At 39.2% G+C, this 111,075-nt stretch overlaps 1 long non-coding RNA gene across 2 annotated transcripts; it reads left to right on the top strand.

Annotated features, from left to right (window-relative positions):
- Positions 1–48,101: 48,101 nt before the first annotated feature.
- On the top strand, positions 48,102–103,248 carry LOC125696786 (uncharacterized). Of its 2 annotated transcripts, XR_007378532.1 has the most exons (4): positions 48,102–48,156; positions 48,766–48,849; positions 80,803–80,877; positions 100,898–103,248. It is a non-coding gene; the product is annotated as an uncharacterized LOC125696786 (long non-coding RNA). The 2 variants fall into 2 exon arrangements; XR_007378531.1 differs by lacking the exon at positions 80,803–80,877.
- The last annotated feature ends 7,827 nt before the right edge of the window (positions 103,249–111,075 follow it).

Genomic DNA, 111,075 nt, shown 5'->3' with positions numbered 1-111,075 from the left:
TTGACAGAAGTAGATCATTTAGTGGAATGAATCCTCCTATGAAGGTGGTTTCAAGAAAGCTGTTCAGTTTACAAGCAGGAAAAGCGGAAGCAGACAAGGAAAAGCGAAGAGAGATGATATGGAAGTTGCTTCAGCTTAGAGGCTGGTTTAGATATTATCAAAACCAATTCATTAGGAGGGCATATGCTTGCCTTGAAGTCAACATCAAGAAGGTTGTACTGCTTATGGTGCTGGAGCAAATCTGACTTAAAGAACAGAACCATGAGGTGACACCAGTTGATGCAGGATGGAAGAGAGGAGTGTTTTTTGTCTGACTGGACAAGACCTTGAGACAGAAGAAAAGACCTTGAGAACACTTTTTTTTTTTTTTTTTCAGGAATGGTATTGGAGCACTGCGTGACAATATATCCCAGATTAATATCTTACATTAGAAACGTTTTGTCTCTGCAATTAACAAAAAAATTGTATCAGATAAACTTGCTTGTTTTAGAATTAATCCTGAAACTACTGGGTGATGTTAACTTGGTATAGTAAGACTTTTAGCTGCTATTAGCTGCTACTAGAGGCAAACATTATGAAGTTGCTGCTTTCGTCTTTATTTAAACAGAAACATAGAAATTTTTTTTTTAAATCCTGAATCTAACAGCAATTACTTCTAACAAATTATTAATCTTCAGAAGGCTGGGGAAAAAGTGCTTCTTCCTCATGTGTTTTGGCCTTGTCTTAGCAATATTCACACTGATGAGTTTGTGGGGATGGGTGAATAGGATAGATGAAGCTACTCATTATTTAATAGTTAAAATCTCAAATGTCTTAATCTTCATAAAGTCTTTAGTACAACGGTACTGGAAGATTAAAAATACAAATAAAATACAAAAGCACCTTGTACACAAGGTTACTCTGGAGCGAGACTTTGTTAGATCTTCCACAATGAGGAGGACAGACTGTAAGTGTATGGCCTTTCTGTGGAGATTTCACTGGAAAAATACACAACTATGAATACATGATTTGCCAAAAAGTTCCTAAATGTTATTTGACCAATACATTGAATGTTCTCAAGCAAAATCTAGGTTCTCACTTCCTTCTATGTCTTGCTGATTTTTTTTTTGTGTGTGTAGTACCTTTCAGACATTCTTTACCTTTCAGTTACATGGCTGAAAATTAGCACCTCAGCACTTCATTACTTTCTGAAATTAGGTGTAATATGTGTTTATAGAGTACACATTATTTAAAGGACAAAGAGAACCCTACAAATATAACATAAAACATATAACATAACTAGGAGCGCAGTGAGTTCAGTAACCTCAGACTGAAGGTTTGAAGGTTCCAAACAATTTGGACAAAGTTTTGCAGTGGTTAAATGTTACAAGTGGGGATTGAGAAGTCGAGATTATTCATTGGTCAGTATCTCAAGTGTCTCTCCTCTTGTCTTTTTGCTTAAGAATATGTTAGATGATGGGACCTGCGTGATAATTCATAGAAGATTTTTTTGTCTGGAAATTTCAAGACGATGAAAATGTTTGTGTTAATTACCAATCTGTGGCAATGGTCTCATTTTGCAGTTTGTGGTCTTTGGGTGGAGTTGGCAATTTTCAGTTTGTGGAAGGTGATGAAGGTGAGGAATTACAACCAACTCTTCCCATAATTGTCCCTATTGGGCTGATTGGCACAGGACTTTGCCTTCCAGGTCTTGTTGTGTAAAAACGCACCACAACAGTTGTGAACTTCCATCAGAAATGTTCCATGCTTTATACTGTCTGCCAGGCCAACTGTTTAGAGCTCTGATGTCTGACTTTTCAGGGGAAAAAGATGAAGTTCCAAGTGGACTGGAATGGTTTGACATGTAAAGGCCAGATTGGATGGGACCCTGGGCAGCCTGGTCTGGTATTAAATGGGGAGGTTGGTGGCCCTGCATGTGGCAGGAGGGTTTGGATATTCATGGTCTTTGAGTTCCTTTCCAACCCTGGCCATTCTGTGATTCTGTGACTGGCAATTTGTTTATGCAACACGAAGAGTAAGTTGTAATAGCTTTTAACGATGGTAATTGCTGCCCTCTTGCTTTTAAAAATAAATACATTGAGTTGTCCTTTAAGATCACAAGTCTCAAGGAATTTGACTTCTCTCCCCCACTGCTTTTGATTTGTGAACCTCTCTAGGGTCCTGTCAGGTCACATTCAATCTTTCCTCTGCAAGAATAAGACCCACAGAGGTGTATGATGGGCAGGATAGAGAGATGGGTTTTAAAATGAAACATATTGATTATGTAATAATTTGCTCCCAAACCATGGGGTTTTGAGATTAAAGCAAACACTTTTAAGAATCTTGATAGATTATCTAACCTGGCAACGGTGCAAAATCCAAAGCACTGAATCATAATATAGCCTTTTCAAGGTTGCATAAAATCAATTTGATCACGACTTAATTTTTACGTGGTGGGAAGGGTCCTGACCAATTCTTGTAATACTGGTTATTTCTTTCCATACTCACCGTGGGAACAAACATGTTTCTGGGCAGGCCTAGCACTGTGCTGTAAGTGTTCTGTGTACAGTTACTGATATTTTTCCAAGAGGGTTTTGTAAGCCTTTTCCACTGTGAAATTATGTTCTCCTGCTGTTATGTGAGAAGAATTATATGCAAAAGCAAGATTGCAACTGCCAGAGAGAAATACGTGCAGCAAAAATTCTGAAATAATCGGATATGGGAGAAAACAGAGGGTGCAAATACTGGAGGTCTGGCAATTTAGATTATTCAATTTGTGAACTCCCATTCAACTCTAGATTTGTAACTTATATTGAAATAATAATTCTTTCTCTTGCTTTCTCTATTTTATTGCCTAAATGAAAATAGAGATGCTGCATCTGTTGAATTCTCAAGCAACAAAGACCTTCCAGCTATCCTAAAGTGGTCTGGTCTTTAATTCCTTGCTTTGCTCCAAGGAGTTCTGCTTAGTTGAAGAAGCTTAATTTTTGAATTGCTCCTGCACTCAACGTTTTACAAAAACAACAAGAAAATGAGTTTTAAGAGAACTGTTTTACACAATATTTTAGAGGAAATGTGAAAGTTAGCATTTCTTAGGGTAATTGCACTCATCCTATAGATTTTGAAATCAGACTTTGTTTAAACAGGAGAACCTGTCTATTTGTGGTTTTTCTTTCATTGTAATGTCCTTGTTATTGCACAGGTTTTGTGTGCCTGTGTAGTTTACAGTGTAACTAGTATCTTTATTCAGGAATATTCTGAGAAAAGGATGTAGGAGAATCCTAGCAGTGGTCTTGATGAACGGTTGCATCACCTGCAGTTGAACCTCCATTAAAACCAATGGCGAAGTGAGTTCTTAGGGTCTGATAAGCTTAATGCAGTGTTGCCTGTTGGACAGCATGTATTGCTCTTAGCTTTTCTGCTTGTGAGAAGATGCTTAAACTTTTGCCTTCTCTTTTGAAATCTGATATTTTCCCAGTTAGACAAATTCTTAGAAATATAGAATTATGGTGATCGCTCCGAAAGTAATGCCTCTATTTATTTCCATGAAAACTATAACAGATACGAAGAGCATAATAACACTATTTGTTAAAGCCAACAGTGACCTACAAAATGCTATGTATTTTCACCAGAGATGTACAAGAGCCTGCATGCTGCACTTGTAAAAATGCACCAGTGGAGGTGACCCACTGTTGCCGCTGCTGGAACACCACTCAGTGCCTTGGTGTGCTCACATTCACTGGTTGGTCTCCATCAACATTCCACAAACATGGATGAATGACAATGGGTGCAAATTTTTCTGCGTGGAGGAATTCAATTCCACACCTCCACATGCACTCCATGTCAGAGGACATGTTTTCAGACTGGCCATTCTGCAGCCATCGGTCACAGGGCAATGAAAAGGAATGGAATATGATTTGGAAGGTTCAACCTCTACTGCTATACCGTCAACATCCACCTCTGCTGTTGTGGGCCAATGCAATAGTGACCAGTACTTTTGGAGCAGCCCTTGTGTGTAGATAGCTGATGAAAGTTATATTGACTTTGCTGTTTATGTAGTTTCTTGAGGGATTAAAAAAAAAAACATAAAACAAAAAAAACAAAACAAAACAAAAAAAAACCAAAAAAAACCCACAACATAATTCTATAAACCTACTTGATGTTCACCTGATTCAGTTTATGGTGGTGGCTGGAGCCAGGGGCGGGTTGCTCTGCAAAGGAATGACGGATGCTTTGAAGCCAATGATAGTTTTTAGTGGTTCATTCTATGCTGGCTGTATTGAATCAACTGAATTTGTTGTGTGTTTTTTTTTGTTTTTTTTTTTTATATAAGGCCCTTGTATGTTACCAAAAAAAACAATGATAGTGTCACTGCAACCTCACAGCTGGAGGGACATAGGTAGAAAGGTTGTTCAGGGTTAAGCTGTGATGAGACCTGTTTATCTATCTGTGCTGCCAACAGTTGTGAGAGTTCCTGTCTGATGGCATCCAGAGCCAGCTACCCTCAGAGGATGGGCTGTCGTGCTGCTGCAGGGTGCTGCATGTGCCGTGAAGGAGAGGCACTGATAACCTGCTTTGACTCAGTGTAAAAAATTGTGTGGCAACTTCAGGAAGGGACTGTGGAGTTGTGAAGATGCTGACTTTTGCCCATGCTTCCAAAGACACGTTTCGGGGTGGACAGTGCTTGTTTTATTGTATCTAAATGGTGATTTATGTCCTTATTCTTGCATTATTGTCCACAAGGTACTGCCCTGTGTCACAGAGCTGTATTACCTAATTTTTTCAGACTGTTTCATTTTCATTAGTACGTCTGCTTTAGCTTGTGATCAGTGTACTGCCCCTCATTGATAATCCGAGGGAGTGTTAGCTGCACAGAACTGACACCTAACCCTGTCAGTCTGCCTGATTGACCCCTCAGCTTCCGAAACATGGGTTCATTTTTTTTTAAAAAAAAAACCCGAGTTCGCCCTACATCCATTTTCACACACATTCTGGGCAGTTTAAAGGTTGGTCAGAATCGAATATTGCTCTTTCAAATTTGATAATGTATGAGTACAGAACTGTGACCTTTGATACATAGTAATACATCAACATGACATGAGCAGTAAGTGCAGCAATTACCTTTACTACACTTGAGATTGTGCTTTAGTTCTCATCTTGTAAGCAATTATTTCAGAAAAAAAGGGATGCTTCTAAGTTAAATATATTTTGCAAATAGGGTAAATGTGGAAATTAATCGTTGGATGTGTTTTGACTTGCAGGTGGATGTTTTCAAATGAATCTTGGCTTCTAAATTAACACTGGTTCAGTGGATGTTTCATGGTACTTCTTCCTGAGAGAGTGCCTTTAACCCTTTTTGTTGTGCTCCAGTGTGATCTGTTTCATGTTCTGATTTATGGCCTAAGAGCCCGATCATGTAAGCATTTAGCCTGCTGTGTTCCCATTGCACGCAATATATTCATAAAAGTTACATGCATGATGATAATGCAAGTCTACATGCTTTGTAAGTCTCTTCCACTCACTTTGTGTTGAGGACTAAGTTAGCTTCTCCATCAATGCTTCATCTGTTTCCTGAGCGTAAACAAGTTTTCTTTCTCACTTGTTATTATAAATTATTTGCATGATGGCAGTGCCAACCTGGCAGACACTGTGAAAACTTGTATCAGTACTTCTCCACAATGACCAGAAGCCCCCCCCACAACAGCCAAAAGGGAAATCTGAGAAGGGAAATCTGAGGAAGGGAGAGATGATAGCAGTTGTGGTTTCTGCTCCGCAGGCTAAAAATCAGAATTAAATTACTGTGTTATTCTGAGCAAGCAGCTGAATAGCCATTGTGTGGTGACTTTGCATCAGCACTGTCTGTCATGGGCAAAACTCAAAGGAATAACTGCAAGCAGAACTCCTTGTTCTGTAAGATCTGTTTCCTCAGCAGTGGGGTGCTGAGCTTTGTTGCCTTGCTGGAGTTGTGTGCTGAACCTTGTCCTCTGTGAATATTGTAATATGTAATTCAGGAGTTGGAAAGGGTTCTGCTCTATACTGAGGTTGCTAGAAAGTTTTTCTGGAGGAGGAGCAGTCATTCTGACAGCAGTTAGAAAACTTGACTCTGTAGGGTTGTTCCTCCCCAAGAACAGCAAAGCACGTGCATTAGATTTTTAAGTAAATTGGCCCTAATCAAGCTCTTGATTGTGCAACTGTTCTGCAAAGCCCCCTTTTTTGGTTGGGTTTGCTTCCACAGAGAGTTCCCCCAGCCATGGCACAGGCGAGTGGCTGTCTGCAAGCAACTGTGCCAACCCCTGTATGTTGCTGCACATTGTGATCTGTTGAGTCTTGTTTGCTCACATTGAATTTATTACTTCTAGTAACAGCTTAGGCATCTCTTATTCTTCTCTGTAAACAATATTGTATAATAGTAATCCTTTTTTAATTGTTCCTATTTTTTAAAGAACTGACAGCACTGGTATTCCCCTACCGTGGAGTCCCATTCAGAATCTGGAAAATATTCCCTTTCATATTTTAGAGAAGGGAGTGGATATGATTTATTTTTTTCATTGTTCTTACTCTAACAATGAGTGCAAGTATTCTGTTTATTTTATTTTTAAATCTAGGGTTTTTGTTTCTATCAGCTATTCGGTTTTCTGTTGCGGTGTCCTTTTAAAAGCAGGGAATGACAGCAGAATTGTGGAATATATTTTCTTCAAGGTTTATCTTTAGACTTATGTCATAGGTTTGCAGTGGTGAAAACTTCCAGGAAGGAGCCTGTTAGATTGCTGACCAAATAGCAAGCAGCTGAAATGTAGGGATACTTGATGGAAACTACTCAGCTATGTGCAACTTACTGAGAATACTCCTGGTACTCTATAATAAGGCATTATGCTCATCTAGTCATGGAAGCCTGATCTATTTGGTTTCAAAACCTCAGATGCTTTAAGAACTTTCAGAAGATGCATTAGGAGTAAGCACAGTGGTTCTGGAGGATGGAATATTGTTAGCCATTGTGAGCGGTAGCGAAGGAGCCTCAGGATGTATAATGTGATAGATGCAATTTTGTTGGATTTTTTTTTTCCAAGGCCAATTTAATTTTGATTTATTTGCCTCATTAACCCAAGGATTCAGAAAATTGAATGCCACCTGAGTGAGGTATTATTAACGCTAGTGAAATATCTTCAAAATTGCTCCATGCTTATAAATTGGTCTTTTGAAAGCATTTTAAAGGCATAATGATACTGTTGTGAAAGTGTACAGCATCATTTAAAAATTGCAAAACGCTTATTTGATTCTAGAAATCAGACTTGGTCACCTGATTTAAATGTATACTGATCTATTATTTATGCTTTAAAAATAGAGCTGATAAAAAACATAAGTGTTCTTGATATTATATTTTGTCATATCTAGCTAGAAAGATTGAAACCCAGAGAAACAATTTTCTGAAGAAATGAAATAGTATGCCCTCCTGAACCCCTGGGGAAAATAGCCTTTCTGTTTGCTCAGACTATGAAGCAGTAAAATCATATAAGTAAAACAGACAGCCCATGTCACATTCCTATTTGTGCGGTTTGGAATGATGCTTTAAAAACATTTTCTAGTTATTTTTGATAAATAAATGGTGCAAATAACATCTGCAAGCCAACCCTGCTGATGTAAGATTTTTCAAATCAGGTTTGTTTGTCAGTGTAAGTCAGAAAATTGCCTTGCAAAAGTAAAGTTGTATAACTCCCCAAAAATATGCATAACAAATGTACACGAACGCCTTGCTCTCCTTTTACCTTCCCTCAAAGACGGTAACAGTGATTCTCTATCATCTTTGCATTTGGTCTTGGAAGGTAGCTTGGTAAAGCAGCAAAAAGCTCAGTTGCTAACCACAGATGTGTGTGTATATGTTAAATATTTGAATGCTCTAATTTGTGCCGAGATGTCCAGCAGTCCTTTTGGAATGGTGTGTGCTGGGTCAAGCCTTGAGATTTTCTCTTGAGCCAATAGTGCTCTGGAGGAAATTGTGTGTAGGGGTGGTCAGAGCCTTCCGCAGGTGATGGGCTGGGAGGACCCAAGGGAACAATGAGTGTGTATTGTTTCCTGGCTGTTGCTCTCTGAAGATTGTGCCAAAAGCTGTTGTACTGAGGGAGAATGGGAAGTATTCAAAGCCTGGTGGCTTCTGCAAGCACACTCATCAGTGAGTGAACTTTGGCTCCATTTTGATTTCTTTCACAGAAGTAAAAGCTGAGATGGGAAAAAATTCCCTGGCAGCAAGATGAAAATCTGACATCCCAACTCTACAGATGCCCTACTGCCCAGGACTGTCTGACTAAGTGTGTGTCCAGACATCACCCAAAATGTGGCTCATTCGAGGGAGGGGGCTTTCAGATGCCTTCAAGGGATCTGTGTCATCAAGGCAAAATGTATTTGGACAGATTTTATTTCCTGCCTTATGCTTGAGACTTCTGCTGCCCCACGGATTTGCTTAAAAATATAACTTCACTAATTTTTTTGGTAAGGATTCTCAGTCAAAGGACCGTTGAATTCTAATATACCTGCAGAGTGCAAGAGGCGTGTGTTTAATAGAGACCAAAAAAGAAGTTTTTGGTAAACCTTCACAGACACAATAGTTTAATAAACTCTACTAGTTGAGCTTATACAAAATTGGAATATTTTATTTCGAATCTGAACAAAACCCAAACCCTTAAGGGGCTGATTTAGTCTAACTGCATTTTATTGGGTGAATCTCTCTTCATTCAATGAGAAAGGTCCCAGGCAGGTCAGGGGTTGAATTCTAGGAAAGTTATTTTTGTGTTATGATTATATATGTTCACTGCTGTATATAACAGCAGTGTTGATAACAGAGAATGTGACACTTCAAATCTGCAGATATTTCTGTACAGCAAATACTCAACATACTTTTACCCATAATTTTTTATTTCTTAATGACAAGGACATTATATATAACCATGAAAGGATATCACCATGATTTTATTGAACCTCTTCTTATTGCACCATTTATTTCCTTGGAAATCTTGTTTTTAATGTGTTTCTCCAAATAATTATGAATTCAATTATTCATTTGTACTTTTTGATAAGACCCTGATGGTTTTTACAGTGCTTTGTTCATAAGCCCTTGTTGGCAGGCAGGTCATTTCACTGCTGGCCATGAGAACTCTTGCACAGGGCAGGGCAAGGACTTGTCTGCACTGCTTACCCTTGCTTCTTCCTCTTAGGATATTATTTAACAGAGTTGCATCTTCCGTCCGTCCAGAAGATCTTGGAGGGAAAAGGCAGTTTTCATCTGTTTCATTATGTTCTGAAGCATGCTAGGACTGTAGGTAAGTTTTCTTTAAAAACATTGCTATTATCCACTGGGCTGCCAAGAAGTCTCTTTAGAAGACTGAACTGAATGAACGTTTTCGTTGAATAAAAGAACATTGAGAGTAGGAAGTAGAAGAACAGGAAGAAGTAACAGGCCCCAGAACAAAAAAAGAAAACCCAAACAAGCAGTCTTTGTCCCAGGTAATGGGAACCAGGCAAATGAGGAGGTATGAGATGTTTCTTCAGGAAGCAGTTCATTCTGTGCAGCTGGACTTACAGATCCTTGCAGAACTCGTCAGCCTTCTGCCAACAGACGTTACCTTGGCCATACACAGTATTCAGGCTATAATTATCACAGCTCAATCATTAATGACTAAACAAAAGTTAAAAAAAAAACAAACAAAAAACAATGTATGTTAGCAGTGTGGCGTTCACTCTCAGAAGCAATTGAAGTATTAATTCTAAATGTAGCAAAAAACCCAAACCAAACCAAAAACAACAAAATGCACTACTGTCTAAAACGGATTAATTTATTAAAATGTCTTTCAACAATCTTTATATCCCAGATCTCTTGGGTGATTGGAGTAACGTGCAGTGAAACTACCAATAGTTAAAGCTCTGAGTGGCAGTAGAGAACCTGAAAATCTTTTTGGTGGGTCCCATTTGCTAACAATCTGTGAAAAATAATTAAATCTTCCAGAAGATTTTTTCTTGCCTACTCTTATTCTACTTGCTGGGGAAGCACAGTGGGGAGTGAAAAGAAAGCCTTGAGGCTGTGTTAACACTGCTCAGCAACAGCCAAACATTGCTGTTATCAGTGCTATTTTAGCCACAAATCCAAACCAGGGCAGCATATGGGCTGCTACGAAGGAGGTTAACTCTATCCCTGCCAGACCCTGTTTGGGTATTTCTGAATGTACTTGGTACTCTCAGAAAGTTGAACACGCAGACTAGGGAAGGCTGGCTGTCAATTGGCAAGCTTCTACTGGGAGAAAAAAATTACAATCTGTAAAAGTTGCTGCAGAGGGAATCTTAGCCAAGGCATTGCAGGAAGCTCTGGGAAATGCAGTTATTACTGGGGGAAGTTCTCATCTGTCAACAATTACATGGTACGTGGGGTGGTTGCTGCAAAATGAGAAAGTGTTTGCACTGGACAGAGATAAGATTCTGGCTTATCTTGCAGTGGGAAAATGCAGGGCTTAGCTCTTGTTTTGGCTATGCAGGCTGGCAGCTGCTGCATGGGACAGAATAAAACCCCGGGGTGTGCTAGTGCTGGCTTCAGGCACTTGACTGGTGCTGAGTTTCGGACTACCAGGCCCTTGCTATGGACAGTGTACACTGCCGGGGGTGCCCCTCACTGACTACAACGCAGGGCATTTATAAATAGTGCCTTGAAATGGCATGAGCTGTCTTTGGCTGTCAAGAACAGACAGCTGGGAGCTGGAAGGGATGCAGGCTGCCCGAGTGGCAGGAGGGCTGTCTGCCCCATGCCATCTGCCCCATGCACTGTGCTGTGTGTGTCCTTTTGCTAGCTCCAAGGGCTTGCTCCCTTGATTTACCTTGATCTGGGCTTCAGCGATGAGTACATCCAAACAAATTAATGTGTTCCTCCCACCCTGACCTAAAGTAGCTAACATGCTGTAAGGAGAATCAAACTCACAGCCAATCTGAGACTGGAGCAATAAAGTGTGTGTATACAGACACGAATTCCAACAGCAAGAAAGAAATAGATAATGTACAAAATGTGTATCTGCGATCAGCCACAATCATTACATTGAAGCAGCTTCATGCCCATCCTTTCTATTGTGCTAATCAAGCTATTTCACCTTTTATTTTAATTCCTACTGCGATTCCTCTTTATTAGAGCGTGGGCTGGACTCAGGAAGAAGGCTCTGAGGAGGAGTTTTTGAGAATCTCTAACTTAGTCTTCAGCAAGATTTTCTCACAGAGTATTTTATAAATGCTATTCCTGGTCCAACATTAAATTCTTTTCATAGTTGCTACTTTTTCCATTTCCTTGAAGCACCAGACCTTCAGCTAATGTGTCTCACGGTCCTTCATGTTCAATCTGGATGCTCATCAGGCTCTGGTGTTCCTGCTCTACACGACTGTAGCTGCCCACACCATTTATTCTCCAATTTTGTAGACATAAATAACTTCAACTTAAGTTCTGCAGTATGAGTTCCAGGTTTACACAGACAAAAAGCCATGGAGGCGCTTGGTGTTCTGTTGAAGCCCCATCAGTGACGTTGCTCCTGCAAATAGCTGTGGCCAAAAATATCTCATTCTCAGCCTCCTCCTGCCATGGAATGCAGATTTCATTTCCCTTGTTTGTTCATTCTTTTTTTTTTTCCTTTCTTTTTTGCCTTTTTAGTATCTGTTTTGGCATAGCAGATTAAAAGAAGATAATAATAATTTAGTGGTATTTTAAGACCAGCCATGCTACCGAATCCTCCATTATCTCTTCCTTCAGGGGATGAAGACAGCTGATGTCTCCTTTTAGCCCGTGTGTGCCCGCCAGTAACGTGATCGCAGTAATGAGAAACCTTTTAAAGCAAATAATCCATGTGGTTTTGATAAGTAAACAACAAATAAGCCAGCGAGAGGCTCCTTTGACTTTCAGGAAAGGTGAGATGTTATAGGTTCATTAATATGTAAACGGTAGTATGTAGATCTCAATGAAAGTGACAAACAAGTGCCACAGTGGGTATTGCTGAACACAGGAAATGGTTGGTTTGAGCTAATATATACTTTTGGCACTACTTCATCTTAAAATCATACATAGCATCTAGCACCAGCAGGTTGGTTTTATAGCTTCATCTATTACTTTACTGTCACTGTTAATTGTCTTCTTTTACCTCTGCAGTATTCTACAAATTGGGCCTATCCAAAGTGACAGGAGGAAGAACATTAAGCATCTGACAAGATGATATCTAAGTTCAATTTCCTACTCTTTACCTGATTTATACCTGCAGAAGATAATTTTCCTTTCTGTCATAAACAGCCCTATAAATCAGCAGTGCTTATGGAACAACTGCATAGAGAGCCCCCAGCTTTGTATCCTCTGTGTTTCCTATTAGGAAGCCATTACTGCAGAATTTTCCTCCTTCAAACAAAAATGATGAAATTTAATACCACTGAGATTACAAAGATTAAGAGCTGAAGTACTGCTGGGGCTTTTCAATTGAAGCAGCTATCTGAGCAATCTTTGCAAAACTCAATAAAAACAGGGTTTCTGCCTTTGACATCATTATCCATCTGTTTGGATGAAATTGCTGTATCATGGTATAAATCTGTGATACAAGTGACATAACCTCTGAAATAAAAGGGAACATTAACTGCTCTATCTTCTAGAGGCCCTGGGACAGGCTGGCTATAAGCTCACTCAAGTGTGATGGCAGTTATTCTGTGTTTTACTAGACTGCAGACAATTATCCTTTGCTCTCCTCCCCTCTTATGACAAACTGCCAGAGCTTCTGCTGAAATGATCTCAAATAGATTTTCTAAAATGCTTAGTACTAGATTGCCTCCATACATTATTTCTTTTCAATGGGCTGAAAATAAAAACCTAATCCACAAATCAATTGCTGCATCTATCAGATGCACATTGGTGCACATTTTATTTTGTTCTATCAAGGTTTTATACAGCTTATATCCTCTCTACAGCATCTTACATAGATGTACATGGTGCAGAGAGGATATTTATACTGGGGGTTCAATGGGAGTCAAGAGACATTTAGCCTTATAAAAGGGAAATGTTTTGGCTGGGCTTTAGAATGATGATAATGTGAAACATGACTACTACTTCATGCTTACATGTTGGTTTTTTTCCTTTTTTATCTTCTTTTTTTTTTTCTTTCCCTCTTGCTAGTATATTTCCTGCGTCCCTCTTGGACCCATGTGTTGCCCCCTATGATCTGTGTGGAGTTACAGGGAGGCCACCACTCCCAGCCATCTGAAGAGTTGAGCATGGGTCTGGCTCCATGGGCTGCTGGCAATAAATGGCTTACCAGGTATGTTTATATGAGGATAATGTGATTAATCCCCAACTGATGCATATGTTGGAGGACTGTGCTTCTTCATGCAGCCATGAAGCTTGTGTTGAAGCTGTGGGAGGAGATGACAGTGCTGATGCCCAGGCATGAGTTGTGTCTTTCTCTCTGCTAGAGCACAGCATGGTGGTGCAGGGACCCTTATTACTGGCTCTGTGGGGACACAGCACACTCAGCACATATCTATCAGGGAAGGTGAATCTGAACAGCTGTGCCAGCCAGTGAACACACCACTGTGCTGCCCAATGCATTTTTCTGGAAGAGCATCCTCTCATTCCTTGCTGAAATGTTTCACAATAGCATTTCTCATTTCATTGACGTTTTCTGACAGGGAAAGGTTGGGATGCGCTCGTTGGGTAGCGCTGAAATATGTAATCTGGGATGGTATAGACACATAATGTTCTAATTGAGAAGGATTGAAATAAAACACTTATTAAAACAAGAGGTTGCAGCACTGTCAGGATGAAATATGGCAGTTCCAAATCAATATACTCTCATTTTTTTCCACAGGAAATATCAAATTTTTTGTTGTGCCAGAAGAGTGCTTTTTTAAATGCCAGAATTTTGCATGTAACAGTAATCCTCCTTCTTCGCTCTGCCCTTTCTGTGGTGCTTTGTGCCATTAGTTACAACAAAGGGCAGTAATTAACCCTCTTCGCTTGAGTTTTGGGAACAAAGGAATGCCCCAAATGTGGATCCAGCCCCGACCAAATGAACTCTTTCATCCCATCTAGGGCTATGCACTGTGAGTACTACCCTGACCATGCCAGGTGATGCTCGCGGATGGGATGGCACCATCGAGCCACGTGCAACTGGTCACTTCTCAGCTAAAGACTGATGAAAACCTCATCCAAGCCACCTCTGAGCTGTGCAGGTAATGCTGCAATCTGGGCGTCCCAGAGCCATAGGTAACGGTAGCAAAGATCTCAGTGCCAGTGCTGCTGGGTGCACAGAGTCAGCTGTGTGGCAGCACATGTGCCTGCCTATTCAATCAGGAGAAGGTCATAGTGGTGTGCTTACTACACTTAGAGTATTTAAGTTAGTGTATGCACATACATAGCATTATAGAAAGGCAGTGATTTCACAAAGACACAGTTTATGAATGAACTAACTCTTCAACTCATGATGTGCTTGTATGTTGGAAAATTCACAATATGGATATGGTTATAATAGCACCTTGAGTATATGCACTAGAATAACACCTCACTTACCTGTCTTATTGCATAATACTATCTGTCCACAATGTGGTATAAAGAAATAAACAGATTTACAAGTCAATTTGAGGCTTTTTTTTTTTTTTAATATATATATGGCCATAATTTGGACATAATATTTTCAAATTATGCACTTCCTATTAATAAAGGCCAAGTTCTCTTGTGTTTCATGTGCAGAGCTGATTGCCAGGTCCAGGTCTCAAAAGCTCTTTGGATATTCAATAACATTTTCAATAGCATTGTAGCAGAACCTGCTAACAACGTAGAAAATCTGTCCCAAGTCTGGGAAGTGAGGAACTTAGAAAATGGCATTCTTAGGGCATGTGTGCCCTTGGCTGTGTTTGAGTATGGAATTTTGGACAGTGAGGTGTGGTTTCTTCCAGAGACCCATGCTCATAACTCAGAGGGACTGGTGGCTAACACAAGCTTTGCAACAGGATGAAGGTTGGGGTCATGCAGCAGCTGGTGGGAACAGGAGAGAGAACTCTTATCTATGAAAACTAATTTCACAGAAAGTAATGCTTCAGTGCAAGAGCTTTGAAGAATACCTGAGACTTTAGGAAGGAGTGCAGAGTCTTTTTTCTGGCATTAGATTGAGATCTTGCTGAGAATATTTGCTAATGTGCCACTGCGGAGAGCTGTAGCCTTTATTGATAGGCATATTTCAGCTTCTGAAAACCAAAATATCATGGCAGTAACTCATCTTTTCTTACCCAATGGAAGTTATGGAAATTGATAGCACCACCTATTGATGCGACTACAAAACTACAGCTCGTCATGCTGGCGTGCACAAATTTAAAATCCAAGGCAAAGAAGTACAAACGCGTGATCTTCACTATTTCAATTTAGAAGCAGATGTTTTTACAACTGATCAGTTCGGTTACTCAAATGAGGAGTGAATATTATTTAGAAATGTTATCCAATAAATTTCAAATAATAATTCTGGCAGGCTTGTATAGAGAGAGGAGCATGCCACATGGCTTGTGCCAGAGCTGCTCACTGCATGGTGCATAGAGAGGCAGCCCAGTGGAAATGGTACTGGTGAGGCAGTGGCATTGCACTTAGAAAATCTAAGAAATCCAGGTGGCTCACAGGAATTTGGAAATAAGTGCCCAGCCTTGCACAGCATGTGCTGAAGTTGGTCCAAGCAATGCTGCTTTCCCTTGGCAGCAGTGCAAGGCTGTGGAGCTGCACACTGGGTGCCTTGGAGCTGAAATCAGGGGGTGTCTGTTGGTAAGATCGAATTGCAAGACCAAGGAATGGTATGCCAGATTTATAGATCTATTACTTCCAACCTCATTTTTGTATCCTTTCTTTGCTAGCCTGTAGCACAACTATTTTAGATGTTTCACAAACACCCTTTTCTTGCACAGTAGGAGAAGAATAAGCTCTTAGCACAATTTTCAGCCTTAATCTCCCTTAACACATATAACTTTAACTCTTTGCTGCCTGCAGTTGAACTGGAGGTGCCCCAGACGAAATCTGTGAATGGAGAGCAAGAAGAGCAGGGGCTAGTATGTCACCCAGTGTATTCCCAGAGCCCTGCCAGCAGCCAGCATACCTTAGGGAAGAATGAGGCCATGACCAGAATAGGTTTCTTGAGGTCAAATCTGGATGTAATTTGGCTGTTTGCTTTCTCATGAGATTTGCCCTTTCCCCTGCTTCCCACAGACAGTGAAGGTGGCACAAGGCACGCGAGATGGGGTAAGACCCACCTTGTGTCCAATACCCAGTGGAAATCTTTGCCTGCTCTGCCCTAACCATCCTAACCATGTCCTCATTCTGTGCATGTGGGTTAAGATCTGATTCAGTGCTCTGTATCTGCTGTTTTAACCTTTAAGAGTTGCTTTGCTTTTAGGTAGTTTTCTGTGGAGTATCTGTCAAGCAGCTGTTTGTGTGTGCTTGTGGGAATGCAGCATTCGTTTCCCAGAACACTGATCTGCACCAGGTCATACCTCAAGCTAATAAAAACTTAGTGAGAGAACCTTGCTTGTAACCAAGACTAATGATGTGTTTTGCTTGGCAGTATCTGTGTCATCTGGCAGGCTTTTAAATATTCTGTTTGTCGTTCGGTCAGGATTTTCGTTAGTGCTAAGCTCAAAATCCAGCTAGGATTACTATGGGTTAATGTTCTAATTGCTCTCCTGACTCATTCTATTATGTAAAGTCATAAAGTATTTGAATTAAGAGATGCTGCTTTTCTTCAGTGCAGTGTGAGTAGTGTAGTTCCCGAAAGCTTCTGTGCACAGTATGTGGTGGAAGATCATCAGCTTAAAAGAAGTTAGAAAACAGTGCACAAATTAATTTCAGGGATTGAGACACCACCAAGTGACCATGATGATACTATTCTGTTTCAGAAGATTTTTCATCATGAAAAAATAAGAGTATATAAAGAGTAAAGCCAAGTGAAAACACCAGAGCAAGTCCATTCAAAAAACGAAGTCCCTAATCTGAGAAAGGAGAATAAAAATATTCTCTTTCTGGTCTTTTCATACTTCCCTTTTCACAAGTCTGGCCTCATACAAGATGAATTTCAAACGGATGTTATAATATGAACTCTGCAGCTCATCTGGGTTTTCCAAACAGGAAAAGTGGTAGGATGCCCATGCCCTCTTCCCTGTGTTTCTTTCATTGTTATTATTATATGTTGTGCAAGTTTGCCGTGTGAAAGGCAACCTGCCACCCACTGTCCAAAACTCACTCAAATTCCTCAAGAAAAATTAAGATTTTATCTTCCCATCTAGTTCTGGAAATGTTCATGAATACAAATAACAAATGCAAATGGCACAGGGACAGTGGTATTTGGAATTGAAATGCCCACTGTGTATTCTGTACAAATGGATTCATTATGCTAGAAATTCATGATGACTGAGAGACAGTCCCCGTTGGTCAGTAGTGGCTAGAGTTGATGGATACAAATGATTAAATTTTATTTTAATAAAGGTAGTGACAAAGAGGCTCAGAGCCAAAGAATATGTACTGACATCTGCTACATAAATACATGCGAATCTATTTTTATGCCAGTCAATAGAACACTATTACTTCTTTTACGTTCCAAAATGGAATTGATATGAATCTACACTCTCCTAAAAGGATATGAAGTTAGGACAAGGGACCACTTGTTTGGTGGGTAGCTCAAAATGGTTTTTCTCCTAAACTCAAGAAGGCCAGTGCATGGTTTCTGAGAAAAGCAACTTTGCTGGATGCAAGTGATAACAGTTTGCAGATGTTGCACCAAAGGATAATTCACTAAGTGGCAAAGCAGTTCTGGTGGCACCAAATCCCACCACAACAGGATGCTCCTGTGGTCACAAGTTCTATGACAGGCATACAGCTGAGGCAGCCTGATTTGTATGGCCCAGAGCAGAGAAGGTAGAAGGAAGGTCCCATAGTGGCCACATGAAGGAGAAGAGAAGCAGCACTGTTATCTGTTCTCTGGTAATGGTGACAAGAATAGAATGCAGCTGTGTCAGAGAAGGGTCAGATGGTGTTAAAAAAAATACTTTTTCACCAAAGGTGGTGTGTGGAACAGGAAGTATCTTCCTGCAGCTCCTGATGCCCTCTCTCCCCTGGCAGAGTGCTGCTCCCTCTGGGCACATCTCCCTCAGCAGTGCCATTGGGCATGACCAGGGTGTTAGGGATTGCTGCTGGATGTGGGCTGGGAGCTCTGTCAGGGCACTGGGGAGAGTGGGAGGGGTAACAGGAATCCCAGTGGAGACTAATGTACCAAAACCAGAAAGGCACTTTACTGATTTTGCTATTTTTATTGTTGTGATTTTGTATTGTCCTTCTAAGGTGGTTTATTGTCCAATCATACAAGAAAGTTCCGAAGGAGCGACTGGAATGAGCCTTCATGCTGACTGTCAGGTCTTCTTCCCATGCAAGCCATGGTCCTCTGATTCACCAAAGGAACAGCTGCATCTGGAGCTTCTCTGATTTCACCTGGAGGGCTGCAGGATGCCTGGGGCCATTGGTGTTCTGTTGATGGGTCCCTGCACTTATGGCGGTCGTCAGGGAGGTGGCTGGTGGTGGCATCAGAAAGCCATTCTCAGGTGTGACCCTCAGGATGTCCCAGGATGTCTGCCACAACATGGCTGTGTTGAACAAGGGCAGGCTGTGGCCTGAGAGCTGCCCTCGTTGCCACTGGTGGGATTTCTCAGGGCCCCGTGTTTGAACCAGATCTCTTTAATGTTTTTGTTGATGACTCCAGTAAAGATCTTGAAGTTATGAGGTGAATTTGTGGGTGATGACACCCAGGGCAGTGAGCACAGCCCTGACCTACTGACGCCCAAGAAACATTTAATTTTGGTGATACTGTGTGTGGCCTGGACTTCTTTGTGTATCCTTTCTAAACATTGGTGTTTCTATGGTTCTAAGACCTGTGACTTACTGTAGGCAGTGAAATCCAAAGCATAGCACTTACCAAGGGAATGAGTCCCCAGTGACATGCTATGGGCCAACCCAACCTTGGAACAGCTGAGAAGCTTTCTGCAGCCTGAAAACTTGCAGAGTAGGAGAGGTGAGGATCTGCAGTGTAGTGAGATGCCATGCTGATTGTCTGTCAATAAACAGTCCACAGTTTCCACTTTCCCATTCCTCTGACCTTGGTCCCATGGTGCTCATTATGAGCAGAGCCCAAGCTCTTGGTTTGAAGAACTGACTCCGGATCAGTCTCTTAGCTCTTGCAAACTCCCACTGCCTTCAGGACAAGTTTGATTTAATATAAGGACTCAAATCCTCTGGGCTTGTCTTTGGGAGAGCAGTAAATATAATCAGCTGCTTCAGTCTGACAGAATGAATAAACAGACTTTTGGGGCACCCATGGCAGCAGGGCTGGCAGAGATTATGAGGGAAGATCTGGATCACATCACTGGCTCCAAATTCACCCTAACTGCTTGTGATGGACTCTGGGCATCACCCTGGACAGCCCAGCAAGGGGCTCCCCTCAGTGCCTTGCAGTGGTTAAAAAGAAAATGAAAGGTTTCCATTGGGAGAATGAAATGGCAGTGAGAATATTAGAACAGCGTTATTATAAAGGACTTTCTTTGCATTCAGTTCTCATTACTTAAACTCACAAAGGAAATAGCAGAAATAAAGGGCCTTGTTCCAGGATGATGGAAATCTGGAGAGATGTGAAAAGACTTCTGAATGAGGAGAGAGTGGAAGAATTGGCACTATTTAATTTAGAATGAACATAAACAAGAAGAGACATGACAAGGATGTATGGGGTTGCAGATATTTTTCAGAAGGCAAATCCAGACCCAGTGTCTGCCTCTTCTATGGCACCTGGATAAAGGGAAAGCCAATGAAAAGGATTAAATGCACGTTTCAAACTAAAGGAGGTGGTATTTCAATTATTTTTATGAAGTTTATTTCCATGAGGTGTAGCCCAGAGCAAATAGAAAGATAATCTTGAAAAAGAGCTAGATGTTTGTATGTACTTTTCCAAGTTATTACAGAGAAAATGCACATGGCATCAGAAGCAACATTATTCCCTTTTAATTCTCTTTATTCTCTTCCCTAGCACCTTACAGGAGAATATCTACTCTCTGATATCCTTGGCCTTGGGACTTGCATGAACGCATGTTATGGGTAGGCTGGAGGCAGAGACACTTGCTGAGTTGTTCTTGGTTTTCATTCCTTTTATATTCCTCAGGATTTAATGTGCCTTGGACACAAGGAGTTCCTTGTGTGAACTGAAATGAATGTTTCAAGCTTACGTACTCAGTTCTGTAATCACTGTAGGTTAAAAGCAGGTAGAAGTACTGCTGCTCAGCTAATGAGCAGTAACTAGTTTAGGCACAGAATTCACTCACTGTCTCTATATACCTGCACTCTGTCTGACTAGGACTTTAAATATGGGTAAGCTTCAAACAAAATAAATTAAGTAAAGGTGTGAAAGGAAATTTTTCTTCATAACATTTTCCACTAAGCTGGTACTAATATGCACCATCTCTTCTTTCAGTTACAATGAGGTAAGGTAAGTCTACAGACTTTTTGATCACTATTCATCACTGAATTAAGTAGCAAATGCATCTGGAGAGATTTTAGCTATGATGACCAGGGATAAGTCTCAGAAAAAATAAATAAAATATGAGGAAACAAATGATTAAAGATAGCTCTGACAGCTGCATGAAGGAACCCTGTCTGGATGCTCAGATGATGCTTTTCCTTTTGCAGGGAGGAGTCAGAGTTACCCACTAACACATTTCAGATGTACCCTATCAGTTCTGAGTAGGTAGAACATTTTTTTTCTCCTCCTCTCCTTCTTCCCCTCCATCTGAGAAACTGTGGAATGTAGACTCCCTCCGTGAAGTTGCTGTTATTCACATGAATGCCTAGTGAGAAGTCCTTTAGCACTTTCCTGCCCAAGTGTGGTAAACACTGAAGTTTGTCTTTTCACTTCTCTGTAGCTGAACTATTTGAGCAACACTCCGCAGGAGGCATGCTGTGTATTATGTGGTTACATGGCAAACAGTATTTCTTCCTTTGTATTAGCACCAGTACACCCAGGTCTCTGTTCTGTGTGCCATGACTGAAGTACCTCGGGGACTGCTTGCAGCTATCTGGTCAGATTTAGTTGAAGTGAAGCTCCAGAGAGCTTTCCAAAGGAGCTCAAAGCCATTCATTTACCTTACTTAAATATTTGTTAATTGCTTTTGGCATCATGCTCTTATTGAGCTTGCAGACAAGGACCAGAGGCTTTTTTTCACAAAGCTGGTCTCACAGTCAAAGCAGGAACCTCTTGCAAAACAAACTCTATGACTCAGAGTATTTACTGTTAGTGCTATGCATCTTTGATGAATTGGGAATGCAAGGGCAGAAACATATGCAATCAATGCAATTTGGACTTTAGTTTCTAAAGATATTACAGTAGAATGACAATAGCTTTGATATGTGTCAATCTGAGGCCATACCTGCAATACTGCATGAAATCTTGGAACAAATATTGTTACAAAAATATTGACAAACTGTTGAGAAGGTGAGAGGAGCAACAAAGCAATTGGGAAGAAGGGATCAAATGATGAAGAAAGACTTGGAAAAAAAACCAAACTAACTGCCATATCTGTGACTATGCTAGAAGATGATTGATGGGAAACACAGCTAAGTTTGAAGGGAGCCTGAACTTCAAAAAGAGATCGAGTGAGGATAGTTAAGATGGTACAGGAAGGTATAACTAAGAGTGATGGGGTGAAATTAAGCAAGAGAAAATTTAAGCTGAATCTTAGGAAAAAATCATTACTGAAACATATTAGGCTGCTGAGTGATTGCCCATGGGGAAGAGTGCAAACTGCAGCCTATAGATTGTTTGGCCTGGGAAAAAGACTTCCAAGGCATGCAGTTCCAGGAGAGTGAAGTACATACATTTCTTCAGTGTCTTACTGCTTAATGTGTATCATTTGCAGGCATGATTTGCTTAAACCTAGAGCTTCAAAGAGGCTTTGTTCACTCAGCTCTGTTAAAATTTGTTGGAGTTGAAAAATGGATATTGCTAAGTTTTGGAGATCACTGGTATCTCAGTGAGCAGTTGAGTACTTCTCAGTAACTTTAGGACAACCAAGTCTCAGAATCTGCATGGCCAGAAGTCCTACAGGTGAAAAAAATGTTTCCTTGTCATATGGGGCTTCTGCAATTCTCCCCTTGTATTTGCAAGTGGGACAAATAGAAAATTAGCCTCATAGGAAAGAAGCCTAACTGTTTATGCCACTTTTCTCCATTAGCAATTTTGTTAAATAATGTTTTTTGCTGTGTTTAGAGTTCTGGTTCTGCTTTTGTAACTCTTTGAAATAGTTTTGAGGGTTTTGTTTTCTTCTACTGCTCTCCTCTGCCTTTTATTCTGTATATTCACTGCTCCCAATCTAAAAGAATTCTGCCTAAATTCCTTGAGGGGCTGACCCTTCCCTTAGCTTTAGTTTATGCTCCTTTGTTCTTGTGTTTGACATTAGCTCAAACAGCCTTGTAAAATCTCATTTCTGTTCCCTTCAGGACTGTGTATTCCTCCATGAAATATTTCCCCCACTCTCTTCTAGTCTGCTTCTGCCTAGACAAGTCTTTTAGTTCTGCTATTGCACAGGTAATAGTTGGCGTTCTCAGTTGTTTCTTTGCTTTCTCCGTTACTGTCCTTGTTTTGTGCTATTGTTCTACACTACGTTTTAATTAAAAAAATAATTTTACTCATTTTTTTGGGTACTTGATACTCTGTCTTAATTTCCTTACATTCCCCTATTTTTTCTCTCTGGCCATTCAGCACACAGTTTAATAAACTGTAGGATGTTTGCATTACATTCTGACCTCAGAAACAAATATTCTGGTCTAGATTTGATACTGTTCATGATGGAAGATGAAGTCTCTCTTCACTCAATGCTTTGTTCTGTGCTTAATTAACTGAAATAATCCTATGCAAAATTTGGAGTTACAAATTCCAGAAGTGGAAATGGGAAATCAATTTTTGTGGAGTCTGTTAGACTTTGTTCCTTTGGTAATAATTAAATTTTTGAGCTTGTACATTAGACTAGTTCTGCAAATTGCCCTGCTATCCACAGTATACTATGAATTATATTTAAACCAGAACTTTATCATAAGCAGTGCTAAGTAGACACTGCTGAATTCGAAGAAGTGTATTGCTGCAGATAGTGTGAAATGAAGAGGAATTTGGCAAGATGAAAGTTGATTGAAGAGGAGAGCAAGTTTGCAACAAAAAGTGTTTGCTAGTCATGCAGGAGAGCTGAAGGTTTCTGCATCTCTCAAACAGCTCAGGCTGCTTTTTAGAACAAAATTTTCTAACGTCTTTTCCCTGGAGTGTGCCATTAGCTCCAATCTTCCAGTGAGTTCCTTGGTAACTTCTTGAAGGAACTCTCCGGAGAGACTCTCATCTCTGGAGGACCAAATACCAGCTTGATGAAATTGAACAAATGAGTGATCTTACTGGTAGGCTACTTTGCTGTTTGTCTTTTTTATTTTGACTGCAATCAGGGAATAGAAAATCTGCAATTTTTATAGTTTATGAAATATGGAACAGGCATTAATCTAAACAGCTCGTGATTAGTTTACATGCTATACTGGCCAGGAAGGAAAAAGAGGAAAATAAAAGCTTTAGCGTTTAAAGAAGTTATTTGTGAAATGAGTTTTCACAGTTCTGACTGTGAGCTTTACGTGATTCCTGTTGCTTGAATTGTCCACAAAAGTTTCTCAAAATAAAATGTAAAATTAAACGCAGTTCTTCTGTGCAAAGGCAGACATTTCTAGGATTGAACTTCACAGATAATTTATCTGATATCTTCTTTCTCCCCTTTATCCAAAGGAAGTGCAGCTGGAGATGAAAAAAAAAATTCCATCTATTCAAACAGTATTATCCTAGATGATTGTACAATGTTTTCTAGCAAATGTTTTTGACTCAGATTCTTAAAATATTAAGTAATGAGTTAAAAAAAACATTCTTACCAGCTAAAATACACCAGTTTTTTTTGTGCCTTGAACAAGCTTATGGGTTCCAGGGTTCCTGCTGGCACTGCTCAAACATAGTTTTCTGAGGAGATAATGATGCTTTAGAGTGGTTTGGCTTCAGGACAGCCTTGCTTGAACAATGCTGTGGCAGTTCCCTTGGTGTATTTCAGGGTTCTGTCCTAGCAAACACACGTGCTATCTTCTAGGGCGAAAGAGTGCATATCTGCTGTTTGTGATTGTTGGTGTGGGTGAAGTGGTGGCAATCCTCGTGCTTTGTCAAGCTGGTATCTCCACAGAACTCTGCCAAAATGCAGCTCTGGAGGTGTCTGAGGCCAAGCTGGATCAAACCCTAGGCAACATGATCTAGTGGATGGCAGCTATGATCACAGTTAGAGTGTTGGAGCTTGTGGACTTTAAGATCCCTTCCAATCCAACCCATTCTAAGACTCTTTGAAAAATCCATGCTGCAAGGGAAGATATATCTTGCATCCAAATCCCATCCCATCTTTCTGGGAGCTGCACAGGAGTTCCTGAGTAGCCTTGTTAGGTGTACCAGGCAATGGCGACAACTTATGTGGCCAGGAAATGTCCCGGCAACAGCCCCAGGTTTGGGCCGGATCCCCAGAGATCAGAGCCAAGGCCCCTTCCTCCCTACGTTAAAACAAACGAAGCCAGATGGCCAAACATTGTTAAAGCTGTTTTGCTTCCAGACTTCTGCTTTTATGGTATGCTCTCATGATGTGAGGTTATGTCAGGGTACCAGGCAGTAAAGAGCCTGCCAAAAAGCAGTGCAGGGCTTTCTGGTTAGAGAGAACAAAATCTGGAGCAGGTTGTATTTGGACCCTCTGCCAGTGATATTGGCTTTTTTTTTTTTTTTTTCAACTTGCATTGTTTTATATTGGAGTGCAAAATGAATGTACGATTGAGCATTTCCTTTAGCTGAGCCTTTCCAAATCACTAATAGCCGACCAGCTGAATTGAGAGTGGCTGTAGTCTGTGGGCAAAGCTTGCCCTGGTCCTACAACACGGGGCAAACCACAAAACTCCAGGTAAGAAAAAGAAAAAAATACAAGCAGGCCACAGCTAGTAGGACCAAAGAAAAACGACTGTGCTTATGGTTAGTCATAACATGCTCTATTTCACATGAAGGCAATTATCATGATCAAGAAAACTTTTCTTTGTATTTTCTCTCTTTCATTTTTTTTAACAGATTTTTAGCCAAAGGATTTTTTTTGACTTCTACAGCTAGCCAGTACAGAGACAAAAAGTAGCTTGACAGTCAGTACAAACCATTGGGTCTAGAAAGAGAGGTAAAGAAGTCTCCTGTTTCCAAATAAAATTGTCTGTGTAAGCCATCCACAAAAGACAAGGAGATTTCTCTATGCAGAGAGTGGGGAGATCACTGTTGTCAGGGTGTAATTTTTCAACAAACAGCATATTTATTCTTTTTCACTTCACATGCACTGATCAGAAATACGTTATCTCAGCTTAAACTGTAGAAAGTTTCCTGTAAAAATGGTTGCAGTGATGAATGAGACAGAATTTGTGGACTTTTGTTTTGCTATTTGACAGTTATCCAGTAGATTTAGATTTCCAGTAAAGTTGAATTCCTTCTTATTTTGCACATACATTACCAGTTTCATGCTGGGTAGCTGCAGCAAGTATCCTTTTTTTGATGGGATGACAGCCATCTTCTTGCTCTACAGCATGAAAACTGTTGGTGTTTTTTTTTTTTTTTTTTTTTTTTTTTTTTTGTTTTGTTTTGTTTGCTTTTAGTTTGATGAAGGCAAAATTGAGCCTTGAAGAAAGGAGTTACAATGACAACAGGGACTGGCCACCATTGTGCTATCTAAGTGGTGCAGAAAAGACCAACTTTGTACGTTTCCAACATCCTCTAGCTTATTTTAGCACTAAATAAAACAGATGCAAATATGATGGCTTGTACACAGTTCCATGCTTTTGTATTGCAGCTACAATCAGTGTTTTTATAAACACTGTTGATACTGTGTTGGAATCTCATCCCCATGAAGACCTCTGTGCTTCACACGAAAAATTTTGGTCTTTATCACTGTGCAGCTATTGCACAGTCCATGAGCTTAGCTGAGCTCTTGTGATAGCTTAACTTTTTTTATTGACAATCAGAAAACAAATCTTAGTATTGTGGCAGCAGCTGATCTTAATCTTGCAGTTTGCTGGGTAGTATTCAGTTTCTTTGTACAGCTCCACACATATTCTGGAGGCTTTACAGACATATAAACCCAGTCTCTGCCCCAAGGAATTTGCACTCAAAATTCAAGGTGACACAGAGCTGGAAAGAGAAAACCAAGAAGGGCTGGAGAGAAGGGTTAAGAGAAAAACTTCAAGTTGTAGAGCAATATTAACATCATTGTTGTGAATCCCCGATGTCACAAAAAAGCTGCTGTTTTGTCCTTTCACTCTTACACTGATGCTAAACAGTAACTGCTAGGAGATGTTCAGGCAGCAGTTGCTGGAGGCCTGAGGCCACGTGCCAATGCACTCATTGCAGTGCTCCCACCTAGCCAAGCAGCCACGGGGTACAAAGCACAAATCAGCGTGTTAGCGTGACCATGCTGCTGCTGCTGCATTGCTTCCAGGCAGGGACATTCATTTTGCCAAATCTCTCCAACACCACAATATATGAAAGTGTTTTCCCTTTGTCACTGAATGGTTCTAAGCATATGGCCCAGAGCAGTAGGGCTGTAGTCTTGTTTAATCTTCTCAGAAACTACACAGCTCTCTTAAAGCCTCAGAGATCATCATCCCTTGCTGTTGTAGCAGGTATGCACTCAGTAATCTCTCTGTGCTAATTGTTAAGAAAATGTGCTTGGTAGTCCTTCACCAGCAGAATCCCAATTGCCAAGGTAATTAATAGTATTACAGACTTCAAGGCCATAATGCTCATCAGTTATTAATTAGCAATTCATTTTGCTGAATAAATAATACTTATGATCGATGATGGAACTTGTAATTGGGCACTAGTAGTGTTTCTCAAGGGAACAGCTTTTCCACAAGTATTAACTTGACAGTAACAGCTAAGGAAACCGGGGTCACTTAAGAAAATCTACTGTGATGCAGCTAGGGCTTTTGCAAGCAACGTTGGAGAAGTATGTCTTAAAGATCAGATCTTGTCTGTGGTAAACAAATGCTGTGATTGGAGTCTATTTTTCTTTTTCCTTTAAGTGTTACCTCCTTTTAAGGAAATGTCTCCTAACAGTGTATTGCACCCATTATTTTGTTTTCTGGATCTTTCATATGCTTTCATCACAAATTCAGAAATAGTATAGTAAAAGAAATACTTTACCAAGCACAGTAACCAGTTTCCAAGGAATTTACTCAGATTGGATCTATTTGAGATTAATAGATTGTGGAAAATCAGTGTTATTTTGTATGGGTTGACACAGCATTTTGGCATAAATAAAGTTGAGCTTAGCCCTCCGCCCCTTGAATGGAAGGAGAAGCTGGCAGAGAAAGCAAATAAGCTGTTAGTTTTAACTGGGTAGCCAACAAAGACGACAAGTAGAGGAGGTCAGCTGCTGACCAGATGCTGCCTTCAATTAATATGCCAACCCTAAAAGACATTTATCGTTCGGTTTAGAAGGCAGAGCAGCTGAGTCATAAAAGCAGCCTACAAAAGATATTTAAAAGCATTTATAATGGCTAAATTGCTTGAAATAAATTGGCCCTGAAAATAAACATATTTTGTGCAGTCTATGTAAACCCAATTTCTTCTCTCTGTAAATTGCGTGGGTTAAGTGGGAGTCTGTGTTTGACAAGAGTATACATTTGCTTCATTACTCCACGTGGATGATTTTTTGCTGTGAAAAGGGTTAACGAACTATCAGATATCATTGCCAACTAAGTGAGCCCCGCATCCTTTTAAGAGGGGAAGATGCTGCAGAAGAACAAGTTAAAAAGAAAGGCAGAGAATGTGTTGTAATGCTAACAGGCAATTAACAAACTCATGGGTGTTAATTATCTTCATACTGTATCATGTTCAATTAGCTCAGCCCCTACAACAAAGGCAACCATGAGCAATTGCTTTGATAGGCGTACAGTACTTCATTTGTAGTTAATCGGTTTAAGCCCTGCAGTTGCTAGGCTACACCGGTCTCCAGAGGTAAAAAGCTGCACAGATGCACTATGTTTAAATGACTACAGAGAACTGTTTAAACTCAAACCATGTATAACTCTTTATTGATTTTTCACAGAAGATCTCAGCTCTGATGATAAGGTTTTGATATATTTTCCTGCTACCGCCAGTTCCTTGGAGTATTGCAGAAAAAAATCTGTCAATATGCTTCTATTATGATCTCTTGATCTGTGGCTATAAAAACCTTTAGCTGCAGCCCTTATTATAAAATAATGGAAGAAGCAATATTTGATTTCCCCCCCACACTCTGCAATACATAGAGATTTTTTTTTCCCTGCTGCTTCTGGAACTAAATTACAGTGTGTTCCTTCTGTATTTCTGTGTTAGAATAATATAGAAGAATTTCTAGCACTAATTAATTTGATTGACTCTCAGCAGGAGAGGATCAGCTGTAGCATCATGAACTTTAACAATAACTACCGACTGATGGGCAGTTCACATCAATAAGACCATCACTAGCCTCCCTCACCTGTCACCAGGCAGGGAATGAGCAATAACCACCCCCTGCAGATGCACTGCTTAGCACTTTCTGCCCGATTAGCAATTTATAATGGTGATCAAGAAACAGTCAGCGGCAAATCAAGACAACTGTCTGGCTGCCTGTTTAATTGGCCTTGTTTGCTTTTTGATAAATGGCTCATGACTGCTATAGGCCCCTCTATTTTGACTTTTAATAGGCCACTGTGATTAGACTACCAACAGATACTAGGTCAAAACCGAGGGAAGGTGCAAAAAATGTTAATTAATATCAATAATAGGCAATTATTAGTTAGACAGAAGGACCTACTAGCGGCGTGCACTAATGACTCAGAGCTAACTTGAAGGGAAACAGTGCCAAATTAGCATAACTGTGTATGCAGGCTGCATGGTAGATCCTAGCAAACATCTGTTATGTGAACAGTTTAAATAGCATTTTTGCTTTTTGCATGATACCCACAAAACCATCAATTCTTTTTGGTCATTTCAAGACACTAATTATACTCTTATGGCTCGTGATCTTGCAGTTGGACTTAGTCAGTCCTTCCCTTCAAAAGATGATTTGAGTGCTGTTTCTGAGATATTCAGTTTAGTAACTTTCTGTAGAAAGGTTCCTAATGCTGTACTTTGAGGAGCACATACTGAGTGCCTACATTTTCCCAAGTGTTACTCATACTGCAAATAATTTCTTTCCTCTATCACTTGTAGGGAAAAGAGAATAACAACATTAAAAACAGACTGAACAACCAACCTCACAAGCAAATGGTGACAGGCAGTGAAATGTTTGCCTACTGTTGCTGATCATTTGGGTGTATAGTGTGATATGAGGATCAGAACTGTTACATATGGAGGTCATGGCATCATAGAATGGCTTCGGTTGGAACTAACCTTAAGGATCGTTTAGTTCCATTCCCCCTGCCATGGGCAGGGCTGCCACCCACCAGATCAGACTGCTCAGGGCCCCATGCAACCTGGCCTTGAATGCTTACAAATGAGCACCCACAGCTTCTCTGGGCAACTTGTTCCTGTGCCAGATGAGGTGCTAAAGCCTCACTACATGCTTGTCTACCTGTATTTTTCAGGATGCTGGGAATGTGCTTGTGATTTGATAATGAGTTAGAGCCAGTATCTGGCATTGCTCTATGGTGGGTATTTCTGAGACAGCTCAAGTCCCCCCAGCGTGACACCAATGTTTCATCATGATAAAGACTTACTGATGCAAACAGAGTGGAGACCTCTTGTAAAGTTCAACAAATGTCTGTGACTGATGCTGCTAGTTCCTGTGAAGGAGTGGTCATGATGGAGATGGGAAAACCTCCCCTCTTAATGGATATGTCTTTTTTTTAAACATACATGCAACATATGCAGCACGGAGATCAGATTGACGGTTAGTCTAATTTGAAATGGAATTGACTTTTGTAGCATGCAACACCCAATTGCTGATGGTATGATCTGATATATAACTGTCTGGATCAGGAAATGTTTGTGCAGATCTTTCTTCCGGTATTTCAGAATTATTATATGAACTATATTCTGAAGTTAAAGGAAGACACAGTCTTGGACACACAGAAGTCTCGCTTCTGGTGACAGGATGAGAGGTATGTTTTTTCAGATGTCTTAAAAACAGTGTTTGGGAAAGAGAACATGCTCCTGGCAGATCCTCTTTCGTAGGACTCAGATGTCTGGCTGCTGAGAACCCATGGTGCTGACTGACAGAGAAGGGAAAATTCTACTTAACAACACTTCACATGTCAAAGGAAACTTTGCTGGAATCCAAACACCTCCATTCAAAAGAGGAAAATATGGGAGTCTGAAGGATGTAGGAAGAAGACATAAGGTTGCTTGTAGGATTGGACCAATAGCTCTGTGCTTACCCCTGTGTGGGATGTGCACTTAAGGAAACACTCTGGGCTTCTAACAGATACAGCTGGCAGGAAGTGTAAATGTTCATTTCTCTCATTTTTCTTTTCTGTTTGACCTCTGTTTTTTAGCGGCTTCCTTTGTAGGTTATGCGGACCTTCCTGGTTTTGCAGTTTAGGGGATAGTGCTGTGTGAACATGATGACTTAACTTCTCAGCAGCTGCAATTCTGCTTAAAAGGCAACTGCAGTAGGTGCAGGCACAAATACCTCCACCTGTTATGACTGCTTTTTCAATGTTGCGTTGTTTATTTGCAATAGAACAATACTCAGGGGCCCCAGAGGAGATTATTTTGTATTACAGTGGTAAAAATACCTGTCCCAGAGAATTTAAGAGCTAAATAAACAAGATGGGGAGAAATGTCATTTCCATTTCCTTGCCGGAAGCATGAGAGAGGAGAGGCAGTGACCAAGGCAAGGCAGGCTTTACCTTGCCGCCTTCTGAGCTCCAGGCCCAAGTATTATCTGCGGAACTACCGTCCTAGATACTCCAAAAATTTCCTATTGGGCTTTTAAAAAATATTTCTATATTATGTTTGATGGGCGCACACATCACCTACAATCATACAGTATTTTTCTGCTATAACATACATGCACTTTTCTTTTAGATTATATTTATTGCAAAATGAGAACAAAAATTGTGACTTTGAAATATTATCTTGCCACTCTAAATTGAGGAGCAGGACCAATATGAACTATCAGCAAAAAAACCCAAACCAAAACAGCTGTGTTCCAGGCAGTCATGGCCACTTTATCTCAGAGGAAAGATATTGTAATGTTCATCGCTCATGCAACAAAAGAAGTAGTTTATACTTCTGGCTTCTGCAGACAAAATACACCGCAAGATGCATGTCAGCTTAAAGAGTTGTACATGGTGGTACTACCTGCATTTTGAAATATCAAATGGAACCATCGTGGATTTACCATGGGGAAAAAAATCACAGGCAACTCCAGGCTTTAAACGCAGGTTTTTTTTTCCCCAGAGATTTTCTTGTTTGCTATATTAATAACTGTTAAAGGTAAAGAGAAGGTGCCAACTACAGAGCATTTATATGTTTCATATCTTTTGTTATTACTTTCAGCAATAACTGTCAGATTGTTTCAGATACTGCTGTTTGAACAAAACAGCGTGTGCAAGGCTTTGATTGGTTTGGTATGAGTTCCCTTGTTTTGGTCATAATTTACTGATATTCCTTTAAAATGAAAAATCCTCCATTATCTACTGCTGAATTTTCTTATATTTTTTCTTTATACGAAATATCTGAAAATGTGACAGGTAGTAAAATTTTCTTGGCTTGAAACTTTCAGGCAGAATTTGTCTTGAAAGTAATTTGTTTAAAATGCAGGAGTTCTGAAATCTTAGGGGCATCTGACTCCAGCTCAATTGTTGTTTGTTATCTATCTCTCTTAAGCATTCTTGATAGCTAGAGACTTAACCAGTCATCTGGAGGAAATAAAAGCAAAACCAAACCCCCTTCTGTAGTTGAGGTACCCTGATTAACCTTTCTCTTTTCTCATTTATTTTACATAAATTATTTTACTAACCTCATTGGGGAAGGAGTTGTGGAAATCTAAGCTTTATACAGCATGATAACATTGCACAGAAACTCGTGCATGGTACAACATGTTTTAGTACATAAGGGCCATCATCTGAAAGAGCTCCAGGAGGTTTTCATTTCAGTAGGAGAGAAAAAACTTGCCCCAGCTGTTAAGTGGTTTTGTTTTGTTTTGTTTTTCCTGTTCCTTTGAATTATTCAGGTGCTCAGAGAATTGTTTTCTCCAACAGAAGTGAGTAACATCAGTACAGAGAAGTTGCTTTTGGTCTTCAGCTCTGCCGAAAGCCCAAGCAGAAAAGCCTGTTGCTGGAGGATCACACTTCTGCCCTGATCTCTCATAATTTTTCTTCCACATCAATTCTGACTCAATCTGTTCTGAGGTATTCTGAATGGAGATGCTCTCTTCATCACACATGCTCCCAAGAACTTGCTTATGGGAAGTGAGTGGCATGGAATGTGTAGTTTCTCTCTCTATTTCTCTCTATCTTTCTTCCAAAGATTTTTGCTTCACACTGAAGCTTTTTACTGAGTTCAAGAGGGGATTTTTTTTCTATTACAGTATGAACTTAGCAGAAGTCAGGAGGAATTAGTACGCAGCTGGGAAAACCACAATATGCTGTGGTTTTACATCACGGAGCACAAAGGACTGAGCATCTCCTCCAACCTCAGAATAAGTGTAGAAGCTTCTTGTGACATTGGAATTGATGACTATTTATACTGCAGGACTTCTCCATACTAAAAGTTAGGTTGAAACATCTTTGCTTTTGTTTTTATAGAACCGTCATCTCGTAATGAAACTCAGCCCTGATTTATTATAATTTTATTTTAAAGACGTAAGAAGCACCTGAAATCCAAAAGACTTTATTTAAAAATCTTGTACTCCAATTCTGCTTCATGATTAGCTTTCAGACATGAAAATCTCTTCTGTAAAGCTGTAAACCCCAGGATGTAGCCTGCATGAATTATAAACTTGAGGTTTATAAGGACAAAATCTTTACATATCTGTGTAAAATCCGAAAAATGCTAGAAGCTCAAAGTAGTTTTATCTGTTTTAATTCTATTTTTGGTGAGTAATACCATAAAATCCCCTTATCTTTCCCAAGTAATTTCCCCTCTATTTACCGTAGTTTCTTGAGTGATAGTATTACTATTACATATATATAAAGTGAGAAATTACATTGCTACATGTGTACATATAAAACTGTTACTAAAATACACAGGGAATTAGCTATGAATAGATTTTATTTTTACTGGCATATGACTTTATAAGATTTCAATTTTATTAGCCTTTTATTTTAAATCAATAGGAATCAAATCAAAGTGAGTTCAGACTTTGGCAAAAGATATCTCAACCTCCCCTGCTTTGCATAGCATGTACACTGCCTGCCTGTTGCCAGCCTTCCTGATAAGGTAACGATATGAGTCTTGGTGATGATTTCTTTTTCACACAGATTGTTTTTGGCAAGGGAATCAACTGAAAAATACCAAAGATGCATAGCAGTATCTTTTGTATCCAAAAATATCCAACCAGATTTAATTTTCTTACTGTTACTGTTCTGATCAGAAGTATTAGAAATTTACAAATAATCACAGCACTAGGTGGATATGAACTTTGCTGGTAGGACTATGATATGGAGATTAAAACCTGAATCATTTACAGTGCCAGAACGTAAGTTTAGGGCATAGTCCTTAGTATGGATGGGTTGAACCTAAGCTTCCAAAATTCAGAGTAAGTAAAGGTGGATCTCTTCCAGTCTCAAATTTATCCTGTTGAAGATATCTGGAGATTTAATCTTAAAATTCATGTCAACTATTTCTTAAGGCATGATTTTTTTTTGAAAAAATGTTCTTAATTTGAAATGGTGTTGGGAAAACCCCCTCAAATTTAGGATAGACTTATCTTGGGACATGCGGATGATACAGAACAGTCTGAAGTACACTGCTCTTTTTCATTCATTTAGGTAATCTGTGCAATTTATTACAGATAAAACTTCCAAATAAAAAAGTAGTGCAAGGAGAATAATCTCTACTTCTAAGGATGGTCTCAGAATTTCATTCTGGAACTTATAGGTGATGCTGTCAAAAGAGCACAGACATTTACATTGCTAACATCAAAATGAAACAAAAACCAGCTCCGTAAAGATAAATAAATGAACCAGGTAGAAAGAAGAAAATGAATGATGTAGGAAATACTTGGAGCCATGTATCCTACCATAGTATTTTCCCCTCAAAACATATCACCTCTGTGTAATGTCATCTTTCTGTTGTTAACATTATTAGAAGAACAGCAACAGGAGCAACACTGATATTGCTGATGTCTGAGGAGCTGTTTTTGTCTAGATTAACATAGGAATGATAGCAATGAAGAAGAGAATGACAGATTTGGTGGCACAGTCACAATCAGACTGTATCAGTGCCACGGCAAGTAAAGGCAAGTAAAAATTCTGTTCTCATCTGAGCTCAAATCTTGAAAGACTCATTTAAAGCCAAATCCTTTGAGTGTATCCATTTAATCTGTGAGACCCAATAGAAGACTAATTTGAATGTACTGCTAATCTAGAGATCTCTAAGCATAGGAGATCCCCACAGGGGTTTTCTGAGATCCTGCCTGACATGGTGGTGCTCACGCAGCTTGCTGTCTGAGGGGCTGTGCTCCACATTCCCACCTTCCACAGAGGCGCAAAACTGCTTTGGGTTTAATTTGGAGTCAGACTGTACAGCATGAGAGCCTGGGCATAATTTTGGTTTTTATCTTTAGAGCAGACAGAGAAGGAGAGCCATCCCAGTGCCTTGGATTAACTTCTCTCTTAAGTAGAAATCAAACTCATCACTGTCAGAAGGAAAATTTGTTATTCAGCTTTCTGAGAACTTCAACCCTTTCAACCAAAACTTCCAGCTTCCTTGAGTCGGTTGCTAGTGAGGAAGTAGGACTTTGAGGGAAGCAGAACAGCCTCTCTGAATGTGCAGTTTGATGTGATCAGACTAAGGAGAATAGTATTGTTATTATCCAAGAGCTGAACGTTTGAATTGCCTGGCACCACTTATATTCACATGGAAAACACAGACCTCTAAGGCAGTGAAAAGACTCTGATTTTCTGAAAGAAAAATGCCAGCCCCAAGCATGTTTCTTCCCTGATCATTTCTGTAATTTGTGTTTTTATATACTTGTGGAATATTAAAATTCAGCTACTTAAAACAAAATGCTCACTCAGGGTTTTTTTAATGATGCTTTTTCAGGATGAATCTCAGATTGAAAATGAAAGCAAATACAGCATCTTTACCAATTCCACTACCTTAGTAAACAAAAGAGAATGACAATTTGCTTTAGTCTTATTCTTAAATGTTTTTCTTGTAAATATGCTCAGTGTAAACCAAATCATTTATGCCATAGAAAACAGCAAAATGAAAGACAATTCTTTCACTTCATTCAACATTTTTATGGTATTTAAATATGACAATCCTGATGCAACTCAGACATAATTGACTTTGCTTACAGACAAGTCAGCTTTTGAGATTGTCTGGAGTGAAAGGCTTGTCACTAAGGACAAGTGCCTCTCCAGCATTAAACAGATGCAATGATTGCCCAGCAGGGTCTCACAGGTATATCAGGAGCCACATAGTAGTGGGGTCACTGCTGAGATCTGAACTGACTGGTATCATTCCTCCCTTACCCATATGCCTTCTGTTCCCAGTTTCAGGCAGATCCTTGGCACATTTTAACATTACAGTTGTCCAGCAGTGAGAACAAAATAAGGTGTTTTTTTCTTCTTTAACTCCTCTTGCTTTCATTTCCATGGAAGATGACATACTTCTCTTCCTGTCCTGGCTTGAGCAAGGCCAGCAGCCAGCAAAGCAGGGTAATATGAATCTGGTCCTGCAGAGTCTGAACATGCAAATAAATGCTGTTCTTTGATCTGTGCTCAAAATGCAGGAAGAAAACAGATATATTGTATGTTATGGTCAGCACTAAATAAGCCAATTTTTTTCTTTTTTTGGGGTTGGGAGGGGTGTTGGACCTTTTTGGTGTAAGTAAAACTAAATTTTTTTTTTTTACTTGTTAGCACGGATACTTAAGAACTAACTTACCTTCCAAACTTTAGCAGAGGTGGTAAAAAACTTTGTATAACTTCACTATTGAGCATCAGTGCTCACTGAGTATTCTTTCTCCTGCATTTGGTTGGGCATCCTCAGCCTCCCACAATTCCAGGTTGGAGTGAGACACTTGCTCAGGGTTTGCTTTCTTCTTCCTTTGCACCTTGCTACTACTCTGTCTTTGTAAGTCATCTCTGTGCTAAATAACAACAAGGATAAACTGTATGTTAAGTTTATCATGAAACCTGCTGGTACAACCATAATTTGTGCATCCAGCCATAGACTGCATTCTAAATAATTGTCCTTTACTTGACTCTGTTTTCACCAGTCAGCCTGCAGCTATGTATTTCCTCAGGAATTGTTCACATTAAAAATTACCACACGGTTAACTAATGTTCTGCTTAGCATTTTTGCAAAGAATAATTGACATAGATGCACAATCAATGTTGTCTATACCAACTTAAATTTAGCTGCTTCAGCTCTCATTAATGCAAGAAGTTGCATAAAATGCTATATTCTGATGGTAAAAACTTTAATAAATGAAGCACAATTCTGCTCTTCTTCTATTTTATGCAAAATAAATGAGGACTTGTTCTGTGGGGGGGAGGAAGGATATATTTTTTTTTCAGAAGGGGGAGGAGATATAAAGGAAAGCTTTGGAAGAGCCACATTCACGACCAAATTTTCAATGAACCTCTTTTTATTTGCTACTTCTTTGCCATGAAATTTGAATTCTATTCCTTACTTTTTAATGGTTAATCTATTTTAAAACTATATAAGCTTAATTGTGACATATGAAAGTTCTTATTTAGGGTAGATTTTTAATTTGATTGCTGTCTTCCCTGCTGTGTAAATAGTCTCTTGAGAGCAGATTTTTAAGAGTGTGTGTTCTCCTTTACATTTCACTGTGTAACAATTCCTCTTTACCCATCCTCTCCATCCTCTGAGCAAGCCAAAAGCAGACAATAGATACATACTAATGGAGCTGTGTACTTGCCATCTGTAAGAGCAGCTGCTCTCCTGCATCTGTACAATATGTTGGAACTGAGAGCTTCACTAATCTGCATAATAAGGAGAAGGCTTATCCCACTCTAGCTAATAATCGCAAGCAATCGATGCACTTCATTCCCTCACTGTAGAGCACAACAAAGTTTCAATATGTTTATATATTCTCCAGATAAACAGAGGTCAAGCAAAAGAATGGACTGCTTATTCTGCCTCGAGCGAACAAAAAAAGGAAAAGTTAAAAAAAAATCCTATTTGCTGTCATTTTTGAAACTGTTATCAACAAAACTAAGTATAGTATTTTTATTTTTGCAATTCAAATGGAAAATTAAGTTTCTTAAGAACCAAATTAAAATATCAGTGCATTCAGTCAAGCATAGATTTTAAGTTGTCTGTAGTATTGAGCATTTTGGTTTTGTACTGTGACCCTTTTCCCTAACTCTGACTCCTATGAAAACACTAAATGAGCCATCCTGTGATTTCCTCACCCTACGTAGCACTGAATATAATCCAACCAGAGAAGTGCTGGCAATTAATTGCTCTTGGTACTAACTCATTACAAAAGAGACCTCATGGCTGATTGTACACACATCCTTCTCATAGCTATTGTGCACGTACAGAATTTGATATTCACAGCCATTGTAGAATGGGAATTCTGCTGTGACTCCCATATTGGCAGAAATAGCTGCAGTGCTGTATTACACTGAGGAGGAACAGAGAGCAGGAAGGTATGCTGGGAGTAAGTGATAAGCAATATTTATTTTCATTTTATTTACAACACTAGGATGAGCTGTGCATCTCATCTCTACCTGCATCCTTTAGGCAGCAATATTGAGAGTAGAACAATGAGAGTGATTCCATGAAGGAAAAAGAAACATGAAATGTGAAGGTAGGAGAGCATCTGCATTCATTTTATAAACACATCGAAATAAAAGAGATTCTTAGATTTCTTAGAAGATGGTTGCGGTTGTATGCTTTGTAGTATTGACAACTTACTCGAGATGAAAGAAAGGGGATGATTCTGAAATAGAATGGAAGGAGGCAGTGCTCACAGTGCCAGGTCAGCATACAGTTGTTCCACGCTCCGCCCATTTTAATGGTGGGCAGCCAGTTTCCTTTCCTCCTGCAGGAACATCCTGGTGATGCTCATGGGGCTGCCTGGAAAATTCCCTGTTCTACCATGCTGCACATGATAAAAACTGGTGCAAGAGAAATAATCTGCTGGCAAGCTTGCAGGTAACAAAGTAATTCTGAAAGCCTTTTTGTATAGTACTGTAGAGCTAGAAGAAGGACAAACAAAACTTGAATGACATGTTTTGGTACAGTTATGTTGGGCAAACCACTCAGCTAGCTGTCTGGAGAGACCACAAGCAACATGCACTACAATGGATACTTAGTGCAGTGTTGCTGAAGATACATTTTAAGGCAAAGTACAATAAGCACACCTTGTTATTTCTTAACAAATGAAATACAGAAATAAAAAGATGTGATGGTTCATTCATCCTCTGAGTTGGCTGTGGTCAGTGTTTTAAATCACGCTTGCTCTCCACTGCCTGATTCTACTTATTTTTTCAGTTAGTACTTGGAAAACTGCATGGCGAGTAGCATGATAAAGAAATGTCCTTTTCATATGTATCTTGTGAGCTATGAATGGTAGGAAACAAAACATTTTAAAATACTTAATCACAAAATCTCTAAGCAAGGTTCCATCTGGAAAACCATGGGGAAAATGTGTAAAACTTGTGTGCATGTGTGCTATATGCAACCATTTATACCCAAGTAACATTTCAGCTTCAACAGAGTTGAATTTTTATGATTGGGCTGGAATCAGTTATGTCCCTCTGAATTTCGGTTGTCAGACTAAGTCATTTCTCTTTTGGAGCAAATATATACTTCTAATTTGGCTAGAATCTCACGTCCAAGTCAATACATCATTGTCTTTTACTCACCCCAAAAGTCAGAATCAGCCCACGAGTACTTGGTAATATGGTGTTGGTGATTCTGGAGTAATCATACTTGTGAGAACTCTTGTATTTGCCAGTGTGCAGTCAGTGGGTACTGATTAAATGACAAAGAGAATTTTCTGAAGAATTGAATGTACACCCACTCCACGTACAATAACTGTTTAATCAGAATTTAGTGGAGGAAGTTAAATCACATCATTTTTCCCCAAATCTGGGATTCTGTGGCACCGAATACTTTATTTGTAGTATTACAACTTAATGTATTGCCTGTAATCCCATAGCCATTCATATCACGAAGTAGCATTAGGCTGACCATTTTTACATTTTGCACCGTCTTCATGCTCTGAGCTCTACAAAGTGAAAAGAAGCTTTGAGAAAAGTCAGACCCTGAGGATTTGGAGGTAACATCAGATCCATCCACCTTCCCCCTCACTGTGGTCAGCCAGGCTCTTTGCTCACATCACACTGAAAAAGGAAACAGTGGCACTAATGGGGGAAAATCAACACAAGCCAATGACATCCCCAGATGTCCAGCCTCCATTCGGTGGCTGACAAATGTGCAGCAGATGGTACGAGTGCTCCCGGATGTATTTACGGATCAATGTGAGAGTACGTAAATAAATAACCAACAACAAATGCAAGCCACCTACCTTACTGTCGGTGCCTTGGTGACACTAATGAGGCTGACCTGGCTGGACACATGGAGGAAAAATAAAAGTGCTATTTTAAAATTTACCTGTGTCGGCGTGCAGAAGGGAAATGCCAAATTCCCTGTTGAGCTGCCTGTATCCTAGGACAAGCCCCTTTCACTCTTAAGGAGAAATTCAGAGGAGTACATGCATTAATCAGATTATGGTCACCTTCTCTGTATGTGCAGAGATGCCACCCTGGTTCAGGGAGGATCTAACCTCTTCCATCCTCCATACATACAGGAGTGCTGAGAGCCTTGCCACATCCTGTGGGGTGACTTGTGGCCATTACTTGCTGGTTGTTTTCCCTCTGCAGCAAGTTCTTTCTTATTCAAAAGACTCAAGACGAAGAGCAAAGTATGTCTGGCTTTTCATTTCCCTGTACAACATGAACGGTGGTCTTACTGAAGTATTAGTGGGAATCAAACCGTATTTCCTTGTGAAGGAGGTGAGGGGGCAGCTGGGGCTGTGGGATATCCCCAGGGCAGCCAGCAGGCTAAGCCCTCAAACTGCTGTTCCCTTGTCCCACCTGGCTGTGGTGCTGGGTGCTAGAGCAGAGGGAGAACTGATTTGTCAAAGCAAAGGGTTTTGCGGGATTCAAGGCTTACAGAAGTTTTGTTCAACCCAAAGGCTAATCCAAAAGGGTGAAAAAGATCAGCAGAATGTTTTCCAGCGATATTATTCTAACAGCCATCATTATGATGTGCTCTATAAACAAAAGTGGGCACCACATATCTGTCCCTGAAAGACCTCATAGTCTAAATCGAAGTCTTGAGGCTTCCAGGCATGTGGAAGTAGTGCAGATATTCCCTCACTGCCCTTAGAAGCAAACCAGCCAGCCTCAGCTGCTACTCTATTCTCTGCTAGGTTTTGGTGCTGAAGTTAAATGTATCTCTTCTAAATCACTGGCATGCACTGGTAGGGTCAGTGCTATGCCTGTTACATGTGAGATGTATCACATCTGTGAAGCACTTTATTAAAGGCTGTTAGAAACATTATTCTCTGGAAAACTTGGGTTGAAGGTCTTGCCCAGTGAAGAAGGTGACAACAAGCTCCTCAGACAAACGAAGTATGGTTGAATGAGAGAATGTTTTGCAGTTGCATAGCTACCAGCTAACTACCAGAAGCCTGTTAGAAATAGTCTTTGCCAGCAGCCGGGTGTTCAGCAGAGGTATAGCCACAGGCGTTGTGGTGGTCCTGGGCAGCCACATTTGGTGCTCTGTTTCTACTTCTCCATTTGCCAAGTGTGAGATAGATGTTTTGTTATAGGGGCAGTGTGGAGTTTGGGGCTGAACTGGTACTGTGCTCTGGATTTATGAAGTGCTGGACCATACCAAATTTTGTTGTTGAGTGAAGTTTGCATTTGCAAAAAATTAAATTTGTACAAAGATTAATTAAATTTGCTGTAGTGCATACATTGTGTATAAAGCTGCAGAAGGACTGCAGTGGATATATAGGTACTGTTAGCTCCTCTGCTGGTTCAATGAGGGTTATTTTCAAAAAATGAAATGGATATGAACTGAGATGAATGCATCATCCAGTGCTGATCCTGTGCTAAAAAGTTGACTCCAGGTGCACTTCACTGACATCTCTCATACTAAAGTCTACTTACTGGTACCCTGTGTAAGAAAATAGCAGTTAGTGTTCAATGTTGTTGAAGAAAACAAACAAATGCAATCACATCGCAATAAGTCTGACATTGCCAAAATTAAATGCCTACAGAATAGAAAGTATTTTTTCAGTTCTACAATAAGCAGTGTGTGCTTACAGTAACAGACACTGGCAAGTCTTTAAATTGGTGTTGGAGGTTTGCACTCAACAGATGACTGAAAATTCTCGGTTTAATAAATGTTGTTACTGCCACCAATAACAAAAATCAGACCTTCTTGCTTTTGACTTGGAGTAAGAAAAAAATACAGAAGGTAAGAAAGACTTAAAGACGTTAAATAATTGGTGAAGTCAAATTAGATTTTAAAATACGGTGGGTTTCCTGCCTATAAATGCAATGGACCATTTTTTTCCTCCTTTACATCATTACCATGCCAGCTGAAATAAATGATGTTACTCCTTTTAGTCTATGATACTGCAGCGATGCCATTTCACACATCTGAGTGAGAGCAGATTTTGCTTGAATAAGCCTGTTAAAAAAATTCCTTGTTTTTGTTGTATCGATGTACTCTGCGTGTGACAGCACAGCAGGTGGCTGTATCGAGGTGAACTCTAATTAATTCAAATCAAAAAGCGAGACCCAGCTAACAAGCTCTACAATTAGCGAATTACATCAAGTGTATGCAAGCATCTATCAGCAAGTGGCTGACTGGCCACCGGTGTCCTCATGGTAGACCCAGCCAATGTGTTATTCATGACTGCACTGAGTGCTGATCCTCTCAAACCAATGGGAACTTTGTGGGGTAACTTCCAAGCACTGCCACCAGCACATGGCCAGAATCCCATCCCATAGGGGCAAAGCACCCGTGGCAGCCAGGAGCATGGGATGTAGACTGGGACGCTTCGAGCAGCATTTCGTCCTGTTGCTGCCACCAGCACTCTGCTATGAAACAAAATTACCCATGAGAATATGAGATAAAATGGGTGGTCTTGCTTTGTTACTGTGAGGGAGTCTGGAGCCGTATGGCGTATTTATGAACAGTGCAGCCTTACGCCTACTTTAAAAGCCATGCTGCAAGTATTTCACTGTGCTTTTCAAAGTAGCTATAAAACATAGGAAAGGCTTAGGGGAAAAAGATTCTGCTCCCACAGTAAATCAAAAGTGAGCAGACAAAGGTCAAAATACCAAAAGCCACAAGAACATTAACACTTAGGATATAAAGATTTCCTAAGAAACTAATGCTTGCTCTTTCCCCAGATAACACAGACACCTTATCTTTGGGAGTTTACAAAATGGAGCCAAGCTATACAAGTAACCACTTAACTGAACCGAGGCCTGGATCTTTTAGCAGTCTGCAGTCATTAAAGCTCTCAGAAAGTCTCCCAGGAGCCAATGTGCTTGCTTAAGTATATGCTGTAAAAGGTCCCTGAGATTTACAAGGAACCGCTCCATGCTAAGCTAGGCACCATCTGATAAACAAGCAATTTTAGCTCCAGGCTAAATGATGCTCTTTGAGGCTTTGATTTACAAGGCTGCCGATGATATATTTGTAGTTCTAGGGTAGGTTCTGCTGTGGACCTGCTGTGATTACTCATCCATGAACCAAGTTAGGGCTCAGATCTTCAACCAAGAGGTCAGAAAATTGTCAGCGGAGTAAGAAATGTTTGATAAGGTTTATTTAGATGCTAACAGCATTAAAAAAATAAATTAGGCAAACAGTGGTGAACAATTCTTAAGCTTTCTAGGGACCAATTTTTTTTCCCCCTTTTTTCTTTTTCTTTTTTTTTTTTAATATTAATTTAAAATGTATTTTGAGTCAAAAAGATATGAGAGTAAGTCCAGAATTGACTTTCTTGACTGATTTTACTTTCATTAGGTGATCTTTTGGAAAGAAGAGTACACTTAGTTTAACACCTTGAAATAGAAAGTATTAACTTGGAGTCTATGAAATTTCTCAGTCCTGTTATACTTATCCAAGCATCTAAAAAAACAGCCTGGAAACAAACAACATGAGATAATTCATGTAAACGTAAGAAATTTAGATTAAAAACAGGCTCATAGGAAGGAGAGCAGAACCCAGCATTTCAGGAATGTCTTGCTTTCATCGTTCTTCACCGCTCCAAGACCTGAGGGCCCAAACCTGCGTGCTGCTGAGCACCTCCTGAGAAGTGGTGAGTAGTAGCTTCAGCTGCTGCTAAAAGCGGGGATTTCTTAGAAGCTCCTCTAATTTTGCTCTCAGAAGTACACAATTCATAGAACTGAAAAAAATAAATGGAAAATGTGATTTTAGCCTTGCTGCTACGACAAGACCAAGCCTTGTTAAAGGCAGTATAAACACAAAAGCTTTAGTTAGGGACAAATGCAGCATCAATTTATTGCTTTTAAACATAACTCGTGTTTTCTGGAGTTTAGAAATGTTCTGTGGCACTAACAGTTGAGCTTGTTTAATTAATGTCACTGGAAAATGCGGGAAAATGTTTTTTGTTATCTCAAAACCTCTAGACAATTTACAGATGCGTATTTAAAATTCTGCTATATTTTTCTAGATGGTTTTCAAATTTAAAATATTTCTGTAACTTTTGTTCTAATTATTTCCAAAAGTGCCTTGCTTTTAAAGTGAACTCCACAAATAACCTTATGAATACCTAGTTTTGTTTTACGTCTATACCTACCTAGCTTTGCCTCCTTTAAACACTTTGTCCATTAAGCTCTTCACTTTGCAACTGTCTCATGACATGCAACCCACCACCCTGCCTTCTTACAAAGTTCAGCTGAGGTTTATGATTTCATAACGCAGAGGAGGCCTTTATCAAATGGTTAAATGACTGTAAGAAAACAGCACACTGCTCATGGAGGAGCCTGGGACGCAGCGGAAGGGGCTCCTGTCAGATGTACTGTGCTCCTTTTTTGGGGGCACACATAACAAGATGTTTGCATTTTTTAGCAGACACTGTGCAAATTGTGCACGCTCTGGGCAGCACTGTGTGGCCCTTCCTAGTGGCAGCACTCCACCTGCCCTGCTTCGTACCAGCATTAATGTTTTGTCTCATCTGCAGATAGTGTGTGTGATGCACACCGTGTCAATAGCCTGATAACGCAGATGTCCCGTGGGAGATTTCCACTTCACAAAGCTTCCTATTGAAGTTCTAACAGCGTCAGGAAAATGGCTTTTAATTGAGGCAGCCTTGATGCTGTGCACTGGCTGCCTTCCAGTGAGTGCTTGTGTTAGTCCTGGGACACAAATGGGATTTACAGATCTGCAATGAATGGTGCATACGTGGAATCATAGAATGGTTTGGGTTGGAAGGGACCACTAAGATCATCTAGTTCCAACTCCCCTGTTATAGGCAGGGATACCTCCCTGTCCATGTTTGTTACATGTGTAATGGATGTGGAAAATGGTACCAAGGTTCAAGTAACAATGTAGGAGATCACTTAAAGGGAGTTTGAATTTTGAAGCAGTTCATAAGAACACTATTGGTTAATTTAATAAGAACAAAATTGGTTAATAGGTTTCAAGCCTATATGTAAATCTAAATATTTCTTTAGTAAGATAAATGTTACTAGAAAAATAAATGGTTTCTAAAACACAGCTTTTACTGTCATCATTTTTTATCTGTCTTTTTATAGAAAGGATCTTTGTGGGATCAGGTTCTCTAAACTGGAAATAAATGCCTGAAGTCAGAAGTGGAACCTATGAGAGAGCCAGTACCAGGAGCAACTCCGTGTAAGAGATCAGAGATGGTTGTCTGTGGCATTTCTGGCAATGACCACTAACGTTTGGGCTGCTCCTTGACATGGCCTGTTCCACTGATGACCACCCAAGCCATATTGGTTTGTGTATTGAGTATTGGTTTCCCTATCCAGTCTCAGGGTGTCAGACAGACAAATAAAAAGCAGATTGTTTCCACCCTACTCTGCTGCTGGGGCTTTTCTCACCCCTGGAGGTGGTCTTTGAGATCCTCTGGCTTTGTCCTGGTTGCCAAGGTCAGATGAATGTGGAATCCGAATCCTCATGAATATCATTATGCCCCAGAATTTTCCCAAATTCCAAATGCCGGGACCTTTTCCAGTCCTTTGCAAGGCTACTCATCTTGAAAAATAAAATAAATTGGCAAATCTCCATTCCAATTCCAGAAGATAGAATCCAGGCAGCTCACAAAAATGTGAAAATATGCAAAGTAAACAGACTGTTTCTGACAGTAACAACCCTGCAATTGCATAAAGCATCATCAAATTGCAACATGCACATATTAAGCTTTGAGAACAACTGAATTCGCAGTGACACATTCTCTGCTCTTGAATTCATTATCACACATGCTCAGCTTGGAGATTTGCAGTATTGCACATTGTTCTCAAAGGCGGTCTCCAAAGGAACTCTCTATTATCAAGGTAATCTCATTTAGGTACAATTTTCTCAAGTTCTTGGTGAGCTGTAGGGAGAATTGTAGCAAGGGTGGGGCAAAAGGGTACCAAATAGAGGTAAGAGCACTCAAGCCCTTCTTTTGGTGCTGCTGCCTGGAAGATACACAGAGCAAATCTGTGAGAGGTATACTGGAAGGAGCTGGTGAAGGGCTAAAAGGATGTGTACTGCAGTGTCCTGACACCCTGCTATGATCAACTGGGCTGATCCACATGCACTATTCCCTTTATGATGGATACTTTATTAAGTAGAAATTCTTAGGGAAAACAAAACGAAACAAAAACAAACAAAATCATCTCATTCACTGCACAAATGGTAACAGTAAAAAGAGAGAGATAAATACTTACAGACATTAAAGCTGGGCTGTCATCCCCCCTAATAAACATCCTAATAAATTTTCAGTCAAGTACAAAGAAGTACATACACTATGACAACGATACAGTTTGACTCTGGCCATTCTGCTGGGGATTCCTTAAATCAACATGCTAATGGACACTCTTATGGGCATTTTTAATAGTCTAATATATTATCAGGATGTAGAATTTTCAAGTATTTTTAATTGATGTGGCTTCTGTTAGTTCTACTGGACAGTCTGTTAAAGTATTTTTCCACTTATTCTAAGGAAATATATACATGCAGATGTGCATTTTTTGCTGGTCAGTAGACACAATTAATGCATATATAAATAATTTTTTATGGTTGTCTTTTCCAGAAGTAGTTATTTTTGTTATGTTTAGAATCCAAGAGCTCTCTTGTAATAATATTTATTTAAGGTCAGAATAAAGGTTATGCTATGGTAGAATACATTCTCTATAAAACACACATGCTGAAGCAGCACACAGTTTATTATCTACTTACATTTGTTTCCTTGATCTTATAGAATTGATATTTGAAGATGCGAAAGTTGATGCTCTATTTATTAAAAATAATTTGAGCTGTTAAAGGGTTTTCATTTTTGTTTGGCTTCACTCTAATGTGCTTATTTACAGAACTCATTTCTTCAGTTCTCATGGATGCATTAAATTTCATCTTCCAACAAGAACATTACTTCCTTTCCAGATAGGCACCATGCTGTCATAGCAGGGGCTGCAGCACAGCCACAGCCAATAACAGTTGCAGACTGATGGATCTCCATGTGGTAGGTCTCCCCAGGTCCTGCAGAAGGCGCTCGGCAGAGGGCAGTCACCTGAGCACTGCTCTGAGGGGACATCGGGGCAGTGAGGGAAGCAGAGCTGCCAGTGGGACCAGCAGCACTGCCTGCCAGCATGTGCCCTGCCACATCTTCTCTGCACAGTCAGATATATATATACCTATATGCACACACAAAAATATATATACACATATCCAGCCGCTGCCTACCTACACCTCAGTGCCACAGAGTGATGCTGAGCACCTCTTCTATGCATCAGCAATGGGCAGTCAAAGAGACCCAGGTATGTTTTGATAAGGACTAAGGAATATAATCAGTGTCTTTTCCTTTGCCCCAAACTGTACATTATAAATCACCAGGGCTGACTGTCAAGAAAAGTGTTTTGCTGCATCTATGCTTGATGCTTATGTACTGAGATACCATTTCCAGATGACTGTCTGAGAGGACAGCTCAGATACCCACCGACAAATGAGACTTGCATTTGTTGTAGTATTCTAGCTCCTATTAGCATTCAAGAGGCTTTTTGGCAGTGTACTCGGTGTACTCACTGGGTCTGCAGTGAACTGTTCTAGTCCATGATTCAAATGATTATCAGCAATAATAGCATTTCTGAAGCAATAACACTTCAGTAGAAAGACAAAGACCTATTCAAAGAGCATGCTGCACAGTACGGGCTATATTTTGTAACTATTCCTTCTCACATAAATGCTTCTTTAATCTTTGGGCCAGCTGTGCTCTCGTGTTAGCACAGATCTTCCATAGTGTGATAGAACAAGTATTTAGCTCCATCCATCAATACTTTAGAAGCATACTTGCACCCATGCACCCTCATGCAAGCTTTCTTACAGTGGATGACTTGCTCCTTGGTCAGCAAGTGCCAGCATGTGCAGACCTGTCAGAACTGGGCACTGCATGAGCCTGGTGCTTAGCAGAGCCCAGCTGCAGAGAGGAACCTGCTGTCCAGGAACCAGGAGAGCAGCTGTGCTGATGGCAGGGTAGTGGGAGCAGGTGGGGTGGATTACCCAGATCAGGAGCTACATAATGGCTAGTGGCCAGGTTGGCTCAGGGGTGGTTTTGCTCTGTATGTGAGGGACTCTGTGCTGTTTTGCTAGTTCTCAGGTAGTCACTTCTTTTATGAGGTTTCCATTTTTATCTTTTGTTTGTAGTTTTGCTCTGGTGCTGATAATAAGGGGTGCTTTAGTATGGGCCTAGGGTAAGGGCTCTTGTCCTGTGGGAACTGAAGGGCTGTATCTCTTATGGGGTTTCTGGAAGAAGAGTGAGAACCTATGCTTTTTCCCTTGGCAGATGTCTCATTTTGCTTTCTAGCACTAACTGGTTGACTGACAGTGTTTCTGGTTTGCTATTTGTGAGGTGCTCAGTACTCTCTTTTCTTGTATGCTAAAGAAGGTAGGGTGAGACTTGATTGACTAGCTCAGTAAAGTAAAGCTCAAGAAAGAGACCTGTGAAGTGTACACTAGGGCTGTCTCTGCGTCAGCCAGCACAGCTGACTGAAGTGGAAGCTGTCATGAGAGAAACACACCTTGACTGTTAGTTATTACAATCTATGGGAGATCCCTGAGTAGGTGAGGGCTAAGCCTTGAGACTGAGTAATACGATAGTGTTCCTCAAATGGAAAGAGTGAAAGCACTGTGTTGTCTTTCTTTCCACAGCTGTCATATACTGCTGTTACTTTGAAAACTTAGTTATTTTTTAATTTTTTAATCTTAGGAGGTAGTTATGAAGAAGGCGAATGAGAAAGTGCTCCTGCTGGGGGACATAAAGCTGATATTTTGTTGCCAGGAGAAATGTGTGGTGAGTAACAGGATCTGAGTTCTTCTACTTTGTATTTACTTTCATTTTCTGTAGTAAAGTATGCATAAGTAAGTCAAATGTATCTACTGTTCCTGAAGGCATAATTAAAAACAGTGGGTCTCACAGAAGCTCTTTTCATTACTATTCAGTGGTAATAGATGTTTATTGACATCAAAACCAGAAACTACACCTGAAGTAAAGTTACAACTGCAGAAAAGGCGTTCAAATGCATCAGTTAAAAAAAAAAAAAAACCTCTAAAAAAAAAAAAATTATTTCAAACAGGAGAAAAAATGAATAAAATGGGGAAGTCAGCAGATGGAAAAATGTGCAGGAATTTAAGAGCTGCATAGAAAAAATAAAAATGTACTGAATAAGAAAGGGAAAAGAAACATAAAAACTGAATGGCAGTAAGATAAAAAAAAAAGGGCCAAATTGTCCACTGTTATAAATGAGCACAGAATTATAATTTGTTTGCAAAGGTCTGGACTTTTTCTACAGCAAACTCAGATCATGGGAAGATGTAGCCTAGATCTGTTCTTTTTTAAGTGGACTGAAGTTAGGGTTTGGGTAAGTTTTCCAACCCTTTTCTGTGCTGCCTTACTAGTGGGTATGTGTTTGAGGCCTCGGTGCTTTTAACTGAAGATGAAAAGAGTTATCCAATGAATATCTTGGACAAAAGTTTTCTTGGTATTCATTGAGAACTTTTAGGGTGGAAATGGGGAAACAATGAAGTGATATCCACAGAACACCTGGAGAAACCAGGTGAGTATTTGACCAGAAATACTGCATGCCGCAAATCTGCACACTCTTCTGTGATGCCAGTGATTAGTGATAGAACTTGGGAGGTCTGATTGATGGTTGGACTTGATGGTATTGAAGATCTTTTTCCAACATAAATGATTTTATGATTCTGTATTATGGCATTTGTCCTCATGTTATGACTTTGCTGTCTTTATTTATGAGGAATGCAAAATTAACTGGTTATTGAAAACCAAGTATAAGCTGAAATAAGAATGCCTAATACTGTTTTGGAATACTTTGAGAGGTGAGGGGGGGAAATTCATTGTAGGTCTTAAAACATATTTTGCTAGATCTCTTAAAGGTTTGGCAATCCTGGCAGTAATTAGTTTGTGTAGTAGTAGGAAGGCAGATTCTATCCATTAGGAAAAAAGACAAGTGTATGCTTTCCATGGTATTTATGAATAATTAATCATAGAATTACTTGGGATGGAAGGGACAGCTAACATGACCCAGTTCCAACTTCATGACATGGGCAGGGCTGCCACCCGCCAGATCAGGATGCCCAGGGCCCCATCCTACCTGGCCTTGAATGCCTCCAGGTGTGGGGCACCCACAGCCTCTCTGGGCAGCCTGTGCCAGTGCCTCACTGTCTTCTGAGTAAAGAGTTCTTTCCTAACATCTGGTGAATTGTTGACCCAGTTTACACCAGTGGAGGATGTGATACTATTTTAATGTTATCTCTGACAGGATTGCTGTTTGCTGAAATTAATACTCTCAGGAGATACTTAAACTCAATTCCATTTCTTAACGTTATTTACAACTCTGAGCTTGAAGAGGGGGATGAGAAGAAACCAGATGAAGTCCTCTATTAATCTGCAGGTGTGACGAATGTCTTTTGATCATGAGAGACCCTTGTTGCCAGCTTTGTTTTTGTTAAAAACACTCAGTGGGAAGAGATACTTCAGACGCTTTGTTCTGTTCATGTTAACTGTACCCTTGGTGAAGTCAGTGTAAGTTGCATAATCAGTACCAAAACTTTGATTAGAACCTGTGAGCAGTCATCTCCATTTTCTGATGTATTTAGGAAAATTGCCTGATGCTCTTTAAATGTGCATAAAAAGAAATTCCCAACACAAAGAATTTGTGTTCTTAATGACCAAAGCAGAAACTAAAAAAGGAATGCAGGGAATAGGTTGTCTTTTTTTAGGGCAGAACCTGATTTAGAGGGAGATGCAGCAGTGTGGATGAAGCCCTGAAACTAAGCGGCTGGAAAACCTCTCTTCCTTGAGTCTCACAGCTGATTGCTGAGTCATACAGCCAGGACATAACAGCTCTGTCCTCAGAGCGGGTCCTCCATAAATTGAAATTCAGTCTGATGGTTGCTATCCATTTGATTGATGTTAGTGACAATAACTGGTAGCACTGAGCTGAGGTTTCTTCTCCAAAATATTCCTAGTTTCAAGCATCTGGGACAGCAAGTACACTGTTTTGGATATATAATAAGGAAAGGGGAATAATGTTCAGTATCAGGTGGGAAACTATATTTACTCATTGAAAGAATACTTCAGTTTAAAGAATATAGGGCTTTAGGTGCTGAAGGCATTAAAGACATTCATTTCTACCTTGAGCACCCAGTGAAATACAGAGAATAAGTAGCAGAAGTTGGTGTGTTTAGCTTTGAGGTGATGGTGGGTACTTTTTTGTCATAGAGTGGAAGCACCTTGGCGATTAAGAATTTTTGATTTAGATAAAGAATTAATTGCGCAATTTTCTTTGTGGTGTTATGTGCAGAAATATTTTAGATGTGTTTCAAGCCACTGCAGGCCAGTAGTGGTTGTGATTGAACAAGTTTTTTGAGTTGCAATGTAGTATATAATAGTCATATCTCAGACTGATGAATTGGTTAGGATAAGGAATGTGTATGCATCGTACTTCAAACAATTTAAAAATAGTATTGTGTGGTAATGAACCAAGTTAGTCTCTTCTATTACCTGCCTTATTAGAGTAATAATGTGCAGATCTTGTTTCACAATACTGCTATAACATTTTTTTGACATGTAAATTCACTGAAGTTCTTCAAGTTTGTATTGATTTTTATAAAAAAGAATTGGTTTATTTGACCTACCTTACTTCGATTTTATTTTTTTCCCCTCCAGGAAAATCAATATAATAAAATAATTCTTTCCTGCTGCACTCTTCTTCACTAAGCTCTGTTGAGAACAGTCAGAAAATCTTTCCTTCAATTATTTCAGACTTGTTTGTATTAAATCCTTTCAAAGGGACCCATGTAAATGTGCTACTCTAATAAGGACATCTCCCTATGATAGAAGCTAAATAAAATTTTACATTTAAGGTGAGTAAGAACCAGTTATGGAGAAAATTGTTCAATATATGTTCCACCCTAATTTCTTTTTCCATGCAAAACCTGCTGCAGCTGTAAAGTAGGAGAGGAGTTTAACAATACAGTATGCATAATTCATGCTTTTGGCCTTCTGTCTGCCTTTTTCTGGAATCCTACATATTTAGATTAAGTAAAATTATTCTTGCCTACTATCAATACAGTTTGTTTTCAAGGAATATAATGCAACATATAACAGACACTACTTGGAACAAAATACCATTTTCAGTTCTGCATGACAGATCCTGGCTTAACATTCTTGGAGTTCTGTATCATAGAATAACGGGGCTTTGAAAAGAGTTTTTCTCTATATTGTAGTGATTCGCTTAATATTCAGTAGAGTTTTAGATGACTTTTCACATAGTTATTTTCAAAGTTTTGCCAACTGTTAGTTTTGATTAAAGTTCAATTTTACTGCTGCTCATTATTGATTTTAAAAACAATCTATTACTTCAATGCTTTAGATGTTATTTCCATGACCAAAAGCCATTTTCTGGATGGGAGCCTTGCCTTCCCAGCAAAAGAAATGTGGTTTTTGAGATTTCACCACCAAGTATTTTAAATCTCATAGCTTTTCAAGTCAATAATTCAAATCAACGTGCCTTGAAAAGATCAAGGTAAATTATGGACTCTTGGCTTTTGGATTGAAAGTGCTGGACCTCCTTTTTAGATTGAATTGGTTCTAATGTTATTCAATTTTTTTTTTTTTGCCTACCCATCTTTTGCTGGAAATAGCTTTGTAAAAACCCAAAATGAAACCAACTACAGCTTTGAAACATTAGAACTAAAAAAAAATGTCCATATAATATTGCCAGTTTGTAATTAAACAATATAAATATATATTATACAAAATGAAGTTATACTCTCTAGTTGAAATGTGAATGTTTATCACTTTCCTTATGCTGGTGTTCTGAGTCTTTGTGGTGCTTTTTGAGACTTTTCAGCCTTCAGCTGAGTTCTAAACTTTTATTTAGAATATTATTTATTTATTATAGTATTTATTATATTCCATTCAACAAGGCTGAATTTCTCATTAAGTTTTCCATAGTGAAGCTTTAGGAATAACACTGGCTTACTCATTGCAACTGAATATTTGAATTACTGAGTTAAAGAATAATTCAGATTCTCCCAGTTGCTTATACTGGGGAGCAGAGTGTGTCAGTTTGAGTGTCGCAGCTGGAACTGAGTCTGTCTACAGATGCACCTGCAGAGGTGTTCTTCCCAATACTTTCCAGATGTTTCAGTGCTCCCCTCCTGCTTCGGTTCATGCTTATGGAAAGAAAATGGAAACATAAATATTCCTGCACTTGTAAAATAAAGCAGAAATTCTCCATCCTTGGAGTACCGTAGCTGTTAGTGTTTCAGGCGTTGTAAGCTAGGGCTGGAAGATGGCTGGGAGGAGACTCTCCACTCTTAAAAATGTGAAATTTGCCTTTATCTCTCTGAAAATACTTAACAAAAGACAGGAATTGGTCCCTGATGGTTAATTCACTGTCACAGACAATACCAGCACATCCTTCCTGAACTGTTTTTATTTACCCATACTATTACTTGAAAAGAATAATACTGCGAGTGCAACTTCCCTAGTGGTCTCCTATTTCGATATAGATCTAAAGTCTGAGTTTGAATCAAAAATCCCAATGTGCAAGTTCTCTTGGGTTTGTCTGCAGTTATTTATATGTCCTAGCAAATGAAATCCAGCGCTGTATCATTTGTTTTATGCATTGCAATAGTGTATTTTGGTTGCAACATCCAAATTTCTAGGAAGACTGTCTATGAAGCAACCATTCTCTACTGGGGTCAGGATTGTTTTTGTAGGAACTCATTTATTGGTTTGCATAGGCTAAGGCTTCATAGCAGACTCTGTGCCATACAGCATCTCCTTGACAGTCATAAGTGCTCAGCTCTGTGCATGAAGCTCAGATGTACTGCTGCTTCAAGGAGCGCTTTTGCGGCTGTCAGGTTCCCCCAGTTTGTGCTCTGAACTCCTGAGCTGGGCAGCAGCTCTCCTACCCATGTTCTCTTGAGCATTCTTCCTTCTCTGATAAAGATTTTTTTTTTTGCTTTCAAGGTAGATATCTGTTAGCTGTGAAGAAACTTAAGTATCTGAAAGGTACAGTTCATACTGCTCTTCTTGAAGGTATTGCCTATTGATATAGACTTCTGCTGTAAATATAGAGTAGCACTGAAAAGGGCAAAATATGAAATAGAATTAAATTTATAGTGACTGCAAACAGCGAAGCTTCTTATCAGTGTAATTCCTGATTGCCATCATAATGCAAGTGGTAAAACCTTAGTGTTTCCTATTAATTTGTATGTTTGAGCATATCTCCATTTTAGTTTTTCACTGTCAGCCCTGCACAGTGTTATTCCTTTGATTGCATCAGATGAGCTTTAAGAAAAGGGTTTAGTGAGAACTGTTGGTGATAGGTGGATGGCTGGATTGGATGATCCTGTGGGTTTTTTCCAACCTTGGTGTTTCTGTGATTCAGTAACTCTATGGAAAGAAATGACTGGTTTTGATTGGGAGCAATTACAGACTGTAAATGGAGTCATCTGTTGGACCAAGATGAGTTCTTGGGAGAAAGATTTGTTCTTTGCAGCCTTAAGGGTGGAATTGGGGCAGTGCATATGGGCCCAGCAGCAGAGGTTGGTGTTTGCATCTATAGCTGTGAACATCTTGGAAGGCTTTTGCCTAACAGTCCCAAACTGCTCATTTGAATGTCAGAATTGCAGAAAGAAAACAAGAACAATATTATAACCAAAACAAATACATGTTTACTTAGCATGTAAAAACATTAGAAGGGTCAATTCCTTGCACTGGAACATCTTGAGTAGTTCTTTGTATAACTTAACAGTGACATTGGGATTTGCCATTAGTGACTGATAATGATCTTATGCAGCCTAACACATCTCATGTTAAGGGGTGACTTGCTCATCAGAGAGGAGTATTCCAGGTCATAGCTAAAGATTTTTGTATTGAGTCCTCCACAGTATCACTGTGATGTGGGACTTAGGGCAGTGTCCAATTCTGGGGCAGAAGGAGCACTGTGTCTGGAGCTACTGCAGATGGAGTCAGGAAGGATAAGGTCATTTCTGGAGTTAGTCTGAATCTTGGTCTTGGAGGTGTTTTAGCTCTACTGCCTCTGGTGTACACTTGTTAAGATTTCTTTTTCTCTTATTTTTATTCTGCACTTCTGGAGTTCAGTGGTCTATATTTACATGGAAATCACTGTCATAATTTATGCCACGTGCTTGCTGGATTTAGTACTTTGTGAAGGCAATAATCCTAAGTATGAATAAAAATTCAACACTCTAGGCAGTAGTAGCAGCAATTCTTATATTCCTAATATACTGTAGCATTTTTAAAGGTTTAAAAAAATTGTTTTCAGTTTGCCTTTAAATCGTTTCTGAATGATGGTCTTCTTCAGCTGATTGCTTCCTTGACATCCAAATGACATCCTGTGTTGCACATTCATAATTTAGGGTATGAAATGTGTTGCAAAGGGAAGAATGGAAATTGAGTTTGAAGTTAAATATATTGCTCTTAGGGTAAATTAGCAAGAAATAATGCATACAATCCTAGTCTTTATGTTTACTTAGCACATACACAGGGTAGGAATGAATATATTATATCATGATGTGCATGTTCTTATACATAAAATGGAAACTGTAAATATTTGCTGCTTCGTGTGTGGAACACCTACTCTAAATAGGAATGCTGTATTTAAATATTCAATTTAACTTCCAAGACCAAACCCATCTTGTGTTTTTTACTGGAGGAGTGAGGCTGGCTGCTGATGAATTTGAAGTTCTTCAGAGTTAAGCCTATAATCTGTACTTATATAAAACTCCATTTGCAAAGTTTCCCCTTGGCTTAGCCCTGTTGATGATTGGTATATTTAAAATGCAGCTTATTTATGCTACAACTCCTGTTGGCATGGATGGAATCAAAGCAGGGCATATGTTGTTTTATAATTTTTGCTTTGCAGAATTTTCTTCTACAAACTATTCTGGGGTGTGTGGGGGAACAAGCACTGTGGAACAATATAAACTTTTGCAAAAACTGGTGGAAGTTTGTAAATACGCTGTATTACTCCTCATTGTACCATCTAGATGTCAGCTGGGCTTCTGAAATCAATGTCATCTAGTGAAGCTTATTGGATTGTGAATGCCTAGGAGCAGCTCAGTTTGTGTAAACCAGTGGGTGGTGGCTTTGGTGATTTCAGGAGACAAAACATGTCACTGCCTTGCTGTTGCTGTGAAGGGGGGTGGTATGCAATCCTATTCCCTTACCTTTCATAACCTCATGCTGATACAGGCATTGCTAGCCTGGCAGTAGCTCCAGCAACAGTGAGCCATCTCCTGTGAAGCTGCCAAGGTAGTGGAAGGTTGAAGGGGAGTCACAGGAGCTGAGGAAGGAGTGGGAGTGAGGGAGAAGAAGGGAAGAGACTGGCCCCTCCCTGCCTGTTGTGGCTAGGAGCTCTTGGGTCTGCTCACCAGTTTTGGGTACTGCACTGCGTGGGACATCCGATGGCATCTGAAGGACCAGTTAAAATGCCTGCTTCTTTAATTCACCTTCTGCTCCCTATTGCCATCAGTTGTGAGATGTAGTACTCAGATTTGCAGACTTTTGTGAAGTTGTAAGAGTTTGTGCGTTTTAATGCTTCTGTATGAAAAATGATTGGAGTTCCTTTCTGTATCCATTATTACCTATGTAGTACTGCTACTTTTAGTCCTTGTCTGTTTAGCTGTTTCCTCTTCCTGCATACAAAGGCTTGAAAATGACTGTTTTAACAGGATCATACTTCCTCTGTCTTTGCATTCAGTAGTTCAGACACAGATTCTGTTTGTGATTTGCAAACTCCAGGAGTAGTAAAGAGTGAAAATCTTTTCTTGGATGTTTGCTTTTATCAAGATTTAACTTGTCTTTTTGCCTATGGTCTTTTGTCTGTAGTTATTAATTATAGTCAGAGAAACATTTTCAATGATTAATTGACTACTGCTTAAAACAATAAGGCTGCTTAATAAGCAAAACAGTGCAATCTTCTGCATTGTCTATTTTTGTGGGATCTTCAGTAACAAAGCTCTTATGCACACTAGCAATTTTTGCACTATAAAATGAGGGGAAAAGTTTCCTGTAGCTGTAAGTTCTTTGGACCTCTCAGATGTTGAAAAATATTTTTGAGATACTGTCAGAGTTCTCAAGGATTAAGTTGAATGGCCTGCAGGTAGTGCTGGCTTAAGCTGAAGCCTGATGAGATAGATGGCATCTCCACGCCACAGACTCCTCCCCTAACACTTCCTTTCTATCCGTGTGCTTTCTCCACAGCATGGACTAGCAGAATAAATATTTTGGCTAGCTGAGAGGAGGCATGAGGTTGAGGGATTATGATCTCCCACGTTCTAAGATTGCATACCTTAAATAGCTGTACCTATATATTTTACTTTTCATTTAAGTATTTAGTCCTTTATTTTTGATGGTTTTATTTTCTTCCTTTTCTATGTTCATCCCTAACAATTTATCTCGCTATCTTCCTGCTATTTCCCAACCATCTCTCTTAACTGGGGTGCTAATGTATTAAATATGATATTGCAATGCTATTTGAAATCAGGCAAATTGATTCCGTCCTCTCAAACTCAAACAGTTCAACTCCTAGTGATGATGTGCTCATTTCTCTGTCATTTTGACCCATCTTATTTTGGAACAGCACAAGATGGAGGTGTTTGTAGCCAGTGAGAAGGATGAGATTTTTGTACTGACAGAGACATTTGTGTCTAACACAGTTAATGGCAGCCATGGTGACACCTGTTCTAATATTTGTTTGCAAGCTTGTATGTCATTTTTAATAGTGTTCTCCATAATATGGAAGATGAAGGCACTAATCTCTCCCAGGAAGGTGACAGGGATGCTATTCATTTTCTTGAGTACTTTTCTCTTGCTGCTTTGCAATCACAAAACGAGCCTGATTACATGGTTTAGAAGCATATTTAGAGACTAAAAGAATCAAAGTTCATCTGCTTTCATGGCCTCTAGTAAAGGAGAGATTCCCTTGGAAGCCCTATGAGTAAAATTATCACCATAATAAGCCCAGAGTTTTGTCACTGACTTGACAGGAACGATGGCATCTTCAGGTCCCTAACCATAACCCAGAGAATGCATGTTAAATATATCAAGGAAGAAAACTCCAAATGTACTGTTTTAAGAATATTATATCCATTTAGTTTGATTATCTGCAAGAAGAAAACTGTGGTCAATTGAGTGTAGCAATCCTTTACTGGGCCAGCATATTTCTACAAGTTTACTGTGAAACTCTGTGAGTACAATAACCAACATTTAAATTCTCCTTCGCCTTGAAGAAGAAAACTTCATCTAATTAAAATAAATGACAAATTGTATCACTTAGTGGTAACTTTTTCATGCTGGGATTGTCCTTGGCATCCTTCGTCTGGTTCCTGAAAGTAATTGTGATGTAGGGAACAACAAAATTATCTTTACAGCTGTGCTTTTAGGTCTCTCTGTAAACTTTCAGATAATCCCTAATAGGCTGCAGATGCTGCTGCTTATCAATAAGATTGACTTAAACATCTTAAATCAAACCCTCAATTAGACTAAAATTGGCATTGCTAATATATGGTAGTAATAGGGTGGAAACCTCATTTTGTGAAACAATGATTTGTACTAGTTTGCAAATTAAAGTTTTAGCGTTATAATTGGCCTACTAATGTACTGTTGTTAATGCCTGAAGCAAGTTAAGTTGATCTATTGATAGGCAATAAAACTCACAGAAATAAATTGTGAAAATAAATAAGTTCTGTTAAGTGTGGGTTTTTTTTTTTTTGTTTTTAAGCTAAAGCCAAATAACTGGTTGTTAGAAATGGCCTAAGAGTATATTACTTGCAATGCTTTGTAGCTGTGATGTGGAGGATGGTGGTGTTAAGACTTGTGCTGAGTGTAGCCAAAAAATGATCCATCCAGGATTTTCCTTAAAGCTCTGTGCATTGAGGGTAAGCGCAAACATTTTAATATGAACATCTAAGTATGGTGGATGCCACCAGTATTTTTAGGAAGAGGACTAAATGTATAAATGACGATGTGTTTAAATTTAAGAAGTTCACATGGAGGCCCCTTCAGTCAGGTGTCTGGCAAAAAATTGTCCCTATTCTTGGCATTCAGTGTTGTTGCATTCCAAAGTACACATCAGATATCAGGGAGGACTTAAATCCACAAAGTGATTGTTAATGTGCAAGCCATGATGAGGTTTCCTCAGGCTCAAAAAAGAAAATTGTTTTGATCCTGCAAGGCAGTAGCCCTTATAGGAAGCTAAGAGCTCCTCACTGGGCTGCATAGACAGATCCAGTGAGAGAGAAGCTGTTGGTAGTCCAACAAAATCTGCAATCATCTTTATGTTACCATTTCCCTATAATACAGATCCATAATATAATAAACATCCATTATACCAATGCTGTGAACACTATAGATGTATTAAAGAACATTTTTTGATTAAGAATGTTTGAAATGAGTGCAAGTGACAATATTTCGATATCAGTGCATGGAAGTTGTCGTACTTAAAGTAGTACTCGGAAGAATGAGAAATCCTGATGAATTGCTTTCAGTTTTAAATTTGTATAGTCTTAAAATAGGAATTATTTATTGAAAATGTAATTCGTGTAGTTCAGTGTATTAGTTGTCAATGCCATGTTTAGCATTAAATTAAAAATACTAATCTTTCTGTTGACTTAACATTGTCACTTAATTGGAAGAAACTTCCATTGCAAATCCCTAACATAATGAATTTTGTTGATTATTTTATTTTGCCACAGTTCCTTACCTCAAATATAATAACTTCTATGCTCTAGGTACTTGTACCTTACAATGAAATGTGTTTAAAACAAACAAACAAAACCCACAAAACTGTGGTGCATTAATGCCAGTTGTTTGGATTTCTGCATGCTGTCATAGTTAGCCAGGTGAATATGTGTGGGTAGGGAAGCACCTTTGGGAGATGAGTTATGATTTCATTGAAAAAATGTATTTCCTTTTACAACGTAAGCTGTCCCTCAATGCTGGCAAAGATCTTTCAAATCTTTTTCCTAACTCTGAAGGCAAAATTACTATGGAAGTAAAAAAAAAAAAATTTAAGAAATACGTTTCATTCCCAATAAATAAGTTAAAACATGCAACAGACCTAGCAGAACAGGTGGTTAGGAAATGGGAAAGCTCATACAGAGAGTGTGAAACACACGCTGGTAGACAGAATAGTGAAATAGAGGAGGATACTAAGATTATCTGGAGCACATACTGAAGTCCTTTAGTGCATGCAGGTAAAGAGAAAAAAGAAGGTGGCAAGTATCCTCAAAGGCACTTTCAGGATTTGTTTGTGGTCCGAGTACGGACTTCCAATTACAGAGAATACTGTGAAAAAACACAATTTCTGTTCTGTGCTGGCAACTTGCTCTGTTTCTCATCTGACTCTTTTACAGACAACAGGTTCCTGACTGATCACCTAGAATTTCTGGTCACAGTGCTGATTTCAGACAATTGCACTGAGGTGAAAAAAAAAGTCATAAACCTTCCATCAGTACAAGAATGTGTGAACAGTCCTTGCGGACCTGATCAATGATTCATTACAACCACTTATCTGTCTCTAACAATAGTCTTTGCTACAGTTACAAAGTTACTAAATAAACCTGGAGCAACAAATCCTGAGCAGAAACTGGTGGAAGACCCCTTGTCATTAAACCTATAAATTATTTTGTTTTTTCTCAAATTATTTTGTAAATTTTGCTAAAGTACTGTTAATGTATGTTCAAATAAGGGGGAAACAGAACAAAACCCAACATCCGTTCTGACTTGATTGGAGCCATGTCTCTCCTGGTGGTAGTGATTTCATTCCAGTAGTATTTTGGTTTTGGAGTAAAATTTTCCTTCATCCAGAGAATATCAGTTCTTTACGTTTCTTGAATGTATGGCCTTGTAGGGTTCCATTTCCTACTGTGCAGTCTTTGTAGTCTGTGATGTTATTGGAGTGGCATAATTCTGCTTCAAGGGGCAGGCAGAAACAACAAACAGCCAAGATGCTGGCTGTGACAATTACAGCTGGAAAAAACCAACTCCAATGAAGATAAATCAGGCGGGAATAAATTTCTCATGAGTCCCTTAGAAACTTGCAAAGAGTTTTACTGGCACGCTTCTGCAAGTTAAAATGCTAACATAGTGTTTTTCTTTATCAGCTTTGAGGCAGGTAAATAATGGTGAAGAAGTGATATAAATGTTTGGAGTGGGATCTGGTGTGTGCTAATTTTCTCTCTTTTTATTTGCCCCAGAATTCTCTTATTCAAATCCTATGGGACTAAAGCATAAGGGAAGATTTGCACATTTAAAAGTAGAGCTTATTCTATAAATGTACTGGCATTTCAAACAAGCATGTTGGAGAAAGGAGGTGGGACTAGAGGGAAGGGAGGAGAGAGCAACAGGTTGCAGATATTTGAAATGGTAGCTCAGAGGATTTCCAAATGCAAATGCTGTGACTGTTGCGCGACTCACACAAAACAGTAATAGAAGTGGAGGTGATGAGAGAATGGCTAAAATTAATGGATTGTTAAAGTGCATTTTGGAAATGGGGAAGAGCCATGAAAAAATAAATCGGGGTAAACAAGAGAGCTAAGAGATGCGTGTGTCCCAAGCAGCTCAGTGTGTGCTAAACGTGTGTTCTGGAGATGGGGGGGGTCACCAGTGTTAAATGGTGAAAGGCATTAGCCAAAATGGGGTATGACAGAGGTGCTTAGATGAGGAAAAGTAGGACACAGTGTTTGAAGTAATGAGGAAGAAATGTTAAACATGGTCATTTTTAGATCTGCTAGGCTAACGAGTTCAGCCTGGAAGCTGTCCTTCAGAGCTGCTGTTCTCCAATCTGATGATTAAAATTTTCCAAGAATGTACAAACCTTGTCAATGTCCTAAGCTCATCATGAGCAGGGAACTAATAAAAACCAAGTGATTTCTATTTAGTAATTAAGTGAAGTGAATAGAAAGATGTTAGGTTTGAGATGGCAAACTGAAATGGCTATGTTAGTGTGGCTGTCCCTCAAATGCTAGGAATGTCACTGTTGTCTCATGTGTACCATGTGAGATGAAATCAGACGGGGGGGGAGAACTGTATTAAACACTAGCAAGACCTGTGTTCTGAGATGGAGAAATTACTATTTCGTAAGGAAGAAATACAACCAGAAGGGTTTGTTAAATAGAGTGCTAGAGAAGTGTGGATTTCTTATTCTTCTGTTTTAGACCTGGTTTTTACAAGAATATCTTTTTCTCAATCTGAGTGAAAATATAAAAGAAATAAAAAATAAGGAGCTGAAAAAAGGTAGCAGTTAAAATGTGAGAGTTGAGTACTTCGTACCATTTAACCGTAGGAAGCTGGAGGCTGTATTCAGCCAGCTCTTTGTGTGGGACCTGGAAATGGAGAAGTGTCTGAATGCTTACTGCAGAGTGCATCTTAGGTTTGTGCTAGCTGCTGCAGCTCTTTATTGCCACTTTTACCTTTCTCTTTGTGTGTGTGCAGTATGGAAGTGTGTTAGGGCAGCCTGAAGAAAGCCTAAGGGACAAATTCTACCTTCTGATGCCCTGCTAATACTTAGTAAGCAGGAGTTTTAAGTGTTTTGTTCTAAAATATGAGTTATGGCCTTATAAATAGATGTGCTATGGATAGAATTTTTAAGAAATCTTATGAAACTTCACTGGTGTGTTCTGGTCTTGTTCACTTTGATAATCACGGAACTCGGCAGCCAGAGGGGCAGCCCAGAAGTGTTGCACTGACATGTTCAGCATCTTGCTGTAGTGTTTCCCTGGGTCTGATAATGAGTGTGGCATTCTAGTATTGCCTCTGATGAAAGGAAAGCTTCCAAAAAATACACAGTGTAAATTAGTACCAACTTATCTGCAGGCAGAAATGTTCAAAGGACTGCTAATTATAGCTGTGTGTGTTATGGCTGCGTGTGCTGAGTGCCCAGTTGCACTGCTGGGTTGCAGGTGAGAGCTGTGCTAGGAGGTTGCCTTGGTTTGGGGATGGACTCGTAAGGAGGTGTTGGGCAGTCTATACAAGAGTGTGCCAAAAGTGCTCAGATTCAGATAGCCTTAATCTGCAGAAGTTATAACTTCTGTGCAGACATAAAAGCCTAATCATGCTATCTAAAGTTAACTTATTGGCATATTGGCACTACTTTTGGAAGAGTATGTCTCAAACTTACCTATCATGGATGGATGCACTGCAAGCCAGGGAGACCAAATCTTCTGAACTTCATTTTTTTGCAAGTGAAAGGACACAGCCAAGGCTATAGGAGCTGATAATTTCCTTACTTGCACCTTTTAATAACTGGAAGATAAGCAGCCTTTAATTTTATAGTTTCTCCTTAGAGATGACGTTGCTCCTGTGTGTCTCAGGGTTCGTCTCTGAAGCCATATTGCTTGCAAATGTTTTTCCCAGTTCATAGCAACCTCTGTGTAGTCCTTACTTTTAGTGCAGTTCTTGATACTGCTCTCCATCCTTATGTCTCTTGGCATTTATGGTGCTGCAACTCCCCTGTGGCCTTGCTATGTGCCTGTCTGTGTGCCTGCAGGTGTCTCCTTGTCTCCTGCTTTTATGGCCCTCTCTCGTCTGTCTCCCAAAAGCCACACAGTGTGTGTGCACAAATGTAATTCATACTAAGTACTGCTTTCCAGTTCAGATTTATTTATGAATTTTTCTAAAGTGGGTATTTATAGGTACTCTCTGTTTAATCTTTCATGCAGTTGGCGACTGCTGCTGTTTTGGTGTAGCGCCACAGGAGTAAATGAGGTCTTGAGTGAATAACTGCACGTCACCCTCAGCAGAGCGGTCCTCATGTACTTCATCTGCAAAATATTCATACAACTGGAAAGGCAGCATCATAGCAACCAGCAGAACAGCTGAGCCAGGTCAGAGCACTGGCATCAGAAGGCTTCTGTAGCCATCTCAGATGTGTCTCAGCCCATCTCTTGCACTTGCTTCCCAAGTGGGGGGAACACAAAAACAAACAAAACTTAAATGGTATCAGTGTCTACAGAAATATCACTTCAGCATCAATATGTAAGTTTCCGATCTGTCATCGTCCCATGTCAAATGGTGAATTCTTTGAGCTCTTACTATTTTTTTGTCCATCTATACCACTTGTACTCAACAATTAATCTTCAGTTTGGGCAGAAAGGATTTGTGAAGATTCATCTCTGAATCTTGCTGGAGGTGGGTGAGGGAAAGAGATTTAGATGTATTCCTGAAATGGGAGAGAGAGACGGGAGAAGAGAGAAACACCTTTGGGGTCTGGGAGTGAAGAGCCTGTTCTGACAGGGAAGAGGCCTGAAGAGAAGTAGATATCTCTGCAAGTCAGAGGTGTCTGAGCAGGACTTGGGGAAAATGAAGCAAAACCCAGCCACCTTAGGTGATGGCCAAAACCATAAATCATTCTTTAGTGACTTGTATACAATTAATTTCAATCTCAGTTTCTGAGGTGCATGGGATAGAGACAAGATCTGCGTGAGTTCAAGAGGAAGAGAATTACAGTTTTGACATGCTTTCCTGGCTGACCATTACCATTCTGAAATAGTCCAGACTAGATCTATTCATTTTGCATGGTTTTCCGTATAGTGTGAGGTGCTGTCTTAGTTTCCTACATCTTCCAGGCAAAATGTGCAATTGTCATTTCTTCCATGTGGAGAAATACCTCAGCTGCTGAAGAGTTGAGTCTGGGCTGACATATGCTTGTTCCTCTCCTGAGAAAATACCATCTCCAGAGGGGCAAATAAAATGAAGGGAAGGTGAAAGTTTAATAGTTTAAAGTAGGCCTCATGTCCTTAAACAAATAACTCTCTCAATCAAAAATGCAACAGAAAAAACTCAATCTTTCCCCCTTTTCCATTTTCTGGAGGGGAAGTGAGGAAAGGGAGGAGGAATAAATACTGCCAGGAAAAAAATTGCAGATACATATTTGGCAAAGAAGTCCTTTTTTTTCCTCTCCTGTGTCTCATGAAGTATGAATAAAAACAGCACTCACAGCCAACCTGTTCTATGTTAGCATATCTACTTTTTCCATTATGCTCAGTTTTCTTAAGAAAAAATATTCTAATATAAAAACATATTCAAGTGATGTAGCATTTCAGGATTCTACAAGCTGGACCCATCACCTGTGATTTTTCTTAGCTCTAATTTGCAGAGTGGCGATCTCTTTCCACAATGAGAATTAAATGCTCCCTTGTGAGTACTCCTTAGCTCTTAGGCAGCCACCACAGTCTCTGATTCCCCCGAGGAGCACGAATTGAAAAAGTAAGAGGACCATCTTTATTAACAATGTAATCTTACCATACATAATAAGCTAAAAATTGAGATAGGGCACTTGTAGCTGAATGAGCTGGGATTGGTGTAAGGGTGTTTTGAGCTTCAGTATCATTATAAAATAACACCCTGTAGGTAGATGTGAAATTTAACTTCATGTTTGCCAGTGGTCTATAAATAACTTCTGCAGCTTCCTTTTTAAGCTGTCTGTGCATTTTTGTGTCACTTCCAATTATTGTCGTGTTGGCTGTTTTCTAAAGCTTTGCACTGAATAGAGAAAGCCAAATCCCTTTTACCTTCCAAGAAGTGAAGAGTATGTGTAAGTGGGATTAGTGACAACCAAACCTAGTCTCAAGATGCAGAGGAGTTTGATCCAGATTATGAGTACTCGTTGCATTTGAGCACATTCAGGTCCTTGAAATAAGTTTTCTCTATCTAATACTTGACTTGAGTTTGTCTAATATTGAGATCTTGTTCTAGTAGTGGATGCTATGTTGATCCTCTTCTAATTGCTCCATTACATAAGAAAATACTAGCTTTGATATCTAGCACAAAAGGCATTTGTCTGCAACTTTATTTGTAATGGATCAGTCTACAATTAGTGCTAGACTTGTAGCTGCTGTCATCTTATGGATGAATGTGGAAAAAGTGCTTTCACTTGTTTTCAACAATAGTAATTCCTGTTCTTTGGCACTCTGCTCTTCTCATGGTACGCAGCAACTTCAGAGGGATTGTTTGAATAATATAATGGTTCATTTGCTGTCCTATTGATCAGTGATTCATCAGGGAGAGGATAATGTTTTGTTGTCAGGTGGGTGAGATGGCTGCCCACATGAATAATGTGATTTGTGACTAATGCTGGCTATGGACAGTAAAGTAAAGAAAAAAGTTGAGGTTGCTTTTGTCTTGCTGGCTGTTGTACCTAACTAGTGCTGTATGAAGTCATGTCCACCTGCACGCATTCATCTTTCTCCGTGGCTACTGCAATGAGCACAAAAAGCTTGTCTCATAACACAAGGATCTCTTCTGATCTTGTGGAAACCAGCTTACTCTCTGATGCTCTGTCCCTGTTACCAGGAACCAGCTATATTATTAAGTTGACTAAACTCAATACGCGTTTCATAGCCTCAGAAGTCCTCTCTGTTTTAATAAAAACACAGAAACCAGGTTTACTTGACCTTTTATTTGTATCTCCTTTTTTTCCTGTCTTCTATGGTTTTAGAAGAAAGCTCAGTTCCTTTGTGTCTGCATGTGCTTATATAAGCTGAGAGGGATGAGGACCCTTTGCATGAAAAGAACAGTAAGAAGAGCTTATTTCTTTTACTGCCAGTGGGTTAAGCCCTGCTTTTCACTTGGCTGTTGCAGTAGTGACTTCTGTAACTGAAACTTTAGAAAAGCTCTTCTGTGCTCTGGAGGCTGCTGTTTGACTGTCACTTTTGGGGCTTGAATGGAATCAGCCATTTAAAGATGCTCATCATCCTGGAGGGGAAGAGCCAAGGCAGGCCTTGAGATGCAGCTCAACAGCTTACATCAAGCTTGGTTCATGTGAATCATGAATTAATGTTTAACATATTAATATTGTGAATCTCATAGGAGAAACTACTAATCCTCAGGTATCTTTTCCCATTGTTAATACTGCGTTGCTACTGATGCTTTAAATACCACACCTTTCCACAATTTCTTTTTTTCCCCAGAGATATTTTTGTGCTTGAAGATTTGGATTTCAAATGGCATTCTAGTTAGGACTTTATGACTAATTTCAGAGTTCAGTAATAGCAGTATATTTTTTCAGTGTGTTTATTCCTTTATTCTGATAGGTCAAGTGGAGGAGAAAAACACCTATACATACAGTGCACATCACTGTTTAATGTCTGCTAGAAATAGGACTCATAGAAATGGCCTTTTATGTATCTTCATTATAAAATGATGTTTTCTCTAAATGGTTAAGTTCAATTTCTAAAGACAGGATTTTTATAAAATTTTTTTCCTCCAATTATCATTTACAAAGCTTTTTCTGTGCTTTCAGAATATTGAGATTATTCACTCAGTCTAAAAACCCTGTGTCCATGCATAATTGGAATAATTTTCATCCATTGTTATTACTCATACATATGAGAAAGCGGGCTCAGTTGTTGTCTGTGATCCTTTCTGCTCTTTAGAAAAAGGCCTCAGAAATTACCAGGTCAGTAAGTTCATCTTCCGAAGTTGCCTGCAAGTGCTGTAGTTTTAAGTGCTTGTTTGAAGGTAAGAACTGTATTCTCTCACTGTGTGAGCAGTATCATACTGTGAGATTTACAAGCAAGCAGCTTAATACCTTCCCCAGCATTATCTTCAAGGTATTCCACAGCCTTTATTTTCCTTCTTCAGTAAATAAGGCTGCAAGTTTCACATCGAAGTGCTTAAAATTAGGCTTTTACATCTGTAGCTGGGCTTTTAAATAGCAGTGTCCGCATTCCCAAAAGTGAAACCAGGTTGATTTTGAAAGCCTACAGAAGAATTAGATAAACAAGTCGAAGCAGACAGCTTTGGCTTTATTTTAACCTCAAATGTAAGGTTTTCATGGAGGTATTTTCTTCTAATCATGGGGAGCAATGTGGTCCTCTTCACATAGTAGCACACTCTGAACTAAACTGCTTCTGTGCAAAGAATTGGTGTCTATATGGCCACTGAGCAGAGCTGTCAGATTTTTAATTGCCTTTAATATCTTAGTTATCCCATGCTGGTGCATCAGGACTGCGTGAACTACTCTATAAGTGAAATGGATTCTTTATTCTGTTTAAATTATCTCTGAAGTTTGAATGATTCAAATATGAGGAAAAAAACAAACAAACAAAAAACCCGAAACTGTTGCCACCTTTTAAAACTGTTTCAGCTGTCAGGGTCACATTGCTTAGATCCATGATCAGTCTCTGTGTCGCATAGAATGGCTGGGTTGTAAAGGACCACAATGATCATTCAGTTTCAACCCCCTGCTGTGTGCAGGGTCACCAACCACCAGACCAGTGTCCTGCCCTTTGTGATGCTCAGGGCTGGCAGATTCCCACAGACCAGCACCCAAGGAACAGGGATGGCACCCCATAGTCTGCTTCATTCCTCCTAGACCAAAGCTTGACTTAGACTACTGTACGTCTTCTCGGTGATAGCTGGATTGGATCCAGTCCCATGTGCATGTAACTGCCCATGCTAAGCAGCCCTGTATTACTTCTCTGTGCCAGTGTTCTCTCAGAAGGTAGATTTATGACTATGTTTGTCAGTACTGTGGCTGGGTCAAAATAATAACCTTCCCTTGTAAGCAACAAAACATTGTTATTATATGGAAGATTTCTGAAAGAATAATGTGGAGTAATCAGCATGGCCACTGTACTTAGATGTAATTGCAAACAGGTGCCCTGCTAGTTGGGCACTCCTTTGTTTTGCCAGATAAATCCCACATTGCCATGTCTAAATGAGATTGGCTCAGTGCACGCAGGAAAAGATTCTTGCCAGTCGATTTAATCTCCAGAAAGTCATGAAAGCCCTTGATGTTCATCCCATGTAAATTGCCATTCTTGTTATCTTATAGCCAGCGAATTTAGGATACATGAGTAAAAAAAACCTGAATGTTTGTAGCATGTTTTCAGATGAGTCCACTGTATATTAGAATAAACATCTAGTGTTCCAGAGATACTTAATTTATTTCTCTGAATTAACCTGCAAGAAGAGTTATGCATCTACTTTGTGTCCTCCCATCACTCATTCAGCTATGGAGGAAGTGGCGTTACTAAGGTGGAGAATGGCACTTGCATTCTTGGGTAGCTTCAGCAGGCAGCTTTTCTTCTGCTGCTTTCACAGGGGACATGAGGTAATGGAGAGAGATGAGCCAAGCAGAGCATCAAACCTCATGTGTTGCTGAGGTTGGTCAGAAATATATTACTTGGAAACTGGACTGCATCATTTCAGCACTCACCGGACCATCCATTGCAGTTCAGGAAGCGAAGGATGATATCTGCTGTATTACCTGGTGAGATATTCCCTCCCAGATCTAGGGGGACACAGGTTTTCTGTCCCTTTTCTTTCATTTCGTCTGGTTTTGTCTTGAATATCTCAGAATTAAGGTGTTTCAGGAAAAAATAATAAATTTAAAAGTACTTTTTCTTCCTTGAATATCTCCCCATAGGAAAAAAAAAAATGTTTTGAGTCCTTTATCTGAACAAGTTGATAAACTTAAGGAAGGGGCAACTGAATCATCTGCCTGCAATTGTTTCATTAGGGAAATTAAGAAGTCTTAGGGGTAAGGTGGGGGGAGGAGGTCCTTGCACAGAGGGAGCTGCTCAAAGAACATAAGATAGCTAAGGCTGAGTGGTTCTTGCAGTAGAGGGCTTTGCTAGTGGAATTCCACAAGGCTGTGCTGTGTGTAAGCATGCTTATAAGTGGGCTTGATAAGTGGGGAGAGAGGCCAGGTGACTAAGTTTGTTGTTGATACAAAATTATTCAAGGTAGTGAGGGGGAGTGCAGGCTGTGAAGAATTACCCAAGAATCTGAAGGGACTGTGCCACTGGGCAATAAAATAGTGGATGAAATTCAGTGTAGAGAAACATGAAGTGATGCATGTGGGGGAGAAAATAATCCTAGCATCACATTTAAATGATTGGCTCTGAGCTGTCTGATGCTACTTTGGAGTGAGACCTTGGCTTATGATGGATAGTTCTGTGAAAACATCAGCCTGTGCTCAACTGCAGGCTAAAAAGCAAATCAAATTTTAGGAATTATGAGGAAAGGAGCAGAGAACAAAATGAATACAAACCTTATGCTACCACATAAATCTATGGTTCACCTGCACCTTGGTTATTGCACACAGATCTGACTTGTTCATTTCAATGACAATGCACTAAGACTGAGAAGGTTCAGAAGAAGGAAAAAAATGTAAGCAAAGGGCTGAGTGTTTTGGGTCTCTTACATGGGAAAAAGGCAATAGGAAGTGATGTGATAGAAGTCTACAAAATCAAGAACAGATGGAGGGGTAGATCCATCACTGTCAACTTCAGCATGCAGCTATGGGCCACCAAATGATGCTTGTAGACAAGAGGTTCAGAATAGGAGGTCATCTTCTAAAGTGAATATTATTTCTTGCCAAAGGTGTGTAGAGGCTCTTGGGCATATTGGGCCAAGGACTGCTAGATGTGTGAACAGCAGCAAGCTGGAGAAATCTCCTGAAAAAGTGTTGGAAAGTTTTAAGTTCCAAGCATTACGTGTTTGTCTGCTCTTTCCAGCATGCCAGCTGTTGGTCTCTGAGGTGGAAAGTGCATTTGAGATGAGGGCCAGCAGATCAACTGTTCTTTCTGTGTTTCATTCCTTCTGTGACATGTATGCATGAAGGCATTCCATACACTGAATACCACCAGGACTGTAATCTTTTCTTGTCCATGACTGAATGCAAACATAACAGAAAAAGCAGCCTTGATAGTGCAGCAAGCCAGTTATTCAAATCTAACAAAAGCTGATCATGTTAATGCATTAAAAAAATGCTCAGAGAGCAAATTCAAATGTGATTAATGCTGGAATCTCTGAGTGTATGTTATACGTTAGGGGAAGAGAATGTATACCTCATGAATTTGAGCAGCATTCAAGGGCATCATATAGTTATCGAAATTATGCATGAAGGTATTTAATGGTGGGAGTCAAAGACTTTAGCTGGATCTCTCTACAAATATATTGAGTTGTAAAACTTGGAAGAATAGTAAATACATCTCTCCTTTCTGTGTTTCAAGCTTTTTCTAAAGCCAGCTCTCTATTTACATTCACTGCTTGTTCTGGATATGCATGTTCTTTTCACCATTTATTTATTCAATTAAAAAAGTGAAGTATTGTGAGGAAGAGTGAATAAATGGTATAAAAATGTAATGGTTGTGGTGGATCAGGTTCTCATTCTCTTACTTGTCTTCCAAGGAGCACAGTGATTTACTTGAGCAGTTGTTGCTTGAGTCTGAAGAGAAATTTAATAGTTATGAATGAGAAAAACAAAGCAGTGTAATGTGTATAGCAAATAAGAGAATGCAAAATTTAGGAAGATACAGAGTAAGAAAAAGAGATGTGCACAAGAGTTAAGTGTATAAAACCAGTCAAACCGTAACTGAGGTGAGTGAAGAGTTTCTTTGAATTCTCCTACTATTACGTATTTCATGTCTTCTGTTGTCCAAATAAAAAAGCATCTGTTGAATAAAATAGACAGATGAGTACTGAATTTGCTATTTCTAAACCAGATATACTTGTACTTATTTATTTCTTTTTATACACTTAGGAGAAAAATCATAATTTACATTCTGGGAGAAATCCAAATGATCTAAAATGTCTTTTCTGTTATACAAAAGCATGTGAAAGTATTTCTGGTAGGGGTGAACAGGGTATTGATAAGCAGAAATATGAAAATTTTAAGTGTGAGGTGATTACTGGAGGATTGATGGATGCTGGGAAGGGTCCTGGCCCCAGCATAGCTGCCCTCCTGTTCAGGGGTGAGAACAGGTGAAGGATGGGGCCATATGACTGTGTATGGGTGCCCCAGCAGTGGGGAAGGGGTGGTAAACTGGAGATGGGGATCCTACACTAGGACAAGGAGCACTTATGACCAGGGCCGACACAGGCACCCTTTCTGCTAACTTGACTACTGCCTGGAGAGGTGTGTAGTGACCCCCTGTCCAGCATGAGCTGTGCCATGGGCTTAGTGAGAAGCATCTCCCTGAGACCATGCAGAAATTTTACAAAATCCTTTTGTCCCTTTATCTGAAAGTGTGAAGTGCTGTGGTACCTGTTTTATGCTGGAGGTTGTTGATGTCAAAATCTGAAAGATTATGATGGGCATCCCAGGTGTGGGGGCTGTATGTTAAATGTGCATGGGGAGGGGAAAGGTACAAATCATATGGGTAATTGCTAAAAACATCTAAAAATTGACTGCTAGTTTCTTCAGTGGAAGGTTCTATATGTTCTAACAATATAATTTGGCATTTGAATGAAAAAATAACTGATTAAATATTAACCAATACATCAAATTGTTTAAAGCATAAGTTGATTTAAAAGTCTTACTTTGATGGAAAGACTGAAAGGACTTGGGTTTTGCAGCATTTCTGGGATATTCTACCCTCCTTTGCTTTCATGAGGAGAATTGCTTTACATGTATTAAGCAAGAACTCTTACTGAGTTAGTCCTAAACTTGTCTTCCTGATCTTAAATCTAGATAAAATTCTGTAAGAGATCAGAAGGGCATAAGCTTTTCTCTGTATATCAGTAAACCTATTTTTCCAGCTCTTCTATACCTGTTCCTTGACCATAGAATAGAATCGTAGGATCACCAAGGTTGGAAAAGACCTCCTAGATCATTCAGTCCAACATTCCAATTACTGCCAACACTCCCTCACTAAACCACATCCCTTAGTACACATCTAAACATCTCTTGAACACCTCTGGGGGCAGTGACTCAACCACCTCCCTTGGTAGCCCATTCCAGTGCCTGATCACTCATTTGGAGGAGAAATTCTTCCTAGTATCCAAACTGAACCTTCCCTGGCACAACTTCAGGCCTTTTCCTCTTGTTCTATTGCTAGTTATGTTGAAGAAGAGGCCTCACCACAGTCTCCTTTCAGGAAGTTGTGGAGGGCAATGAGTTCTCCACTGAGCCTCTTCTTCTCCAGACCAAACAATCCCATTTCCCTCAGCCGCTCCCCATAACGCCTCTTCTTTCAAAGTAAACTGCAAGGTGAGGAGCCCAGGAAATGGTGGGGAGTAAAGAACTGTAGAAGTATAAGACCAATATGATGTTTCACTGATACATTTTAGGGAGCTTTTCTCTAGCACAAGGAAATATTCTTGCTGAATATTTCTTTTGAAAAAGCAGAAAGATGAAATCTAAAATACCTCTTGTTGTATATAGATTGCTGGGAAAGCAGGTAGAGTACTTTCTGCTCAGTGTTCATTTATCATCTTTCGTTTGTAAGGCTGCATTATGCTGCCAGAAGTATTATGACCTATTTAAATGCTCTCCTAGAGTATTGCCTAATATATATATATATATGGCTCTGTAGTACCTTAAAAGGTATGAGAAATGGGCATTTATTTTTAAATATGTTGTTAGTACAATGTAAGGTTCCAATGGCAGCTATTTTGTTCAAGAAACACATCAGCTTTCTTTCTGTAAATGATGACTCTAGCTCTAGAAAATATGGGAAGAGGGCTGTTCCAACACTGCTTTTGTGTTAGTATGTCTTTAAAAGCCTTTTAAAAAATTCACTAGTTCTACCAGTCCCTGACAGCCCATGAATACGTTGTCCTTGTTTTGATTATGCAACCCTCCAAAAAAAAGTGGGAAGTATGGGTGTAAAGGAAGTACAAATGCCATTCTTAATAAATACTGGTACTGCTTAGTTACTTCTGAAGGAAAATTTCATGTAAAAGGAAATTATTCTCTCACAGAGAAAGGAAAACTTGAATCTGGCACCAAATGTTCAGTGCAGCAGTGGCTGCAGCAGCAGTCAGCCACGCAGATCCATGACTCTTCAAGCAATTGTTGACTTCTTGAAGAACCTGCTGGGCTTTTCCTATGACTTTGTTTGTCCTTGATACTTTTTTTCTTTTTGTACACAGTACAATAACACTGATAAGGGGGGAAACCAGATGCTTTTTATCTGCAAGAATTAATCTGTATGTTTTCCTAGTTTTACGTGTATTTTAAGATGGCTGACTTGTTAAGCCAACTTGAGCTCCTTGATGCTGTACCACGTTTTGTATCCTACAGCTTGTGTTGGATGAAGCAGCTAGGATAATGTATTCATGCGATCATGTTTTATTGTGCCAATCAGCCACAATGGCATGACTACAGCCTGGTTTTCTTTTCAAGAAGCTTCAGTGCTTCCAGTGGGTTGTTGGGAGTACTGCAGAATTCTGATATTTTGTAGCGAGCTGTAAAACAGTAACTTTGTCTTTGTTGCTTTCCAGTTTAATCTGCTGGGCAGGCTGGAGTGTTTCTGCAAACAGTGTTTATTAAAGATGTTGCAATTAGTTCACAGTGCTTGCTGCAGTAGGGATAATGGCATATCAGTGGGCGCTTTCATTAGATGCTTCTGTTGTGTACTTTGTGGCATCACCTGTTTGGTCATTTTTTGGAATTAATAGAGGAATTGAAAGATTTTTATTTTTATATAAACAGCTCTTAAATACTTGGTGCACTTTAAGAGTGAATTTCTTTGAATGCTTAATATCTCACTGGCTGAGTTAGCAATTTGTGGTCCAGCATTACTTCATTCAAAGCAGTCTGTTCAGAGGTCTGTCTTTACATGCTCCTTTTATGACAGATTTTTGGGGTTACGAGTTTAAGATGTAGACATTGAGATACTGAACAGTAGTGAGATGACTTCTGCTATACTGAGAGTTACAAAGATAAGTGGTCAGAAGGTTATTTTTCCTTTCCTAACTTCCTGCTTCCATTAGAAAAAGGTAGGGATGTTCACCAAGGACAATTGGATTGACTTAACTTCGCAATCAGATGAAGGCGTCAGTTCAGGGCTCAGCATTGACCTGAATACTGGGGTTAGTTCAACCAGAAACTGGTTGTTGTTCCCAGCTGAAAGTCCCTCCCTGCCTTTTTGCAGGGCCCCGTTAACAGTCAGAACTAGGACGTAAAGGTGCTTTCTGAGAATTCCTGTCCCTGTGGTAAAATATTACAGCTGGAAATCTGAGTTTGTGACCTAAATTGCTCTGTTACAAATTTATTTTTATACAAATTTTTTAATTCTGAACTTTGGAAATACCCCATAGATCTAAATGGAGTGAAAAGAAAATTACCTAATCAAAATAATAAGTGTATTTTCTTTTATCTCTTCATAATTAGAATCATTAATGTACAGTAATAGTTGTCCTTGCAGTCCTCCAGGAAAAAATAGTAGTTTATCTTGACTTTGTCTTGTGGCATTGTTTCTCTGCATATCTCAGACAGCAAAACATTAATTTCTTATCTTTTTATTCTGTCTGCTGAACAAGGATCAGATAAATGCGTTCTTGACACCTTCATAAAAACTTGTAAGACATGGAAAGTGTCCTGTAACCTGTTAAACCTAGTATTTCACTGTAGAAAGATGTCTCCAAATGAAATATAATTTCAGAGATTGCTGTACGGAGCTGATACTTTGGTTCTACATGTTTGCTGGATTGTGTAACGTTATTATGGTTAGGAGACAGAAATCAGAGTTCAAATCTGTAAAAAGTTAAACTTCATTATGTTCTTTAGATGGCCCAGTTGAGTGATATGTGCTCGATGTGTCTTTAGGTTTTGTCGGGCTCATAAAGCTTATGCTTTCTTTAGAATCACAAAGCTTGATTTCTACTTCAGCTACGGCCTCAGGAAACAAAACATCCTCAGTGGTTTTCCAGATCTATTCTATGTCACTGCAGGAATAAAACTAAACTTATGGCAGTGACTGCCATAAAGAGTTTGAATGATCCATCTAAAAGCGAACTATTACAGAGCTCCTCACCTCTGTTCTGAAGTCCTTTAAATGAAAGCAAATACATGAATATTGTCTTGGGCTGATGAATGCTTTGGGACCTAAAAGTGAAACTGGAAGGGCTGTTAGTATTGTTTCAGTAGCGTATGCGAAAATGTGTATCTGTGTGTGTATGTATATATATATGTATAACTAAAAATCTACGGTTTTCTATCTCTAGGGACTAGAAAATGCCTCTTGCTTCTCCTAGTTTATTTCTGGTTTGCTTTCTTCATGCATGAATGATGAATAAGGTAGCGGGATCTTACTTAGAAGATGGATTCATGAACCTGCCAATGTTTTCTGAAGTGTAAATCTAAATTTTGATCTGATCTGTCACTTGTGTATTGCTAAATATTGGTGTAGGAGGCACCTGAGAACTTACTGATGCTGACCTGTTAGGAGATAGGCTGTACGCATGGAGAGAGCATCCTTGATTAATAGTCCTGCTGTGACTGTAACGTATCTATGCTGCTGTGTAACTTTCTGGATGCTAGACACTTGTGTTTAATGATATTTGCCGCTTCAATAGAAGGAAAAATATTGCAATGATGTTAAACTGCTTTTCTCAGGGTGTTGCACTGAAATGAAAGGGAAATGAAACAATTCAAATATTTTTTGTCTTTTGTGCATGTTTGCGAAGTGAGGATTCTGGTTTTAGTCTGCATGTGGGCAAATCTGAGTCATCTGTGCCCATTTGACAGGGGCAGATCCTGCCTCAGTGCTGCAGTGTTTCCTCATGAGATGGCCAACCAAGGGCAGTGCTGGGCAGTCATAGCTCCTCTTTGCAGCAGAAAAGCCTTTCCCTAAGTTTAGGAAACTCTCCCAGTAGCCTGAGACTCAAACGAGCTCTGGAACGCAGTTGCCTGATTTTTAAGTTCTGGGTTTGTCTGGCTCTTTCTCTGAAACATATTACTGTCCGTTACCATCGCTGCAGCCTGAGGCCTCCAAGAAGACAGCATTTCGAAAGGAATACCTTTAAAACCGCCCAAAAGATAATTATTTTCACATCGCTCTTAGCAGCGGCTCAGCGTGGAAGGCTATGGGAAGAGCTCAGTGGCGTGACTGCCACCTACTGCCCGCTGCTCAGCACGCCAACACCGGGCCCGGCTGTGGGACCGAGTGATCTGTCAAAGGGAAAACTATTCGTTACACGGGTAGTTTTGATCCGAAAGGAGGATGCAGCTGCGCTTGTAGGTTTTAAGTGTGGTTCGTAGCTTGCGATATATGAATTCCCAGCATGAAAGATGCTGAAGTATTTGAAAGGTGTATTTAGCATACAGAGATGGCAAAAAAATGTTGGAGAAACTCAGTATTTGAATTTCAAACCCCGCAGAATTAAACAAAGAGAAATGTTTGATTTAGAAACCTCCTGGGCTTGTAAAATGGCATGTATGGGTTTTCATCGTATTTTATTTTCTAGCAGTCTTATGGTGCTGGCTGTCAGTTAACACATTTCGCTGAGCATTAATTATGGGATAAGGGGAAATGGAGGTGCTCTCAATGCCCTGCTTCACCAAACGCCCCATCCTGCATTGTGCAGAACTGCCTTTGCTGGAATGTGGCACTGCTCCCCTCCAGCACTTTGTGCAGTATCTGTGCCACTCCAAATCGAAAGGCTTGGCACACTTCAGAGCATTCCGACGACAGCATTTCTGAAACACTGTTCTAAGATCTGTAATCCAGACTATAGCCTTGTACCTCTACTTTAGGAACTATCTAGAGCTTTTTCTATCACTTGGCATCCTGTATCCTCTCATGTATAAGGTAATTACAACAGATAATGTCCCCAAAATACTGGGAGCACAAACGTGACAAAATGACAAACATGAGGTGAAAACTTTATTGCTGTACTAGTATTTATTGATAGGATTAGGATAAGAGGCAAAATAGAGATTTCTTCACAAGAATCATAGAGAATCTTTCAGATGTGCTCACCATAAAATACGTGTGGAGAGCTTTTTATGTACCAGTCTTTCTGATGGCAAGCAGTTTGTTATCTTTGGGGTTTCACTTACACTGTGCCTTTTTAAACTTTATGTACTGGTGATGGGAGATGGATTTAATTGCAATGAAAACTTTTTGCTCTGTCCGGAAAAACCCTAAAGCTCATCCTTCCTCGGCTTGCAGTGCTGATGAAAAGCAATGAGGTGCTGAGCTGAGTTCAGTGGGGCCATATAGACTATTACAGGGAAAAGAGAAAGCTATTTAATGCATCAAAAAAAAAAAAAAAATTGTTAGGGCGCCTTCTATGGAGACAAACCAGTAGCATCTTTGCAATGCTCATATAATTTAATTAGGTAACAGAAAAAGTCCTATGATTCAGGTGACCAATCAAATTATGCAAATAATGAGTAACAAACAACTGCTTGGAGTCAGATGCTTGGAAATTCTCAGCCTAAAATTCCTCCCAACAAAGGAAAATGCCAAATACCCAACACTCTTGCAATAATTATGATCTATCTGTGGGCTTTTCAGAAATGTAGCAGTTGAATTTAGCACAGTCAGTAACTTAGCCAGCTCCACTCATAACTTCAGGGAGGAGTTATGTAAGTGGTGGTGTTTGTCTTGATACTGTCTGAGGATAAATGTTATTTAACTATTCAGAGAAATGCTTTTTGATCTGGTAATATCTAATCTTGAAATAGAGAAAAAAAAATAAAAGTAACTTTCTCTTCTGTGCTTGGTAAGAAACTTTGGTGATGCTTGAAACTTGATTTGGACAACTAAATACAGCTTACGGACAATTAATTTGTTGACTAAACCTTGAAGAAAGTATAGATAGACATGTACAGAACCACTGGGTACATCTAGCAGGGTTAAAATATTTCTCAGAAAAGAATACACGACTTAATAAAACTCTATAATGTATGTAACACAAGTATGTTGTTATAACCATTAAGAATGGTTAAAGAGGTTTTGAATTTACCCTTTTACTTTCGAAATCTTAATGCAAACGAACAAAATCCAGCTGATCGAGTGCTGTTGAGTAATGGCAGGTAGTACAGAGCTGCTGGTTGTTTTACTGCACCTAAAGATGTGTGAGACCCCTCACAGCACAGCCCAGTGCAAGGAGCTCACTGCTTAATTTCACATGACAAAATGAGAATACAAAGCAGTGTAGGTTGTATTAATAAACTGGTATGGTTATTCTGCAGCATCCATCTACCAGATGAGTCAGCTGCTGTTTTGGGGCAAAATTTATAAGTGTATTAGAATAAAAATGCTGTGTTTGACTCATTCTCTGGGACGTGGCAGAGGAATGGCTTTTAAAGGGCACTTTGGTGTCTGGCAAACCTGTTCAGTGCATGATTAGAGGCAGTTTTTCTAAGGAAGAGCTTTTTCTGCAGGCAGGCTTGGGGGGTAGGGCTCTTTTGTATCGGTGTACAAAGTTACCAGCTCGAATTCAGGGCTGGCCGTGTTCTTCAGGAGTGAATTGCACCTTTCATTCCAAACCAGTGCCAATGAATCCTTTGAATGTGAATTGCCAAGAGGTAGCATAATGGCAAAACTGACACGTACTTGATAGCTGTAACCTTATTTACATTGACAGAACCCATCACATTAGAACGGACTATTACTAATATGTTAATTGAACTACCAATTGTCATCAGCCACTGATGCTATAGGTTTTATATAGCTTCAGACAACCAATACGTTATTCAGCAGAAGCTAGAGGGGAAAAAAAAAAAAAAAGCTGTTACTTAAAATATTGGTAAAGAAAGGGGATGAATAAAATTAAGCTGACCTTTTGATAGATGTCTGTTTATTGATTTAAATTCACCATTTTGTGAACAATGTCGAAGAGGTCTGTTAGAATAGAAGCATGTATAATAACATGAGCCGAACAATTCTTATTTCTTTGTGTGTCATTACAGAGATTGAAGTAAGCTTCACCTAAGTGTAGTGATGCAAAAAAAATAATAGTACCCAGTCTGGATGTGCAAAAGCAGAGGAAAACAAGAGCTTCATATTAAAGTGCCTTCTAGGTAGCTGACATGACGCATCTAGTCAGACGTAAATAATGACAGACGGAAACTATCATGAGGTCTGTGAAGCATCAACATGCTGCCATCATTTTCTTTCTAACCTTGCCTTGCCAACAGCTCTCAGACTTACAGGCTGAGAGATCATTTAAAAAGCAAATCCTAATGATGCTGCCCACCATAACAACAGACAGTGAGATTGGCACCAATTTAGCCCAGCCTGGGAGCAGGGCTGGCAGCCTCGCTGCTCAGCACCCACGCTGGGCGCTGCCCTCCTGCCCCAGCTCTGTGCACCCTGGGGAAGGGATGCAGCTCTATAGGCACAGCAGAACTCCTTCCCCTGAAACCTCCTGACTTCTTTTACTGCACTGGTTCATTTGAGTGCAGGGTGCCTGGAATGTGCTTTTCTCTGATGAATTTCATGTGTGTGTGTAGGAAAACAGAGGGAGCAATATGCCACTGTCCCCATAGCTTCAGCTGATTGGTATTGTGGTTGGCATAAACACATCTGTATGTGGCTGCCATAACGTAGAGTGGCAGAGCAGTTTTGCAGATGCAACTTGAGGGGGGAAAAAAGCGAGACACAAAAACCTCACCCCAGTTATCTGTCTTGTCCGGCTCGATAGACTCTATTCGTCAGCACCACCGACAGTAAAACAGTCGCATGTTTCATTAAGGCGACTTCATTGCAAACCACTGGGAAACAAAGCTGATGCGCAATAACATAATGGCACGATCACTTTGCAAATCAGCATGTGGCTTTGCTTGGGTGCTAGCGGGACACAAGGGCTCAGAGAGAGACAGATGACAACGTGGGGGAAAAAGCAAGTGGCTCAGGCTGCTTGTTCCTGATTGTAAACATTATTTTCATATACGGCAATGAATCTTATCCTGTTTGGTAAGCCTGGCCCCAGGCTGCATAACTGTATTTCCATTGTTTGTATGTAAATTAAAACACGACCAAAATTCCTCCCCAGCCCTCCCCATCAGAAGGCTATTTACGCTTCACGGATCTTTCCAGTACTTGAAGCACAACTAAGCAGCTAGCTCAGGTAAGAGACGCTGCCTTTTCAAGGAGGCATTTTAAAAGATTTCCCCACACTCACTTCTGAATGCTCCAAATACTAATGTGGAATTCGTGACTCTCAAAGTAAATAGATGGCACTTAATTATGCTGGTGATGGCAGGTACTGTATAGGTTGATTTCCCAAGGCGTAAGTGAAAAATGTACTATTTGGTCTTAAATTTAGACTTAATAAATAGCTAATTTAGGATCTTGTTCTATATGCAAGGATATAATCACAAGGCATTCATTTTTAAGAGGTTTCATTTATTCTTGTGAGCTTAATTATTGCAAGGAAACCATGAGCAATTTGTTTTTTTACCAGTGTCTGATTTCTGAGAATGGTTATTAAATATTAAATGGATGCATAATTCAGGCAATTAAGAAAGTAATCACACAAAGTAATGTAATGGAAGTTAATTATTACTGCATAAGCAAATAGTTCATTAATGCTAGTAGTTGCTATGGCTGCATTCTTAATACATGCAGAACTGAAGCATGAATCCTCTGTGTATTCAGAGGTACTACGAGTACGGTGCTGCAGAAAGAGTGCTCCTAATGAATGGCGCAAGCAAATAAGGTCATATTGACCTCTGACTTGTCTGAATGCTGTAGGATCATCATTACTTAAGAGAGTTTTATCAAAACCGTGGATGCTTCAGATGCTTATAATCTCTCCTGTTTGTAATGCAGAGAGTGGCTTAAGTCAAGGAAAAGAAGGTAGGAAATTCAGCTTGTTTTAAAGAAGAAAAATAAAAAAATCTCCAGTCCTGTTTCCCCTGTTAAAATCCTACCTAGTGGTGCTCCTCTTGTTAAAAGGCTATAAAATCATTATATGTAACTTAAAAGGATTGTACAATTTTTCAGTACAAAAGCCTAATAGCTGACAACCACCTTGTCAGATTTTGCTCTAGTTGAAGAACAAAATCTAACATTTCCTTGCTAATGTTATTTCCCTAAAGCATAGCACTTCATAAAGACTATTTTAAGTCAAGAGACAGTGATGCAGCTATATTCCACCCAGTGGGCTGCGATGCAGAGATGCTAACCTTACAGCCACGCCGTTCAGCTGGGGATGGAAGGGTGTGACTGAAGGATGGAAGGTGCTAAAACAATAACGAGGGACTTACTGCAACCTCAGAAGTTGTGAAGGCAGAGCCATTGGGGCCGCCTTTTTTGCAGCTTTGAAGATGGGAGGAATGTCACTTGTCCATTTTTACTAATATGGTATTATCGTGATAGGGAAAGGAAAGAGCAAGACAGATGTGCTTGTGATAGAAGCAGTTACTGTGCTGGGCAGTGGTTGCAGAGTACTGCAGTTATCTGCATGCCCACTTCTGCTAGCTGCTAGTTCTTGCTCATCCTAGCCCAAAATGCACCCACGCTGGGCAAAGGGGATGGTTTTACTTGCTAGCTTTGCACTAGTGCTGAGGAAAAGTGGGGTCAGATGAGTTAGCATAGACTGCTCTGAGCTGTCTGAGATGCAGTAGCCCCAAAGGTCTGTTTGGCAAGCGAGGACCCTGAGGTTCACAGTTGTTAGTCATGTTGTCCTCATCTCAGAACGTCTCACAAAAGGACCGTAAGGGGAGGAGCTTGTAGGCACTGGCTACTGCCAGCTGGGTGCTTACTGATTTTTCCAGGGACATTTTCAGATGGTGTCTTTATGGCACTCTATGTATATAGCACTCGACCAAGAGAGGGAATCTGAGGAGGGGAGAGAAAGCATTTTGGTGGCAGCTCAGCACTGTGCGCTGTGGTCTTTCCCAGGAGCAGGGTCAAGCTGCTGGAATAGTGATATGATAAATCTGAAAATAAAGTGCCATAAGACACTGTGACTGGCTAGGAGAGAAAAAAACATTACCCCTTTGGATTTGAAAATGCACTCTTGTGCACTTATGCACAATGACATTTCTTCATTTATTTTTAAGTCCACTCATTCTGTGAAAGTGTTCATTATTTTGAAACTCTAAATGCTATTTCAGAATGAAAACAAATGTTGAAGTATTGAAAATTCCCATGGGACAGAATTTTTTTTTTTAATCAGGTCTAATAACCAGCAATGCAACAGCATGAGCAGTCAATCAAACAGGAACTGAGCCAGCACAACCCCAGGAAAGTTCCTTTCATCCCTTCTTTATTTGAGAAGCAAACCCTTAGTCTTTTTGCAAGCCCTATTAAACGTCCGGCTTTTGCAGAACGTCTGGGAAGGCTTGAGAGTTAGCTGCACAGGGCTGAGTGTGAGGGAACAAGTCCCAGACTCCTGCAGCCCCACAAACAACACCTTGCTGGGGCCATCTGAAGCTCTCCCTCCCCGTGCAGCAGCAGGGTCCCTCTGTGAGCTGCCAGCAGTGGTGTATGGCTCTGAGCCAGCCGTCTGTACTCTGTCTCACGGCATCACCCACACCTATTCTGGAGCCTTGCTGTCACATACTCAACACAAAGGCTGTCCTGGTGCATAGGCTGCTGGCTGGGGCATATTTGCACCCAACTTATTTCAAAGTGAGGCCCTGCATGGTACTACCACCCAGGGGAGAAAGAGAGCAGAAGTGGCTTTTTGATCAAGCAGTGATCCAAAATGATAACTCAGTCAATAATAAGTGTCCCTTCCAGCATGCACTGAGTGTGCCTCTGGGCACTGTGTTGCTGCTCCCTTTTGGGAAGAGTTCTTGATCTAAATCATACATTTCTGGGTGGCTGCCTTAGGAGCTGTCATGATTGCATTGTCATTGTTTTAATTGTCAAATGCACTGCTTATCCATCCTTTGGACAGATGAATGTGTGATCAGTGCACTCAGAGGCTGTGTACACAGGGGTATGTACCAACTGTTCCTAGTACTGATTTTATTTTTAATCTGAATGACACCAAAAAGAAAACAGATTTCTGGAAATGAACACATGAAGGGCAAAGATCTGATTAAAACTATGTTCCTCTGAAATGAGAGGATTCAATATACCTGTAAAACAATTTGTTCTGAATATAAAATTTACTAACATAATCTTCTCAACACTACGCGCTTAACGCTCTGTGTTTTTCTAATCCAGCAGTTGCAACTTACTCTGGACACAAATTTTAAGTCTCATTTGTATTGCAGAAATATCTCTCAAAGCCTTCCTTTAGCAGCAGTGACACTAACCATTGTTTTCTTAAATGAAAACAACTGGTCTTTTTGTGAAGTAAAATCAGCACTAGAGCTGCTGGAGTTGATTTTTATTTTAAACCATATTGCAATCCTTCAAAGTTTTGGTTTAATATAGATAACTGGTGGATGCTTTTTTCTCATTTTATGTGGCAAAAATTATGGATTCCCAAATGCAAAAGAAGTTTTTGAACTTTATGTTCAAAAAATAAATGAAAATTTTGGCCTTCAGTTCTTTAAGATAGAGCTATAAAATTACCTCGTTTTAAATTTGAGGACCCTAATTTCCACTACAGAAATATGCTTCAGTCTCTTTGAAAGGTAATTCTAACTGACAGTTGCATGATGGAGAAGGCAGAGTTACTAGAGCATTTGGAACGGAGGGGAAAAAGCCTAAATCGTGGCAAAAAGTCAGCGCTTTAATGCCTGAGATTTCTGATAGCGTACCAATTAGCAGGAGGAATTCATCATCACACCTACCTGGTGCTGTATATCTTTTTTCCAAGCATTCTTACCAACTGCCTGTGAGAAATGGAGAGTATTTAAACCACATAGTGCATGGTGTGGATTTTTTTAATGATACCCTGATGAGACTCTTCAAGCATTCTTTAAATTTCGGTTGAGAGTGATCAGATCAGAAGTATAGAAATAGTTGAGATGAGTATACCTACCTTAGCAATGACAACACTAACTAGCACTGAATAAAAATTACGTAAGTTAAAAAAAAAAAAAAGCAGAAAAACTGACTGAAGAAAATGAGGGTGGCTTCACTGTTAGTAGGGTTGTAGTGAGGTGGCTTGCTGATGAATTTATCTACCCAGGAATGCATATCTCCTCCTCCTCTTTGTGTCAGTTACCTACTCAATTTAATTTTATGCACTTAAAAATCATAATAAATGAAACTCTATGACATTTCTTCCTGGTTAAAACTAAGAATTTTTGCGACAGATTAATTAGGATGAACACTCTTTAGTTTTCAGCACCTTGTTGGCCTCAGAAGTGATACTATTTAAACTGATAGCTCCTTTGTTTTTAAAACGTCTTCACTAAGATAACAGACCAGCTGCTCTTACTGGTCTTATTGATGCCTACTTGGCCTCCTAAAGACAAATTGGGTGCTGCATTTGCAAAATGCCAACATGTCCTTTGCCAATTGTTTAAATGAACAGGTTATTAATCCTATCAAATGTGGCGTAGATTGGGGAGTGTGGGATCACGAACAATTTCCTAGTTCTCAAGAAGCTGTTGTGAATGGATGAGGAAATACAAAAATATTACCTATGAGAATTGTTCTACAGTAAAACTGAACTGGCTGATACAGTTGGAAAGGGAATGCATGATGGTTTGAGCTGAGAAACGGTCTGGCAGAACCAAGATACGGTGAGGGAAAACACTACACTCTGGAGTCAGAATTTCTGAAGTAAATTTCCCTTTTTATTGGTGAAGCCAATTATCTATGACTCAAAAGTCTGGGATGATTTTTAAAGTGGTATGGGGTGAAGTTCAGAAGATAGAGTTGAGCATTTAAGAAACAATGGTTCTTGTGAAAAGTACCAAACAACGTCAAGGTATGCAAAGGCATTTTTTCATGACTAGCTCTAACAGGTTATCACAGAATGGCTTATTCTGAGTGATTCTTCTTTATTTCCTCAATAGTTCTGTTGATTTAACTCAGTATAGTCATACAATAAACATTTCAATAACCAGGTCAACATGCAGTATTCATAAATTCTTGCAGAGCAGCTCCACATCCATCATGCAGTATAGTAAAGGTTGAACACCAGGCTTATCCTATTTTTCATTTTTCTTAAGCATATGCACATACTTTTTCAAATCATATCACACCGTTATTTATAGATTCTGGGAAGCTGTCATGAAATGTGAATATGAAAGATGTACATATAATTGTATGGAGTCTGACACCATAAGAAGAACTTTAGATTTAAATATTTCTTCAAGTTTTGGATTTCGAAAATATTTTCCTTTCTCTCTTTGGTCTTCAGCATGCAAGTGTAAAAGTAACAAATGACCAGTTGTGGACTGTCTGCCTGTGTAGGTACTGTGCTGTTTTCTGTTATCTGTTGTCAGTGTGCCTGAATACATTGTATTTGATCTCATTGTGATAGATACTATAAACAAATGAAGGAAATCCTGAAGACTGTCCACCTAAGTCTTAACAGAGAGTATCATTAACTTCCAATGGGCCTGGTGTGGAAGGTTTGCACAGAAGCTGAAAAAATATGTACCTGTGATGTTTCATCATCAACTGCTTATTTTGCATGTAGGTTTTGTTAGTAGTCCTTCATCGGAATATAATTTCAGGTTGCTTGGCATTATTTTGATGTAACAAAGGGCAGAAAACTTTCTCATTTGCTGATATCAATCTCTCCTTTTCATTGTTCTATTCAAACACCTTAACCAGGTCAGTCAACCGCTTGCTTTCTTGTATTATTTTCCCTGCTTCCTCCATCCAGATCATCCTGTTCTTGGGAAAATCTGGTGGTACTCTGGTAGAAGTTAGGCCTGGGAGCATACAGGCTGATCTTATTGGTTATGAATGTACAGATCATTAGTCAGCTCCCAGTTTACTATGAATGGTGCTACCAGAGCACAGCATTTCCCTCAAACTGGTCGCTTCAGGAGCCCAAACAGCATATGGCTTCATTTCTGCCATGGAATATTTGTCTTATGTAACATTTCATCTAGTCAATGGAGTTACAATAGGGACTTTAAGGGAGAAGAAAATGGAACTGCACAGAAATGCAAACAAAATGTATTGAAGAAAAGAGCTGAAGGCAAGAGAGGTGAACCCGTTGAATGTGATTGGGGTACTTGTAGGTTTGTGCTGGGGTTTTAGTGGTGTGTTTGTATTCGTGTAGTGAAAAGAAATCTGTGCCTGTAGAAATTTAGAAATTTAGATAATGTTAATCTTAAAAAGCTAATTCAGATCTGAGGTTAAGCTCATGCTTCAAAATTGGTTAATGGGATAATAGGAGTAGATTTATGCTGAATAGTTATCAGATCACTTTTAATATCTTTGTTCCAAATACAATCTGAAATACCTTGATAGTATTCTGTGGAAAAATAAAAGAATGATCAAAATCACTTAGATGAAATTTCTATTCTTGTTGGTTACTGCCTATAATATACTGTGAGTTGTATAATAAATACAGAAAATGAAGGCAGTTCCAACATGCAAAAGCCTTGTCTGAACACGAAAAGTAAGGAACATAGGATACTGGTTGAAAACCTAAAGCATAGCCTATTTAATTTTTTTTTTAATGGTAATTTCTTACAAAAGATTCACAACAGGCATCAAGTGCTTTGGTGCAACATTGGGAACCACTGAGCAGCCAGGCTGCTTATGGGGCTAAATAACTGCAAAATGCCCTCAGCTGTGATAGCAGCAATGTTGATTTCATGTAGAAAGACAAAGACTTGTCAGAGGGAGAAAAGCTCCATCTGGACCACCTGAGTGCACAACCCCTTCAATGAAGTGAATACTAGCATTTTGCTCTGAGCCTTGGTGGAGTAATATCTGAGTTGAACCTACGTAATGTGGCATGATTCCTAAGCAGTAACTTAATGCTATCCTGCCAAGGCAGTACATTACTGTCATAGCTCACTCTCAGACTAGTGTATGTTATGCACTGTTTGCCTGAAGTAAACTGAGAGGCAGAACATCTTGAAAATCACTTCTGGGCCCTTACTTGTATATGCAAGTCAGTTAGCAGAGATGGTTTTTTGGTTGTGAAGAATTAGCACTCATGTTTCCTAGAAACTGTTTTCTAGATCCAGAACTCATTAGTGGACTCCTAATAGGTCATCTCACTATTTGCCCCTGAACTGATGTGTTGCCAAGGCTTGTTTAGCAAAAGGCTCCAAGGGAAATTCTCAGGAGTATGAGATCTGCGCGCACTGACTCCTTCCCTCTGTCTTGGTAAAAATATAGAAGCCATTTAATCTTTTCCAGAGTTAGGATTTGTTACTTAAAAACATCAAAAAATGGAGCAGCACAGGATTTTTTTCTACTCTGCTGACGCAACTGTGCAGGGACCTTGCTTTCTGCAATCACCTACTTTCCAGAAACAGGTCAGCATTGTAGATACGACTCTTGCCAGCCATGAAATTACTCCAGAAATACTGTAACATTTTGGTGGACATCAGTCATTTTATTAATACAATGTATATAAGTAGCTGTTTTGAATTCAAGTTATTTGTTGTCAAATGAAAGATTGAAGTTAGTTATGCCTTCAAGTTTTAAGTAGGAAATTAAATAGTTCACAAGTTTTTTTTAAAAAATTCCTTATACGTAAATTTAGAAAATGTTCTTTTTTTCTTTTTTTTTCCTGGGGATATAAGAATTCTTTGTTTTTAGGTACTTTGGCATTCCTATTGCTAAGTTTTAGAGCCCACCTGTAGTGGAAATGATAAGTCATGGCCTGAACCAGTGATTGAGCACCTGGTGGGAAGGCAGGTCCAACCCAGGGGAGCTCAGGTGTATGCAATGCATGTGAGTGACCAGAAGGAATGGAGCCAGGATCAACCCCTTTCCAGACTGTATTTAATGATTGGCAGTGGAAGCAAGGGTGTCTTGCTGGAAATCCTTGTCTGCCAGAGGCCTTTTGAAGGTAACCAGACCTTTTTGTTTGTTTCTGTGCCTATGGCTGCTGTATTCGGGCTTGTTCTCATTTGCTGTAGCCGAAGACTTTGCCACCCTGCTATTATCACTGAGCTTTTTGTCACGTTAAGGTATGGTACCACTAAAATGCATTGAGAAATGTGTTGTCTTTTAAGAACATCCATAAAGTTTGGATAAACTCTGGGAAAGTATTAAATACTTATACCTTAAACTTCTAAATATTATTTTTCTGCGCGTCAGGCTATATTCATTCAGCCAGCCTTGTTAGTATGCTGTACAGTACCACATGCCAATTATAGAACATGAATAATAAAAATATATTTGTAGTTTTTATTTAGGAATTATGTTTATGGTTTGATGTGTGCAATTAACTTTACTATATCTAATACAATATCATATTTGTGTTCAAAGAAGGGCAACGAAGCTGGTGAGGGGTCTGGAACACAGGCCATATGAGGAGAGGCTGAAGGAGCTGGGAATGTTCAGCCTGGAGAAGAGGAGGCTCAGGGGAGACCTCATTGCTCTCTATAACTTCCTGAAGGGAGGTTGTAGTGAGCTGGGGGTCGGCCTCTTCTCTCGTGTCATTAGTGATAGGACCAGGGGAAATGGTTTCAAGCTACGCCAGGGGAGATTCAGGCTGGGCATGAGGAAGTATTACTTTTCAGAAAGGGTGGTCAGGCACTGGAATGGACTGCCCAGGGAGGTGGTGGAATCACCGACCCTGGGGGTGTTCAAGGAAAGACTGGATGTTGCGTTGAGGGACATGGTTTAGTAGGAGCTATTGGGAATAGGTGAACGGTTGGACTGGGTGATCTTTTAGGTCTTTTCCAACCTTAGTGATTCTATGATTCTATGATATTTCCTCCTTTCCTCATGTAACACAATAAAAATCCACTAGGAATACAAATTAAAGGAAGAAAAGGATGCTTCATTTTTCACTGAGCATCTTTACAGCTGTAGTGAAGCAAATGACATTTTAAGATACATAATTGTTAAGATATATCTCTTGTGTCCTATTCACAAGTCTGAAATATTGTTCAGAGCCTGAATGGTATGGTCAGTCAGAAATAATATACTGTAATTTTCAGGTCAAGGAGAAACAGTGATGTTAAACACAGAAAAAGTGCTAAAATACATTTTAACTAACAATTCTGTTTGAAGAAGTGAGTCCTGGTTGTAGTGACGTAAAAACTTTGTTTCCAGCTTCAACTTGTTGAGATCAGATCATAAATGAGTTTATGCTTTCCAGGGCATTCCAATTTGGTCAAAACATTTGTGAAAATAACTGATTGTTGTAGGCACTCCTGTGGTTATTTCACCCATGTATTTATGTTCAGTCCAAGGCCTTCAAAAATACTGGTACTTTCTTATTGAAAGAGCATCCAACCTGTAATGTATTCTCACTGAACAGAAGAGTGAAGGAACACTTTTCCTCTTAGAGCTGCAAGCCTAAAGTGCTTGCAATTCTGAAGTGCTGGCAATGTCCTTGGCCACCTTGGTCTCAATCGTTCCTCAATCAAAGGAAGGTGACTCCTACTGGCTTTGGAGCACCTTGGGTGAGACCCATTCTGAAGTTGTTGCTAAGAACCTCATGCTCTTCTAACAGTGTTTACTGTGGCCAGCTCCAGTATGTAAATTAATTCAAAAACTCCATAACCAGTGTGAAATGTTGCAATTGCTACTTAGGGATAATTATAAATCCCTGCAAAGACAGTACGTGTGAAAGTCTCTGCAGATTCTGTCTGGGACATTCCTGGGCGGGAGAGAAAGCTTGGCGCCATTTTTATGGTTATGCCTGTTAAGATTTAATAGATGGAAAGTTTCATTAGTGAACTGTGTTGCAATTAACTTGAAGGAGGTTCCAGCCTACTGTACGCCGTCCTTCCTCAGAGAAAGTTATTTACATTTCCTTTTGGTAATAAGTTATTGGCTTTTCAGCGCTTGAATGTTAATGAATGGCAAAGACGAAGATTTAAGAGAAAACCAACAACAACACATAACATGATTTTCTAATCATGGTAAGAGAGGATTAGGTCAGATATGTAACTTTCTAGTTGATGAGTGCACCAGTTGCTGAAAGACAAGACTGAATTGATCCAAGGGCAAGGGATAACACAAATGCAAATTTAAGGGAGTAGTTTTCTCCTTGGTAATATCTGTAATAAGGATTAATGGGGTAATAACTTGGGTTTTGTTTGGCTCTTGACCAGCCTTCCCTGAGGCCAGGTTCTGCTTGTTTCATACAGTATTTTCATTGCAAAATAGATTGGGATTTAGATAGTTTCAGTATCGTGGCTGACCTGCCACAGGTGAGAGAGCAGGCACAAAATTCCTACAAACTTTAGAGTTCCTGCAACTCCCAATACTTCTCAAAGAGGAATAAGTGGTTGCTTGAAATCAGAAAGCCATCAACTTTTTCTCAGTTTTGGATCTTCCCACTTTATTTAGTAAATGTGCTCTTAATAATCAACATGAAAATTAGAGTCGGAGTCAGGTGAAAAAAGGAAAAGGAAAGCAAAGAGCAAGCTTGTGTCAGTGTTAATGGGACAAAGCGTTGCCCATGTGGTGGTGACAGATCTAGAGCTGCTCTGAAGGGAGAGTGAAGGTGGTGATCACACTGTTGTGGGTTTTAAGGTGTTTGGAGATTGCCCAAGTGAGGTCAGCTGGGGCCGTGGTGATGTGGCTGCAGCTCAGTGGGACAGCTGTGCATTAACTCGCAGCACGGGACAGCCTTCCAGAATCCTCGTCTCTCACTCCTCTACCAAATTATTATTTGCATTTGATTATCACAGTCCTCAAAAAAATGCTTTCAAATGGCATAAAAGCAATGTCACGTGACCTTTATTGGTTTGTCACTACAACAGAGACTCCCCCAACCCCCTGTGACTTAGAGATGCAACCTGTAGTTAAAAGCTGTAGGCAAGGCCACACGTGTAAATGGGGACTGGTGATTTGGATAATTAGTACGAAAGGCAGAGCCCTGTCTCTTTGCAAGAAAGTTAGCAATGATATGCAATTAAAAATGAACTGTAAAAGGTAAAATTATATGCGTGTATGCAATGCAATAGACCAGGTTGAACAAAGAGACAAAACTACAAAAAAAAAAAAAGCTTAAGTGTACTAATTTTGAATGTTTTCAGTGAAAGCATTTCTAAAGGATGAAATGGGAAAGACTTATCAGTGGCTTCTGTGCAAACAGGAGCAGCTCCCATTACATAATGGTTATCCTGATGTTCATAGGTTCTGTTTTATACATGTGTGTGTGTATATAATATTTATATCATATTATATTATAGTATAGTATATATAATATATTATATTTGTATTATATATATAAAATATGAATTATAAGGTGTTATAAGTGCTTGAATGGCATACGCTGACAAAAAATAAAACTAGACTTAAACAGAGAAGAATGATGTACACAAATATTTTCTCTTATGAGTTTTTTCTACTACTTTTTTTTCTTACTGACCTCTGAAGTGCTCAGCCTTGCCACCAGTGTTCTTTGTATCATAGAGGCTTCAGGTTGGCCACAGAATTATTTATGTTTCAAAAAATATGGGCTCCATTCCATTTTCTGCTTATCTACTCCTCCTCTTTTTGTCTAGTGAAACTTAATTTCTGACCTGGTTCCTTTTCTTTGGCAATAGTCCAGGATTCTTGTTACTGGGATGCACAGTCTACTTGCCTGCTTACCCACAAAGAAATGTTCATTTGTTGAAAATCATATGAATTCATAGGTATTTTTTTTTAATGCTTTCTCATATAAAAGTATGAGGAAAAAAAAATCTAGACTTCTTGGTTGCAGTTATTTTATGAATAACAATTCTAAAAATAACTTTTTCTTCCAAAAGTATTCTTAAAAAAAAAAATAATCATTACTTACCTAAGCTTTTCTTATGCTTCTGGTTCTAAGCTTGGATTTCGTATTGGCACACACAAAAATAACATGACTGAACATGCAGAAGAGGAGGACAAATAATGAATTAAAAGTTGAAACTAACAGTGTAGAGGCTATACGTGTAGGGAGAAGCATTTGTCAAAGTAACTTAGTAAACACAGCAGTGTCTTGAGGAGACTTGTATGGAATGGAGTTTCTGTCTGGAATCTTTCAGAAAAGAGCTCAATAGCCACCAACCAGGGTTGAGTGACACAATTAACTCTGTTTGTGACTAGTGTACAGTGATATTGTAGTTGTGCTGAGTTACTGAGTACGAGGAAGGAATGCCAGGGTCTGTGGAAGCAAAACTTGGAAGTGAGTGCTTTGAAGCATTCAAGGATGTAATCCTCAGTGGGAGTCTCAGGAGAGCACTGACTATCCCAACCAAATCTAGCGTATGGCTTTACCTTGGCGTGGCAGGAAGGCCCTACAGAGTAAAGGCTTCCACTTCTTAGACTGCCTTAGCATTGTCTGGGTGCTTGCAGTACAGTCCTTTTGGGTTCTTTTGGTCTGTATATGGTTATAAAAAAGGAAGCGCATGGGAGAAAATACACTTAGTGATGAACTTGTTAGTCCTTTGTGTATGCTGTTGTATATGCACGCTTTTTGTCTGTGGGAGTGCAGCCCTGAAACTGTTCTCCTGTGAGAATGATGAAATCTGCAGGGGGACATGTAGTAATTGGCTATCAAAGAAGTTACTGAGAAGAAAAGCAGTTCATTAAAACTGTCATTCCAGCTGAACAGATACCTCTATTGTAATAGTCTGTAAGTACTGGTTATTCAGTTATGTTATCCTTGAAGTAAATCTGTTCTCTCAACAACAGAGGAACACTGCTCACTGAGTTTTATCTTGGATTTATTTCCAAGAAACCAAAACGGAATTCCCATCAGAGTGTGGATTTCTTAGTCTAGAATAGACTAAGTAGAATACCACCTCATGGGGAAGACAAAGAAACAGCAGGCATTTATTTATCTAATGCCTCTGAAAATCATAATCAGAGCACTATTTATTTAAACTGAACAGCTAGTTGTTTAAAGGCCTACAGCACTTCCATGAATACTCATTTTTGGAGTTGAAAGCTTTTACAGCTGTTTTAGTTTCCCTTTGGCTGACCAGACAGATCTTCAACTTCTTTTGTTCAATGGGCATATTTGGAGGAAATGGGGAGGTCTTGATTGTGCAGTGTAACTGCTTTCAGAGTGGTTTGACAAAATAGCAAACTCAAGTGTTAAGAACTTAGCATTTTAGTTAGGAAAAAATGCCTATGGCAGCCTTGGTGACCTTGGAAGAAAAAATTACCTTGCTCAGCATAGAAGAACACGACAGAGAGCTGTCACTTATGTTGTGTTAGAGAAAACATGAAGATAGTTATCATGTATTTCTAATAAATCAGAATGACTTCACCGTATTTTGTGTACTGCATATTTATTATACACCTCTAAATCTTTGGAATGAGGTAGGCTGCAATACACGCTGTCACTGTCTAATCTGTCTATCAGATGATATAATACAGAGGTCCTAACTGCTGAGGTTTCTAAAGAGCCCCAAACATGCCTCACAAAAGAATGTTTAACCTCATTCTTCTGGAAAAGTAGATTTTAGATATTTCTTGCATAGTCGTGTTCTGCTGAAGTAAGTTCTTTCCACAGATTTGGTTTTACATAGTACTTTATCTCATTTCTGTCCATAGTTGTGCGCTGCTGAGTATATGATGCCATACAGATATTGTGTAGCACTTTACCAGCTAGCTTTAATTTAGTAGTCGGTGGATATGTACATTTTTTATTTCAAAATACAGCAGATAATTATTGGAGAATAGAGACTACCTCTTGCCTTTTTAGTATACAAAGGCTCTGCGGCAGGTTTTCTTAAACATTTTTATATATAAATCTCTGGCAGTATGCAGTGTTCTTTCTGATTTTGTCAGTTTCATGTTACTTTAAGCACCAATTAGTCAAATACCCTCATGCAGCCTTTTAATTTCAAAAAAAAAAAAAAAAAAAAAAAAATTCTAAATAGTCAACTGATGTTAATACGATACCTTTTCTTAGGAACAGCAGAAAAGCAGATGTACAAGAGTTGCTTTCTCTTTCTGAGGATTGTTTGTTTAGTCTGCTTTCTTTGTGTATTGATGTCACCAGTGTAAGGATGTACCTCATAGAAATGGCACCATTCAGGTGCAAAGGAAGCATTTTATTTCTAGACGGTCCAGCATTTGAAACATTCGTTTAGGAGAAAGGAGTTATATCCATTCCAAAAGGAGTTATATTTTTTGTTATTTTTACCCCAGAACTAAAGATGAAAGAGCCTTGAGTAGGATTAGAATGAAATCTCTTCGGTGACTCTAAACTAATATTTCTTGGGGATGCATTTGCAAGAAAAATGCTCAAAATATTTGCCACTCTGCCCCAAACCTTTAGTGCTGTGTGGATGCTCATTTGGATCAACTTTCACTGGCTTGATTTCTATTTTCGTTCTTTTTCAGAATAAAATCTCAGTCTGCAGCAAGTCCATTAAGTAGCAGAGATCATACTTGTCCAAACTGCTAGTTTTGTTTCTCTTGCTCTCTTCCTTTTTTTTTTTTTTTGTTTTTAATAAAAAATGTTGAGAGAAGTTTACATGCATTGTCAAGATAATTTCTCTTTGATCACTGCAACCCAGGCAAGCCGGAAGGTTCTGTCCAATGCATGGTGTAGATGAGAAAAGCAAAACATACACACACAACTAAAACATTCTGTTTGGAGTTAAAAACTTCCCCAACAGACTACATCTTTTGCAAGTAAAAGAAATACTGTAACTATTTTATTGTAGCATTGCTTGAAACAGAATATTTTTCAGCGCTGCAACAGGGTTGTACTTCTAGGGGCTGTTACCCGATTTGTGGGATGGTTGCTCAGTGAAATTTCAGAGTTCGAAGACTGATGTGCATTTGAGAAAGTGTTTGTGGTGCTTAGGATAAAGGCCTCCTGTTCTGTGACTCCATCAGCTGGGCATTACTGTGATATCAGTAGTTTACTAAGAAACTTGGCCTTTGAACTAAACTGCTGCATTAGCAGGGTTTTTATTTAATATATTTAAAGAAATTGATCCTTTAATGCAGGACCTCCAAAATCCCTGTCTTTTCACATCCTTTCTGTGAATCATTTTTTCTTAGATGGATAAATAATATTTTAGGTAAGAGTTGACATGAGTGATTTTGAACTTGCATCCAAACAGTCTGACGGCATTTTCTTTGTATTTCTGTGGATGAATTTAGCTACTTTTCTCTCAGAAAATGCAGAGCTGTGACCTGTGTAAATGAATAAGAAATGCTATGAGATTGCAGTGATTTGTTGATTTGCATATTTAGTTGAAAGGAAATTCTAGCTAATTAATGAGCTATGCTTGTTTTGATTTAAATAAGCAAGCCTAAAAGCCACCGCTGTTTGTTTAACAGAGGCTTTGTCTCTTTGAACTTAAGTTAACATACCTTAATGACAGGTAATGATTGATAATGGTGTATTGTAAAGTTCAGGTAATAAATAGTGTTTTACTCATAATACTGAATAATGTACTTTTTATGGCCCAGTTTGATGGAAAATTTCCTTGTCAACTCTGCCTAATTGTCCAAACAAAACCACCCATTACTTAAAAAACTGCATGTCTAACCTAGACACATTAATTAGGGTCATGACTGAGCCACGCAAAGGAATATAGTAACACTTCAGCTATCTTTAAGTATGATCTTTGGACAGTGGTCCTAATGTTAAACTGAAGTTTAATGGGGAGATGTTGTTTACACTACCTTTTGTAGCTCACAGACACATGTTGGAATCCATCCACGGCGGCTGGGTGGTGGGAAAACAGCATCTCCCTGAAGGTCTTCAGAGGTCATAAACAATATTAGTTTGAACATCAGAAATCACAAAATCAAGTAAGCCCGGATGAGAAGGGAGGAAAAGAGGTTTCTGGGTTTTCATCCAGTCAGAAACTGAAGTCAGTAAATATCATGTTCCATCAAGGTGAAGGTTAAAAAGCACCTTGGTCTTCAACTGTCAACATCCTGGAATCCTGTACATCAAAGTGCTGTGCCAAACCCTCTGTGAGTGCTGGCGCTCTCTCAGTACTTCATCTGCTTTGAAGTTTCAGGGATTTTTTGCTGATAACGTAGTTAGTGAGGATCCTGAAGTACCAGAATAGCCTGGGAAATTTAAGTCCAAATTTCAGAAAGCTCTCAGTTCAGAATTGAACATGTTCAAAGTAATTTTTAGGTGTGTTGTGTTTGCTATTTTTCCTGCTCAGAAGATTCAGCACATGCTTCAAGTTTGAGACTCTACAACTACTGGTTTTATTGTATTGGGCAAGCTCACATTTCTGACCCAGGATTCAGTACCATATTTAAAATCATTTGGATTTATATTGTACTTGAAAGTTCAAGAAAATATGTTCTACATTGTTTCAAATCATTGGTCCTGTTCTACTATAGCCTTTCATTTTTCTGTAATGACTAATCTGCACAAATGAAATGAATGCTTTAATTGTCACATGTCTTTATTCACAGGATAGAGTGGCTTATTTCCTGTTATGATTCCAAATTAAAAAAAGAAAAAATAGAAGCACATAAAAATTTGTGCTTTCTCATGATTTTCTGTTTAAAAATAGTATGGGATTCTTATGGTCTTTTTCATTGCACTTATGCTGAATTCAGAGGGTATCTGAGGTTGATGCTTGTGCTGAGGTTAATACAATAAAACATGACAAGAGAACCTGCCTTCCCGATTATTTGTTTGATATGTTTGTATGATTTTCTCTTTTTTTTTTTTTTATCTACAGAAGTTTAACTCCTAAATCAGGACAAGCAGGTGCTTTTACCTTCATAAGCTATGGTGGCAATTTGACTGCGTGATAAGTGATTGTGTTTCATTGCCTGATGGAGAAAGCAGAGGCTTCTTCTCCAGTGATGAAGTCCATGAGAACTTTACCATGACTCTTAGTTAATTTGATCATGATGATTATCTGGATTTTCAAGCAACATCTACAGGCTAACACAACAAATTCATCAAAGAAATTAGGTTACAATTGTATTCCTAAGTACTTGGAGAAATATTTCTCCATTTATGTGATGGAATGGAGGATGTAGGGCAGTTTTTCCTTCAGACTCATTTGTGGATTTGCAGGTGATTTGCAGGTTGTTCTGCAAACAGGGGAGAACTCATGCAGACAGCATTCCTTCCACACCTAGACAAATGCTAGCTAAAAGCCAGGAGAGATTGGTGGAATCTCAATAGTTTTTTGTGTGTGTGTTTTTTCCCTCCTGGAATGTAAGAACTGATGAGCCACGTTGGTTCATTTCATAGGAGAATGCTTTTTAAGTAACAGTTGTGTGAGAGGAATGTATGTGCAAGCTTGTGATACAAATAGTTCAAGAGAACTGTTAACTGCACTTACTCATTTTATAGAAGTACCTAGTTAGTTTTTTCCCCATATATTCTATCTCCTATGTAATATAATTTTCCCAGGCAAAAAAAAAAAAAACCCTCCAACAACAAACAATATCATCATGTGTTTTCCTTCTCCTTGAGCATGAGTCTTTCCACGGTTCTTAATTTGACTGCTATAACTGTTGAAAATAAGTACTAAGATTCATGAGTAATGCTTCACTTAAGAGACAAGTTTTGTCTTCACAAATGTATTATCTTATGCTGACCTCCAAACTGACAATTACTCAGTGACTCATTCATGTAAGTTTTCTGAAGGTTGTATTAGTGTAGCCTGTTTACTGATCACATTCATTATAGGTTTAACAAAATTTGTCCTGTGTTGTATTCAGTCACATGATCTGATTTTTGAGTGGTACTGTGTGGAGCCAGGAGTTGGACTCGATCCTTATGGGTCCCTTCCAACTCAGGATATTCTATGATTCTGTGATTGATGGCTCTTGGAGCAATAATGGTAATACTATATGAACTCAAATTAAATTTATTTTCAACCAGTTCTTTTTATAAGTGAAACTAAGAAAGTATCTATCCCGATATGAGTGTGACTCTTGATGAAGTCTGCATTTAAAAATGTGATATCCAACCTACAGTGACTTACTCAAATCTACAATGAAAAATAAAAAAGATAATTCTGGGGAAACTTGATCTTTTAAGAGTGGTTGTGGGGCAAAGCTAATTTCTAATGGAAATGTCCTCTGATGTTAAGTTTAGAGCCCTTTGAGGAAATAGTGCTCAGTCCTCTATGTATTGTACAAGGAAGTATATAATGCTGCTGATTTAAAAAAGTTCTCTCCCCATGGCACCCATGAAATGGAGAATTCCCTGGGTCTCAGAAACACAGCAGCTTCAACGTAAGACTGGGTGCATCAATACATTTGGAATAAATCAGAACGCACCTCCAGAAAAATAGCTGTCCTTTTCCTCTCTGTTGTTTTCATTCAGTATTAGAAGTATATAAGGTGTTATGCCAAAAGGGATTTGTCCTTTTTATCTAGAAAGAGAAACACTTTTGTTATTTGCATTTCTGAATTGCTTAGCTGCCCAAGCATGCTTTATATGTGCTGCTTGAAATGTGTCATTGGATCACGTGAGCACTGTTCTCTAGCTGATGTTGGACTTTCTCCAACAAATATGGATTATGTTAAAGTAGGTTCTGAATTGACGAGGATATGTTAATAACTCCCAGATGGGCATCTTTGCTCAGGGAAATACAAGCGGTGTATGGCAGGAGCTAGTGTTTGGCAGGTCCATCATTCCGTCATTAAAGGCCACATTATTACTTACAACTCTACTTGCATGACAATTGCTTGCATAAACTCAGGCTCTCAATAACAAATACACACAATTTGCTTTTTAGTATATTTTCCTTTTGCAAGGATTTTTTTATATGCCAGCTAGTTTTCCCTCCAGTTGAAGGTTATGTGTTTTTGAAAATGAAATAATAGCATGAAATATACACTTGAGTCCCACAAATTTATGATAACAATCTTTTTTTTTCTTTCAAGTATATGATAACAAACAAACAAACAAAAACTACTTTCATCTTCATGTTTTTGTAGCCTGTATTCAATGTTAAAGGCCATCTCAAAAATTCTGTTGACTTGACAATTTAAATTGTGATATAATTGGATATACTATATTTAAAACAAAATAGTGTTTATTTTATGCTCTAAGGGGATTTGTCGTCTTCTGGGTTAAAAAAAATATTTTTCATCCAGTTTCATGGATGAAGTTGGGGTTAGAAAACTATATAGGCGTATACATGAGCGTGAATTATGTGTTAAATATGTACTCATTATGCACCTTGATCACTCAACTTGCACTTAATCTGTTTATCTGTTTCACCAAAACATTCGAAAGCTCTGTTCATCCAACAAACTTCTGGAAAATGTGACTGGCTGGAAAGTACTCCTTTCTTCTCTTTTTGCCCGACTTTTCACAGTCTTACCCTTCTCAACTATCCAGTTATGAACTTGAAAAGAGATGCAAAAGCCCTGTCATTTTTTTTGGATGATATTAAAAAAAATAATTATAACCTTCAATGCTGTCTAGAAGAAAAGGTTTTGTGTTTTGAGAATGGGATGCTTTGGTATTTCTAGATTTCATTCTTATCTTTAGTCCCAGAGTTCAGACTCCCGGAGCTGAAATTTATAAAGCTTGATCTCTGGTGATGACCTGGGGGGGTAGTTACCAGGTAAGATGATACAAGTAGTACAGACAATAAACATTTTTTTTAAGGAATCTTCATAAAACATGCATTTTTTAAGATGTAGTGAATGAACTAAAAATATTTTTTTATCAGTTGCCTAGGTAATTCTATCCCAAAGTCAGTTCTGTTCTTCATTTTAATGTTTTTTTCACAAACGTACATCTGTATTTTCTCACTCATTTATACTCAAACTTGGATTTTGACTGGCATGTCAATGATAATGATTACTTTACAGTTCTTAATAGTGAAAAGCAAAGTATACATTTTGCAATAATCTCATTGAGCCAGCTGATGTGAATTTGCATTTTACAGTATATTCTGGAGAAAACTGCTCTTTTGGGGCAGTATTTTCTGTTGATGACCCAAAACATCAATACCATCCGGTGTCTGGAGCTGACCCAAGCAACAAAGATACCATGAGGGCTCCACATATTTTTGTACTTCTCCAGTCTCCTTCTGCATGTTATGATATTATTACTCTCAATCTGGCAGTTAATTTTCTTGGCTCTTAAAATGAGTGTTGCAAGAGTAGTTGAATGTAATATGTGGTATTTTAATATTGTGACTCTTAATGCTACATAAAACCTTTGTTTCCTACAGGTTTATTGAGCTGGTGTATTAGATTTCCTGCTGCATGAGCAAGAAGATTATGGTGGCTTACGTCTAAGTGTACTTTTGGGAGGCATTTTGTATTTTCTCTATAAATAGTCTTTCTAAAACACAATTTTGAAACTATTAATGTTTATATCACATTATACATCTCTCTAAGTTTACTGTCCTGAGTATACAGTATGGTTGCAAGAGGAAATCTTTTTGTCTAAGAAACGTGTTCAGAATTGTCATTGTTAAAAGGCTACTAAAAGGCAGGTTTGTTATATTTATCTTCTTATCTGTATGGTATTTTTGGCTTATTACACAATGTCGTTCCTGTTTTCAACAACAGTAAAATTGCATCTTTTAAGGAGTTAAGCACTTCAATAGAAATTGCAAGTGTGTGAGCATCCTGGCTATTCTGTTTGTGTCAGAAAAATGTCAAATGAGTCAATTGCAATTATGAGCTCTTCACAGATAAAACTTAGACTTGAGGATTAGTGAAGAACTTGTATTTTACACTGCATGAACTTTTTTTCATCTTAAGCAAAAGAATGCGCTCATTACAGAATTTAAAAAAGAAACCCTGGGAAGATCCTTTGTCCTAAGATAAATGGAAAATATACGGGGGAGAAGGAAGCAGAGGTAGTTCATATGTGTAGTATCTCACTGATGTGTATTCTGTTTTGAGAATAATTTAATGAGCAATTTCTCCACGATTTATAAGAAGATGCCACAGGCCTAACTCTGGAAGGTCCCCTGGAGCCATTTATTCATCCACACATGAACAGCCAGTTTCATTTTTAAAAATAATGGAACATGAGCAAAACAAATGGTTAGCGTAGTTCTGTCCAGTGCAATGAGAGATTATCATCTTAAACCACGATCGTCTGGTGGGTTGGACCCAGCTTCACATCCTCCTTGGGTTCAGGTGTGGGTGCTGTGTGGGCAGTCTGGCAATTTACTGGGGCATGGGCATTGTTAGCTGGCTGTGCCTCCGGGTAGGATTTGAGGCAGGCCTGGAGCAGCTCTGGGCCAGGAGGGACAATCAGTGCCCTCTATCAGTGCCGGAGCTGGTGCCAAAGCCCAGGTGACATGGAGGAGGCATTAGGTCAGATGAGTTACGCTAAGTGGCAACTGATAAATTCAAGATGACAATCTGTAACAATGGTATTTATCCTAGTAATTAATTCCAGTGGTGCCCGAGGCAGTGCTGGGTTGCTGCAACCAGTGTGGCTGGAGCTGAGCAGCTAATGAGAAAGCATTACAGTGAGGACTGAGGGTTGGTGTGTTCTGGCAGGATGAGGTCACTGTGAGTAGGAAGTGTTAATGCAAGCTTCGTGTGATAAACTATGACAAAGAAACACTGTGTTATTTTGAGAGGCTAAAATGCAGGCATCCTTTGGTGTTTTTTCACATATGGTCTGTAGAGTGGCACCACCCATCATTGCCTTGGTGCCGACACGTGCACACCATGCCTGTGCTGGTTAGCTGCTGCAGTGGAGCACAGTTCCTTTCCTCCCTATCATTTGTTCTAATTACTGTTGTCAGGTAGCACTGAACACTCAGCTTAGAGGAAGAAGTTTGGTGGGTGTTACTGATCAATAGAAAGAATGGTGAGAAAAAAACACTTGGGCACTCATCATTCTCCCCGGTCAGCAGCGGAGATGGGACTGCTTGGCACTGGTGTGCAAAGAGCCAAGTGCTTCCAAACACTTCAACTCTGCAAGGTGTGGGGCAAGGCTACCTAAGAACGATGGCCTAAGTATAATGATTGTCCTGCCCCGCTGCAGCAGCAGCACAGGTCTGACTGGGTCGTGTGCAAACTAAAATCCACAGTGGAATTCGAAAAAATATTTGTGAGATTTTCCCGGGCTGTTAATTCCCCATAGCTGCCAGATTTCCGTTATGAGTAACTACAGGTGCTGTCTTAACAGAAATATGTGGGTGACAAAGTGCTTACTAAGTGCTGTTACCAACAAATCTCAGAAAGTGTTCTAATTAAGGAGTGATACTTCATAACTATTGTTAATTGTGAGGATATAGATGAGACGGACTGCGTATTTTAGCATTTGCATTTTTGTTGTCTAAGATCTAGCAGATATTTTAACATTTTTGCTTTGTTTCCTCTTGTTTCACATTTAGGTGTAATGATTGTTTTCTTCTGAAAGCATTACAACTACTTCAGTAAAAATACTTCTATTTGCATTCTGTTCTATTTGTACTGAAGTATGGTAGATAAAAGGGTAGATAAAAATAGTGTTTAATCAGATCAGTAAGACTGCATCTAGTCTCAAATGTCAAGTAATATTATTAGTTGCCACGCTTGTAACCAAATCCTTGCGTTATCTCAGAATATACTGGACTATTGTGGATGTTTCTGCATGTTTTCTCTTCCAGCACATACCTTTATCTTCTAAAGCTGACTTCTAAAAAATATTTCAGCAAGACCTTATGCATTTTTTTCTGTATTTTGCTCACATCTTATCTTTTAAAACAATACCCAGAATACTCATAAAAGAAAACAAATTACCATACATTCTTTCTCTCATTCAATTATTTTTACACAGTATTGAACTGTAATAGTGAAAATATCTGCTCTCTGATATAGAACTTGAAAGTGATGTTTGAGGCCTGCAGTTGCAGCAGATAATTAAAAAAAGGTATTTAATACACTGACCCTTTCAGTAATCAGATTTGCAGTGACACTGTTTCTCTGATGAACAATGAAAGAATCATCAAGGGTAATATGCAGTAAGACAAGCTGTGATCTAGCAAGTGACAATTGTTTCCATGGTACTAAAATATTTTGAACACATTCCCTTCTTCTATTTGTGTAACAAGCTTGTTAGATTGCTGAGGCTTTATTTATTTATTTCGGTAGTTACACAGAGAACAATTATTTTGTCATCATTTTCATGAAAAAGGAAAAATATCCCATAGTTCAATTTCTGTGGCACAGTCTTAGAATTTCTATTAATTAAATGATGAAATGGAAACTGTTGTTAAAATATACTAAATGCAACAATAAGGCACTATTGCCATTTATTTTTAATTCTTAAACCACGGGCCGAACACTGTAAGGGCAAATTAAATTTTAAGCAGGATGGTGAAAACCCAGGTGTAGAACTACTAAAGTTATAGATAAATTTTTGTAGGATTCTGTGATGTCACTGCAGTGTTGAAACGGGTGCCTATGTAATTATCTGCATTTCATTACTGGATAAGTATGTTCATGGAAGACATGGGGAAATGCTTTTTACTCTCCATTTGGTCTCATCTTCTGCCATATGAAGAGATTCAAAAATGTTCATATTGGTGTTCAGAGGAAGAAATGTGCGCTTACTAGGTCAGTAGGCGAGATCTATGTAGTACTAATTGCTAATCATTTACAACCCACGTTAGATCTATTCATTTGCTCATCAGAAATTTGTGAGCATAGTAAAATTTGAGCCGATGTAAAAACTCTGCATGGGTTTTTCTATCTGCAAAATATAAGTGTTGTAATAGTTTTCTGTAGAAGGCATTTTTAACTGTCCTATGTGGCAGGAAGGCTTCTGAATGTAATGCTAATTACAGAATCACAAAGGTTGGAAAGCACCACTAAGATCATTTAGTCCAACTGTCAACCCATCACCACCATGCCCATGAACCAAGTGCCACATCTGCATGGTTCTTGTTACACCTTCAGGGACAGTGGTTCCACTGCTGCCCTGGGCAGCCTGTTCCAATTCCTCACTGCTCTTTCTGAGAAGAAAAGTGTCCAAATATCCTATCTGAAATGGGGAGGGGAATTTCTACCTATGATACAGCCTAGAGAGGGGAAAAAAAAAAGTTTTGTGATGAAGAATGTTTTTACCTGGTAGTGAAGATTGCTGTTTTGCTACTATTTAGGTGATAAACTTTTAGGGAAGGCTATTTTGAGAAATGGTTCAGGCAGGTTAAAGATGTAAAGTGCTAGGCTATAAATGGATTGTTAATTTCCACATTTCATATTTTATAAAGGATATTTCTTGTTAAATTGGAGAGCCTGGAAAATATATACTTTCTGCAAGTTTCTGAGAACTTCATTATAACTAAAAACCATTCCAAAATGTCTCATTAATACAGTAATGCTTTTATCAAATAGTGTCAGTATAAATCCAGCTTTAAATATGAGTTATAGGGTTGGAATTAGAAGTAATACACATTAAAACTTTAAAAACATATTTTCACTATGGCTGAATGGTATCACACCTGAGGATCGCCAATGAATCTGGGTTTTAATCTTGATAAAATAAGCCATATTATGGTTTAAATACAGTGGGTTTTTTTCCCTTTAATTGCAACTACTGAATTTCCCAGTATCAGAGGAAATGTTTTACATTACAGACTTTTTTGGCAAGTCTGTGTGGTTTAATTTCTTTAGAACAACCCCACAGTTTATTAATAAATTTTACTTCAGGTCCCAGTGCAAGACCCACGCGGTTGGTAGGAGAAGAGATGCTTGGAAATCTTTTTTGCTCTGCTCTCTGACCCAGTAGTTTATGCTAACCAGCACTTGTGTTTGTGCATTCTTCCATCCCTTAGTACCTGCAGCTACTTAGCGTAGCAAATGTGTGGCCAGCTGAACATAAACACTGAGAGATGACAGGGTTTTGCTGCAGAGGGAGGCCAGGCAATACATAATTGCATCGTTGGCTCTCATTCTGTTCCCACATGTAGCTTGGTTAAATGTCACTTCAGGCTGCAGGCTCCCACTCTCCCCTTGGCTGTGGGCCTCGTGCAAGCCACATTCAGGCAGCACAAGTGCAGGTCTGAGCCAGGTCCACAGGGATCCGTTTTGTCTCCAGGCCTCACCAATCATTGACCCAGCTATTGTTGTTTGTGGTACTTACTGGTAAACTTTTGCAATCAATACAACATCAGCCCGTGCAGCTCCTGGGAATGGAAACCTGAAGTAGCACATTTAATCTTGAGGCCGGCTGCTGCTCCCTGCTCTGCTGCTAACGGGGCAGTTGGCCTCCGAGATGCAGCATGATTGCTGAAGGGTCGGGAATGTGTGATGGATGGCTGCTCCCGATGTAGCACCTCTCCATCCAGACCAGAGGTGGTTATAATGACAGACCACAACTGCACACACGAAAATTCTTGTAGCTCATTTGTAGGCTTGCACAGTGATAGCTGAAGGGTGCAGCACTTTGGAGCAAGTCTTTGAGGGGGAGGGGGAAAAAAAAAAAGTGGTGGAGAGTGTGAGAACTCATTAAAAGCTAGCAAAATCTTCTCGTTCATTACAAAATTGGGACGGCTGTTACAAACACCTTGCCATACATGTATTTTCCAGCCATTCTACTTGTGTTGGATGTTTTCCTTGCATTTAATTAGTAACAACCATATTGCAAAGGGTCAAAAACTGGAAGTTATCTCAAAAGCCTAAGAATAACATTTGGTTTCTGCTGTAACTTCAAGAAGTGTCCTCCTTTTGAATCAGGGATCTGTTTAACACTTCATTTAATACGTAGTAAACTGATGCAACTGGCACTTTGAATCTATATTAATACAAAGAAATGGAACTAAGAAAGGTCAGCTAAAAGAAGCATTATTTACTAAAGTAATCCAATTCTTAGTCTTCAAGACAATTAAAACATAGTAAAGAAAAACAAGCCAACTAATCCAGACATTACCTTGCTAAGTGCTCAACATCTATTGGTATGGTTTATACCAATCTGGGAATCATAACCCCCCTAAAAATGCTTCTGATTATTTTATGTTGCTTAACAGGGGAAATTGTTAGTCTTCTGAAGAGTGAAATGAAGTAATTATCCATTGCGTATGTATATGTTATATTATAATCTCAAGAATAGCTAGGAAAAGAAGACTTAAGGGAGTTTGTAAGAATTATCTGAAGGTTGTATGTAATTTTTCTAAAGTCATGTCACTGTGCCTGAACTTCTCACAGAAGACTCTGAACTACCAGTGGAAATTAATATTTTCTGTCCTTTATCTTATTATATAATACAGGAACTGTCCTCTGTTGGTTGTTCCCAGCACCACCGTTCATTGTATGCACTGATGATGTTGCTCCTGTGGATGTTTAACTGAAACAGTCGTGTGGCTTGTACGTGGTACATTTTACCAAAATCATGTATTCAGGGAAACAATATTTCACAAACACTTTCTTGTGATGGCTGCACCTATTTGTTTCTCCTTACCATGAATAGAAACATAATGTTAATTAACTTCTCTTTAGAATGCACGTTAGTCACTACCGTTGTATTCCAGCTGAGTACAGGTTCCACTCTCCTGGCACACACCCTTCTTCAGAAGATAAGTGTAAACATTTGAAAAACTATTTTTTATTATGCAGAGTACATATTCAATAATGTCAAACCTCCTTGTCATATTGTTCCTGTTGTGTGAAAATTGTTCCTGGCTAGGAGTTGGCTGCCCTTCTTCTCACACAAGATTTGAGTACTCTTCTGGTGGCCTGTTATCATCAGAAAGTCTTGCAAAGTTTTTAATAGAAGAAATCCTTCACTGTCAGAGTGACAGAGCACCGGCACATGTTGCCCAGGAAAGTTGTAGTGTCTCTGTCTATGGCAGTATTCAAGACCCATCCGGACAACCATTTTAGGGAACCTGCTTTAGCAGGGAAGCTGGACTCCATGATCTCTAGAGGTCTCTTCCTACCTCTACAATTCTGTGATTCTTTGAATTAAAATTAACACAATCTCTCCATTTAAACTGTATTTTCTATTGCCAAATACCATGTTTTGTTTGAAAGCGGTGACCCGAAGTTTGATAGGTGGTACTTTGGTCCTGATTTTTTTTTTTTTTTTTCCCTCTAGAAAGACAAGAAATGTTTGTGAATGAAAACAAATAGCAGAAAAGCTCATTTCTCTCTGCAGGCAGCTTTACAAGATTTGCATCTTGAAAATACAATGTTAGCATAACTAAATAGTTACTTCTGGGACACATGCATTATTTTTTTCCCCTCAAAGTGTTATCCAACAATTTTACTTTACAGATTTTCTGTATCTCATCCCCTCTTACTTTTACAAATAAAAATTGCAATATCAGTGTGCCTTTCCCCAAAAAGACACCTCCCCCCCCCCCCCCCCAAAAAAAAAAAAAAAGTCAGAATGCTAAAATGACAGGCCTATGATACCACAGTAACATCTGTATTGCTCTCTTCTGCATCAGATTCATGGAAAGGAGGCAAAAGGGTTTGTGAACCAGGATATTTACAGCCATGGAAGCGCTCCTTACAGAAGCAGAACACCACTAGAGATCTGTTGGTGAGTACCTCTATGTTTACTGGTGTTTTAAGATACATTAAGCAGTAATGTACTTACTGAGTAAGTTGCTGTCTGCAATGGGGAAGGTGTGAAAGCTGGTGAATTACTTCCAGCAGCCTTGCTTTTTAATCCTCCCCTTAGCTTGCAGATGAGCATTACTGTGGAGAAAAGTACATGACCTAGCTCAGAAATCTCAGTCCTTTGAGTTGATGTTTTTCAGCTGAAAATTCAACCATGTGGTGAAGTGTCCATTTCAAATCCCGGCACTTCTTTGATTCTAGTATTTCATGTGCTTGAAAACCGTTGTGTAGGAAGTAAGAGTTTTGATCCAAACATCTGCATGTTTCCTGTTTCAGTCCAATAATCCTCTTTCTAAAAATAGAATGAATGTTCTGATTGCTGAAATACTATGTGCATTGTGTTCCTAGTTCTGTGATAGAGCTGCATTGACAATTCTGTAATATTTAATACAATGTAGACGTATTTAATAAATGTAGATTTCTGTAGGTTTTAGATGTGATTTTACTACTGAGGAGCTCTAACCTATTTTTATAGGTCTGAGCCCTTCCATCCAAATGGCAAAAGCAAACCTGGTCACATGAAAAGCAAACTACAAAGAAAGCAACAGTCAGAAGCAGGCTTTTGTTTGTTTTGAAGCTGAGCTAAGGCAAGAGATGTTGCTTTGCCTGAAGTAGGACTTCTGCCAGCTGACTGACACAAAGGATGAGATAAAGGAGCAGCTCTGTGCCACCGTTGTCTGTGGAAAGGTGTGCACCCTCCACAAGAGTGAAAGCATAACCAGTGCAGGAGAAAGCAGAGGGTGTGTCTGCAATCCATAGAAAGCTGGAAAGGTGCAAATATTAGGAAGGATATTGGTATGGTCTTTAGAGTGAATGAAGGAGACCCAATTGCATTAAAACTGAGCATCACAAAAACATACCTAAATTTAAGGTCTATTAGGTTAGGGAACAATCGTAGAAAATAAATTGTGTAGGCCCCATTTCTTGAGATTTTAAAACAGAACAATTCAAGACCCTGGAAAATATAATGTAGATAGTGTAATATAACAATAGGAGGATAGAGTTACTCTAATAGGCCTACTTCATTTCTAATTCCTATGAGTTTGTTAAGCTATTTATGCTTAATTTTACATAGTTATGAGTACAGAATATGTTCATCCAAACTGTAATAAAATCTTTATAACAGATAAAAATAAAAAAGTGATGCCTCATTTTGCTCAAATGAGCTAACCTACCTCAAAAATGAATGACAATCCACGCTGCTAGGGCAGCAGAGGGGTCACCAATTATGCCTTTAAGTAATACTAAGTTCTGTACAGAATTACAATCATGTGTTTTGTTTGTCCAGTACTATAAACCTAGAAACCATGCAACCAACTGGGAGGGGCATGCGGAGCACCTTGCTGCTGGGTGAGAAAGGGGCTGTGGGTCCATGCCCCCCAAGCAGGTGGTGATGTCTGTGGCTGTCTGGCCTCAGACCACTGTGTGAGGATTGTTGGAATGATTCCCTGCTGTTGTGCAGTACACCTTCCTTCCCTCTCTTCACAACTGTACATATGTATAGACACAAAAACGTATATGTTTAGATGCATAGGTTTTCATTCAGCTCCACAGTTTTACTCGGTGCTGGTTCTCCATCAACACTTAAACTCTGCTTTAGTTTCATTATGGTTGCAGACTACAAACACACTCGAAAAAGTATTTCTTTTGCCCTTTCTTAAATGCAAACATGGCAAACTCTTACTTGGAGTTATGTGTGCAGCTATTTAGAGAGCACTTCTCTCATGTTCTGCTGAATACTTTTTGTTGCTGCTTGGCTCTGAGATTTAGAGTCCATTTTGTTTTTCACAAAGCTCCATTCTGAATTTCCAACAAGTGAAAACATGCTGTTAACAATTAACATGGAAAAGGCTGCTCTAAATTTGTATTGGGAACAATTTTGGTGCTTGTAACCATCTCATGTATTATATTTTTAATTTCCATCTGGCCAATTGTACCCATGCACAAGATGTATCACCCTGTGAATTGTCATTAAATTCAGCACTAAACCACCTGATTATGACAGGAAGAGAGAAATCTGAGCACTGCAGATTTCATTTTGTTAGGAAATATGTTTATTCATTGCATTTATTTTAATTAAAATGGAAAATGTTGTGGAATTCCTTATTTTAGAATACAATAAACTATTATCTCCTAATGGGTTAAAAATAAACAGAAGCCATCATATATAAAAAAAAAAAAAAGAAAAAACAAACTGAAGAAAAAGAGAAACGGTAATGACAGTTTTGAAGTATCCAGTACCTGTTGTGACAGGAATAACAAATTAATTGGGACTATAACGGATTCTTTGTAAAGGTGAAGTAAACACACTTGACTGTATATTTTTCACCATCAGTTAAGTCTCAATTGGTTCTAAAAATAAACAGAAGACATTGAACAGTTTTAATGGATTTTGACACCTAGGTATTATGCTGTCACTCCAATATAAATGAATCATAACTTCAGACTGCGCCAAGGAATTACTACACATTTGGAGAAAATTTATGGTGCACCAGGCTTTGAATCATGATGTGATATCAAAACTAAAGTCACAAGAGGAAAAAGTCTGGCATAAATTATTATTTACCCAAACCATGCATACCCGCAAACTCAACAGGTATGGATTACAGGGGTAGTTGTAAGTTCCACTGTCACTCCTAGGGGTTGGTCTGTGTGAGCTGAGCATGTGCTGGGTGAAGTGAGGGCCAGAGGTTTGCTGCTTCTCAGGGTTCAGGCTTATTGAGGCTAAAGGAAAGGAGAAATTTGGCAGTTGACAATATACTTACGTTACACTTAAATTTGTTTTTATCCAACACAGGACTTACAGATTGTGAAGTTCTCACTTTGGTTT

The sequence above is a fragment of the Lagopus muta genome, chromosome 8 (genome assembly GCF_023343835.1).
Source record: "Lagopus muta isolate bLagMut1 chromosome 8, bLagMut1 primary, whole genome shotgun sequence".
Taxonomy (NCBI): domain Eukaryota; kingdom Metazoa; phylum Chordata; class Aves; order Galliformes; family Phasianidae; genus Lagopus; species Lagopus muta.
Note: the sequence above shows the minus strand (reverse complement) of the source record. Positions and strands in the feature narration are given on the sequence as shown.